This window comes from Eleutherodactylus coqui, chromosome 1, assembly GCF_035609145.1.
Source record: "Eleutherodactylus coqui strain aEleCoq1 chromosome 1, aEleCoq1.hap1, whole genome shotgun sequence".
Taxonomy (NCBI): domain Eukaryota; kingdom Metazoa; phylum Chordata; class Amphibia; order Anura; family Eleutherodactylidae; genus Eleutherodactylus; species Eleutherodactylus coqui.
The window spans coordinates 191826118-191970296 of NC_089837.1; the positions used below are offsets into that span (position 1 = coordinate 191826118).

The 144179-nt window shown below is 44.0% G+C and overlaps 1 protein-coding gene across 1 annotated transcript; it reads right to left on the minus strand.

Annotated features, from left to right (window-relative positions):
* Nucleotides 1-11501: 11501 nt before the first annotated feature.
* IBTK (inhibitor of Bruton tyrosine kinase) lies at nt 11502-94630 on the minus strand. The gene is made up of 29 exons (XM_066604933.1): nt 94458-94630; nt 83788-84411; nt 75612-75708; nt 73539-73663; nt 72595-72705; nt 70463-70633; nt 68801-68918; nt 68536-68716; nt 68299-68422; nt 68014-68191; nt 66255-66408; nt 64669-65277; nt 60323-60409; nt 58716-58798; nt 58587-58624; nt 56846-56942; nt 55919-56020; nt 44709-44826; nt 44460-44520; nt 41082-41212; nt 39056-39168; nt 38633-38778; nt 37150-37304; nt 36778-36870; nt 34699-34848; nt 26901-27047; nt 15344-15412; nt 12109-12241; nt 11502-11971 (listed from the first exon to the last, which is right to left on the minus strand). Exons 2-29 carry the CDS (start codon nt 84106-84108, stop codon nt 11846-11848), a joined length of 4038 nt encoding a protein of 1345 aa, XP_066461030.1. The 5' UTR covers nt 84109-84411; nt 94458-94630; the 3' UTR covers nt 11502-11845.
* Nucleotides 94631-144179: the final 49549 nt, after the last annotated feature.

Here is a 144179-nt window from a genome sequence, read left to right on the forward strand (position 1 = left end):
GAAGAAAAATCGCAGCATGCTCTATTTTAACGTGGAATACGGTAAATGGAGCTCTACATGGCGGTGCGAGAAATACAACCAAAAAAAGGAACTGTAATGCCTATGATCTCCTGCCAGCCTCGTCAGTCATTTGCAATACAGTTGAGTGAGCTACGCAGGGTCACTGGTCGGGCTCCGGACTCATGGCCGGATTCCACTGTGGGCTTCCCACATGCAGAATCCGACCGGCTCGTGTGCGCCCGGCTTAACTCTGCAATTAAAACTACTATTATTACTACCAAAAAAGTTAACTTCTATAAGGCCTCATGTCCACGGGGAAAATCGGGCCCGCTACGGATTCTACATGTAGAATCTGCAGCGGGTCCCTCCTGCCCCGCGGACGTGAGCGCTGAAAATACAAATAAATAAGAATTTACCTATCCGTAGCGGGCGGCGAAGCTCTGCTCTTCCTCACGGCCGGATCTTCTTTTTCGGCCGGCGGATGAATTCCTGACGCCGGCGGCACGTCGCCGGCACGTCGTCGACGTGCCGCGCGCATGCGCCGGGCACATCCGCCGAGCCGAAGCAAGGGAGATGCGGCCGTGAGGAAGAGAAGAGCTTCCCGGCCCGCTGCGGGTGAGTAAATGCTTTAAATTCCTATTTTAGGTCTCCCGCGGATCCGGACGGCTTCCATAGGCTTCAATAGAAGCCCGCGGGAGCCGTCCCCGCGGGAGACCCGCACGAAAATGGAGCATGGTCCAGATTTTTTCATGCTCCATTTTTTTTAAAATCCATTTTATTGACGATCCGCGGGTATTTATCTACCCGCGGGTGGTCAATGCATCCCTATGGGGTGTGGATCCGCGTGCAGGTAATCCGCTGCGGATCCTAAATCATATTTTGCCCGTGGACATGAGCCCTTACTACTGAATACCATTTTTAGGTTCTAGGAAAACCTTTTCAAGCAAACTACTATTTTGTGTGAAGCTTTATTACCCATTTTCTTTGAGGGTGTATGCTCAGCGGACAGCAAACTTATCACTGTAGCATTAACCCTTTCCAATGCAAGCTGTATCCTGGTTTTGCTAGGGGGCTTACTCTTTTTCTGCCGTTATACAATGGCGCTATATGCTGGCTAAAGCCAGTACTGCATGAGGTGACACATTGGATAGGCTCCGACAGCTGAGAGGCTGGCAATATACAGTAAGAGAACCCCGACGGGCGTCTTCCTACATCAGAGCTGTATAGCCTTAAATCATAATGTCTTTAGACGTCAGACAGTGGATTGGAAAGGGTTAAAGGATTGTCCTAACATTTCCTTTTTAAACCTAAATTGTCTTGGAAAATGATTAGGCTGTGCGTAGACCAGTATAAGCTTTTCATGGAGCAGATTGTTTCGTATTGCGTTCCCCAATCTATAAATATGTATGTAGCCTACTGGAAGTCATGCTTTCTGTCTGGCAAGCATTAATGATCAAAAACACAAGCTGTTGCACAGAACAGAAATGTCTTACGAACTTTAGAAATCCTGGGCAAACACTTATCCACCTAACAACGTCAGATAAGTGCTACGTCGGCAGGACAACCTTCTGTTCATCGCCGAAGGCAAACAGATTTTTCGTGACATGAGCTTCAGTGTTACCTGCAGACGTGCCATGCCAGTTTTACTGCAAACAAACGGGGCGTTTTCAGCTCTAAACAGCTAATCTCCGAGCACTAAAGCATACAAATGAGAAGCATTAGAATACCGGGGCGGCCGAGCAGCACAGAGTCGTCAGGATAAGTCAGTTTGCTACTAATTACGGCAAAATAGAAGTGAAGTCACCAATTATAGAGGGGAATCACTTTTGATAGAGCTGTTAAACAAAGTTATAAATTACAAACTGTAACTAGTTGGGGCTCACACGGGCGTATGTCGCCCATGTATTACATGCATATAAGTATGTAATATGTGGTGCTCAAAGCCCATCGATTTCTATTGGGCTACAAAAATCGCGGCAGGTCCTATCTTTGGCCGTCCTCTCGCATCGCATCTCCCATTGTTTTCAATGGGGCGGGCAAAGCATCGCACTGTGTGCTAAGTGCACGCGAGTGTGATGCGAGGTTTCCCATTGAAAATAATGGGAAACACTCAGCGATCCTCAGCCACGCATCGCCCATTTCAATGGGACTTTTAATGCATTGCATGGCTCTCGCATATTATGCAATGTACATGCAAGGTTTCCCATTGAAATCAATTGGAAACACTTCCAATCCTCTATCACGCAAGAGAATCGGAACTCCGCCGATGCGATGCGTGTTTGCCTGAAAAACACCTCGCATTCGAGGGTAAATCGCATATTCAAATGCGATATCGGGCCGAATTTCAGAGTCTGATATTGCGCTCCCCTGTGTGTAGGTAGCCTAAAAGGTAATGAAAATGAACGCTATCAACCAAAATGGTCATTTTTCTGGTGGAACATAAACAACTATTATTTTAGCTGATCAATGACAAAGTCATCGCCTGGAAAGATGTCGGCCATGTTTGAATTCCTCGTCCTATAGTTGGATAAAAGATCTTTCTTTGAAAGAACAGTCCCAAAAAGATCTTTTGTCCATTGCTCGGTATCACTGAACATATATGGCCAGCCTGAATGACTGTAACGGTCAATATAAACTGAAATGTATATTGCTGGGTCTGTTCATGCTATGGCAGTAGCCACTAAGCTACTAGAATGTGTAAGTCCACCTTTAGGCATGTTAAAGAGTTGTCCTGGGTTATTATTTATTTTCTTTGCTTTCGTCACGAGTGGACAAGTTATTACTAATATAATCAGTATGTAAATGATCCCTATTGAAAATGATGCCTCCTTGTATCCCCCCCCCCCCTCTCGCAGCAGGCAGCTACCGCCTATAATCTTGAACCCTCCCCCATCTGCCCCCAGTTCCGTTCTCCATACATTGGCCATATGACCTAGTAAATGGAGTGAAGCAGCTTCATTCTGCTCCTGGGTTTGATCCTGTCAAGCAAGGGGTGACGGTATAGCACTAGAGAGGTTACTGAGAAGAGTAAACAGTGAGGAAGTCGTATGTCACATTCCTTTGTACTTCACTATAGGCTCAGAGTCAGTAAACTGTTTACATCACCATGAGATCTGCTTAAGGCTACTTAGCCAGCAAGAAATACACTGCTTGCGTATGTGACTGACCTCTAGTAACCCAACAGACAGCTCAAAGCATTAGCGAGACTGCAGAGTCCGTAGATCTCGCTAGATGCCATTATATATGGGGGAGGGAAATCCCCCTCACTATATACAGGCACCAGTTTAGCAGTTTAGAAGAATTTGCACTTGTTTAAGATATTTGGCACTTAAATATTCTTATATCTTACAGTTATACGAAGTGTGAACCCTACTGCACAGCAACGACTGAGCTCCTATAGGCGTATTTTAGGAATCTTAAAGGGGTTGCGCCAACTTCCACAACCCTTGTGAGGATGCAGGACTTGGGGCGATCAGAGGTCTGCTCTCGGCGCCCCCGGGAAACCGCTGATTTAGATAAAAGCGGCCGTAGGCTGACGGACATTTCCCCTGTAATGCCTGCTTCAAGAACAAAAATGCACAATAATGGGATGGCCATTCAGCTGTGCTGTAAATACTGAGGAGAAATACTAAGGCAAAACCAGGAGCGGGTCTAAAAACGGAAGAAATGCCCATCTTTCCATTATACTTTCTCTCTCTACGCTCCACTCCTGGTTTTGGCTGACGTGTGAATAAACCCTAGGCTAACGTCACACTGGCGAGCACCATATCAGACCGTGAATCCCGCCGCCATATCACGCTCCCCACCATGTGAACTCCCCGCGGATGTGAGGTGTTTTCATGCCAAAACAGCCTCGCATCACTCTGGGGGAGAAGCAATCCCCCACTGCAGCTGTCACAGACACGGCAGAGGACTGCAGAGTTTCTCCCATTACTTTCGATGGGAGACCCCACGATGCTGCTGCTGCCGCCGGCCCCATTAAAAACGGGTGGTGCAATGCGTGAGCACACAGAAAGATAGGACATGCCGCAATTTGTTTCTCTCATTACATTGTGGTGCCGTGCAGGAAAACATCGCTCATGTGTATAAAGTAGGGACAGGCGTGCTGATTTCAGCGGTCTGCCACTTATGGGATAAACTTTAGGGCTTTTTAAAAACTTACTGCTTGTCCCTGCAGCAGGATCCTGGCAAATGATGAGTCCGATTTACTCATGAGGTGCAGCTAGGCTCGCCCACCTGACCAGATTGATTGTTTTTTAATTATTACAACACATAAGACAAAAAGCTTCCAATCATGATGTGTGCGGGCGGGCATAGCTGCACCTCATGAATTAACTGGACTCATCATTCGCTGCAGGAGTAGCCTTTAAGTTCTTAAAAACCACTGTACATGACCCTATTAGTGAGAGACCACTGAAGTCAGCATGACTGTCACTTCTCACAGTGAGGGCACTATAATGTACATGACAGGTTCCCTTATAATTGCAATGGTCCCTGCCAACACTGAAAATGTTCAGGAATGGTTTGAAGAACATGATAAATAGTTCAAAGTGGGGAATTAGCTTCCAAATTCCCCAGATCTCAATCAAATTGAGCATCTATGGGATGTGCTGGAAAAACAAATCCAATCCATGGAGGTCCAACCTCACAACTTACAGGATCTGCTGCTAACAAGTTGGTGCCACAAGACGACGTCAGGTTTTGTAGACCATACCTGGCTGGGTCAGAGCAGATTTGGCAGAACGAGGGGGACATACACAATATTAGGAAGTTGTTTAGATGTTAAAGCAGAGCAATGTATGTACATATAGACCTAGGTATAAGTGACATACATGAACCCCGCACGTCTTGATCTTTTATTTTTAGGAAGGGTATTCTCAGGCTTTGCTCCGGTCAGACTTTTACCCAGTAATATTCATTTTTAAGTATTTAAAAAAAAACAACAAAAAAACAAAACATTACACTTTAATGCAAAATTGCATGAAGGTATTTGTGATTGTAAAGTGCCGAATGTAGGGATGTATCTAATCCTTGAAATGGTGCCCCTCACCAGCACAAAAACAATAAAAAAAAATAAGAAGCCAACACCCCTCCCACACACATATTACAGGCATTATAGAGAAATGACATAATACTGTAAGCATTATTGATTATGTCACAATATTAGGAAATACTTCAATAAGGGTCTGTCCACCTCACATTTACCATCTTTTAGAATTACGGCAGCCCAAGGTCTGCTACATCACATCTCTCGTGATATATGCTAGTAAAAGTGCTAGAAAAATCTATAATGCTTGGACAGATCAGTGGCAAAAGTAGACCTGTCCACGAAAGGACACGATGGCTGATACTGTCAAACCTGATACTCACATGGATATCACACAACTGAAAGAAGCAGCGCAAAACCAAAAAACATGGAGGGAGGGAGCCTTTAGGGTCGCCGAGGGTCGTGAACGACTAAACAGCTAACAACAACAAAGCTGCTAATGGATACAAAACAATATAGGGTTAAATGAACACATCATGGAAGGTCAATGGAAAGTTTTGGCGAACTTGCCAGTCTGTGCCCTTTCTAATCAAAGAAGTGTTTCTGGGCATGGATATGTAGATATGTACATGTGTGGCCTCACACAGATGCACATACACTATTGTAAGGTCTACAGACATATCATCACCAAATACTGTACACATTCAAGCAACCTTCTGATTTTAGGACAAGATTCCTTCTCAGGACCAGAATAGGAGGAGGGTCCATTACTTGCAGTAGTTCTTCTCTGCAGTTCTTGAACCAGTTTGCAGTCATCTAAGATGGTAGACAATCTTCAGACCACCTAATGTGGACTACCAATGCACTATGTCTGCCCTCTGATTAGCCAGAGCTTCCTATTAGATCAGCACTATTCAGAGAGCTATGCATATTAGCAACATAGTATGTTAGGCTGAATAAAAGACACATCCATCTAGTTCAGCCTATTACCCCATATTGTGCATTAGCAAATTAGAAAATCTTTGCAACCATATTGGATGGCCAATATTGGGGCCTAGAACTGACAAATTTGTGGGGCAATAGAGAACAAATGCAGATACTCTAAACCCCTTCCTTTGTCCTGGGGCAGAAATGGGAGGGTCACTTTCATACTGCCACTGAACACAAATATTAGTGTTCTATACAATATAAATAAGTAACTCTGCCCTATGCAATATAGATGTATGCACACACTATCATTTGCCATATACAGTACACAAATCATGCCCCCGTATACTTCACATTAATAATGGCAGTATGACAGTACTGATCACAAATAATCATGCCATATAGTACATAGGACATCGCCACACAGTAACCAAACTCTACTGCCGTTAATAGTGCTGAAGTACTAGCAATGTAGAAGACTACACTATTGCCCCGCTACCACCATACTGATCAAATAGACAGATATGATGGCAATTTATTTTAATGTGGATCTGTGACTTGAATATACTTTTTACTTTAGGGCAGCATATTATGGGGACAGGTTCACTCTACTATTAGTCCAAATGGCACACAATTGTGTGATTTGGCTATCACAGGAATATGTATTCACGAGGGGTGTGCTTGCTGTTCCTACCCCTCTCACCGTCCTAACATAGTACAGCGTATTAAGGAGACAGACCCGCTTGGAAATGATTGTCAGAAGTGCATCTCGTCTTTAAACGGGATTGCAGTGGATAATGAACCCGTGGCTAAATGAGCGATCGTTTAGTCAGATACAGTGAAGATTAATGCTCCACGAAAATGGAAACAATGAGCACCAATCAACATGCTAATATTGATCGGCGATCATTAGGGGCAGAAAATCTGTGTAAAAGGACCCTGCAGTTGTATGGAAAGAAATGTCAGGGTGCAAAATGGGTGTTTTAGCCTCAGAACGGGACTATCGAGCTGCTGTGTTAAAAGTCCAGCTGCCCAGCAGTTTCTCCCTCTAAGGGCTCCTACCCGCTTGCGTTTTTTTACGTGAATGTCAATGGGGCTTCCTAATGTTAAAAGCACATTACACAAAAAAATCCCATTGACATTCACGTTAAAAAAAACTGCACGTGTGGGAGCTCTTAGGAAGGTGAGTGGGGGACAGTAGACGGAGCTCCCTCTTCCACCACTGCTAAGCCTGCTGATGTGGACTCATATTCTTGAACGCAGGCTTGTGCTCCTGACTGGGTGACATTTCCACAATGTGCCAGGCAGGGGCATGCTGGAGCGGGGTGACACGTGCACCCCAGGCCAGTTCCCCCACTAAGTGTTTACTGCACATCCCAGGTGTTGCTAGGAATGGCCCTAGCTCTAAAGCAGTTTTCTGCTGCTGCTTCCCTGTGCTCATATGTGGCTGATTTGGCTATATGCGGTACAGGTAAAGCAGCAGAAGCCAGAAGCCGTGTAGCGGAATGGGGGTGATGACACTTCCAGTTGGCTCCGCTCCTGCCAGTGCCTGAAGCCGCAGGTTAGCAGAAGACACAATAGAGAGAACAGGGACAGCTGAAGCAGGCAGAGACCAGAACAAACATGGGAACAGTAGGGAGAAGAGATGACTGGAGCAGGGCAGGAGAAGAGACTAGTAGAGCCAGCAGGACCCCAGAAGAGTTAGTAGGCGAGCGTACTGTTGTATCGTGTGCAAAATATTCATTAAAACATACCTGTTGTTGTACACACAGAAACAGCCAATCAGGATGTAATTACACCAGCGTTAGGGCCCTATTGTACAAGTGCTGTTAATGCTTGTATAGTAGCAGTAATTACCGGGCTGCACCGACGCTTGCATTCGTAGCCTGGCCATTAGCAAGAAACTACAAACACTAGCGTTAGTACTCGTGTAATAGCAGCCGTACGAGCTTCAGCGAACACTCACTATTTACTGCTAATCGATACGCTTCCCTTAGATTTGAAACTTTTCGAGCATTAGCTGCAGCCTCCAATGCTCGTGTCATATCACCCTTAGGCTGCCTGCACATGAATGGATTTGCATTGCGGAATCTGCGGTTGGCATCCGCACTGAGGTTCTGCAGCAAATACCGTCCACAGCATGCTATGGAAAAACGCTTTTTTTTCTGCACACTTGCAGAAACCAATTGCAGTTTCCACAAGCGCAGGAAAAATCGCAGCATGTTCTATTTTCATCATGGAATGTTAATCAATTCTGCTTTTTTGTGTTTTTTTTACACTGTTTACCATGCGGTTAAAGTAATGTGTTAATTTTGTTTGTGTTGTCATTTTTGTGATCATACCATATTTCTGTGTGCTTTTCAATTCTTTTACAAAATAAAGGCAATTAAATGGAAACATTATTTATTATTTTCATGGTGTACATTTTTATTGACTTTACCAACATTTTATCGTTAATTTAGCCCCAGTAGGGGAGCTCACAATGTGATATCATTATACCAAAGTATTATTCCTGTTGAGCCTAAAAATGGAAGGCGATCTGTTAGGCTATGCCACAGATATACAGCTGTGGAAAGCTTTATAGTCCTGATATATTGTGCCATCTGGTTATTGGTCACCTACTATATATCTCCCTCTCTCTAGCTTGTTACTACCTTCTATCTGCCAGCTTAACCAACGTTCCCCCTGTGTGCCAGCTTATTCATCATTCCCTCTTCGTGCCAGCCTAGTCATTGGTCCTTATGTGTACCAGCTTACCAACTTTGTGCTGCACTGTAGTATTACTTTGGTGGTGCTGGGAAGTTATGCTATTCTGCACTATGGCACTTGGTGTTGCTAGGGGTTAATATGTGCAATGCATGGTGGTCTTTGTTTGGCTATATTGAGGGTAATACTATTTGTTCCCTGATGAGGCCTCTGCATCACTGGATTAGCTGGTGAGAGTTGAACAGGAATGGTGAGCATTTCTAGCTGTCCCTGTGCATGAAGGGGATGGATTATGAGGGGGGACCGATGACACTGGAAAGGGAGTCTGCCTAGTGAAGTGAATCTGTGAAGATACACTTGGGTCCCATCCCATCTCTTTTAAAAGAATCAGGTGGAAAGAACTCTTTCATCTGGATTTTTTTACATAACTTTCTAGTAGGCTACTCAACTTTTGGGATTGCACATCTGTGTGTGATTGCAACATCAAATCACCACCACAAGGATCAACCTCTAAATGCCGGCTGAATTTAATCCTTTCCAATCCAATTTGTATCCTGGCTTTCCTAGGGGGCTTACTCTTTTTCTGCCGTTATACAACGGCACTATCTGCTGGCTAAAGCCAGTACTGCATGAGGTGACACGTTGGATAGGCTTCGACAGCTGAGAGGCTGGCAATATACAGTAAGAGAACCCAGAGGGACGTCTTCCAATATCAGAGCTGTACAGCCTTAAATCATAATGTCTTCAGACGTCAGACAGTGGATTGGAAAGGGTTGAAGCCCAGTTATCTCTGCTGCCTTCATACGGCAAACTTAGATAGACAGGTTAAGGCTGTACTCACATGGGTGGATTGGATGTGGCAAAAACTGCATTGAAAATCTCATTGGCAAAGCTGCGTGCATTTTTGTTGCCTTTGCCAGTGAAAAATGTAACTGCTAAAAAAAATAAAATAAAAAAAAACTGATCTGCTTTTTACCAAATCCAAACTGGCATGTGTGAATATACCCTAGGGATATGCCGGCCCCCCACGCTAACATGTGCCAGCCAGTCCCTGGTGCCTAGTATGTATTTTATGAAAGTATGGGGATATATTATGATTCTTTAAAATGAACTTGATTATTCAGGTTTTATTTCCTTGTCAAAATTTGAAAGCTGTCCTGGCAACAGATGGGTTGAGTGCGATGCAAATGAATAGTAAAACAAAATTTGATGCAAATGTGCGCAAGTAAATTTCTAAATCCATGGAACAAAGGGAATTCAGAATTCACTAAGATCACAACTTTATTTTCAAAGGGTTAAAATCCCATTAGGAGAGACAAATACATAAATGTGACTTTCTGGCACATTTTAAGCTGCCGTGCAGCTCTTACTCATGCTACGACTAACAGCTGCATGACAGCTTGAAACACGTCAGAAAGTCACGCCTATGTATTTGCCTTTCCTGATAGGATTTTAAACCTTTGAAAATAAAGTTGTGATTTTAGTGGATGCTGGATTCCCCTTTTACCTTTGGTCTGGTGGAGTGATTCCAATCAGTCTGTGCATCCTAGCGGATGAGCTGGCTTACATTCTCTGTAAGTTTCTAAACTGTCTTCATTAACCCCTTTAGTGGCACGCCCGGAAAATCTCCTTCCTCCAAAATTTGGAAATTATTTTCAAAAATTTTTATATAAATGCTTGCAAGATTAAATTGCATTGTTGACTCTTATTTAAAAAAAACTGCCCTGTGAGGTATGACATGGTAATAATAAACCTGCCACTGAAGGGGTTAAAAGCCTCCTACCATTTTTTTTGCTGTAACATCTGTATAACTCCTTTACATAGCCAACTGTGCTGCTGCTTTTGACATAGCTCCAGCTGACAGCTCAGGGCTGCTGTCACCTAATCCCTTTGCTCCAAGCTTCCTACCTCCTAGAGAAGTACGCTATATGAGGAGAGAACCAGTAAAGGGGAGGAATCACACAGGCTGTATGTATATAGGGAAGAGAAAAAGAATGGCAGAGTCTGCAGGGGGGAGATCACATAAGCTGTATTATATAACAGCATAGATAGGTGGGAGAGCACACATGGCAGAATCTGCTGGGGGAGGACGGAAAGGATCACAGACAACATAGATGAAATTAAACAGGTACCGCATCAGTGAGTGAAGAAGGGGATAGCAGTACAAGAATGAAGCTATGCTAGCACATAAAAACTAGTGAAGACAGCAGCTTTCTGGCCACACAGGACTCTCATCCAGCAAGTATTACTACTGTAGAAGGGAGATGCCACATAACGGTCTAAATAATTCAAGAAGGTTGCAAACTGCCTTTCAGGGTCTGAAAATGAATGACATAATAGACATTGCAGCCTAAAACTCGGGTCTACTTCACACGGGCGTATCTGTTTTTGCGCACGCCTCAGTGCAATGTGTTTGCACTATGTATGAGGCTTTTTTGTGCATGTATCGCCATATTTTTTGTGCACGCATGGCATGTTCATTTGCGTGCAGCAGATGAACCCGCGTCAATTTAAATGGCTAATGAGTTCCAGGTGTGTTCTTTTTTTTCACGGAATTGTGCAGCACATCTGTGTGCGCATTGCTCACCTCCCATAGATTCCTGTGTGGACTCTCGGTGCACAAATGCGCACGAAAATAGAGCAGGTCCTACTACTTTGTTGTGTGCATGAGAAATACGTGTGCAAAAAAAGGTAATGTGAATGATCCCATTGAAATTGTGTGAAGGAGCCCTTAGTGCTATTTTTTAACTCAAAGGAAAACCTGCATATGTTAAAAAAAAGCTTTTCATGTCAAGAGATGCACATAACCTGTAAAGCATAACAAGAAACAATAAAAATTGAAAAATGTACACATAGTAAACCGGAATAAAAAACCTGAAAATTATGATTGCACACTTTTATTTGCAATAAAAATTTGTTATCCATTACACTGTAAACAGAACACTGCCCCTGGTATTAAATACTCTACAATGGACAATAATATAGCAGTAATACATCTGCAAAAACTGAGAACATACAGTGTCTATAAGCGATGTATGTATATGTATGTATATCTGTCTGTCTCTGGCAAAGCGAAATTAGTGCAATTATCACCGATTAGCAAATTCAGACAACAATCTAAAGTCATGCTTGTGCCTTCATAGCTGCAATTAACAACTGCAAATGTACTACCCAAAACAACAACATGGTTACGTTTATATGTTTCCGAAAATACCCATGTCATAGTCAATGTTTATTCCACATTGGCGTTGCCATGGGTCCTTGTGCTGATCGCTCAACTGTTATATATTCCTCTGGGTTGTCTATGGCCTGGTAATGTACCAGCAGATCCTGAATTGCATGCTCTTCAATCTAAAACAGAGAACAAAAATGGTGTGTTAGTTATTACTAATAATGTGTGTAAGCTAGAAGAAATAAGAACAATCCTCCCTAAACACCGGCCGACCATGTAATAGCCAAAATGTTTGGAGTAATAGTTTCTCTGTTACCTGGATGAGCGCCAGTGGTTTCTCGCGGCTCCTAATGAGGGCAGCCTCTTGCTTCTTTTCTTCTTCAACGATCGCAGTAAAAGTGACCGGCACCACTGATGGCTTGCTTTTACTCAACGACAAAAGCCACGGGCTGCAAAGCGATACAATACAAATGTTAAAAGCATACACAAGAAAAAAGGTACACATAAGGAATAGATCATGAGGCAATACGAAGGAAGTAACAAATTAAAATAACATTCATTTTCTAATATGACATAAATAATATAAAAGATATATGAATGTGACCATTTTAATAATATGTTATATGGCAATCCAAGATCCTGTGTATCTGGACTTATCCAAAGAGCTGATACTGTGCCGCATAAAAGGTCGGTGCCGTATATAAAATGGCAATGCTTGGTCAGAGTGAGAATGTGTGTAAGTGGGTAAGTAACTGGCTCAGTGATAAAAAGCAGAGGGGGGTTATAAACGGTACACACCACAAGGGGCAGTACGGGGCCCTATCCTTTTTAATATATTTATTAATGACCTGATTGTGAAGGATTGTGTAGTAAAATATCCATATTTGCAGATGACACAAAACTATGTAAAGAAAATAACACAGAAGAGGAAAGAATGTGGTTGCAAGAGGATCTGGATAAGTTGGAGGCAGAAAAGTGGCAAATAAGGATTAACCCCTTCCCTCCCCATGACGTAAGGGTACATCATGGGAGGGGGTACTTCCCGCAAAATGACGTACCCTTACGTCATAGGAACAGTGCGAGATCATGACTGATCTCGCGCTATCCCGCAACGGGAACCGGCTGTCAGTGATAGCCGGCCTCCCGCTGCAACAGCGGGGGTGCATCGGAGATGCGCCCTCCGCTGTTAAGCCCTTCCCTGCCGCAATCTATATAAATCGCGGCATGGGAAGGGTTCACAGAGGGAGCGCACTCCCTCTGTGGGGTTGCCGGTCTGTCGCGATATAATCGCAGAGAGCCCGGCCTGTTGCCAGTGCCTGGGATCGCTGTATAAGCGATAAGGCATGGCAGGACAGAAGTCCTGCCATCCCTTATCACAGCGATCATCAGTGTTGTGCTTTAAGTCCCTCAGAGGGACATAGATGGTGTAAAAAAAAAAAAAAAAAAAAAAAAAAAGATTATAAAAATGTACAAAAAATAAAAATAAAAAAAAAAAACACCTTTTTGTGCTTTTTCTCATATTAGCATAAAAAAAGGTAAAATAAAATTAAAAAGGCAGATATTTGGTATTGACGCGTCCGTAATGATGTGTACAAAAATTTGAACATGCTTTTTATTTTGTGCGACCAAAAGCGTTAAAAAAACGCTAAAAAACAGGAGGACAAAATGTTTATTTTTAGCATTTTACCTCCCAAAAGATGCAATAAGTGATCAAAAAAGCCGTATAATCCCCAAAATGGTACCAATAAAAACTACAGCTCGTCTTGCAAAAAATAAGCCCTCATAGAGCTCCGTACATAGAAAAATAAAAAAGTTACAGGACTTTGAATGCAGCGATATAGAAAAAAAAGATTTCCAAAAAAAGGGGTTTTATTGCAGAAAAGTGGGGGAAAAAAAAAATATATATTATATATAAGAATTTTGGTATCGTTGTAACCGTACCGGACCGCAGAAAAAATGGATTGTGTCATTTATGCTGCATGATTAACGCTGTAAAAAAAAAAAATCTATGGCAGAATTGATGCGTTTTCTCTCCCTGTTATCATAAAAAAAAAAAAAAAAGGTTTAAAATATAGTCGATGTACCCAAAAATGGTACCATTAAAAACTACAGTTCGCCACACAAAAAACAAGCCCTCACACGGCCACGCCGACGGAAAAATAAAAAAGTTATGACTTTTGAAAAATGGAGATGAAAACCCGCCAAAAATCGTTGCGCCCTTAAGCCCAAAATAGGCGGTGTCATTAAGAGGTTAAAACTGTAAGGTTATGCACATGGTGAGGGGAATACATGTCACCATTACGCACTAAATGGGAAACCACTGAGGAACACTGACATGGAGAAGTTAACTTTAAGATTAACTGGAGCAACCAGTGTCAGGCAGCTGCTGCCAAGGTAAATAGGATCATGGGGTGCATCAAAAGAGGTGTAGGGACACATGATGAGAACACTGTTCTTCCTCTTTACAAGTCACCAGTCAGACCACACATGGAATATTGTCTAGTTTTTGGCATCAGTACTCAAGAAGGACATATCAGAGCTTGAGTGGGTACAAGGGCGCTTTTTTCAGCCACACATACTATGTTATTATGTAAAAGCCATTAAGAAAATAATAAAATCTTAAAATAGGTAATTTAAAGAAAACTTCCAGTGGTAAAGTGTGATCACATATTGCAGAATTTCTGCAGCAGAAAATCTGCATTGGAAAATTTACACCAAATGTTGTAGATTTAGGGGCGTATTTAAAAGGGATTTCACCCCCTCATTTGAAGACGTGAAATCCACAGCATACATCAACAAGACATAAAAGAGAGAAGATATTACATAATGATACGGAGTACTTTTGTAGTTAGTAGCCAACCAAAATAAAAAAAAGGTTTTGGTCCATACTTAAATTATCATATAACAATAGGTCCTCTTTTATCTGGCTGCTGAATAGCTTAGTTTGCCATCTAATGTCTCATTCTATTATCAAGATGTATTATTGGCCATGCTAGTGCAGGTGACTAACTTACTAGGTTACAATAAAGGGGTATCCCCATAACGGGAATCTCAAGCTTTCACTCATCCACAGGATAAGCAAATACTGAGTAATCGGTGGAGGTCCAAACCATTAGGACCCTCGGCAATCCCCCCAAAAAAGGGGTCCAATTCCCCGGTTCTCCCTTGCTGCAGCCCCTGCAGTGAGGAGAACATTAAAAGGAGCACAGACTGTGCATGTGCAGTGTCACTCTATTCATTTTTTATGCTACTGCCAGAGATGACTGAGGACAAAGCACTCCATTCACTATCGTCACTGCGGGTGAGAGAAGCCACCCACAAGGGAGAATGACGGGTGGAAAATAGACCCCTCTTCTCAGGATCAGTGGGGGTCCCAGCAGTAGGACCCCACCTATCAGTTTTGCCCCATACAGTGCATGGGTGGAGACTTGAAAAAAAAAAAAAAAGGCCCATAACTGGAATTCCTCTTCAACTCCGTAAGTTCTAATGGTACATAAATAGTTGAATAACAAATTGAATTACTTTAAGTAAATATCACATAAATACATTACTTGGAAGACTCTGGCTGTTGCAGATTAGTTTTCCACTTGGACTCATGGGTGATGGTTTCAGATGGTCTTCTAATTGGACAAAAAAAGAAATATTAAAACTGAAAAATAAACTACCTACTATAAAAGGGTTGTCGCACTTTAAGCTCTTTTACTGTAGGAAGCAGACGGCTTTGTACAGTGCGCAGTCCTACTGAAGGGTATAGCGACACCCCCTTTAAACTGAATAACAGGAAGTCCAGCAGAACTAAAATACTGTTAAACAGTCGGACATAACAAACTTAGTCTTTAGATGCACCAGATTTCTCACAGTGAGTCTGCTAGATGATAAGTCTGGTTTATCTTTACTCACCAGTCTAACTTTATACTACTCATTAGTTGACTTAGTTAATAAAAAAGAAATTGTGCTACAATTTTACAGTTTTTAGCATACGTCTAGAGATGAGCGAGCATACTCGTTAAGGCCAGATACTCGAGCGAGTATCATCCTTTTCGAGTACCTGCCTGCTCATCAGAAAAAATTCGAATCTTTTCTAACGAGCAGGCAGGTACTCAAAAAGGACGATACTCGCTCGAGTATCTGCCCTTAACGAGTATGCTCGCTCATACGTCACATTCGGGTCATGCCCATTTCACAAAGCCACACCCTTTCAGACAAGTTGTAAAATGTATTCAAAAGTGTCTAATAACATTATGATAGATGTGGAACAAACCATGTAAGACAGTTTTATGGTGCAGTAAATCTGCCCGGTATATCTAAAGGCACACAACTTCTAACCAGTCTACTGGATTAAAACAAGTACAGTATCTGAAGAAAATAACTAGCATTGCTTGCTTTAATGGCTAAAGAGATTTTCAACGCCTGTCATGATAATGGTCTTATCCCTAAGATAGGCCATCAAGATGTCATTGGTGGGGTCCAACTCCAGCCATGTCCTCTTCATTTGAATGGGGTTGTTATTGAGCTCCGGTAACAAACATCCACAACCAGATGTAGAGTGCCATGCCTGGTAGATAATAAATGAGGCTCTCAGCACCGGCGCTGATCAGCTGCATGAATGGGCGCTGTGCTCCAGAGATTGCTGTAGCCCCTCTTTGTTGCTGATTGGTGGCGATGCGAAGAGTTGAACCCTCACCGATCAGAGGATGGGCCATCAATATTACAATCCTAGGAAACCCCTTTACAAGGCTCTGCCTTTATGGACTGCAGTAGATTAGGATTTTGATTACAGATTAACCAGATTAACCAGATTTCATCATAGAAGGCATTCTTATCTGATGTAAGCAATATAGTATACCATGGTATGAGACTGAGCTCAAACTACTGTCCCTTAATTGGTAATGATTTACACGATGGTGAAAAAAAATGCATATTTGTTCCAATTTTGACAAGCTTTCATTTATGCTCTGCTTTGTGTGCAATTTCCTTTTAACAGTGCAGACAATCTGTCCTGCTCTATGTGGAAAAGGTTACATGATGAGGCCAGGCTGACTGTGGTTTGGAATGATTACACTCAAGATAATCTTCATAATCTGAAACATTTTTAAAAATTCTTCCTAACTCAACCATTAAAAAAATGTATTTTCCAAGAAAAGGGTTGTTAAGGTTAGAACAGTCTGTGTGTAATAACAGCTCGCTCCAGACTTGCATACAATGGCATATCTAATAGCACCAATTAGAAGATATGGAATGGAATGAGTTATTTTTCCCTACAAGGATAAACTAGATGCAAATGTAGAACGCTAATATAGATATCGGAGTATACCCAAGACAGAGAATGTATTATTTATATAGTGCTCTAGATTAAAAATTAAAATTAACTAAGAGCCATTAGCTCCTAAATTGAAAGCTTTAGGAATCACATTAAATTTTTAGCTACAAAATAAATATACGTATAATTAAAGGGGTATTCCCACAATTGACTTATCAGCTATCGACAGGAGAGACTGACTGGTGGGGGTTTCAACCTCCATAGATCCTGAGAATGGAGGTCCCGTGTCCCCCTCGCCTCCTCACTACACCTTTTGCAGTAGAGGAGTAACTTGAATGGAGTAGCAGCCAAGCATGCACACTATTGCTTCATTCCATTCAATGGGGCTGCCAAACATAGTAGAGCCCTTGAACATGGCAACCACTGGCAGTCAAAGTGAAATGAATGAATGAAGCGGCAGCACACATGCTAGGCCCCTGCTCCATTCAAGCTTCTTCTCACTGCAGAGTGTGTAATAAAGAGGAGTGACACAGGACCCCCATTCTCGGCATCAGTGGGGGCTCAGTGGTGCGACTGTACAGATGATAAAAGTTCATTCTCGTACAATCCTGTTAATACTTAAAAAAAAAAAAAAGGTTTTGCATAAATCTCTCTTGTACTCTCAATTCCTCATTTTCTGCTTCTTACAATTCCAATTCCATCTGTTGAGTCTTGTCCAACTCTTGGAAACTCTGTAAGCCAGTCCTCTCCATGCTTCTCTATTCTCTATCACTACTTTCAATTGCCTGATGTCCATTCCCATGTCCTTCTTGATGGTGTCTAGCCAAAGTGTCTTGTCTTCCGTTTCCTTTTACATTTGACCATTCCAAATAGCATCTCTTTTTCCAGCAAATTCGCTCTAATCACGTGTCCAAAGTAAGTCTCTGTCTCGTGATCCTGCCTTCCAAGGACACCTCTGGATTGATACAGTCCAGGACAGCTTTGTTGGTGACCCTAGCTATCCAGGTGATTCGGAGAAGTTTTCTCCAACAGGACAGCTTGAAAGCTTTGATTTTTCTTCTGTCTGCCATCATCAACGTCCACATCTCACAGCCATATGTTGCAATCGGGAAGATGATGGCTGTGATTAACCTTTGCTTGATGGTGACTGGGACATTCTTGCAGTTCCATATTGGACCCATGCTTACCACGGCCTTATGCCCCGGTGCTAATCAACACTTTATCTTACCTGTCGAGCTGCCACTATGATCGATGAGGGACCCAAGGAATATAAAACTATTAACCACTTTCCTCATTGTTGACCTTTATGTGGACTTTCTTGTTGGCAGCAGTCATGATCTTTTCTTCTTGATGTTTAGGTGAAGTCCTAGTTTCTCACTTTCTTTTTCTACCTTCAGGATCAGCATATTCAGAGGTCTTCGCTGTCTCTGCTACCAGGGTTGTATCGTCTGTGTATCTTGGATTACTGATGGTTCTTCCACCTATTTTCAACCCAATACCCTGATCATTTAAGTCCAGCCACTTAATGATCACTCCTGCATAGAGGTTGAAAACAAAAGGAGAGAGGATGCAACCTTGTCTTTTGCACTTTTTGATCTTGAACTATTCTGTATCTCCAAACCTGGTCCTCACGTTGGCTTATTGATTGCTGTAGAGGAACCTGATCAACATAATCATGCGCGCTGGTACCCCTACCTCCCTCAGTGCTTTCCAAAGCTTATCATACTCCACGCAGTTGCAAATCAATGAAACACAGGTTTTTCCATGATCCACCTCAGGTTTGCGATGCGGTCACGGGTCCCTCTGCCCTTGCGGAATCCAGCTTGAACATCAGAAAGTTTCAGGTCAAGGATTTTCAAAAGCACCTTGTTGGCATTGGGAATCAGAGCAATTGTTCTATAGTTTCCACTCACCCCTTCACATCACTCTTCTTTGGCAGTGGGATGAAAACTGATCTCTTCCAATCCAATGCTTCTTACAGCTGACAGTAATTAGGTTACACTAGATTGTAACACTATCCCTTATGTACAAGAATATAACTACTATAATCCTGCCCCCTTCATAGAAGACATCCTATTTAGTCCTATTAGGCTGGGTTCTCACTGGGCGGATTCCCAACGGAAATCCCGCGGTTTGGCCGCAGCGAAAAACCGTAAGATTTCCGCCAGGAGAACCGCTGCTTCAAAACTCTTCCGCTGCGGCCGGCGCTCCCATAGAGGAGAGCGCGAACGCAGCGGAAAAAAGAAATGAACATGCTGCAGCGGCAGCTTCTGCCGGCTTAGCCGCAGCGGATTTGCCGTCCCGTGTGGATGGGATTTCTGAGAAATCTCGTCCACATGGCTGGCTAATCCTGGGATTAGTGGCCGCATGCGGAATTTCCGCGGCAATTCCGTCCCGTGTGAACCCAGCCTTAACATAAATGCCCTTAATAAATAGCCCATGTAAAAACTGAATAACTTTATGATTTAGATCTTTAACAAAATGTTACCATTCTTACGATATACATATACCTTCACCCCATGTATGCAAAGCAGGAAATATGAATTCTCTAAATTTTCTGTTCTGCTGCACTCCCACTCCTCTCTTGTCTGAGCAGCATGCTCAGAAATCAAACCTTTTCACTGATGCGCTGAGCGCTTCCCATTTACTGCGCATGCTTGGGCACGTCCATTGATTAATATGGGCTATACTCACCTGGAAGCCCATGGAACACAATAATATAGGTTGAGCAGTCCAAAAACTGTGCCTACTTACAAATTAAAAGGATACATTTTATTTTACTCTCCCACAACAATGCAAGTAAACTTGATCTGCCGCTATTTTCCTGGCATCTTCATTATATACGACCAGTTGTCTCCATGATGCTTTTGTGGATACGTTACATTATTTATCGCTCCAAACCAGATTTTGGTGCCGATCCACCCCCAAAATCTTCAGCATATTTTGAGCTGTGGAACTGTTGCCGTAAATTTGCACTAATGCCACTATGTGTGAATGTACCCCAAGTCGTCTCCGTCCAGTTACACATAGCGGAATTGGTGCGGATTTTCCGCAGAGGGAAAAATCCACATCAAGCACCAAGAAGGAGTTGTCATTTTGCCGCACAACTCGGCATGCAGTTACATCTCAGGCAGATGTGCAAATGATTAAAGTTGTGGCGTGATTAGATTAATGATCTTGTCACACGAGACTCTAAAAGTGGTTCCCTCCTTGGCCTATAAAAAGGTTCTCACAAAATACTTGTGTGCAGTGACCTCTTTTTCCACTTGTGTAGAGTTTGTTGACTACTAGACATGTCTCTGTGACAAAGCTAATTGTCCACCACCTGGGCTGTTCTGAGCAGAATATTAGGAGGTGTTGGGACCAGTGGATGGGTGAGGGCATACAAGGTGACCGGGCTCAGGGCTCCCTCGAAAGACCACCAGTAGAGAGGTTTGTCTGACAAGCAGCTCCAATTGTTTTGTTGTCCGCCATCCAGAGACAGGCGACACTATCATTTACAGGCCATTGTGTCTGTCAGAACCATTTCCAGGTGCTTAGCAGGACATTTGGTCTCACGGCGCCCATTACATGCACTGCCTTTGACATTCACCCACCATGGCCTTTGTTTGCAGCGGTGTCATAAATGATGAAACAGACTGCTACAGACTGGCAAACGGGGTGTCTTCAACAATCAACCAGGTTTAGTGTGGGCGTCTTCATGTCTGAAGACCAAGGGGTAAGCACTTCAATCCTGGCTTTGCTGTGGAGTGGCACACTGCCCCCACTGCTGGTGTGATGGTCTTAGGGGCTGTCGTGTATGACAGGTGGTCACCCCTAGTAGTGGTAGGAGGGACAACGACAGCTCAGTGATATGTACAGAACATCTTGCAGCCACATGTGTTCCTCTCATGGCAGCTTACAAGAGGCATCTTCAAGCAGGATAATACTCAGCCGCAGACAGCAAGGGGGTCACAGGAATGTCTCCACAACATTACCACACTGCTGTGGCTGCCCGGTCACCAGATTCATCACCAATAGAACATGTATGGGACCATTTCAGATGCCAACTTCAGCAGCCTATAAGTTTGCACAACCTAGAGGCTCAGTTACAGCAAATGTGGACTGATATGCTGCAGGATACCATACGGAACCTATAAGCCTACATGCCCGCCCTTATCACATTGTGCATCCAAGCTCCAAGCTAGAGGCGGTACAACAGGGTACTAGAGCCTCCATGCCCACCCTTTTCACATCTTGGATCCAAGCTAGGAGCAGTACAACAGGGTACCAGAGCCTCCCTTCAAGAGTTCAGTTTTCCGCCAAAAAATATCCTTTTGCTCCGATATTGTAATCATTTACTTAGATCAACATTACAAATCAGACACAGAAAGTGTCATTATATTCCAACAACTCCTTCTAGGTACTGGAGTTATTTTTGAAATTAGTTTGTATATATACACATTCCTGTCCCACTGTTATAATAGAGAAGAGCATGGCTTAGCCTCCTGACTGCATACTTATGGGCTGTAGCGTATTTACGTGAATATACAAATAAGCTACAGAAATAGGCTAATTAAACTGTCCCCCCAGCAGGCAAAAATGGAACAGCCTTAATTAATGATGTGTTGATGCATCATGGGCTTGAATGAAAGTGCAAGCAAAAAATCTCACTCAAGATGGTGGCTGATAAAAAGTGGAAATGGCTGGAATACATAGAGGCCACCAGAGTGTGACAGGCAATCAGGTGAGGGGGGCAGAGATGCAAGAATGTGTTTTCGCTGGAGTGGCCCTTTAAAAGGAGTTTCCCAACACATTGTATGTGATGGCATATTGTTAGGACCCAGCCCATTTTGCCAGGATATGCACCGATTCTTATTAGAAAGGGGCCACCCGCTCCTTCAGTGTATCCCCGTGCGGCAACACACCTGACTATCCGCTGTGCGGGCACTACCACATCGCTCCTTTCACTTGAATGGCGCTGTGGCGTCCAGGTGGAAGTCACTGTGCGGGAGAAGAACAAAAGAGACCTTGGTCCCTATGATATTCAGTCCAGAGATTAGACCTGATCAGAAGGTTATGCCGTACTCTAGCAATCCGCAATAATCTTCTATGATGGAATTGCCCCTTCACATTACACAGCTAACGCACAGAAAACATACTTCAAGGAATAACAGCCAATAACGCCTGAATATTATTTAGGTTCGTAATGAAAATAAAACCGCCACGTGAGAAGCTTTAAATACATTAACAGACCTTTTTGTACACATGCACAATTGCCAACACATGAATGATTTTCCCTTGCCTTCAGAAATAGCTCCAGAGCTCCCACAAATGACTCTGTAGACATATGAAGAGATATATAATCATATCCTCACACATCTACTGGTTCATATCTTGCTTGGTATTAGATGAAATGAATGATAAAATACACTGCAGTCCAATAAGAGCATCATGTCTCTTTAAATCTGCAGTTACAACCGTCACCATGGGAAATGCATCTCCGAACAGCCAATAGGATTGCTGGATTTGAATTTGAAAGGGAAAAAGTTAGTTGTAATAATTCTGTGATAGCTCCACTTGGAGTACAGCAAAAAACTGGGAGGATTGCAATATTTCAGGTAAGATACAGCAATTGTGGATGAAGCTAGCGGCAGTTTTCCAACTTCTTGTTAACTTCAACGGGAGCCATGCCTGCAATACCACGTACTGCATCACTTACACTCACATTAAAGAGCCATATATAAGTCGGCTAGTATTACCTTGGTTAGTTATTCCTTTTTATCACTCCTGGCCTCTTTCTCCTCAGGTGGTCACGTGATCTCAATTCTGACCAGCTCAGATTTACCTGGGTTTGTGTGTTCTTAAATTAGTCAGTTTCTCAGTCAGCATAGCACCTGCGTGATGTTACTGCATGGACCCTACCACAAAAGCTCTTTAGAGGGGGACACATAGACTCCTATTACAGTTACTGACGATGATCACACAGCTCCTGTCACACAGTTATAATAGAGGAGATCACAGCTCATCCTCCTGACTGGATACTTAAGCTCTGTAGCTTATTTAGGTTAATATTGAATACAGAAGAAGATAGATAATGGTACTATCTTCCCTGCAGGCAGAGATGGTACAGAGTGTAGTTGCTCATGTGAGGATGTGCTGATGAATCATGGAATTGATAGCACAGAATAACGAAAGACAAAGCAGGACACATCTCAGCATCGAGATGGTGCTGATAAGTATCAATAGGAGGCTGCACTGCATGGAATTGACTACAATATACAGAGGAAAGCTCCAAAGTGTGACAGATAATCAGGTGACCCCTTAGGGATGAAAAAAATGAGTTTTGCCGAAGTGGCCCTTAATAAAATGAATGATAGGTGTGCGATTGGCTGTTTATCAGTATTTAGTACCTCTGCAACCTCCTGCATATATCACTTAGGCTGAATGCACACGGCCAGGTGGGTTTCCGCATGCAGGACCCTGCAGCGGAATCAGACCCTGTGCAGGCCGGTGACCCCAGCCGTACCTGTCCGGATTAATCTTCTGTGTGCTGTGGATGTGCCGGCTGGCGCACTTGCGCAGTGCAAAGAATGCCACGCCATCAATGACGCAGATCCTTGGCGATTTCAAAATTGACCTTTCGGAATTGCTGCAGGTCAGACGGCTTCCAGCCTTCCTTAGCTAAGCCGAAGTCAGAGGAGCTGAGTTTTTGAAATAGGTGTGGACTCCAAAGTTGGGACCCATGTCTATCAGAATTTTAAGGCATATCCTGTGAATTACACTTAAGTGTCCCTTACTATGAAGTCCCCACTTGGAATTAGGCAGCCCATTGATTTCACTAGGACCTATGGACAGCGTCACTTCCCCTGCAGTGGTGCTGTATGACATCGCACACTTGTAGTCTCACTGATTTATTGCTGGAAGTCCCAACTTTTTGAAGTCCCACCCTGTGATCATCTTATCTTCAGGGAAGAATTCTAATGAAAAAGAGATTAGCCCAGAGGATAGAGTCTTGATTGACACGGCTTCCTGCTACTAATATTACAGCTCTCTACTATTAATATTACCTTCATCTCTATATTCACTGGCTGATTATCACCAGGACAACAGGATTATTGATAGCAGGTATAGGGAATCTGGGAGCAGTGGCACATGGATAAATTACACTTGCTGTACTGCAGGATTCTCAAGAAGATAACGACACAAACTGGTCCAACAGTGCACCCTAGTGGTCGCATTCATTAAATTACTAACCTTGAAGCGTTGTTTTTGCACAGTTTTGCAAGGTAACCATGGGCAGCATGAACTCGGGCAGGTATCCATACTGCACCTGTGTATATATTTTATTCAGAAATGCTGCGGCATTTCAGAATAAGCATACATTAAAGGCTGACTCAGAACGGAGTGCCAAGTCATGCGGGGTGGGTCATGATGGTCTCTCCATGTCTGCATCATGTAATGACAGCTCTCTCCCAATACACAATGAAGAGCGCTGCCACCCTGCATGATGCAGGTGGGGAGAAGCCTGCACAACCCCTCCCCATTACTCCACTCCAAGTTACTCTTCCAAGTATGTTTATTCTGAAATGTTGGAGAATACAACAGTGGTGCAATGTGCATACCTATCCTGGGTTCATGCTGCCCATGGATCAGGCCACATGAACCTGGTGACAGTTTCCCCTTAATAGGCAATTATTAAAAGGTCAGTAACTTTTTAGACAACAGCCTGCATGTATCATCAATCTTGTATTATACTTTAAGTAAATTTTTTTTCTAGTTTTACAATTGTAAATCAAGGCTGAAAATGCTGCCACTAGGGGTCTCCCTTCCAGCTCTTCGGCAATCCACTAAGCCTGTTAGCTATTGAGCATGTGTAATAAGTAGGACGTTTCCTTAACTGTAGGGAAAAGGCTATCTCCACAAGATATTCCCCTGCACTGACAGATTGACACATCTGCAGACACTACGTAAACAATATTCTCATTCCCTGCCTCGTCTGCTGTTACAGCACATATGTGCAATTACTTTGAATTTAATAATCATTTGGCCAGAATGTTTCAGAATACCCAACTCCTGCAGTAGTCCGGGGATACTGCTCCCTTTCAGACTAGCCAAGAAACAGTGCAATGCAGTATGGGAAGTGAAGAAAAGAAGAACAGGACAGTGAACTACTGGCAGAATGCTAGGCTTATTACAGCCCCCTCCCTGAAAGTGGATTGCATACAGCAGAAAAATGTATAAAGCCACAGGGTGCAAACAGCGGCAAATTAGTGGGTAAGGTGAACCTGTTCTATCCTAGAAAACTTGTTAACAACTCAGGTACATTTTAAGGTAATTATAGTTTTATATGAATAATGTTGTTTGTTACAATACTAGTTACTATAGAGGGTCCCAACTTTGTTTTACCTTGAGAGCAGAATTAACTATTAAAGGGCAAAAATGTAAATCTGTCACTAAAGTATAGAGAGATGTATGACACTTCAGTGTACGTGCCCGAAGCATCGTCTGCTATACAGTGTGAACAAGCCCTACGGTGCTGAGGCACTGGGTAGAAGCCTGCGGCTGTTCTGCTGTGCAGCAGATAATGATTCATATCGATTTGCACACACATAACACACAAGTTAGGATGTGGACGTTGGTGTTCATGGCCATGTGAAATCTACAGAATTTCCCTGCAATGCTGTACTCTGTAATCATGAGAGCCTTCACCGCACCGAATACTGCCCCTCTCACCATAGACCAAACAGCCATGTTTTATCTGTACACATACATGACAGCCATGAGATCACTGCTGACCGTGGTGAGAGGAGGTGGGGAGAGAACCCCTCATGAATACTGCAAACTCATACCCACAAGTCGACCGTACTCATCAGCAGTATGATGACAAATTCACTTTAACCCCTTCCTTCCCTGTGTGAGCAGAAGAAGATTTGCAGCAAGGGCACCAGCAATAGTTACTGTTTTAGGCTGCCTGTCCATGGGCGTAGCGATATCCTGCGGCGGATCTCCGCCACAGGAGCCAGGGACAGCTGACGGTTCTCCGCACTGAGCCTATCTGACAGATAGACTCCCCGTGGAGAATCGTGGCAATTCGCAGCATGCTGCGATTTGCCAGCCGCGAGCAGAGAATCGCTATGATTCTCCGTTCGCGGGCAGGGGGGCTGTGCTTTCTATAGCAATGTTATAGAATGCGTTCACTGCCTTCCCTGCGGCCGGATTATCGCCGCATGGAATGCAATGAAAATTCGCCCATTGTCTTACACAGTTTCAGCACTCTTCTGCTTAGATGCCAGAGTTCAGACATTTACTGTTTGTAGTTAACCTGTGCCAACAACAAAACCCTTCCAAGACATTAAATTAGATGTCCACGCAGGACAAATATGTTACAGATTCGCATATGGCAAATCCACCAAGAATTACAGGAGCAGCAAATAGGATGATCAGTTTAACACATCTCATGCGCACGCTGTGTAAGAAATCTGTGCAAAAATTGCCATGTGGTGCAGATTTTAAATCTACAGCATATCGATTTATGCTATGGATTTTACCCCTTAGGGTGCCTTCACAATATCGCTGCGTCTTTTTAACGCAAATGTCAATAGGACTTTCTAATGTTAAAAACGCATCGCACAAAAACCACAAACAACAAACTTGCGATTTTTGTGCGATGCATTTTTAACATTAGAAAGTCCATTGACATTCGCGTTAAAAAAACACAGCGATATCGCGATCACACGTGTGACGGCACCCTTACATGTGGATTTTGCTGGAAATCCGCTACAGCAGATTTTGTCCCATGTGGATGTACATGTACCCTCTGGCAGATGTACTAATGACACATTCACCAGTATGCCCTGCACGCTCACCTTCCACATTTTTGAGGATCCACTTCTGTGACATGGGTGGGTTTCTTGCCAGTATCTCCCAGTGTATTCAATACAACAGATTTCTGCTCTTCACGTAGGAGGTCACGAAATGACTTTGGTTCTCCCTCGTAATGTAAAGTGTTCGCCCTGCAGGTAAAAGCATATAAAGCAATTAATTACAGTCGGGCATGATGATATATGTCCCTCACTCCATGGTTAATAAGGGTAAGAGAAATCCCCTGGCAAACGGTTTCAATCTTTGTCTTATAGCAGTTGGACAATTACTTTAGATCAACTATACATACTTCACAAGGTCATCTTATGAGATCATCATCATCACGCCCCTTCTAATAACCAGAAGCGACTGTATGCCTTTAGAGCTACTGACCCCCTTCGCTGTTGCTCAGACGTGATATCAGCCATTGATAGAAGACTAGTGTCAGACCCGGTATGTAACGGGAGCTATAGTGGGCAAACAGAGGGGGTCTACAAGAAAAGTAACTACTGCAGTCAGTGCAACAATAACTGTAAGGCTGTATTCACATGTCTGTGTGCGAGTCGTGCCAGTACAAAATAGGAGCAAAAGGTCCATGCTCCACGCTATTTTCCCCGACACCATACACTGCATGTCCTACTCTCTCGCCTGGAAACAATGGAGGAGTTTAGGACATGCAGCAATTTATGTTCGCACCGATCATCATGTCCTTGTGAAAATTATCCACCTGAATAGCCTCAACTACTATGGGGCTGTGTGTAGTCCATGAAATACACGGACAACGCACGACCCGAGAATACAGCCGTGTGAATGGACAAGCAGGTCTGGTAGCAGAAAAGGTGTGCTGGCAATCCCACTTCTCAGAAGATCTGACACATTCTCGTTACAGGGAACCCGTCACGTTGTACGTTCAGCCCGATCTGCCAGGCAGCTTGTTACACGTAAGGAAGAGTTGAGCAGATCGATTAATAGTTTTGTGGAAAAAGATTAAGTATAAATTGCCTTTTATCGATTGAAATTCCTATTCATTATGAGGTTTGAGGCCCAGTGGGCAGTTATATTAATGATTGACAACTATCTCTGTATGCACGCCGATACAGGAAAGGCTGTCAGACACAGATAGGACCGCCCATTGGACTCCTAAGACCAGAATGTGCAGGAATTTCAATGAATTAAATACAAGTCATACTGAATGCTTTCCCACAAAAAGACAAATCAATCTGCTCAGCTCCTGCTGCTCTATGACATCTTGCCGACCATTGCCAAGGCAACAAGTTACCTTTAAATGCTAACATAGTATCTGCCATATCTACCTCTTGGGGTAGGGCATTTCATAGTTTCACTACTCTAACTGTAAAGAACCCTTTCCTATATTGATGTCTAAATAGTCTTTTCTCCACACTAAGAATGCCGTTGAGGACATTCTACCCTAAATAGTGATAAATGCATAGTACATAATCTATTTTCTTGATCTACAAGATTTAGTTTTTAAATAAAAAAATGCTACACTTAGTTTGCCATACCGAACCATTTTAGTTTAGCTCCAGCAGGTAAACAGCAACTGCAGAGAAAGACAAAGCTTTTGAACCACTTTGTTCCATTTCTCAAAACTGTCCGTCAAAAAAGAAAAACAAAGAACCCTGGCCTTGTTGCCAGTAGCAACTCATCACACTTTCAGTCGCAATTTAAGAAATTCATTTTTTTATTTTGCTCCATGAGACCCATGTGCTCTTACCATATGAATAATAGAATATGCTTATTTAGTGTGATCTGTAAAGTAGGAACATTAAACCAAACCAAACGAAGTCCAGACACTTAAGTACATATTATTTAACAGGATCACAGTGACTACAGCCAGATATTAAGCCCTAGAAATACATTTCAATCTTCTGACTTATAGTCTATAACCCACTCGGAAACAGAAATGTGAAAGATTCACCTAAGATGACTTATCTCTGACTAACTCGCTTCAGAAGAATGGATTTCATAGCTTAAAAGATGGAAGAAAAACAGAGGTTTCTTCAGGAATGGGAAGTCTGAGGTATTCTTAGTCCTTACTCATCTGAAGTAAGAGGCCAGAAAAGTTCCCACCCTTCTGGCACACAACAATGCCAGAAATACTGCTGGATTTCCATACCAAGTATTTCATTTCAATGGATTTCACAAGTTGCACACCACTTAAGTTATGAATGGAAACCTTTCGCCCCTGCCAAAACAATCCATTGATTGTTAATGCACATACAAACTCGACTGAAAAAACAGGATATGTGCAGCTATAAAATATGGTCCGGGTAATCGGTACAAAACACAAGGCCAATGCTATTTATAAAGAATGTCAGACTAAGTTATTGCCTAACACAATAGCACATTCTACGGCATTTTACAAGTGGACTGTACTTCTAATTTTAGAGAGTGGTCCCTGACTCGAGCCAAGACTTTATCTGAAACAGTTGGATATTTCTCAGATGTTGGGAAATTACCATTTCAGTAAGCAGCGATAAATGCTTCTTTACATTTCGTTTCTGGTGTTCATAGTTGGGGACTGGTTCCCTTTAAATGTCCACTTGCCATTGAAGCAGGTGTATGGCTTTTTAAACAGTAATGAGCAACATAATCATCTACAACTTTCATTACAAGAGGATCCCAAATAAAATGGGAATTACCCTTAAATTCCCATTAATTCGTTTTTCATAAGCCCTTCATGACAGCACCAAACGGAGATTGCTCCCTGTTTTCTATAGGGGCAGGAAAACGCAAAGAGGTTAAATAATCCCTTCCCTTTCATACAGTCCCAGTGTTTTCAAAATTACTACACTGGATAAAAAGGCAATACCTTATAGATTTCTGTTCCAATAGAAAAGATTTTAGAGGTAGGGAAACCAGGTGCTGTCATGAAGGGTTTGTGAAAACCGAATTAATGTAAGGATAATTCCCATTTTTCACTCCGCCCTCTTCACAACAGCACCAACGGAAACATAAATTTGTAGCCTGGGGTGGGACGATTGCTTGTAGCACTTTACAACCAAAAGGACATATCCCTATTGGCTTGAACACTAAGTCTAGAAGGCTTTACAGAAGTTTTTGGATTGGACTAGTCAGAAGCCCTGCAAATCTGGTCAAGTGATGTGTTTGCTCTGTCCGCCCAGGAAGAGGAGACCGCTCTTGGAGAATGAGCCTTGAGAAAAGATGGAGGAGATGATTCTTGAAAATCAAATCATCAGTTTCCTCAACTGATGATTTGATCTAGCTGGCTAAGGTACTTTTGGATAATTGTTTTCCCCTTATTTTTACTTCCAAACTTCACTTGACTTCTAGATTTTTTGCTTTAAATCACAAAAAGAAGGAAGAATAATTTCCTGGCTGCGATGAAAGTCTGACACGACCCTAGGAAGGAGAGCTGGTTTGAGTCCAATTATTATTTTATCCTCTAAAATTTTCATGAATGATTCTTTTATTGAAATTGCTTGCATTTCTCCCACTCTGCGAGGCGTTGTTATTGCAGCTAAAAGACAGTTTTCCATGAAAGATATTTTAAGTCTATTGAAGTAAGAGGTTCAAAAGGCTTAGAAGTTAGTCTATTTAAAACTATATTGAGATCCCATGTCAGTAGATTTGTTATTTTACGTGGTCTAATTGTATAAGATGCCTTAAGAAATCTGGAAATACACCTATCTTCTGACAATGGGATACCCTAGAAACTAGATAGTGCTACTACCTCTACTTTTAAAGTATTACAACTCTTGTTAAATCCATCTTCCAAAAAAAAAAAAATCAAGAATCGTAGGAATGTCTGGGTTTTGTAGATCATGGTATTTAGAACCTATCCAGTTACTGAATTTTTCCCAGTATTTTTATAAATACTAAATGTAACGGATTTATGACTGTTCCTGAGAGAAACTATATACTTATCAGAAAAACCCATATTTTTCAGCATCTGCCCTTCAGAATCCAGGCCGAATTGAAGTCTTTCGACATTTGGGTATAAATTTGTGCCTTGATGGAGGAGATCCGCATTTGGAAGAAGCAACAAAAGAGGCTCTAGTGATGTGAAATTTAGAGGAAGGAATCTACACAGTTTCTTCCAGAAAGGGGCTATCAGACTCAGGGTAGTCTTGCTTTTGTACACCTTCCTCATAACCTGAAGAATCACTGGAAAGGGTGGAAATGCATAAGTCATTTGTATCTCCTATTGATGTTGTGACTTTGGCATTTTCCCTCAATGAGCCAAGAGCAACATGAGGAAGATCCCATTAGTTGATTAACAGTTTGAAGTATTTCTTGTTCAGAGTCCAATCGTTTGGCTGAATCTCCTTTTGGCTTAAATAGTCTGCTGCGACATTTCCTTTTCCCTTCAGATGAATTGCCGATAAAGACAATACCGATTTGTCTGCCCAGGGAAAGATTTTTGCTACTAGATCTTGAAGTAAATGAGATATAATCCTTCCTTGATGCCCGAGAAATTAATTTTGAAGTTAATTTTCTAGTCTTGACAAAGCTTCCCAAACCATTCTTAGTTCTTGGCAATTTGACATATCTCTGATCGCCCTTGACCATCTCTCTTGTAAGATCTGATTCTTTGCATGCATCTATGGCTATGGTTAAGAGAGGTTCTTGAACCCACTGAGCACCCTGAGACAGCTTTGAGAACTCTTTCCACCAATAAAGAGTTTTTTGTTTATCTTCAAAAAGGTAACTATTCTCTTGTTTAGGGATAAGCGAATCACGTGTTGCAGAATTCTAAAATGAGCCTGAGCACATAGAACCTCAGGGATGAAGGAAGGTAATGTTCCTAAAAGACTCATCCCTAATCTTATTGTGGTAGTTTTTTCCCCTTGTATTGACATTTTTGCTACTATTGTTGACTTCTTTTCTTCTGGAAGAAAAGTAGTTTGAAGAGCTTAATTGAGTATAAACACCAAGAAAAATCTTTTCTCTTGATGGATTGAAATCTGATTTTTATTTTAGATTTATGATCCATCCTAAATCCTGAAACAGTGTCAGATTCACTGCCAATTGACTATCCAGTGTTGATTCTGAGTCGGCAAGTAGAAGGAAATTGTCAAGGTACGGAAAGATGTTCATCTTTTTTTCCCTCAGAAAAGAGACCATTTCTATTATCAGTTTGGCGAAAACACTGGGTGCTGAGGAGATGCCGAAGTGGAGACACAGGAATTGAAAGTGGAAAACTATTCCTCCGATCTTGATTGTAAAACATAGGAACGTCTGATAGCAATAATGTATTGGAATGTGAAAGCAAGCATCTTTGAAATCTATTGTGCACATATCGGAGTTTTTCAGAATCAAGGAATTATGGACCTCATCAACTCTATTTTGAACTTTGTATACACCATGAATTTGTTTCAAAGTTTTAGATTTATTATTCTTGATTCTCCACTGGATTTTTTTCATATACAAGAAATAGATTTGAATAAAATTCCCTCTCTTGTTGGTCCCGAGGAACTGGAACTACAGCCTAAAGTAATTAGATCTAAAACACCTTGGTATTAATTGGTCTTGAAGATTTCAAATAACTCTTCTAAAATCAAAAATTCTTCAAGTAGGAAGAGAAGCAAACTTTATTTTGTAGCCTGTTTTATAATCTGAAGAACCCAAGGATTCTGTGTAACGTCTTTCCACTAGAGAATAAAATTTGCTAGTCTTCCTCCCACAAAACCTATGGCACAACTTATTTCTTGAAATAGTAACACCAGACCATAACTTCAACCATAGTGGCCTTTGAGTTGAATTTGATAGAGCTCCAATCTTGGCTCCAAATCTTACGGATTCCGCAGAGGTGTCAGTAATGAAACCCGTGGCCATTTTTAATAGTGGAATAGAGTCTATAATTTCTTCACGTGACGTTTTAGACTTTAAAGGTTTCTCTAATTGGTTCATCCAGCTAACCATAAAATCATGCCACAAAAGTTGTTGTAATATTGGTTTGTTTTGCGTTAGCAGAAGCCTTCCATCTTTTTTGAGAAAGTGATCTACTTTACGATCTATGGGATCTCATAGTGAAGATGAATCCGCAAATGGAAGAGTGGTTCGTTTAACCACCTTTTCCACCTGAATGTCTAGCTTAGGAATTTCCTCCCATCATGAAGACTCCTCTAAGTCAAAAGGTAATACATTTTTGCACTCTCTTGAAACTAAAAAACATTTCTCAGCGTCTTTCCATTCATCTATAAAATAAGCTCCTTTAGGTTAGAATTCACAGGAAACACTCTGAAGGCCCATTTACACTGGACGAGTGTCGGGCAAACGATGCCCGACACTCGTCCCCCTGTCTCTGCGCTCCCCTGCTCCTACATGGGAGCTAGCACAGCTGGCTCGCACATGGAGTGGCCAGCAGGGGGCGGGGCAGTGCAGGAGATTTCTCTCCTTTTGCTCCCCCGCCTCTCTCCATTGAGATACACAGCGGCCGTTCACTATTGAACAGCGGCTGTTTAAACTTAACAATGAGCAATGAGCTTCATCGCTCATCTTTTATGCTGCATAAAAGATGAGCACATTACATTTATTAAATTTCTTCATTTTTTCCCCTCAATTTAGGTTTTGATTTAACGGTCTCTTTTCCCCATAAAAAATAGGAGATGGAGTGCGTCGGAACCCAATCAAATATAACATTTTTAAAGGCCTCTGGCCCAATTCACTGTGCTAGCAGATGTAGAGGGCTCCCCAGATTCAGGGCATCCAGAGCCTTGTTAATCCATGCCCTTAGAATGAGATGGAAGGACAAAGCGCCACAGTCTCTGCCTACATCACAAGGGCAATGATGTAAATCAAAACTTTTCCCTCTTCCCGCTATCACATCACTTCCTGCATATTATAATACAGGGCCGCGCCACTATCACCGTACTTCCCCCACTTCCAGTAGCACAATCTCTTTACCCAGACATGAGCAATTGGACACATCGTTGCCACATTTCCAGGATCCGGGATGCGAAATGCCACGTCCTGTATCCAATATCACAACCTCTGGAAGTATAGTGCCCGAAGTAAGCATACGAATGGTGAGAAACTTAGGATGACAGATGGTATCTTCCCTACACCCTGCTCCTGAATGTCAAGAGGAAGAAGCGGGTGTCAGGCCAGGGGACTCCTGCCCAGGAGTGCTGACAAACTGCTATGCAGGAAGATAGGGAGCCCGCAGACCCCAACTAATCCCCCATTTAAATCTTCCTTTAGTAAGTACTGCAGCCCTATCTGCTGCCTTCCATCCGTAGGGACAGGAAAACGCTGGTGGAAGTATGGAGCAGAAGAATTATTTAACCTCTCTGTGTGTTCCTTCAGAAGGTGGGGAGCAATCTCCATTGGTGTGGGGAGCAATCTCCATTGGTGTGGGGAGCAATCTCCATTGGTGTGGGGAGCAATCTCCATTGGTGCTGGCATGAAAGGGGGGAGGGAGTGACTTTTTTTTTCTTCTTAACAATAAGACAATGAGACACATTTACATCTGTATAGACACAGAGTTGCATTTGTTGGTGACTATAAAAACGCTAGCAAGTAAACCTTGCGTGCATCTAAATCACATCTATGCTAGTATCTAAATCCTATGCAGTTTGAATAGTAGTAGATATGTATGTATGTATATATGTATTCTAAACTGTGGAATGACACAGCATGCGGAAATCAATGGCCTTTATACTAGAGGCTATTTCTATGGGCATGTGCTAGGCTGGAATCACCTATACTTGTAGAGTAAGTATAAAGGAAAGACTGATATATGTCTCTTTTGCATCCACACCTGTGATTGGCTCAAAAAATGCTTGTGCGACTGAAACGTAATGGGGATTTATTTACCATGTTTTTGGTGAGCTCTTGGTATTTGTAGGTGGAGTAATTGTATTTGTAGCGATTTCTGCATTGCTGCTACTCTCTTTGAATGACAAGGCCATCATTTTCCTCTGTTTTTGAGACAGCTTTATGCCATGAGCAGCAGGCTTTGGTGTTCTGAAAGATAATCCATACATTACATTTTACAAAATCAGCTCAAAATTAGTATAATTTGACCATATGATAAATTATTCCTGCGCCAGAAAGCAACATTCACTAATAAATCATTGGACTTTATGGAGGATGACAGCCTCATTAGTGACATTATTCGTTTTGAAACAGTATGACGGGAATTCCATTGTAAAAGTCTGACATATGTCACCGGACTCCCATTTACCTGCAGCTATCAGGCTTTTATAGCATATCCTCGTGTAGGTCATAAGCGTTTAATACAGGAACTTAAGCACACATGTACATGAATACAGTTGGTTCCAGATGTATTTGGACAGTGATGGGTTAAGAGAAGTTGGGGGGCCCCAAGATAAACTTTTGCACCTGGGCCCATGAGCCTTTAGCTACGCTCCTGTGTCACACAAGTTCCATCATTTAGCCTCTGAACACCACCACAATGGATTTGAAAAAATAAGTCATGAATATGTGACTGAAGTGCAGACTTTTAGCTTTAATTCAAGGGAGTTAAACAAAAATATCAGGTAATACCAGACTGATGGGAAGAGAAGAGTATGAAGAAGGAAAGGAAGGGCTTATGATGCAGAGCACACCATCACACATGATGGCATGGGCATGTATGGCTGCAAATGGAACTGACTCATTGGTGTTTACGGATGGTGTGAATGCAGATAAATGTAATATGATATAGGGTACAGATGGATAATGAACAGAAACATACCACAAAGGAAACCAAAAGGCAAACAAAAGTGAGCCCGCTTTTCACTTGCTAAAGACAAAACTGAAAGCAGAAAGGCCTACAAACAAACAGCACCCAAAGGCCTGGAAGAGCATCGCAAGGAGCGAGACTCAGTATTTGCTAATGTCCTTGTGTCGCAGACGTCAGGTGGTCATTGACTGCAAAAGTATTTGTATCCAAGTATTAAAAATAATCCTTCTATTTATAATTATGTACGCTTGTTTGATTACTTTTGACCCTGTGAAAACGGAAGGACTGTAAACAATGGCTGTAATTACTGAATGGTTGGTGCAATCGCTTTGCTTAAAACCCCTGAAAGAAACTTTAAATCTACACCTCAATCACACACTGATGGCTCTGCTTCAAATTCACTTTGATGGTGTACAGAGGCTAAATGATGGAAATTGTGTCACTGTCCAAATACTTTCAGACTTGACTGTATTTGCTGACACTCCTCCAAACTCAAAATAACCTTTTTTCCAGTTACAGCGGTAGATTATGTAATATGGTTTAAAGCAGTTCTGCCATTCAACAAAAGCCTATTTGAACACCAGAATTTGCACGTAAGAATGTGCAAAAAGGGTTAAAGCTTAAAAATGTATTTGGGGGCACTTTGTAGTGTAATAGGTCAACTGCAATCACCCCAATAACTAAGCAGAGACTGTGAATGACAGAAGCTCACAATACTCCTCCGAAATGTCCTCTTCAACTGGATTCCAGACGCAGAAGAGAGTTCTGCATTGAGAGCTCGGAGTACTTACTAGTTTAGTATCTCACAGATGTCCATGTGTTATGTTCCTCTGTATTAGGCAGCTTTCACACGACCGAGAAAATCTTTTGAATGGGGTCATATACATGAGCGGCATGTCCTATCTTTGGGCATTCCCTCAGAATGCCTCACCCCAGTGCGATGCGAGGTTTCCCGTTGAAAACAATGGGAAGCACTTGCCTATCCTGCAATGCAGCCATGCTGGAGGATCGCTATTAAACCTGCGATAGGAGGCATTCTTGACATAAAAAACGCCTTACATCTGCGGGTACATCGCACGTTCCCAAGTGCGATACTGGGCTGAGTTTCATGGCCCGATATCACGCTCGACTATGTAGCCTTATGGCAGGAGGAGTGTTACCAGATGTCTGATAGATACTTATTAGGATTTTAAATAATGGTAACTTACCCAGCCACTAGTTTTGGTGTAGCTCCACACTTTTGTATATTTTTTTCAATTTCCATGATTGTTCTCAGGTCCATAGCAGGAGGACTAATGGAACTGTATAAGACAGAAAGAGAAGAAGTTTCCAGGTTATTTCACTTTAAAAAAAATGCTGGCCATTGAATGCAATGAGTCACATAATATAATGACTAGATGAGACTTATTTCACATGCCAGACTTCTATAGATGTAGCCTTAGATAGGGCTTTAAAAGGTGAAACTACATAATGCTAACTTTGAATACAATTGCTAAAAATCTTTTATGATTCCTCAAGTAAAAAGCCTTCTACGTAATGTCAATGACAGCACATTTATTAGAATAAAAGCACTTTCTTACCTGTATGTCGCAGCAACCCAGTTTTGAGAAGAAGCCCTTGCATTTGGAATAGCTTTGGGAGAGGAAGCCAAGTGCTCTGGCATCTTCAGCCCAGTGGGTCCAGTCACTGCTGGTGGGGAGGTCACAGAACTTGCAACGTAAACTTTATTTTTTTCCTATTGCATAAAGACGAAAACAGGTTCAATAACTAAACTAAATCATAACTAAAAAAACTAAAGCACAACATGGAAATGAATAGTAACTGAGATTGTGCGGCACCTACCATGTCATTACATGACAAAATCAATAGACTAGTCTACCTCTGGATATTGTAAAGTTTGACAAAAAGTGAGGTTTATAAGCAAGGGGCCAGAACCCTTAAATATTGATAATGGTCCCCCAACACAGAGACAATGAGCATGAATTGGAGATGAGCGAGTATACTCGGTAAGGCACATTACTCGAGCGAGTAGTGCCTTAGCCGAGTATCTCCCCGCTCGTCTCTAAAGATTCGGGGACAGCGGGGGAGAATGGGGAGGAACGGAGGGGAGATCTCCCCCCTCCCCCCGCAACTCACCTGTCACCCGCGCCGGCCCCCGAATCTTTAGAGACGAGCGGGGAGATACTCGGCTAAGGCATTACTCACTCGAGTAATGTGCCTTAGTGAGTATACTCGCTCATCTCTAGTGGGAATCCCTCTGTGTGACCTCACTGCTGGTGAATTGTATATTATGGGAGAGAATAGCAACTCCGAACAGAAAGGACCAAAATTAAAGGAAAGCCAGATAAAAACAGTGAGTTATGAGGACAACTACTGAGTTGCAGACTTTGTTTCATATAATTCTGTAAATAGGTCTGAAATTCTGCTGTAGCTCCATCAAAGCGACCTTCAAGCTGCAAAGAAAGGATTTTTAAAGGAGGGAAGTGTTCTATATGGATCTAACATCCTAAGGCCCATAACCGCTGGCATGGTGACGAGCAATAAGTCGCTAGTCATTTAATTTCAGCTTACCAACAAATAGTTGCTGGTTGATCAAAAGTAGTCCAATGTAAAATCACAGTCGTTCGTATTTCAAGGACTTGCGAATGAATTTGCATGGAGATCCCTTCTATGAACAATATCTCTGCAAACAACTAATGAACAACCATCGCTTTGTGTAAAAGCTAACAAACAACAGTTGTTCATATGCTTCAACAACTTTTCTGAGCGACTATCTGCAGGATAGTTGTTCCGTGTAAAGGTACCTTAACACAGACTACCGATGAAGATAGCTTTATGCAGTTGTCTCCCAGAGCAGAGCGGCAGGAGGCACAGATGATCCAATCACATCTATGACTCCAAATATACAGCTTCTCCATCCGGCATCAGCCTGAAGACATGGATGCCAGATTATTACACTACTGACCAGGCAAGTCATATGTAGCAAAATGCAGAAAGGAAGTGGAAATATAGGAAAGTTAAAGAGCTTTATCATTTATCATGGTTTTAGGAATATTAACAAACCTCATTTTTTTGAGGACTGAAGGTAGTGAAGTCAGGTGACTGTAAATCTCTCGGGCTGCTTGCCCCTACAAAGCTTCCTTCCGAGTCAGAGGTCAACAACTCCTGAAGTGATTCCACAGAATTATTTTTTTCAGATTTGAAAACTCCTAGAATTAAAGGGTGTGACATTTGTAGCATTAAGTAGAGTGCCGAGTGCAGATTATGACAAAGTGTCTATGCAAATAATTGGAAAAAAGGCAAAAAGCTCTGCAACAAAATAAACATTATTTCTCTCTCCAGCCGTTCAGTTGTACGGCACCAAATCCAGCATCATGTTCACATTAGGTAAAGCACTTCTATTCCGCTATGTACAGATTGAATTAGTAGTAATTTCAATATGAACCAGTCAATGAAAAAGGGGGCATTGATACCGATGCCAAATACCTGATGATGGTGGGCTCTGAATGATATCAGAAAGGTTGTATCCTCCTGAGCTGTCTGAACGCTTTCTAGGCTTCCTTTTTGCTTTACTTTTGGCCTTCTTGAACTGTGCTTCTCTAGAAAAAAAACAACTAATAATTATGTTCTATACACTACATGACAAAGGATTTAAATGGGTATTTCCACCTTAGACATCTATGACATATCCATGGGATATCGCATAAATGTGTGGTAGGTGCAGATCCCAGAGATCCAACATATATCTCTACACAGGAAGTTCCTCAACCCCAGTCCTGCCTGGTGAAGACATGCATGGTCAATTCTCCATTCATTCTGCGCCTACAGATGGACATTGATTGAGCTGTGATCAGCAGTCAAAAGAACCCCTCACTCGAGAGATGCGCATCCCAGAGGTGAGATCTTAATCTCTCTGTGGATATGTCATGGGCCATTTACATGCAAAGAAAATCTTTCAAATGACTGACAGATTGAAAGATTTAGTGATCTATTTGCATAAAGTGTTAATGGCCAGTAACTACCATTAACACTTTATAATCTTCATTTGCACGTAAAAGGCCCTCCAGGAGCTGTTTGCAGAGCCCAGCTTGTGATTAATCACAGGTCCAGCTGTGCACACAACTGTAATGTTCTCCATGCAGAGAACACACAAACTCCATGTTCTTGGTACACTTCAAACCCAGAACTAAAAGGCAACAGTGCTAACCACTGAGTCAGCATGCTCAGTGATGAAAGGTGACTCTGCTAACCACTATTGCCTGAGAGTTAGAGAGAGCTTTTCACTACGCTATGGGTTTTTGTCCGGGAATTAAGTCACAGGTGCCGAAAACAGCACTGTGATGGATCCCCGAGTGGAAATAAATAGAACCATTCACTGTCAGAGAAACGGACATTACTTTGATGTCCATCTGACACGGTTTCCGTTATATACGCAGCATTGAATATATGTTTTTCTATACTCCAAATATAACAGAAACAATGTCAAATGGGCACCTAAGTGGTGTCCGTTTCACTAATGACAAGGACTGATTCCCTTTGTGGTTTCCGTCACAGTGCTGTTTTTGGCACCAGTGATATGACCCCCAAAAAGAATCCCACAGTGTAGTGAAAAATGTGGGAATGCTCCCTTAACCCTTTCAAATCCAATTATTTTTTCTCAGCCATTCTCCCCAGCTCCAAATAAATTGGAGCTGGTGAGAATGGATGAGAAAAAATACATTTTCCCTGCACCCTCCTGAACTGACAGAGTTCAGGAGGGTGCAGGTGCTCACTGCACCGTGGAGGGACCTGCTTACCTGTCCGGCGTCTTCCACATTCTCCCTTCTGCCTCTCAGCTCGGCGATCATGTGACCGCTGGGGTCAGGTGGCACCCAGCGGTCACATGATCGCCGGGCCGGGAGGCAGAAGGGAGAATGCGGAGGACGCCGGACAGGTAAGCAGCTTCCCCCACGGTGCAGGCTCCCGGCTCGGCGTTCATGTGACAGCTGGGGGTCAGGTGACACTGGCGGTCACATGATCGCCGGCCGGAATCTATGCATTACATAGCGCTAATTAAGCGCTATGTAATGTGTAAAGGAGAAGGCAGAAAGGGTTAAAAACCCTTTCTGCCTTCTCCTCGGGCTCCTCAATGAGGACCAGTGTAGGAGTGTATCTGCACCTGATGTGTGATGATCGGGTGCAAATGCACTCCTGCACTGCAGTGTCGGGCCTGCCCCGACATCAGAGCTGTGGAGGGAAATTATGATGTAGGGGCAGGCCCGACATTGGATTGGAAAGGGTTAATTAAAAATGAATTAAAATGTATGTAAAAATGAACTCTCACCAATAACATTACTAAAAATCATGCAAACACTCCACCAACTACAAAATGTGCGAATCTGTCACTAAGCTACTGTTAAAAAAAAGCGCTACACGATATCAATGCATTCATTGGTGTTGGTAACACTTCTATTTAGGAACATGTACTTGACCACTAAGAAAGCCCAGCAAATAATTTTCCAAATCCACTTACGGAGTTGACTGTTCAGAAAAAAAACTGTCATCTTTAGTAGACATGAAACTTTCACCATCGCCATACTCTAAAGTGCTGAGGTCTGGTCCATCCAGGTATGGGGTGATCAGTCTCTTGTCCATGGCAGGAATCTGTTATTAAATTATAAAGTAAGAATGGTTCTATTGATGTCATTTCTTGCACAGGTATCAAAGTTGAAGAAGTATTCTCATCTGAAGCATTAAGCATTTAAGGCATAGGTCTGGGATATGCCATAAACGTTTTGTAGGTGGAGATTCTAAAAGTTAGTGTTTGCTTAGTTGATCAGGAGATCCCCATTTGCCAGGCATTTACAGTGGTGTGCCATAAATGCTTCAAATCGGAATACCCTTTAAAGGGGTTGTCTCACTAGAAGACCTTGTCCTCTAGCCATAGGAAACAAGTATCTATGTGAAGTCCGACTGTTGGGACCCTACAATGATTAAAATGGGGGTCATGAGCATCTCCAAATGAATGGAACAATGGTCATGTTACCAGTCCATTTAATTCAATGGGACTGCCAGACATAGCCGAGTGTTTGTACTCAGTTATCTCCAACAGTCCTAAAGCAAAGAATGGAGCGGTAATGCATACATGTGACCACTGTTACATTTATTTGGGGACACTCAGGGCCTTTGTTCTCATGGTCAGTGGGGGTCCCAGAGGTTAGGCCTGAACCAACCTGAGACTTAAGGCCCATTTAGACACAACGAGAATCAATCAAAATCGCTCAAAGCAATCTTTTGAGCGATTCTTGTTCTGTCTAAATGCACTGGCATTGTGCAGTTTTCATGCACGAGTCGCTGATCGCTAAATTCTAGCTTGCTAGAATTAAGCGATCAGCTGTTATCAGCCGGCTGCGCTGATAATATTCTCTGTGCCTGTGCCCTGCTGTTAGTGTCATGAGATATGCTCATGTGAATGGACGAGAAAATGCTAATTAATCTTGGGACTTGATCATAGCTATTCTATATTGGTGCAATTTTACGGTGACACTAACAGTCAGCGCTGAGGAGAAGACATCTGTTTGCTTACGCAAAACTGTTGTATTCTTCTATTAGCCTGGCTGTGTCCTGCGCTGCCTGTATAGCTCTATAGTAGCTAATTAGCTATTATAAAATATGCAAAGATGATTGCTCAAAACGGTCACTCAAACTATCGTTTGAGTGAGTTTTGAGCGATTATCTTTAAGTGTAAATTGGGTCTTAACCCCTTGAGTGGCGGGTTTCCTACCACCCTGTCGTGCCCACCAGGGCAGGTTTTTTAAAATGGTCTAATCATTGAATTTCAACTAATTTTGCAGTTGCGTCTCAAGAGCCATAACTTTTTCATTTTTCCATTGACATGGCCATATAAGGGCTTGTTTTTTGCGGGACAAGTTGGGATTTTTTTAAACAGGGGGGAGGAAAAAAAGAAATGGGGAAAAAAGAAAAAAGGGGCCATGTCATTAAGGGGTTAAATAATGTATTAACTTCCTTCTCTGGGTCATTACGACGCATGGATACCACATGTGTGATTGTATTTTTGATTTTTTACAAAGTAAAGGGAGACAAGTGTTTTTATAATTTTTTTTTTTTAATTTTTTTTTTTTGTCCCTTTAGGGGACTTCCACAGGGATCCATCAACACCCCTGATCACATTCCAGGGGTCCGATGGTGGCACTGACAGCCCTTTACATGCTGCAGTGACAGCCCTTTACATGCTGCAGTCACATAGACTGCAGCATGTAAAGGGTTAACACAGCAGAGATCGGAGGTTTTCTCTGATCTCTGCTGTAAGAGCAGGTACCTAGCTGTCCTCTCACAGCCAAGCACCAAGCTCTCCCTGCCACAGAGACCATCGGCTTGCTTCTGACAAGCCGATGGTCTCTATGGCAACCTGTAAACAAAGCAGGAGGTTGCCGACATATCGGCAATATCTTCTGCTGGTTTTTCAAAGCCCTTGCACTGCTCTGTGTGGGTCTGTGCAGGCAGAGCACACTGTCACAGCTTGTGGCATTGTGCTCTGCAGCTCCCATAGTGATACATAGCCCGGAAATCTTCCGGGCTATGTCACTATGAGCAGTGGAGCTCGTCCCGGAAAATTTCCGGGCGTGCCACTCAAGGGGTTAAAGGGGTTCTGACATGAATAATGTTTTTATGCTTTAGCAGCCATTGTTCCCTGGTCTGCCTAATGGACACAGGGAACCCACGGTTTAATGGCTGCTAAAACATAAAAACATAATACTTACCTTGTCTCCCGTTGTTGTTGACATCGGGGGGGGGGGGGGTCATCTCCCAGCAGGCGCTGCTCTTCCTCTTCTTCCTCCACGAGCCGCGCCGCTCCGGGATCGCGCGCATGCGCAGTGGAGAGGTGCCCTCTGACAGGAGTCAGGACGGGCCGCATCTCCACTGCGCACGCGCAGAATCTCGGAGTTCAGCCAGGACGGACGGGCCGCCCACAGCAAGCACTGCTTGTGACGTGCTTGCTGTGGGCGGCCCGTCCGTTCACCTCGGAAGTGGCTGACGGACAGAGCAGAACAGGAAGCGGTCATTTTGACCGCTCCTGCTCTGCTTCTACAAGCCACAGAAAAAGATGCCGGCTGGAGGGGACATGCCTGGCGATTGGTCCTAGCCAGGCAAGGTGAGTAAAAAATTTTTTTTTAAATGTCAGAACCCCTTTGAATTCCCTATCCTGTGGATAGGCAATAAGTTCCTTTTATGAGACAACCCATTTAAGTGTACATGTAATAAAGAGAGCTCCAGCCTGTACAGACACTTTTATGGGAATTAGCTGTAAGGCAGATTACCGCATTAATAATAATAATAATCGTTATTTGTATAGCGCCAACTTATTCCGCAGCGCTTAATAACTTGATGGGTAAACAATGTGGGAAACTTATTAAGCCCAGCATTTCCAACACTGGACTTCGTAGAATTTTTCCCTGGCGCACAATGCACCTAAGTCATGTATTAGGCACATCTCAGCACCTCCATGCTTTTATACAGATATGTATTCCAAGTCTGATCTGGTATATATATTTGGCATAAATTATACATAAATCTATCAGTCCACGCCAGCCGCACCCCCTCCTGAAAAAAGTGACAAAGCTGACACAAAAACTAGAAAAGTATAACAATTTTTTTTGCAAATTCGCACTTGAACAAAAATGGCAGCTTAAAAGCTGCCATTTTTGTTCAAGTGCGAATTTGCAAAAAAAAGACATTCAGAAAGCCTTTTATGCCAGTTTTTTGACATATAAATATGTCAAAAACTGGCATAAAAGGCTTTCTGAATGTCTTCCAATATGCTTGAAAGCAAAAGATTGCTTCATTCCGCTATTTTCATTATATCATAACTCACATATACAACTAGCCTTACCATTTTTCTATAATAACTTGCCAGTTCTTTCAGTACTTCCTCACTCAAAATATCCAGAGACCTACATGATAAAAAAATGATTGAAGGATATATTTACAAAATGCATAAAATTAGTGATATTGAGAACTTTTACAAACAGTTGGAATATAGGACAAGACTAATGCATGGATTTCTCGATCCAAGGTTGCAGTAAACACGATCACTCAACGTCAAAGAGAAGATACAAGGCATCCAATGCAATCTACATACCTTGCTTCCAACAAAGCTGCCATATTTAGCCCTATGAACTGGAAGCAGGAAACCTTCAGCTGGTCGGCATTATATAAAACAGCAAATTCCAGTAATTCAGCAGCATTCTTCAAGGTAACTAGAATGGAAACAAATGAATCCTTTTAAATTTGTCTTTAGGGAAACCTAGAAATTGTCATTGTAGATGAAGAGATAAGGATTTTGATTTCCATCATTTTGCTGTTGATCTAAACAAGCTGTAAAGTCTCCATATTAAAATACTAACATCCACCTGTCTGTGAGTGACTGTGGGAGTTACATGTGATGATGTCACCGTTATGTGATCAGTCACCAGGGCTCTGAGCTTCGCCCCTGATCACATGACGGTGATGTCATCACAGGTCCTAAAACATGCAGAGCCTGACAGCAGCTGTGTGCTTACAGGACCTGTGATGATGTCACCGACATGTGATCAGAAGCAGAGCTCAGAGCCACGGTGACATCATCACAAGTCCTGTAAGCACCCAGCTGCTGTCCGGCTCTGCTAGTTTAGGACCTGTGACCAACTGCAATCCCTTTCCCTATATTATATTAGTAAGTGGCGCCACCAGAAACACCGGTATTAGTCTACTTATGACAACCATGTGCATATGGAAGTACTCCTATCTTTTAATTGGATTGATTTTTTTTTGCATTTATTAGGATGTTTTACCCCCAGTATATATGTCAGCTAGTATTACCTTGGTTAATTAATCATTTCCATCTGAATATTCGTGTCCTTGTCTTCAGGTGGTCATAGGATTATTGTGACTGCCTGAGAATTACTTGTGTCTGTGTTCTCTCAAGATGTCATTTTTTTTATTCACTAGAACATCCTGTATGAAGAAACTGCATGGACTGTACCACACAGGTGCTTTACAGGAGGGAGACAAACCCCTATCAAATCGATACTGATGATGACTAAAGGCTTCTGACACAGGTATAATGAGGATAATACCAGTTCATCCTCCTTAGTTTGTACTTTAGTTGGTCTTTATGTTATTTACCTGCATATAAAGGTCAATGATAATCACTATGTTCTCTCAGCAGGCAGAGATGGTACTCCCTTCTAGTTGGTCATGGGATAGCATAAAGGCAGAGAAAGCAACGAGAAATCTAACAATCAAGATGGTGTCTGATAAATACCAGACAGGAGGCTTTACTGCGTAGAAGAGAGTGCAATATACATAGAAGACATCTAAAGTGTGAAAGTCAGTGAGGCGAGGGGCGCTGTGATAAAACAAATTGTGTTTTCGCTGGAGTGGCCTTAAAGTGGCACATAGTAGTTATGACTGCAGAATAACATTTCGGCAGTCGCACCTTAATTACGGTGAAGTGCTGTTCATTTCTTTTAGTTACAAACCTGCCCCATTTTGAGAAAATAAATTACCAATATAATATTTATAGAGGCCTCAATAGAAAAAGGTTGTGATTTCAGTCTACTCAATCCTTTCTTTCCCCGGGATATAACCTGCTGCCTGAGGTGCTGAGTGCAGTTTACAAATAGATCTCATGACATACACTATATTCACCAACCAGTTCAACTGACATTTATAATATGTCCTATATACTGTACATTGTTAATCCAGTAGGAGTCAGGAGTTTATTACAATATACGTATGTATTGTATGCTTCTGTAATAACAGAACATGTTTTTCTCCCTTATTGTAAATGTCATGAAGATAACAAATAGAACACATTTACATATGGATTATCTATGTGGATCTTGGAGTATTTCTATTTGTTGAACATTGAACAGTCAACAGCACAAAAGTCATCTTAGATCTCGTTTCCTGCCAGCAGAGAAGTGATAAGGTCGGAAGACATTCTTATACAGGCTGGGTTAACACACTGCCATTCTGTGAATATCCAACTTGCATTACAATTATAATTATTCCAAACAGAGGAGGAGCAGAAACATCACAGATAAGCGAGTGTGCGTGGCTGTATCTAAGTGTGCCGTTTCTTAAGTGTGTGACTTTAGAAGAGTAAAGCCCCATTTACAGTGCCGTCTTAACAGCATTATGGGCTCACAGGCAAAGCAGTGTACTGGGGCCGCTATAACAACTACAGAGGACGAGCATGTTAGTAACCAGTGACCTAGACCGGAAAGCCAGAAGTCTAAGTCTCTAGGGTCAATTTTCCTCTTGCACTGTAGATGTCTCTTTGTTCATAGTGACAGGCTACTTTACACTAGAAAGTAACGAGACGATGTGCTACGCTTCACAAGCTGGTCCACACATCCATTTGTCGGGAAATCTCTTTTTTTATTATAGAAATTATGGATAATTTACAAAAGGAATTCTGGGTAATTTGAAAGTGAAACAGAAAGCAACACAATGGAAGTCCTCACAGACAGATTGGAGCCAAGTTCATATCCCACCACTCAACATTATCATATATGATACAAGGTGCATTGAAATGTTAACATACATAGATTAGTATGGGGCCCCTATGCTTGTGGGGCCCCGGGCAAGTGTCCATTAGGCCCATGCGTCAAGGTGGCACTGCCCATTTAGATGCAATGATTGTCATGTGAACGAATGACAACTTTTTGGTTTCAAATGCTGAACGTTTACACATAAAGATAATCGTTTGATCATTTCCCTCATTAGCCATGTAACCATTGTATATGTTGTTTGCTCAGGTGGGTGTGTATATGTGAAGAATCAGTAGGTGGGAGGTTTTTAATTAGTGTGAAGAAAAGCCATGGTCTACTGCTGCATGAGTCATTGTGTATAGCTAGCTGGGCAAGCAATCAAGCCTCCCCTCAAGTTGTTTGAAATACTGAACAAATGCTATTTAAACCTAACAACAAGCAAACAAACTAACGACTATTTTTATGCAGGCTGAAATTCAGTGATAAATGGCAAGTGAATGAGTAGTGCACGATTGCTTCCCGTTTACACGTAATGATTATCACTCGTTTTCGCTCGTTTAAACAAATTTTGAGCGATAACCGTTGCGTGTATTTATTTACTCTCTATCTATTAGAACTTTTGCATATATCATTTTTATCTAATCCATCTGTACAATTCCCATTTAGAAGGTGCTCGATGCTTGACAATGCAATCCAGCGTACATCATGCGTGATGTATGCAGTCCGAGGGTGCATATTGCTGTACGAAATGTGATTGTGTTGTACATTTGGAAGCCCAGATCCTGGATCTAAATGAGCAGCTTGTAACACTGAGATCCATTGACAGCATGGAAAGGAGTTTGCTGCTCACTGAACAGACAATCGCTGGAGCACATGTGGGGTTGCATTGTAGTATGGGAGTGCAGAAGGATCAGGCAGTTAGCTGGGTGGCAGAAGAAAAAGGTAGAGGGAAGAGAACCAGGGAGGCTAGTCCTGAACTGGCACACCCCAACAAGTTTGCAAAGTTGGCAGATGAGGCGAATGCAATTACAGGATTAGCTCTGCTGCAGCACAACATGCCCTCTGACCGCCAGGGGGATTGTCTGCTCCAGTAAGAGGGGGAATAGGAGCGCATGGCAGGCTAGACAGGTCCTAGTGGTGGGAGACTCAGTTATTAGGGGGACAGAGACCAGGATCGTCGAACAGTGTGTTGTCTTCCTGGCAATTGAGTTTGACACATCATGGATTGGGTTGACAGATAACTGGGAGGGGCTGATGAGGATTCAGCAGTCATGGTACACATTAGCACCAATGACAAAGTTAGAGATAGGTAGAAGGTCCTTAAAAACCGATTTCAAGGAACTAGGATGTAAGCTTAAGGCAACGACCTCCAAAGTAGTATCTTCTACGACCTGTACCATGTGCCACACCAGAAAGGCAGCGGAAGATTAGGGAGGTAAACAAGTGGCTCAAGAATTGGTGTAGGAAGGAGGGGTTTGGGTTGCTAGAGAACTGGGTCAACTTTGCTGTTGTCTACACGTTCTACTGTAAGGATGGACTGCATCTCAAATGGGGAGGGTGCAGCTGTGCTGGGGAAGAAGATGGCTAGAAGGCTGGAGGAGGGTTTAAACTAGGTACTAGGGGGAGGGCAATCGGAGAGATCGGGGAAAAGACAGTGTAGACAGTGACCTGGGACTAAGTAATGAAAATGGGGGTGGAGCGGTGGGAGGGATTAGTACAGTTAGAACTGGCAAAATAGCTAATAGGGATACATTTAATATAAAAAATAAAACAACTCTAAACTGTATGGTGACTAATGCTTGAAGTCTCACCAATAATGTTAATAAACTAGAAGTAATAATGTCTAAGGAAAACTATGACACATATTGGAAATAACAGAGACCTGGTTGGACAAAAGCTGGAACTGGATGGTGAATTTACAGGGTTAGTGTCTGTTCAGAAAGAATTTAAAAAAAAAACGGAAAGAGGGAGGGGTTCGTCTTTATGTAATATCCTGTTAAAGTCCACACTATGGGAAGATATATCTATATACCAAGCTAAAACTTTGCAGAACTTCATACAGATAGTGTATGAACATTCTGTAAATATTTCTGGAAAATTGAAGGTGGTCTAGCAGGGGCCCTCTCCCAAATTAGGCCAGTTGACATAGAATGACCCTAAAGTATTTACCCAAGCACACAAATTTTCATTTAGCGAACCTATGGCAGCACAGCGGCCCCCCATGACAGCTACAGGTTGTCAGCTATCTCCAGCAGCTGACAGCATGGAGTTGTAACATCCACAGCCCACGTGCCTTTAATCCCCAGAGTGAGAGTGTTTTTACGGCGCTGGGGATTAAAGCCCCCTTAGGCAGGACGTAAAAAAGGCAATGGAGTGGTCACTAAGAGGTTAAAAGGAAAAGCTATCTTATTTAGGACACATCATGCAAGCAAATGGACTAGAGATAATATGCTGAGAATTGTCAGTGGTTCATGAAGAAGAGGTCGTCAAAGAACTCGCTGGTTAGACACAATCACAGCAGACACTGACAAGACTATTTGCCAGTTAAAAGAAGCTGTACTTGATAGACAAACATAGTGAGAGTTGATCCATAGGGTGACCCAGAGTCTGCAACAATTGATTGGTTAATTATCATCATAATTTATTCCGCATTTGACATTCATTTTATGGAGGCCACCATGTTTCTGGAGATTACCTTCACGTTCTAATGGTAATAACGTCATCAATGACACTGGTTCTTGGAAATTCTAATTCACTAATTCATTATTTGTTTCACATGATATATTCTCTTCAACTTCATTTCTCTTAGTTACATCTTGATTAAAAAAATGTCTGCGCAAGGTCAAAAGTCAAGCAAATCTATTACCGTCCTGAGAGTTGAAAAAAGGTCAAAATTCTCTGTTGGTACAAAAACCAATCTTCCACATAACGCACTGATATGATCTTCATTTCAATGTAATAAGTTGCTAATTAGAGATGAGCGAGCATACTCGCTAAGGACAATTACTCGATCGAGCATTGTCCTTAGTGAGTACCTGCCCGCTCGGAAGAAAAGGTTTGGCTGCCGGCGCGGGTGACAGGTAAGTTGCGGCAGCCGGGGGGAGAGGGAGAGAGAGATCTCCCCTCCGTTCCTACCCGCTCTCCCCTACCCACCGCCGGCAGCCGAACCTTTTCATCCGAGTGGGCAGGTATTCGCTAAGGGCAATGCTCGATCAAGTAATTGCCCTTAGCGAGTATGCTCGCTCATCTCTATTGCTAACATATCTTTATCTCTCCGCACACCTAGATTTCCTTTTTCATCCAATGAAAAATAGTGAAATCAGGTTTTCTGGTCGTGAGTTGGGTATTTTCTTTGTCCTGTTATGTTTTGTTTTTTCCTCCATGTCTCTGCTGTTTTTTGGCATTTTAAATACATTTTCTCTCCTTGTATTCATGCAGTGCGGTGTATTAGAAATAGAAGGGTCCACTGAGTAATCCGACACATCCCTTGTTCAGAGATCTCAGGGGCATCACATTCAGATGAGCTGAAGCGGATATGATGTCGCGTTTTTATTTTTCAAAATCTATGTATATTTATTCCTCCATTGATAAATATTTCCTGAAGTATAATCCCCAGAGTCTATGAAATTTCAGTTCTTTATTTCAGTAATAGAATCTTTCAATTTCTTCAAGCTTGTTTGTAATTTGCTCTCCATGTCCTTATATGCTTGTGTATTGTTATACATGGCCCATTTCTTCTTACATCCTTGATCTCAGATTCAATGTTTTTCAATTTCTCTACTTCATATTCGACTATAAGACCCATCAAGCGCAGTTAGCAGTCAGGCAGCATATTGTTCCACTCATAATAGAATGAATTTTTTTTTTAAATCACCGTTGGTCTTTTCTTTATTCTTAGAGCTCTCGGTATCATAGATTTTTCTATATATATGTTCAGTGTGTTATAATCCCTCCATATTCACATTTCCTGTGAAGACGGCCTATTTATGATGCGAAACACATCTCCCCAGGTGTCTTTTCTTTCTTTGTTACTAGCTCCACTGCAGAATATCTAACCAAGTTTTTGAAGATGTAGACTATCACACATTTGATTGCAATCAGATATAGATGCAATATATGCTGACCTCTCGTTGTTGGGCCGGCTGCACATGACCGGGTTGGATTCCGGATGTGGAATCTGTTCCTGTGCCCGGCCGGTGACCATGGGTAACTTTCTTCTTTATCTGTGCTGCGTATGGTCCGGACAGTTCACCGTCGGACATGCGCTGTATAGATTTTCCTACACCATCGCTAGGCGATGATGCGGAATCAACATTGTGGACGGGCCGTGGGTCGGATGGTTTCTATGGACTTCAATGGAAGCCGTCCATGCGGACATCGCACAAAAATAGAGCATGCTACGATTTTTCCTCCGATTTGCACTCGTGTGCAGGAAAAGGCACTTTTCCATAGAATGCTTTGGGCGGTATTTGCTGCAGAACACTGGGGTGGATGCCTACCCGGATTCCACAATGCGAATATGCCGATGTGCAGCCTTACTCTGGGAATTTAACTCACTCATATTGAGATTTATGAGGTTTCAAAATATCAATATAACAATATAAGGGAGCACAACAAGGCCACAAAAATTACTGGTAATGTTGACAAAAACATGATTAATTTCCTAAATGTCTCTCTGATTGGGGATTTGACACTGGGTAAAGTGAGGACTGCAGGAAATCGAAGGAAATCACAGTTAATGCTATTTTTCATGCTACTAGTAATCACCCAAAACACACAATAAAGGTTATACTGGTAGAGGAGTTCATGAGAATTTAACGTGTGTGTACGGGGATGAAACATACAAAACTCATGAAAAATGGTCTGAAATGAATTAAGAAGATTGGCTGAGCTTTCTATTTGATATATTGGTTTTCTATAGGCCACCAAATATAACAGAAGACCTTGAAAATCTATAACAGGAGGCAAATATAGGAATCAGCAAATTACAATGACTATTATGGGGGACTTTAACTGTCTGGTTATAAACTTGAAAGAGGAAACCTGCGAATCTCATCAAGGTAACAGGTTTCTGTCAATAACTAACGTTAATAATCTTACCCAATTTGTACAAAACCCAACTAGAGGGTCAGCCGTTTGGGAGCTTAACAATAACAGGAGTGTAAATTTTGGAGGTATCTGGGAAATAGTGACCATAATATAATCAATTTCCACTTGTCTTTCAAGTGAGAGAGTTTTATCAGGGAGCTACAAAAATAGTAAACTTTAGGAAGGCAAAGGTCGATCGGCTTAGAGATGCCCTTAACCTATTTTGCTATTCCTGTTTTATTCTATTTTCTGTACAATTATGGGTGACAGCTATTTTGCCTGAGTTGGTGCCTGGTGAACAGCAGATCAGAGATTTGTTTTACAGCAGCCATATCGACCAATTATAATAATCTTTATTTGTATAGCGCCAACATATTCCGCAGCGCTTACATAGACAGGGGGAATACAGAAAGACAAAAGTACAAACATTACAGAACCACGGTTACATAGTAATCAGTTGATGGAAACAATAGGGGCGAGGGTCCTGCTCCAACGAGCTTACATACTACAAATAATGGGGTGATACAAAGACACAATAGATTGGAGGGGACTCATTGACTTCTATGGCAGTATGCTCTTTCACATGTGCAGCAGTCACTGTAGAGGGAGGGCATAGAGGTGAGCTATGAACATCACTTATTGTTAATAGTGGATCCCGTGAGATATAGACACACACAGACACACAGACACACAGACACACAGACACACAGACACACAGACACACAGACACACACACACAGACACACACACAGACACACACACACAGACACACACACACAGACACACACACACAGACACACACACACAGACACACACACACAGACACACACACACAGACACACACACAGACACACACTATGTGAAAAGTGACCTCTACAGCACAGGGAGCATCAGACTATTACTACTACAGCATGAGAACTACAATATTTCAGGATTTTCTTTTATATAATAATTAAAGAAAAGAGTTTTTAAAAGTATGCTTAACATAAAAAACTGATTTTTCTCTGATATGCTCTTTAACCCCCTAACGCCACAGGGCGTGAGTTTACGTCCTGACTACAGGGTACTTAACGCAACAAGACGTAAGCTTATGCCCTGTGGATAGTGCTGGATCAGAAGTGAACCTGTGCCATCGCGCAGCCGGCCTCCCCGTGCAACAGCGGAGGTACATGAGGACAGCGACCCCCACTGTTAACCCCCTAGATGCCTCAATCTATGTAGATCACGGCATGTAAAGGGGTTCACAGAGGAACGATTGCTATTGCAAGCGATAAGGCATTGCGGTACATAAGCTTCACCATAGCAATCATTGCTGTTTTGCATCAAGTCCCCTACAGAGACATAGAATGTAAGAAAACACAAAAAATAGTGAAAAAAACTAAAAAAAAATCATTTTTTGCTAATTTTCCCCTATTTGTATGGAAAAAAAAGGTAAGAAAAAACCCACAAATGAGGTATCATCGTGTCTGTAATGACCTGTACTATAATTTGAGCACACTATTTATCCTGCGCGGCAAAAACGTTAAAAAAAATAGAGCCAAAATGCTTAATTTTGTTTTACCTCCTAAAAAGCGCAATAAAGCGCTAAAAAAAGTATGTACCCCAAAATAGTAGAAATTAAAACTACAGCTGTGATGCAAAAAAACAAGCCCTCACAGACCTCCGTCCATGGAAAAATAAAAAAAAAACTTAAGGGACTTTGAATGCAGCAATGTAATACCAAAAAAGGTTTTTATTGTGGAAAACCCTAAAAAAAGATAATAGTTTTGGTATCCTTGTAATCATACCGACCCACAGAAAAAATGTATTGCGTCATTTATGCTGCATGATTGACAGTGTAAAAAATAAGTAAAAACAATGGCAGAATTGATGTGTTTTAAAAGTTTTACAATACATTGTATGCACCCCCAAATGGTACCAATAAAAACTATAGTACACCATGCAAAAAACATGTCCTTCTATTTCCGTATTGACAGAAAAATAAAAAAAGTTATGGCTTTTGAAAAGTGTGGATAAAAATCCTCCAAAAAATCATTGCTCCCTTAAGCTCAAATTAGGCCATGTCCTGTGGGCTGCATTCCCACGAACGTATATCAGCTCGGTTTTCACGCCGAGCCGATATACGTTGTCCTCGTGTGCAGGGGGGCGGGGGGAGGATGGAAGAGCCAGGAGCAGGAACTGAGCTCCCGCCCCCTCTCTACCCCTCTGCACTATTTGCAATGAAAGGAGGTGGGACGGGGGCGGGGCTAAGTTCCTGCTCCTGGCTCTTCCATCCTCCCCCCCCTGCACACGAGGACAACGTATATCGGCTCGGCGTGAAAACCGAGCCGATATACGTTCGTCTGAATGCAGCCTAAGAGGGTAAAAAGCTCCATTTTTAATTGAGGGCAACTGATGTCATCATAATTAATAAATTGTCACTTACACACAGCAAGACTAGATATTATCAGAATCATTCGTATCACATAAAAACCTGTCCTTAAATCCAGTGCATGCAATATTAGTAATGGAAACGAGCCGTCATCTGCATAGTGCTGATGGAACAGAGACAAGCACATGATGCAGCCTCACTAATGAGGAATAATGTCTCCATTACATTAATCATGGTGGCAAATGTGAGGAAAAGAGAATTTCAAGCAGGATCTCACTATAACAACTAAACAGAAGTAACCAAAAAATAAACAGGTCCGCAGCGCGTTTGGTGTAGAGTGGCCGTCTTACATACATTGTAGATAGCACAGATGTTAAAGGGAATGTGTCATTAAACCTATTGCAGACCGAAAATTGTAACACCAAGGAGGACAGAGCAGTGGGGCACAGGAAGACCAAGTAAAAAAATTAATATACAAAAACAAACATGTATTAGTACAGTGTTATATGGGAACAGCTGTGCCTGCAGCTGCTCTGTAGAGAATAGTGCAGGCACAGCTGAAGACCCATCTTCTGCTATGCTGTTACGTGAATACGCATTTACTTAGCAGTGTCTTCACGTAGCTGCATAGAAGAGGGGGTTTGAAGGAAAAATGTACAGAATAGGCTAATAAAACATATTTCAAAAATGCTTAGAATCACCTATTCTGTACATTTTTTAAAATTTAAATGACAGTGACGCTTTATGTGTCTTGATTAGGAAATTACACACACAGCAGTTCCCAAATGACAACTGCTGCCCATTTAGGGTGTTACTTCTGCGGCACAGAAACAAGTATATGGCTGGGTTCTCACAGGGCGGATTCTCGGCGGAAATCTCGCGGTTTGGCCGCAGCAAAAACCGCAAGATTTCCGCCGGGAGAACTGCCGCTGCAAAACCCGCGGCGGCTTTGAAGCAGCCCGGCCGCTCGCTCTTCCGCTGCGGCCGGCGCTCCCATAGAGGAGAGTGCGGCCGCAGCGGGGGAAAAAAAATGGACATGCTGCGGCCGGCAAATCCACGCCGCAGCAGCAGCTTCTGCCGGCTTAGCCGCAGCGGATTTGCCAACCCGTGTGGATGATATTTCTGAAAAATCTCGTCCACATGGCTGGCTAATCCCGGGATTAGCGGCCGCATGCGGATTTGCCGCGGCCAAATTCCGCACGGAATTTCCGCGACAAATCCGCCCTGTGAGAACCCAGCCTATAACTTACAGTGACCTATATGGTAATGGATCAGAGATGTCAGTGAGACTTTATTTAACCCCGTTTATATACAAAACTTCTGACAGATTCAAATACTTGCTCTCCTACTTACGTTTTTCGGTGAGTGTGATCTCGCATATCTCCTTTAATCGTGCAATGAGTAGCTGATCAGCCATCACCAGGATATTACAAATGAATTCCACATTTTCAGACTCTGACGGAAAATGTTATAACAGGGAGGATTATTATATTTGAACACATCTCCACTTAGTGAGATCATGACTTATTTACTGATTGACCTTCCCTGTGCATGTGGAAAACACAACCAAACAAGTCATGAGCACAGCTACAATGACTTACGTCACTTACAACATACAACATGGCCATTTATGGCCGGCTTCACATTTGGGGATTCAGTTTTCCTGCTCTGATCAGGTGGCAGGAAAGGGGAATCCTCTGTAAGAACGGGTCCATCTTGCGACTGAACTGAACGTCAAAAAGACCCCATTGACTGTAACGGGGTCCGTTCGGTTTTGGCTCGGCTGCCTTGCAAGAAAAAGTGCTGCAGCGCTATTCCTTCTGGTATTTGTATCGGATCTGCGACAGAACCGCCAACCGGAGGTTGCAATGCAGATGTGAGGGCAGCCTAAGCCTTGGAAAAGCAGGTATTAAAACACATTACAAATAAAGAATAATATATAAATGCACGCCCGGGCGCCATCATCATAGACAGAACAAACAAACTGGCCTTTATCAGAGGCGAAACACAAGTCAGACTTTGAATGTTGTAAATAAGGGTTTTCTAGCCAGAAGAAGCATTTACTGACATGTTGGAGAATCTAAATCCGAATCTACTTCTCATAGAAAGGGAAAGAGCCGTGATCATAGCTTATGGGTTGCTGACAAAAGCAAATCGGAGGTCCAGTGATGAGAGGAGACATCTGGCAGGTTATGTCAGTCTTACTTTCCCCTGGGCAATGCTTGACTTTTCATGTGAAGGAACTAGGAAGTTAGCGCTCATCAGATTTGACCCACCTACCTTTTACAACGGGAGCCTCGTCTGTGTAGATATAATGTAGAATAGCTTGTAAGACTTCTGAGTGAACAGGCATTTCTAAAGCAGAACAGCACCTTGCCTGCAGAAAAGAAAGATTTTCAGTCAGCCAGGGTTTTTTTTTCTTTACTCTATACTTTCTCTTTGCATATCATCTACTATGTATATCCCACCTGTAAGGCTGGTCAAACACATTAGATTTCCATCATTGGCTCCGGCCAATCATCTAATGTGCATGGTAGCCAACCTAACAGCTGCCCTGATGGCAGAGTTCAGGGGAGATTCGGATCAGGCTGTTGGATTGTAACTGCCTGATCCTTTTTCCATCAAGAAGATAGACCACTCTGGCAGCGGTCCCCCCTGCATTCAGAACACTTACATGACTGGCCGGGCAAGATAGCTAAAAAAGCATGCTGCCAAGAGCTTTCTTATTAGCATGAATAGCCCAAGATCTACGTATGTCTTAACCTCTCATTGAGGCATCCTTAATGTATTTCATCATACGTACATCATACATAAATATGTTGGTCCCCCTCTGAAAGCCTCACCCACTTTCCTCAAAAGTGGTGAGAGACCAACACACAGGGAGGAAAAGTCGCAAGAGTTTTACGCGTCATTTACGTCAAGTTTTCTGGCATAAAGCCTTTTTAAATGTCCCTCCATGTTCTCAGATGGTCTAGCTGACCATTTTGAACTTGCAACTGTATAGTTGCTTGCATACAGAACGATGAGCCTTGTCAGGGATTCACAGCGGGATAGAGCTGATACTATTGTTTCAGCTGTATCCCGCTCCCTGATAACAGGCGGGGTATGAAGAACAGAGCGGTCCAGCTCTGTTCTCCAAACCCCGCACGCAGCGCTCTGCTGTATAACAGCCAGGCGCTCCGTGCAGAAAACATCTGTATGCAGAAGACAAGCGGGGACATCCTGCTTGTCTTCTGCATCCTCCACTCCAAGCGCTCGGCTGTATGACAGCCGGGCGCTCGGAGCGGGGAACAGCTGGATACAGAAGACAAGCGGGGACAGTGCAAGGTGATCGCTCATCTTGCGCTGTAAATGACACAACGATGATCGCTCAAAAGTCGCTTGAGCGACATCTTTTGAGCGATTATCGTTGTGTCTAAATGGGTCTTAACAAAGTTAAAGTTGAGAATTAACACCTTATGGTAACTTTCTGTCAGTTTGTTTACCTATTTAATTTCTTAACAATGGGTTTTGTTGTGCTAAGCTAGGAGAACAATACTTTTTTTTAACCCCTTAGGTCATCTCATATGATCGGATTTGTATTGCGAATTCTGTGAATGCAAGCAGGAGTTGTTTAAACACGGCCACCAACAGGTTGACAAGTGAGAATTCGTTCACTAGTCACTTTGTTTGAGCTCACCTAAAGATAGTTGCTGGTTGATTAATTATCATGTAGTGTTAGCAGGCATTCGACTAGCTTTCAGCTAGTAGCCAATAAACTTTGCAGAGGGGTGTGATTCAGCGACCACAAAAATTAACAACAAATCACTGTATGTTCCTATGCTAACCACTCTCTGTAGAAACTATGTCCAGTGACTAGTTGAATGATAGCTGTCCTGCGTAACCCAACCTTACTATCTACAGAACACAGAAGCAGTCTGGTGGGTCACTGACAAAAAGCCATGAGAGGACTGCATTATCATCCAATGCATGCATGAATGACTCAGACAGACCTGCTGACATTTTTTCAAATTGGTCTTACCTCAATCCAAGAGCTGCTAAGCATGCTGTGAAAATATTCTACAATATAAAGAAAACAAAAAAAAAGGTGAAATTGAATGGAAAAATAAAACAGGCGAAAAAGAAGGAACAAAAAGCAAAAAACACATACCAAGTCTTGCACACAAGACACATTTATGGCATTGAAATTCTATTCCGTCTTCAGATCGGATGGTTACATCACAAAGAGAAGTGCTTAAAAGAAAGAACATGAAACAACGTGACATAAACATGTCATACTCATCTCTGTATCTGGCTTTATATTTGTAGTTACTATGCTTCGGATGCATACATCTTCTCCAGCAGTTCTCTTGTAGACTGCAGCAGGTTTTCATTCAAAAACTGCATTAATATTACCCTTCAATAGTCTTTTAACAACCACACAGCTTTATGCTGGTGCCATGGTTTATGGTTGGGACGGCGTGTGAACAGTTTGAATTGGCCTGTGCAAAGCCCAATTACATGAGCATCAATCGTCATCAGTCTGATATCGAGCTGTGTAAAAGCATCTTAAAAGCACCTACAGACAAGGTCTTTTCCTGGAGTTTTCTGTGTAAAAAACCCCAGAAACATTGCAATTTTTTCCTGCATGACACCTGCATTTTTTTAAACACATGCCTACAGAAAAATGCATACCCAAAGCATACTGCGATTTACAAAAAAAAACATGGACCCCGCACCCTCCAAAAAAGCAGCAAAAGAGAGAGAAAAAAAATCACCACTTCAAAAACATACGTCTCAAAGACTTCTGATATTTTACTATGGGCCTATAGCAAAAATTTGCAAAAGCAGCTACATTGAAATGTCAAAAAAGTGGCATTTTTTGCCAAAAGAAGACCATAACATGCCTAAAAGGTCCATTTACACAGGAAGAATGTCCCGTTTATGCAGCATAAAAGATGAGCGATGAAGCTCATAGCTCAGTTTAAACAGCGGCTGTTCAGTAGTGAACGGCCGCTGTGTTATCTCAATGGAGAGGGGCAGGGAAGCAAGAGGAGAGAAATCTCCTGCATTGCCCCGCCCCCCCGGTGGCCGCTCCGTGTGCGAGCCAGTTCTGCTAGCTCCCATGCAAGGAGCACGGGAGTGCAGGAATCTGTCTGGCATCGCTTGCCCTAAATTCGTCCCATGTAAAAGGACCTTTAGAGATGATAGGTTGATTGAAGTATCATTACGAATTATTGGTAAGCATTGTGTTTGTTTTGCAGTGAAAAAAATTATTGAATATATAGATAAGATCTTTCCATTTGAAAGCTTTCATCATGAGTAAAGGCCCATTTACACAGAGCGAGGATCGCTCAAACGACACTTTGAGTGACAGCTTTGAGCGATCATTTTGCATAAACTGTTAAGTAGATACTCAGCAACTTAAGAGAATTAAGTGTGCAAATAAAGCTTTAGCTGAAAGCAGTTAATAGCCCGAGGGCTCTTATCTGCATTCAGTTCCTTTGTTCTCCAGTGGGAAACAATGCTATCAGCACTAACCGCGGAGAACGGCTGATAAGGCTGAACGACGATTTTTATGTTGGCCTGAATTTAACGATCAGCTAGCAGTGCAGAATGGTTGTGTGTTTAGATGCAACGATTATCGCTCAAACGATCGCTTTTTAGCGATTTTTGAGCGATCATCGCTTTGTGTAAATAGGCCTTAACAGTAGAACCACTAATTCCGGCCACATGTGTATGCATGTTCCAGCAAAATCAAGATATCAAGGTACATACCACTTCTTCATGTTAAACCTTGGTTTGTTTCCACTTTTCTTATGAACAACATTAATTGTTCCATTTTCATATCTAACGCCATCCAGTCTTCAAAGCAAACATAAAAAACACAGTTAAAAGGTAAAGTCAAAATGAAAACCATATTAGCTCCCACCTCTCTAGATCTCTGTCTCAGTAGGTTAAAGGATTTGTTTGAAGGATGCGCGTCATAGTACAGAACAAGCAACCCTGTCTAGTTTGTCAGAAGCCCTAGTATTATATCAGCACCAGAACAAAAAAAATATTATATATATACATATATACATACACACACAATTTACATCATATACTGTACATGTGTGTGTAGATGTTGTTTAAGACAATACTGCAGTGTACACTAAGGCCTCCTGTTCACGGGCAATATTTCATAGCGTTATCCGCAGCGATAATCTGCCCGTGGTTAACGCATGAAACTCTTTCCATATGATAACTATTGAAAGCGCAATCCGATGTGCACAAGTGGAAATCCACCGCAATTTTGCGCTCACGTATAAACATCACGGCATGCTGCAATTTGCCGTGATCAACCCATCATAAAGATAGGTTCATTGTGGAAAATCATGGTGACTTTAGTGTTCTCCTGCGGGGGAAATCCGCTGTGTTAAAACGCCCGTGGACAGGCAGCCTAAATAACTTATTGTAGGGATCTAAAGCTACAGACTATACATATATGACAATTTTAAGCTGCTACTGAACTATGCAGAAGTTAACGGAATATTGTCACCACCGAACCGTAATATAAACTTTTTTGGGGGGGTGGGGGGGGGTTATACACACCTGCTCCCCAATTCCCATGTAGTTTCCCAATTGAGTCTTCTATGCGAGAGCACGTGCACAACGGTCTGCAAAGTGTCACATTTTTAGACTGCATGCGTACTTCACCAGGTGCAAGCACAAGGAAGTCGGTGAGTATGCAAAAATACATCCCCTGTCTACCCAGCACCGCCCCCAGCAGCACCATAACTTAGTTTATGGTGCTGTTCAGCAGTCAGCATCCCTTTACTTATTTTTCATTACTATTTATAACTGTCTGTTATATTTTAAAGCCTATGCTCACCTCTGAACACCATTTTACAATATAGTTATGAAACGCTGAAAGGGTTGTCCAGTGACTGGACTTATAGCGGTTTTGCAGGCAGCTTGTAATTGCAGGCATAGTTCTCATTGGATTTCATTGCACCTACAATTATGAGCTCCGGCTGCTACACAAGGGGTCGGAGCAGCGGTTTCCGCTCTGACCCCAGTTTGTCCCAGCACTGACAGCTGGCGCCTCCTGGAAAACCTCATTAATACAAACTTTGCAAACTGTAAACAAACAACCAAAAAATTGTAAAACTGGAACCCTCAACGATAATGAGAATGATGGGCTGGCTAGGCCCGCATTCACCTGGGTAGCTGGTTGCACCTGCGCATCCAATCTTTGTACAAAGGAATGGGAGTGCCAAAAAATAGCCCAGTGAGTGCAAGTGAAATAAGTCACCTGCCTCTAGTGGCTATGGAAAGTCTAAAGAGCGCCTGTCACTTCCTGAGGTCAGTGGGGCCGGCTATACAGCCTTGTTGCCATCAATCCACTGACTCTATTGAACCTTTTCGTTTCTCCTTACCACCATATCCCTCTATACCGAGTCCTCCTAAATTTGGCTCCCATTACTTTGAATCTGATAACTGGGCAGGAGGGGAGATGAACCAAAAAAACTGCAATTTTGGCACTGCATAATTCTTGGGTACGGGGGAAGGAGGGGGTTAGGCTGCGCTTCAACGCCGTGGATTTCTGCCACTGGAGAACCCTAAAATCACTGAGATTTTCCGCAATGAATCTACCATTATGGATGGTACAAAGGAATGGGAGTGCCAAAAAATAGCCCAGTGAGTGCAAGTGAAATAAGTCACCTGCCTCTAGTGGCTATGGAAAGTCTAAAGAGCGCCTGTCACTTCCTGAGGTCAGTGGGGCCGGCTATACAGCCTTGTTGCCATCAATCCACTGACTCTATTGAACCTTTTCGTTTCTCCTTACCACCATATCCCTCTATACCGAGTCCTCCTAAATTTGGCTCCCATTACTTTGAATCTGATAACTGGGCAGGAGGGGAGATGAACCAAAAAAACTGCAATTTTGGCACTGCATAATTCTTGGGTACGGGGGAAGGAGGGGGTTAGGCTGCGCTTCAACGCCGTGGATTTCTGCCACTGGAGAACCCTAAAATCACTGAGATTTTCCGCAATGAATCTACCATTATGGATAGGTTCATTGAGGAAAATTGCGGCATGCCGCGATTTTTATACGCGAGCAGAAAATCACAGCTTGATTTTCGCTCATGCTCATTGCGCTGTGCTTTCCATAGTTATCCTATGGAAAGCGTTCATTCCATTACCCATGTTCAGATTATGGCCGCGGATAACGCAATGCAGAATCGCCCGTGGACAGGAGGCCTTATGCCTTTCACAATGTGAAATAAATTTTCACTTTATTAGTTTTGACTTTTTTGAGTGCAGCAGTAACAATTATGTTCACACATATAAATTATTATGAAAAATTGTATATTGTTCCCTGGATGTAATCCTATTACACTGCGCCATGAGCAGGGTCATGATATGCCTGGAATCCACAGCATTTGTTTGGCACTCTGCGATTATGTCATATGAGGGGGTGGGGGGGGGGGGGTGATCAGGGGACAGAAGGGCGCCTCTTACTCTTCACTGTGTTTTACAGCTGGCACCCAGTACATTTGCAGAAGGCTCAGCTTCTGAGCCCATTCCATACTAGCTTTTCGACTTTCGCTGTACATGTACGGTGCATGTCAGAAAGTCGTTTAAGAGAACCTATCACCAGGCAGCATGAACCCAGGACAGGCGTGCAAAGGGCATACTATGCTGCCCGTGGCTTGAGGAGCATAAACCTAGTAACAGGTTCTTTTAAAAAAAAAAATCCTAAATCTAAACATTAGTGCAGCTTGATATTATAGTGTAGCCTCATTCACTTGAAGGAGCCTACAGTGAGCTGTAATACCAGGCATAGCCACTACGCGAAGGCCGTGAGTCCTTCAAATCAGCCAATCAGTGGGGCTTGCCAAGAGTGGGTGCCCCACTGATCTAATACTGATGAGAGGCCATTAGAGATGAGCGAGTATATTAGTTAAGGGCAATTGATCGAGCGAGCATTGCCCTTAGCGAGTACCTGCCCGCTTGAGACAAAAGGTTTGGGTGCCGGTGCGGGGGAGTGGTGAGTAGCGGCAGTCAGCAGGGGGAGCGGAGGGGAGAGAGGAAGAGAGAGATCTCCCCTCCGTTCCTCCCTGCTCTCCCTGCCTGCGTCGGCACCCGAACCTTTTGTCTCGAGCAGGCAGGTACTCGCTAAGGGCAATGCTCGCTCGATCAATTGCCCTTAGCGAGTATACTCGCTCATTACTAGAGGCCATCAATTTTTAAGTCCCAGATAACCTCTTTTGATGATGATGATGATACATTGCGAACCCTCCCATAGACTTAAAAGAAAAAAAATACAACTGCACCTTGTTCCGTTTTGCTCATATCCTGGACTAAACTCAACAGCATTTGTTTTGAGGTTGAGCTCGAGTTCTGGGAAGCCATCCTCAGTAAAAACATGGTTTTGTACAAATGTCTGCTATGTCAGTGCTGGTACAGTCACCCAGGTCCCTACTGACCTCTACATGAATGAATAGTGGAATGCTCTTCAGAGCACTCCGATCCCGAATGGCTTCTCTGCTTCACTACTGATTGACAATATTGGGAAATTAAAATCAATGGTTTAATATCATTGTGCCCAATTGACGCTGACAAGTGATATATATGGCCGTTATATAGATGATAAAACTCAGCAGCTTGTGTCAGCTTCCCTTGAGAACAGTGTGCTTGACCATTAAAAGTCGTCAGATTGACGCCTAAGGATCATGCTCTAATGACTGGTTGTGGTCTCCGTTAGAGATGAGCGAGCATATTCGATAAGGCAAACTACTCGAGCGAGTAGTGCCTTATTAGAGTACCTGCCCGCTCGTCTCTAAAGATTCGGGTGCCGGCGGGGGGGCGGGGAAATCTCTCTCTCCCCCCCCGCAACTCACCTGTCACCCGCTCCGGCAGCCGAATCTTTAGAGACGAGCGGGCAGGTACTCGAATAAGGCACTACTCGCTCGAGTAGTTTGCCTTATCGAGTATGCTCGCTCATCTCTAGTTTCTGTACATAACCACTCACCAATGTGGTCTACTGATGTGTCTCTATGACTTGGCAAAAAATAGAAATTGTGCCCAAATTGTGTATGCTGAAACCAATAACTTTGAAAGAGAACTGAACAAACCTTGAACTCAGACTACTCATTCCAAATTTCTTGGCCAAAGTTTGCAGCATTTTAACAGGGCTATTTTCTTCGTTCCCATATTTGCTTTTCTTGTAAGGCTTCCCCTTGCCTTTCTTCTTTTCATTCTCTGCACAGATCTGATTGTTCGTATAGACCTCATAGGCAGATTTACCTTTAAGATCTTCATTAAAACTCACTTTTTGAAAATTTGAAATAATTGTGTCTTGATTTTCTTCTATTCTTTCTTTTTGAATGCATCTTGGCTTGTGCCCATGAACTAACATATCGCAGGTGTCGGTATAGATAAATTGTAAGATGTAGGAAAAGAGAACCGGACACACTTTCTCGATGACAAACAGGTCACATCCAGCCGAATCCTCCCCATTTTGGTAAATATCTAGAAGGTCAGCTTGGTTGCTGTCCGCTGATAAGAACAGTTTCCGGAAGTGGTCACATTTCATAGCCAGAATGTACTTGTGGGCAGGAAAAGCTTGGGAACCTAGTAAAAATGTCACATCATGGATGGAGTCCATTTCATCTACTTCATTCAATAGTTTCTCGAAATCTTCCACAGCAATGGATGAAGACATAACTGGGATCTCAAAGAGGCTATCAGACAGAAAACAAGAAGTATTAAATGTGCAATCTCAGTAGAAGAAGAATTGGGTGCTTTTCATTCACAAAGCAAAAAGTCAGAACGTCGTTACAATTTAACACTAAGCAAACCAATAGTGCTAATTAATTTGGTGAAGTAGCTGAAACACCATCCCCACTTACCTAGGTATGGTCAACTCTTCATTAGCTACTTCTCTGGGTCTAGCGTGTTCGCATGGTCACCGCATACATAAAGTTCTCTATATATGCTATGGCCATGGGAATACAAAAGACCTAAAAAGCAGCTAAGAAATATCAATCTAATAAGAATGATGCTGCTTTACCTTCAATATAAAGCTAACTGCTCATAGCAGGATAAGTCAGTCTAACCTCACATGAGGCAGAGACTGTGCACACTGACTGCAGATCTGAGAGCTGTGTGAGTGCAGGGAAGATGAACCTTTGAGGACCCTGCCACACAGCTAAGAAGACGTCTTAACATTCCAGTTACTGGAAAAGCTGAATCCTTAAAATAGGTTGTTTTGGGTAAGCCAAATATAGCTGCTTTCTTTCAAACACAGCGCCATCCTTGTCTGTAGGTTCTGTCTGGTATGGCAACTCAGCTCCTATTCACTTCAATGGAGCTGAGCTGCAATACCAGACACAACCCACGGACAAGGGGGTGGCGATGTGCTTGGAAGAAAGCAGCCGTGTTTTTCTAACCCTGGACAACAGGCTGTGAATTGCACTTCAAACTTAATTCACAGCGGTAAAAAAAAAGAATTTTTTTTAATGAAAGTATATTAAATATATTACAAGACTGATCAGACACGCAGGATATTAGATAAGCAGAAGTTGTCTGAACAGTTTGTATCCCTTTAAGGTTGCAATGATAGAAAGTTTTCATGTTCCTTGATTTGTAGTAACTAAATGGCTGCATTCTTAGAGTCCACTTATACATTTAAATGAGGAACAAAGAAAAAAAAAGTTACCTGGTTTTGGGGTCAGACTGTAATACTGCAAAGTTACATCCACTAGGGTCTGTCGTGACACTAACTGCCCGGTGGACGAAAGGAAGCTTCTGCAAGCAGATCCTCTCATACACACTGCTGGTCTCAGAGAGAATGGAATCTGATATGGAGTGCTCTGAGGAGAGAGGAGGAACATATCAAATCAATGTGATGAGCATAAGAGAGAAAACGCATACTGGGGTCTGTTGCTCAGGACCCCAACCGATCAGCTGATTGTGCGCCCACTAACAGCAGCGCAAATACACAGGGGCTGGAGCGGAAGGCTCTGCTCCGACCTCTGTGTAGTGGCCGACACTTGTAACTGCAGGCACAGCTCGCGTTTATTTCAATGAGAGCCGTGCCTGCAGTTACAAGCACCCGCCACTACACAGAGGTCAGAGCGGAGACTTTCACTGCTTCCACTCCGACCCCTGTGTAATTGCGGCACTTTGAGGGCGCGCACAATCAGCTGAATGGTCGGGGTCTCGAGTGATGGACCCCACCCCCTGAGGATAGTTCATCAAATGCCACTGCAGTTTTTGCAGCCAGAGCCAAAAGAATAACCGACAAAAATGAGAAGTATTACTCCTTCATTTATATTAGGAAATTACAATGTAAGCAATTCTCCACCTCAAGTGGCACCAATAATTCACTTTCTCTCTCCTCTCAGATGATCCGAAGCTTCCTAGAAACCCCCCAAAAGATCTCCACTTGAACACAAGGCTACATTCAGAAGAATCAGTATTTTCCACATGCAGATTTTGCTGCAAATGTCAACAATAGGATGAATACCGCTGCAAGATTCTGCAACAAATCCACAAAACATAAGGAGTAGTGAGGATTTAAAAATCTGCGAAAACTTTTTTTTACCTCTACATGTCAATAAGGTTTTGAAACCCCCATTCAGTAGCACTTTACTGTAATTTGCAGCAGATTTTCACTGTTCAATCATTATCAAAAATCTGCAACAAATCCACATCTGAATGTGGACTAAAAAAGGACTAAGGCCTCATGTCCACGGGCAAAAGAAGAATTAAAAACCGCAGCGGATTTTAACTCTTCTCCCGCGCGCGGATCCGCACCCCATAGGGATGCATTGACCACCCGCGGGTAGATAAATACCCGCGGATGGTCAATAAAAGTGATTTCTTTTAAAATGGAGCATGAAAAAATCCGGACCATGCTCCATTTTAGTGCGGGTCTCCCGCGGGGACGGCTCCCGCGGGCTTCTATTGAAGCCTATGGAAGCCGTCCGGATCTGCGGGAGACCAAAATCAGAATTTACTCGCCTGCTCTGGATCTTCCCTTCGCCGCGTCTTCATCTTCTCTCCGTCGCGGCCAGATCATCTTTCTTCGGGCCGGCGCATTAAGGCGAGGCACGCAACCGACGTGCCCTGCGCATCCGCCAAGCCGAAGAAAGAAGATCCGGCCGCGACGGAGAGAAGACGAAGCCGCGGCGAAGGGAAGATCCGGAGCGGGCGAGAGGGAAGTTAATTCTTATTTTAAGCGCTCATGTCCGCAGGGCAGGAGGGACCCGCTACGGATTCTACATGGAGAATCCGGAGCGGGCCTGATTTTCCCCGTGGACATGAGGCCTAAGAGGGACTATTATAAAAGCAAAAAGCAAATGCCAACAGCATAAAATGCACAGTAGTAGACCTTCATTCTCCAACAGTCTCAGCAATTGCATACGCATATTACACTTCCAAAAAGTCAAAATTAATATTAAAGAAGAAAATACCCTTTTTATCTGGGGAGAATTTCTTGTCAAGCATCCACTTTCCACTGAATCCTTCGCCATCATATGTGATAAACAGCATTCCATTCTTATTTAGGGTAAAATCGGACATAAAGACTTGGCGTCCATACACCCAGCGGCACTGCTTCATAGAAATGTTGGTCGATTTCCAGCAAAATACCTTTAAATAGGACAATTAATAACAGTTAGAGCAGTATTACAACTTCTATACCACTAAGAAATAGGAATGTAAATATATTCTACATGTATCAATAAAGGAAAACATACTCTTCCAGCTTGATCCAAGGCAAGGAAACAAACAGGCTGGCCACCATTTTCTTTGAGATTTTGTGGATCGGATTTATAATCTAGAATTCCTCCAGACACAAGGACCTTCTTTAAGTTCAGTTGCCTACATTAGCAAAAAAAAAAAATCATTTATTTCATCGCAAACATGGAAGCAACAGAAATGTGCCAACTAGTGGAACTTTTCTGAGGATGAACAGAATGCTACATAAATCTTACTTTGATGCAAGCTTCTTGCACTGGTACTCAGTGAGCAGGTAGATGTCTCCACGTTCCGTAACACAAACTGTAGCGCCATCACTGGCAGATACAAGTGATATACTGCTGTCTTTATGATGCAGAGCAGAGACCTGGCGTGGGCTGCTGACATACTTTTCTCCATTGGGATCTAGTAAATACCCTAAACAAGACAGAAAAAGGATTACAACGTCTTCATGAGCTCACGATTGTGGACACAGAGAAAAGTCGAAAACAGGATATGTACCTAATTGACCACCATTAAGACCCATTGTGTAAACAGCATCTTTAGTCCATAGCACCGTGTGAAACCTGCCAGCAGCAACCCCAATTACCGACTTGCCCTTTAAAGTTTTGGCCTGAACCTGTTCAACAGAGAAAAAAAAAAGTCTTATGAATCCAGTTATTATGTAACCTTCTAGATAGTGGGCTGACCTAGAAGACAGTTCCAACTGTTAATGGTCATATTCAGTATGCCATGGGACGTATCATCAGAGGTTGTTGTATTAGGGAGGTTCCATCTCCTATGTTGGTAGAGGCATCAGTTTTAAAGGGTTGTCCCATCAAAGAACCCCTTTAAGAATATGGTCCCTAGGGCAAACAGCTGATCACCCCCGGTCTTGCTCGCAGTGATAAATCATAGAGCTAGTCCGTAAAATTCACAAATTAGCTATATAGCTCTCTGGCACTAAAAGGGACAAGTGAATGGACTCAGACGAGGAGTAAATCAACTCCAGTGGTGGACGCAACCAACCCACAGAAGAGTAACCAGTAATCTGAGCTAGGAAGGCCAAGATATGTATATGGCCTGTTTCTGGTCTCTGGACCACATCCCTACCCTAATCGTTGCTAAAGAAGGGTCTTTGTCCTGAAAATGAGAAGGATGCAACGTAAAAGCTGACCAGTTCTGTAGTAGGTTTAATATATACCACATTCTCTTTCTCTCTTGGCAGCTGGGAACAGCATGCTTTGAGGGTAGTCACAAAAGACTAACTAGAAGGGTTAAATGCTAGATTAATAAGTGCTTCTAATGTGCAGTGTAATGAGATGATGCATTTAATACAATATTGGTTTTATGTAACTTAATGCCTCTCTCTGTGTTATTTGTAGTAATAACTTATTGAAGGGATTGTCCAGTTGCAAACTATTAATTGGCCAATCCGCATGATAGGCCATCAATAGTAGATCAGTCTGCCAACAAGCTGTTCTCTGGGCCAGTATGCTTGTGCACTGAACTGATTTCTGCAGGAAGCAGACAGCTCCGTCCCCACTGCAGTGGCCAGGCTTGATATTACAGGCAAAGTACCCACTGAAGTGAATGGGTGTAATGCCATGTCTGGCCACTGCAGTGAAAATGAAGCTTTCTGCTTCCTGCAGAAGTTAGTTCAGCCCAGCAAACCGCTAATCAGTAGGGCTACCAGACAGCAGATTACTGCTGATCTACTATTGTTGGCCTCTTCTAAGGATAGGCCATTGACAGTTTACAACTGGACAACCCCTTTAAATATTTTATTTGTAAAAAGTAAGACGTCTAACCATTGCTCACTTACTGTAGATTTTGAGAGAATTAAGAAGAGAACCTTATTTACACCCAGCACCACTGCCAAACAGCTGATTTAGCCATGGGAAGCTACGGTCAGCTAGACATTTCCATTGAAGAGGTCACTTCTGAGGAAATGTAATACATGACAGCTATTCAAAAGAATGGCCACCCTTGTAATACAAGGGCAGCTCAAAGTCTGCCAGAACGGAAGCCACTCTTACAGAGCTCTCTGCACCGGTTCGGAGGAAGGTCCTAAGGGGGGTGGACCCAGCTCTACAAAGTTCATGTGTCCTAGTAGTGTTGTCAATGTTGTATTGTGTTGGAAGTGCCTAGCAATAACCTAAGTATGTGGCTGATTAGACGTACCTGTCTGGGAACGTTACAACCTGAAAGTGGAGGGAGGATGCCCAGTTGATGAAATGTGTTTAAGCCAAAAGTGTAAACATATCCTTCTTCTGTTAGTACCACGGTATGGTCATTGGCTGCAGCCACTTGACTGCAAGAATGGGTGGTCAAACCTTCCACCAATCTTGGAACCTTTAAAACAGAACATACAAAACCCACAGAATTAAGCAGACTTTGACACCTTTATAAAGACTCTTTAATGACCTTGGGTTAATAGGCAGCATTCTGGATACGAACCCCATTATCCCCATCAACTAGAGACCATGAACTAGAGAAAAGACATAGCTATGTTTACTATACTTTACTCCCTCACACCCAAAAAGAGGTACATTTACGTCTGCAACCAAATCCAGTATATATCATAATGTAGAATTATACTTAAAGCAAGTTCTCCCCTATTCACAGGACAGAGCAGGACATCAGAGAATGTGTGCCACTGCTCCTTCAATGTGACCCACTAGAGGTTAAAGACCACTTTAATATAGCTATCTCCCATTGGAGTGAACGGAGTGATGGCAAGCATTCTTGGCCACTGCTGCCAAAAGTTTGGGATGCGCTGCAGGCAAAATCCTGGGACAGTGATAACTTGCTGAGACGAGCACCCCTTCAAATCTTTTGGTACCAGAACAGTTTTTCGAAATTTGCCTTTTGGATTACTGCAGTCTTATTTTTCTCTTAAGGTAATTGTATTACTTTTATCAATTCATTTAACTTTTTTTAATCCCGTAGGGTTTTTTTAAATTTGAGTTTTTATTGGTTATAATTTCTTAATCTTTCTACAATGAACGGCCGCTTTATCAGCCATAGGTACTCTGCAATGCAAGCCCTGGGGCCTTTCAGAAGGCCACTGGCTGCCATGACAACCGTAAGAGACCCCCGAACATTGGTCGGTGCATTTAAAGGGTTAACAGCTCCGTTGAGCGGTGTGGCTTATCAGAGATGTTGTGGGCGGTGTCGGCTGTAAGAAACAGCAGCACCCGCATTGTATGGAACGAGATCGCCCCACGATCCCCCTTCATACATACCCTGAAGCTGCAGGATGTAACTGTACATCCTTTAACACTATAGGGTTAAAAGCTGCCAACCTTGTGGCGTTTCCTTGCACAACAGTGTTGAGAGTATACGGAGAATGCTATGATAGAGGAAAAGCAACTCGTTATCAAAAAGGAGTCAGAGGAGGATGTCAAGAATCATTGTAAGGAACACGTGTTGCATAGTCAAGCCAACTGTACGTGCTCCAACTAATGTGTCTGAATGCACAATTTAGCACGGATCGGCTATAACAGCAGATGACCAGTTCCAGCGCCATTGTTGTCTGAAAGAAACAGAAAAACTCCAGTGGGCAAAAGAGCCCAAAAATTGGATTTCTGAGTAGTGAAAAAAGACAATAAACATAATTGGGTCAGATGAATCCAGATTTCTGCTGCATGATGCTGATGGGAAGATCCAAATCTGGCACAACCCTTCCTGTTAGCGGTCCAGAACGTGTCCGTACCTTCGGGTGTGTTCACATACCACTTATTTCCTGCGGATTAGGTTACATATTTTGGTGCAGATCTGCAGCAGATTTCACCCTTTCAATTGAGGCAAATTAAAATCTGCAGCAAATCGGCAATTTGTGAACACACTCTCCATGTAATTTGAGGCAACTACAGGAAGTTATCCTGTCTCCATGGGCCCATGATCCTACAGAACAGCCTTAACACCTAGTGGAACCTGGCACAAGGATTAGCATATGGTCAGACAGCCTTCAATGCACACCAGTCCTACTGTCCATGCCAGGAATGGGGTGCAGTTGCATCACAGGGGGATAATCCCCTCAGGCTTTCCCTTAGAATGCTGTTTACCCCATAGATGCTGCGATCAGAGGTTCCGTCGATATCCATTCTTAGAGCAAGGTCTCTATTATGAATTACAACCGCGCCTTGCTCCTGATCACATGGGCACACATAGTTACCGTAGTAGGGGGGTATGCAGCAACTGTCTGCTGATCAGCATGAGTATTCTAATCCTGTGTCCTCTAGCAGTTCAGAAAGTTTTACAAAAGTTGGTAAGCTCAATCTAATACGAGACAAGATGGAGCATAGACATACCAGGCATGTAAGTTCATCTCCATGACCAAGCCGACCCCCTTGACCATGACCACAGGTATACACCTGGCCTTTCCGAGACAGGAAGACTGAGTGAAATTTACATAGTACCATCTACATGGAAAATAAATATAGAAGTGAATAATTAAATATAGACCTTACTTTAAAAAAAAAAAAATTTTATCTTTTGCATCATCTTTTGCAGAGCTGGAAGAACAGCGTGACTCAATCGTGAATCTATTACTGAATAGTTGGAATAAGTGACTAAAACTTAACCAGTCACTAAAAGGGGATGGGGTGTAATGGGTTTTCATAGGCACAGCACAAGACCAATAGTAAATAATAATCTTTATGTATATAGCGCCACCATATTCTACAGCGCTTACAAAACACAGGGAACAGATACAAAAAAAACCCCTAAGATACAAGAGCCATGGTTACATGTAGTAAGCGCTGCGGAATAAGTTGGCGCTATACAAATAGCAAGATTTAACAAGATCAATTGATGGAACAGTAGGGGTGAGGGTCCTGCTCCAACAAGCTTACATACTACAAGTAATGGGGTGATACAGAAGGTAAAGGGTCTGGAGATGTGCGTGGTATGGCGAGGTGGAGAGTGAGGGATTCTGTACACATGGACAGTGGTCAGACTGAGCCGTATAGTGGCTGAATCAGTATGACTGCAGGGGGAGGTTGGTTATGGCTAGCAGGGATTGCAGTCGGTAGGTCAGGGAGCATGTTATCAGGCGGAGTACAGAGGGGTTTGGTTTAGGAGATATGATATGCCTCCCTGAAAAGGTGCGGTTTTGGAGCACGTCTGAAATTTTGTGTGTCGGGCATTGTCCAGATAGTTTGGGGTAGTGGGGTAAATAATAGTCAATAATACACATAAAAACTATAAATAAAAAGGTATTTAACCTAATCCCTACTATGAACACTGACTTTACCTGTTTGATATATATGCCACAGCGAGGAAACATATCAACCAGTTCAGGATGATGTTTGCTTTGTTGACTGCCATGCCCCAAGGTAAAATTAATATTATTTCCCCAGGTGTAAAGTTCAGTAGGATCTAAAAGGAAAATATAAGAAAACACTCATAAGGATGCCACAGGCAGGTAGGTATACAATTGACATACAAAGCACCAGTGATAACACAACCTATACTAACAAACCTGTGTTGCACAGATGACAACCAACGTATAGGTAGAAGTAATCAGTTCAGGATACAGTCATTCCCATACTTTCAGGTGACTTTTCAGAATAAGCCGTCATGTATTTATATGATAAGTAGCACTACTTCTAGGCATTGTGCGGCTTGTAACCTGCATCTACGCAGTTTTCCCCTCTGCAGGCTCCATCGCGAGTTGGCAGTTTTCCCTGAGTTGATGGGTGGAGACTAATTGCTATATCGTCTCTTATACACTGCACACAGAAAATACAAGATTCTGCTCCTCTAGGTCTTATTTACAGGAAAGCAGCAGCATGGAGGTCCTAATAGACAAGTACCGACAGGAAGGCGTATATGTGGCAGGTGCCTTGTTACGCTCATCAATCATATGGGAAGGGAAGTGATAGGCCAGGTAAAAATATATAACTAATGAATGCAGTTGAGAACCTTGATATCAGAAGTGGACAAAAAAGTCAGAAGGAAAGTAGGAGTCAAGCCCTATTTACACAAAACGATTATCGCTCAAAATTCGCTCAATGTCTTTTGAGCGATAATCGTTGCGTGTAAAGGCTACCATAGTTTGCTTTTCGGCCTAAGGCTGCCTGTCCATGGGCGTTTTTGAATTGCGTTCCCTGCGGCGATAATCTGGCCGCGGGGAATGTAATGCACATTTTTCATTGCTATGGAAAGCGCTTGCCCCCTGTCCACGAGCAGAGAATCATAGCGATTCTCTGCGGTCAGCCTATCTGTCAGATAGGCTGACCACGGAGATTCGCCTGCTGGCTCCTGCGGCGGAGATTCGCCGTGGGATTTTGCAACGCCCGTAGACAGGCAGCCTAACGATGATTTTATGTTGAGTTTAAAATCCATCATTCAGCCGGGCAGCTGATAGCAGGGACCGTAGGCTGTGATTCTCCGCGGGAGCGCCGACAACACTGTATTCAGTTGCAGTCCCATGGCAGAACAAACGGGCTGTATGCAAATAACAGAGCACCTGCTATTCTCTGCACACAGCGATACGAGCCTCATTTACATGCAAATGAAGCCAATAAGCTACTAATAGGCATTAGTGCCCATTAAGGCTGGTTTTCACGGACAGATGATCGCTCAAAGCTGTATCTCAAACTCGTTTGAGCGATCTTTGAGCAATCATTTTGTATAAAAATTAATTGGTATTTAAGTAGCTACTTAAGTCTCTAATACCATACTTACTGAAAAAATGACCAAATATGGGATTGACAAGGTAACTGTTAGGTGGATTCACAACTGGCTGAGTGATCGTACTCAAAGAGTGGTCATAAATAGTTGCTCAGTGGAAGAATGTATCAAGTGGAGTACCCCAAGGCTCTGTCCTAGGCCTAGTGTTTGTACAACATTTTTATAAATAATCTGGAGGAGGGAATTGAGGGAAAACTGAGCCAAGTTTGCAGATGACACAAAGCTGATGAATGAGTGGAACAGGCTGACAAGGGGAGTCGCGAGTTCTTCTTCAAGGGAAGCCATCAAACAAAGGCTAGACAAATATCTGTCTGGGATAATTTAGTTGGACCTGATGACCCTGAAGGTCCCTTCCAACTCCATGGTTCTAGATGTGCAACTGTTTAACTTCTCTCCCCCTTATGTGATCTTTCTTCCTGATATTACTTGCAGCTCCTAGAAGTAAAACCTTTCATGGAGCTTTGGCCCTTATATTCTAGTCGCTCTCAAGACATATTACGTACCATACACTTTGCTTTGCAACGGTTAATGTGAGTAGCACTTTACAATTTAGTAAAATGAACCAGTGTCCTTCAAGTCAGGGATACTGAAGCTGACAAATGTCTGATTAAAGAAAGATCTAGGCCCTTACCGCTGGCTTGGAAAACAATATGAGGAGGGCGATCCTTCATTACAAGGTCCAGTGCGGTGAATCCATCTTTATCTTGGATGTGAAGATTACCGCCATGCTTGAAGACAACACAGAATATAAAATGAATACAAATTGAAAACATTATATAGGGACTAGGACATAAATGTCGCTATCTAATTAGTCATATGGTAAATCAATACATGAAAGTCTGTAGATCTAGTCAAGACATTTAGTCTCAGTTCACATCTTATTAAATGAGCGCATACAGAACATAGGCACAGGTCTGCCATTCACCCGATGGAGGCCCAAATAGTGTCCTCCTTGTGGCCTCCGTCAAGGGGTCTATACTGTATAGGAAAGACGTCACTATCCTATGCCATGGGAGACTTCACACATACTATGGCATATCCTTTTATCATTGCAGTCTGCCACTGAAGTATGCCAGTGTATAGCCATGCAGTGGCAGATGTTGCCCGTATATACGGTGAATATATACCCCGATTGCTAATCACGAGAGTAGAAATAAAACAGCGTTTATGTAACCCACCCAGAAGTGGGAAATATGTACTGGAAAAAGATTGCAGTTTAAAAAAAAATGCTATATTACAGCTACAAGGAAAAATAAGTGAACCCATTTGGATAAGCCGGCTGCACATGGAAGGGGTCGGATTCCGCATGGCGGAGCACACAGCGGAATCCGGTTTCAATAACAGCCGGCAACCCTGCGTACCTGGTATCTTCTGTATTGCGGATGACCGCGGCAGCTCACCGTCAGTCATGCACAGTACAGATTTTTTTTAAATCTTTGTTTTTCCCGCGCTGTCGCTAGGCAATGACGAGGGTACCTGTGACCTATCGGCAATATTAATTGCGGACAGGCTGTGGGTCAGGCAGTTTCTACTGACTTCAATGTAAGCCGTCCATGCGGAGCGCACACAAAAATAGAACAAGCTGCGATTTTTCCTCCACTCACGGAAATTGCAATTCGCTTCTACGAGTAGCGATTTTACATAGCGTGTTCTGTACGGTATTTGCTGCGGATCCTCTGTGTGCATTCTGCAGCAAATATCTGTTTGTGTGCAGCCGGCCGTACCTGGATTTCTGCTTCGATTACTAAAAGAACTGCGCTCTGAATTGTTATCTAAGTAACAAATAGACAAACAATCTAAACTTGTAACAAATAGACAAACAAACACAAAACATGTACTAGCCATGTCTTTTACTGAGCACATTTAATGAAAGTACAGGGAGGTAAAGTAAGTGAACCCTTGAATTTAATAATACTATATAAATATACTATGGCTTCCCCTTTAGTAGCAATCACCTCCAACGAACATTTTCTGTAGCTGCTCAACATTGAGAAGGAATTCTGGCCTATTCCTCTCTGCAGATGTGTTTCAGTCCATCAGTATTTCTGGGATGCCTTCTGTACACAACCCTCTTCAGGTCATGCATCTCAATAGGATTAAGATCAGGACTCCGGCTTAGCTATTCCACAACACAAATAATCTTTTTCAACTATTCTCTAGTTGAGTTGATTTACTTGTGTGTTTTGGGTCATTTGTCTTGTTGTATAACCCAATGTCTCTTCAGCTTGCAGTTATGAACTGCTGCCCTTACATTTTCCTGTAAAATGTTTTCCTACATGTTTGTATTCACGGTTCATGCAATTATCACAAGGCATCCAGACCCTTCAGCAGCAAAGCAGCTCCATGCCAAAGTGTTGTGGGTGTTCTACAGGTCCACGTTTGCCTCATCTGCCCATAGAACGGTTTCACAGAACCATTGGGCGACATCAAAGTGGTCTTTGGAAAACTTGAGACGGGCCACAATTTCTTTTCTTATTTTAATTTTCTTTGGACAGCAACATGAACACCAGTCTTGTTCAGTGCTCTTCTAATAGCGGACACATGAACAAAGGTTTTGTATTTGTAGAGACTTCCATAAGTCTTTTGTTGTTACCTTTACGTTGTTTCGCACATCTTTCAGGATTGCCGTTTGTGCTCTTGGATAGAGATGAGCGAGCATACTTGCTAAGGACAATTACTCAATCGAGCATTGTCCTTAGCGAGTATGTCCCTGCTCGGCAGAGAAGGTTCTGCTGCTGGTTCGGGTGAGAGGTGAGTTGCGGCAGTGAGAAGGGGGGAGCGGGAAAAGGGGGGGGGGGGAGGGAGAGAGAGATCTCCCCCCTGTTCCTCCCCGCTCTCCCCCGCCCACCGCCGGCAGCCGAATCTTTTCTTCCGAGCGGGCAGGTACTCGCTAAGGGCAATGCTCGATCGAGAAATTGCCCTTAGCGAGTATGCTCGCTCATCTCTACTCTTGGAGTGTCGTAACAGGACGTCGTTCACTGCTGCAGAGAGTAGCAACAGTTCTTATTCTTCTCTTTGTAGGTAATTTGTCTAACCATGATGTACATCCAGATTTTCAGTAATGTTTTTGTGCTCTTTTCCAGCTTCATGTATCTTTAGAACATGTGTTCTGAAAATTGTTTGCATTGTTCTCACTAACCAGTTTTCCTGAAAAGAGATTTGTCAGTAACCAGGCTTTGTGTGCCTTTATTTAAAGAACAAAGCACCTGTGAAATCCACACTTCCAATCTGATCACCTTGGGGTACATGCACACTCGAGTTTTAAGTTGGACAGGAGATGCTCAAGTTCATCTCGCATCGCACAGCACTTGGACATCCCAGCTGTGTGCTGAACACCGTACACTGGATCGTGATCTTTTTGTCCAAAAATCAGAGAAAAGAATAGGTCATGCTGCAATCTTTTTTTTGTTTTTTACTTCAACTATAAGGCTGAGTAAAAAAAAGGTCCATAGACATACATCCATTTAAATGAATGGATGCTACTTCCATCTGATTTTTGGACAGAAAAAAGGCTGCGTGAATGTACCCTAGTTGTAACACCTTTTTACCAAATAGCTTAAGGGTGCTATAAGGATGTTAATACATGAGCACAAGCGGCTACTGCTAGCACTTGTATTTTCCTGATAAATGGTGGGCTGCATCTGCAAACCAGCGATTAGCGCTATTATACAAGCGTTAATGACGTGTAATAGCACTAATTGCAAGGCTGTACTTCTAGGGTCCAACCAGCAATTATCGGGAAAATATGAGTACTAGAGGCTGCCGCTAGTGCATGTTTAATAACAGCCCTGGGCCTGTGTCACACGGGGTAAACGCATTTGCACATTGGGTGCTGCATATTTGCATGTATGCATGTGTGTTTTACTGTACTCTTTGCATATGCAAATTGTGAGTCTGCACATGCAAAAAAAACATGCAACCTATTTATAAAAATTGGCAATTAACTGGTTCAATAAACGATATTTTTGTGCACAAATGCGCATTTTTTGCACAAACAAAACGCAAGCGCAAAATAGGCTTACGTGAACGGATCCATTGAAATCCATGGGTTCTATTCAATGCATATTGGGTGCGAATTTTGCACACCCCAAACGCACAAACACAGTGTGACACGGGCCATGGGGTATGGCCCAACAATGCTGTAACCACATGCGGCCGAGCACTAGCACAGAGGTTCATTTACTTTCTATATTATGAAGGTTTATTCCATATGCTCAATAAAAGACATTAAAAGGTGCGTTTAGAAAAAGCGATTTTAGTTGAAATTAAAAAAAAAAAATACTAGATTGTTTAAATTTGAACGATAATCCTCCAGTGTAAACACGGCCAACGATGAATGATAATTAATTTGCATGAAATGAGCGATCATCGTTGGCTCGTTCGCTATATGTTCGGTTTACTGAATACCGATCGTTCATTAGTTTCCATTCACTTTTACAGCAAATGTGAGCGACCGTAAGATTTAACGAGTGAGCAATTTATCTGCCAGTGTAAACAGACTCAGACATCGTTCGCTCATTCAATCGATAAATCATTCCGTCTAAAAGGACCTCAATAGTTCAGCTACTTGTAGGTCGGTAATGGTTATCTGTGGTATGATCACATGTCACGTCCGCATCACCTGACCAGCGGCGCTGCGCCCATTAGAGGCTGCCAGGTGAAAGGGTGCACTGATAACGCAAAGTATCGCAAGGCGATGGCGAGTACCCTGCCTGCTGAAAGCAGTTGATTTTGAGTCAAAATTGATTTTGACTGCTTTTTTTTGTCAACAACAGAAGTTATGGACCCTTATATACCTCTATATAGGCTCTAGTTGGGGCCGTACAGGAAACCATTTCCTGACATCTACCAGCCGTGTGTGAATGAGGCTCACAAAGCTCGTCTGCCGGAAGGGGTTCTTGTGAACCTTTCTGAAACAATCCGGGCTTCATAAAACATTTGAGTAACTTAGTAAATGGGAAACTTTTTCTCAACTCACAAAAAGTGAAAACAGCATTTCTGCAGATTCCTGTAATCTGCAGTCAGTGTATCTGTAGACTTCATGTAGAGCGCAGCTGTGATCCCCCACAATGCACTGCTCACTAACAGCGAATCAGCAGAATGATGAACATCGCGGTCTGACCAGACAATGTGTCATGGAATTAAACTCCCTTCTAAATAAAGCCCAGATGGCGACCCTGCATTTCCACTGTATTGCGAATGACCGTGACGGCCATAAGCAGCACAGGATTCGTTTTTTTGTATTTCCTGCGCCATTGCTTAGTGATGACACGGGTACCCGTAATGGTAACATGCAATGTGAATTGTGTTTGGGCTGCAGGGCAGACGGTCTCCATTGACTTCAATGGATGCCGCCCACACTGATTCCACAATTTTTCTTCCACTCACTGCAATTCATATCTGCGTGTACGAAAAAGCGAAAATGCATGGCGTTCAATGCCAGTGTTTTACTGCGGATCGCTTGCGTGGACGGCGATTGTAGAATCCACAATCCAAATCCGCCCCTACGAGTCCGGCCTGAGTAGCCAAGTGTTTCCGGGAATATTTAACATGTTGTGTAGATTTACATCGTGGGATGCTGCAAATACATGGTGCAAAAGGGAAGCTTCTCCTTTAACACTAGAACCGCCATGGGGGGCACAGCAGATCTAGTGTTAAGGAGATTGTCCCACCACAAGAACTTATCCCTTAGGCTAACTGCACATGGGCGAGCCTGGGATCGAGCCAAGAAGCTCATCCTGATATCGCACTGGTTACCCATCAATGTGAATCACTACATGACCCGGCAGGCGAGAGCCATGGGATGTATTTAAGGTACCGTCGAAAACAATGGGCGATGCGTTCCGAGGAGCGTGAAATAGAACATGCCACAATTTGTTTTCCTCGCAGTGAGGGAAAACATCGCTCATGGGTAGGACTCATATTCGTGCCAGTTTTGTGAGTCTCGCAAAAGTTAGCGCTTGTGCAAAACTGGCCTTACCTACAGAACTGGGGATAGGTAACTGATCATGGTGGGGGAGCTGACTGCAGGACCTCTAAAGGTCCTCCAATGAATGCAGCAGAGGTCACGGGTGCGCATGCCTGCTCTACTTCAATGGGAGTGCCAGACAAAGCTGAACATTTATGGTCTCCAACAGGCCCGCTGCAATGGATGGAGCGGCAGCACACACGTCCAACACTCATATAGGGATTTTCAGGAACCCCGTTTTCGTGACCAGCGGAGGTCCCAGCGGTTGGACCCTCACCGATCAGATACTTATACCCTATTTTCTTGACAGGGATAAGTTCTTTTAAACCTTTAAAACAGAGGAAAATGAACGACTCTCTTAACTCCCTAGTGACCGCCCTATACTAAGTGTTTTTACATCACGCGGCGATCTCCCTCCATACACCGCGGGTGCCGGCTGTTTCTTAGAGCTGACACCCGCAAACAACAGCTCTGACGAGCCACGTGGCTCATTGGAGCTGTTAACCCTTTAAATGCCGCTGTCAATTCTGACAGCGACATTTAAATTCCCCGACTGACGTTTGGGGGTCCCATACACCCCCCCCCCCCCACAATGAGATCACAGGGAGCGGTGCAGATGTCATGGCAGCCGGGGGCCTCCTGAAAGGCTTGAGGGCTGTCCTGGCAGAATGCCTATCAAGCTGTCGCCGTGGGGTGGCTTGATAGACTGCCTGCCTTGTCATAGTATGATGTAATGCTATGGGATTACATCATACTGTAGGAGGGATCAAGCTTAAAAAAAAAAAGTTAAAATAAGGTGAATAAAAGTTTTACTAATTATTAAAAAGTAATAAAAAAAAGATTTATAATAAAAGAATCTAGAAACATAAAAAATTGGTACCATTGGTACCACTGCATCTGTAAAAGTCTGATGTATCAAAGTAACATTATTTATTACATAGTGAAAATCGTCCGGGAAAAAAAAAAAAAAAAAAAGATAACACCCTGTCGCCAAGAAAAAAATGCAAAAAAAAAAATATCGTATGCATTCCAAAAATGTTACCACACAATCTACAGGACGTCCCGCAAAAAATTAGCCCTCGCACAACTATGTCAATAAAAAAATAAAAGTTATTGCGCGCAGAAGATGGCGGCAGAAAATAATTGAAAAAAATTAAATATCTTTGAAAGAAAACACTAGTAGAGCAAAAAAAAAAAAAAAAAAAACCTATACAAGTTTGCTATTGTAGTAATAAAGTTATCAGGTCACTTTTGCTGCAGTTTGTGCACCATTGAAACAAGACGCACTGAAAGATGGCGGAATGTCGTTTGTCTTCCATTTTTAACCACTTAGAATTTTTTTTAAGTTTTTCAGTACATTAAATAGTATCATTGAAAACTACAACTCGTCCCGCAAAAAACAAGCCCTCAGATAGCGGCGACGATGGATAAATAAAGGAGTTGCAATATTTTTAAAAGGGGGAAGGGGGTGGAAAAAAATGAAATGAAAAAAGAAAAAAAAAAAAAAAAAAGCTTGGTCACTAAGGGGTAAATTAATTCCTGCTTTAAACACATGCATTTCAGTTAAAGTGCCGACCCAAATACACAAATATACCATAAATACTGGCGTATAAGACGACCTTTTAACCCCGCAGAATCTTCTCCAAAGTCAGGGGTCGTCTTATACGCCGGGTATAAGCAGTAAAAAAAAAAAAAAAACTGTATTCCCGGCGTATAAGGCGACAGTTGGGGCGTTGTATTATACGCCCAGTCCCCTTATACGCCAGAATATACGGTACATGCAATAGGTGATACAATACCAGTAAACAGCAGTAAGATGTTCGCATGAAGTGATGGTCAAGCATGGATGCTGCCACCTCATACCAGCGCTATGGGACTAAAGTGATGTATCACCTACTACTTACCACATGGGTGATATACTGTGTTTCCCCAAAAATAAGACCTACCCTGATTTTTCAGGATTTTTGGGGAGACTTGAAATATAGGCCCTAGCTGCATTACATATATATGAAAAAAAAAAGAATACATTACCTAGCAGGTTCGGTCCACGTCCCTAGCGCTGCTCTCCGGAGCTCAGACGCCCTTCTTGCAGTCCTCAGCTGCCGACTGAAGAACACTCCTTGGTTACAGGATTCATAAATACCGCCTCCAGAAGGCAATGTCTCTGATTGGCTCTCGAACGCTGCTCAGCCAATCAATGCAGCGGTCGAAGTACCAATGACAGCTATCGCGTTGTGAAGGTGGGATTTATGAATTACCAATTAATGCCATGGCTCAAGCAATTCATAAATGCCGCCTCCACAACGCGATGGCTACGATTGGTTCTTTGACCGCTGCTCAGCCAATCAATGCAGCGGTCGAAGAACCAATCAGTCATCACATTGTAGAGGCGGCATTAATGAATTGGCCAATCAATGCCGTGGCTCAGCCAATTCATAGATGCCACCTCCACAACAAGACGGCTGTAATTGGTTCTTTGACCGCTGCTCAGCCAAACAATGCCGTGGCCGAAGAGCCAATCACAGCCGTCGCGTTGGTTTAGCGAGCACTGCTCAGTCATTCAGCGCCATCGCTTCCTGAAGGTGGGATTTATGAATCCCGTAACCAGAAAGTGATCTTCTATGGGCGGCCGCAGACTACAAGCAAGCGTGGCAAAGCTCCGGAGAGCAGGAGGGACATGGTCTGAGCCTGCTAGGTATGTAAAAATAGACATTCCCCAAAAATAAGACCTAGCGCCTCTTTTGTGGCAAAAATGAATATAAGACAGGGTCTTCTTTTGAGAGAAACAACAGTATTTTTGTGCCTGGAAGACCCCTTTAATACACATTGAAAGGATTACCTTTAACAGTGTCAGGGCACAATCTATATGGCCATAGAAGACACTTCTATGTAAAGCGGTCCATCCAGATTCTTTGTCTTTGACGGTCAGGTCTACTCCTTTGGCAGCCAGCCACTCCAAGACCCCTTTCTTACCGCAGGATGCAGAAATATGAACAACATTGCGCCCAAAATCATCCTTCAGGGTGGTGGCGTTGCAGCAATAAGACGAGAGGAAGGCCTTGATTTGCTGCTCACTTCCTCTTGTCACCACCGATATGACATCCAGTGCGTGCTGAAGTGAGCGGCAGCGCACCGTGCATTCTGGCCATCCCACATCCATCCTTGGTGCTCAGTGATGCCCAGAAATCCTTCACAATATACCAAAAAAATTTTGCAAAATTAAGGCTCAAACGGACAGTAAAAAGTTTTCTTTACTGGTTCTGGAAAATCCTTTGGCACATTAAATATAAATATTCATACAAACGTCCCTCAAGTGTGTAGAAAAATAGATCTCTGTGATATAGTCCTTTATTAAGTCCCTGCCATGAGTCCGGCAACGAGCGAGAGACGGCAGAGGGAGGGGGTTGCCCCCCCACTCCGACGACGTCACTTTCCTTTAAATTTCCATGATTGCAGGGCCGCCCTGTGCGGGATAAAAAGACTAATTAGTAAGAGCAAGAGGAGGTGTTCAACAATACATCACTAGCGCAGGAGCGGCAGCGTAATATGCACTATGTACTGGTGGCACAAGAGGGGCGAGGGAGGCAGGTATGGCTGTTTTGTATCTTCCCACCACTCTGACCTAGTTTGTAAAGTTTTTTTTTTTCCTGGATAACCACTTTAAGGGCTTCCTCACAGGGGCGGGACGAAATGAAGCCATTGGTTTCACTGGTTTTACTTTCATTAGCGGCATTCTCGCCCGTTAATAGTACGGGTGGGAAAAGATGGGACTTGCCCCATCTTACAGCTGTTTTTTTTTTTTTCCAAACTGGCGTGCTACGGTGCAGAGTTTAAAAAGTTCAAGGAAAACAAAAACCTGTTGACCTTTTCCAATCCAATTTGTATCCTGGCTTTCCTAGGGGGCTTACTCTTTCTGCCATTATACAACGGCGCTATCTGCTGGCTAAAGCCAGTACTGCATGAGGTGACACATTGGATAGGCTCCGACAGCAGAGAGGCTGGCAATATACAGTAAGAGAACCCCGATGGACGTCTTCCAACATCAGAGCTGTACAGCCTTAAATCATAATGTCTTCAGACGTCAGACAGTGAATTGGAAAGGGTTAATGCGCAACTATGCCTTATAGTGGCGAGCGTAGTTGCACATACGCCCGTGTGTTTCTGCAGCGTGGCTCATACAGGATTGTGGCCTCTCCAACCTTCCCCATGCAGAAGATGAAGGTGAGCCAGTGGTGAACACATCCACTCTCTTTCTTAAAACAGGTTCTGCAGCAGCTGCGCTGTCTTATAAGGAATCATGCAAGCCCTACAATGTTTAAAGAATATTGAGGGTCTCCTTGGAGTTCTGGGACCTGGAGAGATGCTTACAGATGGCCGTAGAACTCCTATATGACCGCCTATAGTCTCACCAGTAAGGAATACACCAGTCAGTCCTGCATCAGCTACAGCAGATAGGAATACAGCTGGAGCAAACCATCTCCAAGGTGGAGAAAACCCCCAGGTAGAAGACTAATTTCTCCTAAATGGGGAAATATGGCTTCTACCTCATTGGTGTTTTTTTGCCTTCCTCTGGATCAACATTGGGGGGTAATAGGCTGAACTGTCTTTATTTGGCCTTACATACTATGTTACTATGGACAACATGGGGTCTGCAGCAGTGAGGACCACCTACAGGCTGACTGCATAAGAAGATATGAATTGTTCTACTAACATTAGCTTCATAGTCAGGAGAGGTAAATACCCCCGTGTGAGCGGGGACATACTCAACCCCTTGTCCTACCATGCATGATATCAGGGCTGGTGATCATTATATACACTAGATATTATGCGCAAGTGACGTTAACTAGAGATGACCTGCACCTCCGGCCACTGCCACTAGAGGTGATCACTAGAGATTACCTGCACCACCGGCCACTGCCACTAGAGGTGATCACTAGAGATGACCTGCACCACCGGCCACAGCCACTAGAGGTGATCACTAGAGATGACCTGCACCACCGGCCACTGCCACTGAAGGTGATCACTAGAGATGACCTGCACCACCGGCCACTGCCACTAGAGGTGATCACTAGAGATGACCTGTACCACCGGCCACTGCCATTAGAGGTGATCACTAGAGATGACCTGCACCACCGGCCACTGCCACTAGAGGTGATCACTAGAGATGACCTGCACCACCGGCCACTGCCACTAGAGGTGATCACTAGAGATGACCTGCACCACCGGCAACAGCCACTAGAGGTGATCACTAGAGATGACCTGCACCACCGGCCACAGCCACTAGAGGTGATCACTAGAGATGACCTGCACCACCGGCCACAGCCACTAGAGGTGATCACTAGAGATGACCTGCACCACCGACCACTGCCACTAGAGGTGATCACTAGAGATGACCTGCACCACCGGCCACTGCCACTGAAGGTGATCACTAGAGATGACCTGCACCACCGGCCACTGCCACTAGAGGTGATCACTAGAGATGACCTGCACCACCGGCCACTGCCACTAGAGGTGATCACTAGAGATGACCTGCACCACCGGCCACTGCCACTAGAGGTGATCACTAGAGATGACCTGTACCACAGGCCACTGACATTATAGGTGATCACTAGAGATGACCTGCACCACTGGCCACTGCCACTAGAGATGACCTGCACCACCGGCCACAGCCACTAGAGGTGATCACTAGAGATGACCTGCACCACCAGCCACAGCCACTAGAGGTGATCACTAGAGATGACCTGCACCACCGGCCACAGCCACTAGAGGTGATCACTAGAGATGACCTGCACCACCGGCCACTGCCACTAGAGGTGATCACTAGAGATGACCTGCACCACCGGCCACAGCCACTAGAGGTGATCACTAGAGATGACCTGCACCACCGGCCACTGCCACTAGAGGTGATCACTAGAGATGACCTGCACCACCGGCCACTGCCACTGAAGGTGATCACTAGAGATGACCTGCACCACCGGCCACTGCCACTAGAGGTGATCACTAGAGATGACCTGTACCACCGGCCACTGCCATTAGAGGTGATCACTAGAGATGACCTGCACCACCGGCCACTGCCACTAGAGGTGATCACTAGAGATGACCTGCACCACCGGCCACTGCCACTAGAGGTGATCACTAGAGATGACCTGCACCACCGGCCACAGCCACTAGAGGTGATCACTAGAGATGACCTGCACCACCGGCCACTGCCACTAGAGGTGATCACTAGAGATGACCTGCACCACCGGCCACTGCCACTAGAGGTGATCACTAGAGATGACCTGCACCACCGGCAACAGCCACTAGAGGTGATCACTAGAGATGACCTGCACCACCGGCAACAGCCACTAGAGGTGATCACTAGAGATGACCTGCACCACCGGCCACAGCCACTAGAGGTGATCACTAGAGATGACCTGCACCACCGGCCACAGCCACTAGAGGTGATCACTAGAGATGACCTGCACCACCGACCACTGCCACTAGAGGTGATCACTAGAGATGACCTGCACCACCGGCCACTGCCACTGAAGGTGATCACTAGAGATGACCTGCACCACCGGCCACTGCCACTAGAGGTGATCACTAGAGATGACCTGTACCACCGGCCACTGCCATTAGAGGTGATCACTAGAGATGACCTGCACCACCGGCCACTGCCACTAGAGGTGATCACTAGAGATGACCTGCACCACCGGCCACTGCCACTAGAGGTGATCACTAGAGATGACCTGTACCACAGGCCACTGACATTATAGGTGATCACTAGAGATGACCTGCACCACTGGCCACTGCCACTAGAGATGACCTGCACCACCGGCCACAGCCACTAGAGGTGATCACTAGAGATGACCTGCACCACCAGCCACAGCCACTAGAGGTGATCACTAGAGATGACCTGCACCACCGGCCACAGCCACTAGAGGTGATCACTAGAGATGACCTGCACCACCGGCCACTGCCACTAGAGGTGATCACTAGAGATGACCTGCACCACCGGCCACAGCCACTAGAGGTGATCACTAGAGATGACCTGCACCACCGGCCACTGCCACTAGAGGTGATCACTAGAGATGACCTGCACCACCGGCCACTGCCACTGAAGGTGATCACTAGAGATGACCTGCACCACCGGCCACTGCCACTAGAGGTGATCACTAGAGATGACCTGTACCACCGGCCACTGCCATTAGAGGTGATCACTAGAGATGACCTGCACCACCGGCCACTGCCACTAGAGGTGATCACTAGAGATGACCTGCACCACCGGCCACTGCCACTAGAGGTGATCACTAGAGATGACCTGCACCACCGGCCACAGCCACTAGAGGTGATCACTAGAGATGACCTGCACCACCGGCCACTGCCACTAGAGGTGATCACTAGAGATGACCTGCACCACCGGCAACAGCCACTAGAGGTGATCACTAGAGATGACCTGCACCACCGGCCACAGCCACTAGAGGTGATCACTAGAGATGACCTGCACCACCGGCCACAGCCACTAGAGGTGATCACTAGAGATGACCTGCACCACCGGCCACTGCCACTAGAGGTGATCACTAGAGATGACCTGCACCACCGGCCACTGCCACTAGAGGTGATCACTAGAGATGACCTGCACCACCGGCCACTGCCACTGAAGGTGATCACTAGAGATGACCTGCACCACCGGCCACTGCCACTAGAGGTGATCACTAGAGATGACCTGTACCACCGGCCACTGCCATTAGAGGTGATCACTAGAGATGACCTGCACCACCGGCCACTGCCACTAGAGGTGATCACTAGAGATGACCTGCACCACCGGCCACTGCCACTAGAGGTGATCACTAGAGATGACCTGTACCACAGGCCACTGACATTATAGGTGATCACTAGAGATGACCTGCACCACTGGCCACTGCCACTAGAGATGACCTGCACCACCGGCCACAGCCACTAGAGGTGATCACTAGAGATGACCTGCACCACCGACCACTGCCACTAGAGGTGATCACTAGAGATGACCTGCACCACCGGCCACTGCCACTGAAGGTGATCACTAGAGATGACCTGCACCACCGGCCACTGCCACTAGAGGTGATCACTAGAGATGACCTGTACCACCGGCCACTGCCATTAGAGGTGATCACTAGAGATGACCTGCACCACCGGCCACTGCCACTAGAGGTGATCACTAGAGATGACCTGCACCACCGGCCACTGCCACTAGAGGTGATCACTAGAGATGACCTGTACCACAGGCCACTGACATTATAGGTGATCACTAGAGATGACCTGCACCACTGGCCACTGCCACTAGAGATGACCTGCACCACCGGCCACAGCCACTAGAGGTGATCACTAGAGATGACCTGCACCACCAGCCACAGCCACTAGAGGTGATCACTAGAGATGACCTGCACCACCGGCCACAGCCACTAGAGGTGATCACTAGAGATGACCTGCACCACCGGCCACTGCCACTAGAGGTGATCACTAGAGATGACCTGCACCACCGGCCACAGCCACTAGAGGTGATCACTAGAGATGACCTGCACCACCGGCCACTGCCACTAGAGGTGATCACTAGAGATGACCTGCACCACCGGCCACTGCCACTGAAGGTGATCACTAGAGATGACCTGCACCACCGGCCACTGCCACTAGAGGTGATCACTAGAGATGACCTGTACCACCGGCCACTGCCATTAGAGGTGATCACTAGAGATGACCTGCACCACCGGCCACTGCCACTAGAGGTGATCACTAGAGATGACCTGCACCACCGGCCACTGCCACTAGAGGTGATCACTAGAGATGACCTGCACCACCGGCCACAGCCACTAGAGGTGATCACTAGAGATGACCTGCACCACCGGCCACTGCCACTAGAGGTGATCACTAGAGATGACCTGCACCACCGGCCACTGCCACTAGAGGTGATCACTAGAGATGACCTGCACCACCGGCAACAGCCACTAGAGGTGATCACTAGAGATGACCTGCACCACCGGCAACAGCCACTAGAGGTGATCACTAGAGATGACCTGCACCACCGGCCACAGCCACTAGAGGTGATCACTAGAGATGACCTGCACCACCGGCCACAGCCACTAGAGGTGATCACTAGAGATGACCTGCACCACCGACCACTGCCACTAGAGGTGATCACTAGAGATGACCTGCACCACCGGCCACTGCCACTGAAGGTGATCACTAGAGATGACCTGCACCACCGGCCACTGCCACTAGAGGTGATCACTAGAGATGACCTGTACCACCGGCCACTGCCATTAGAGGTGATCACTAGAGATGACCTGCACCACCGGCCACTGCCACTAGAGGTGATCACTAGAGATGACCTGCACCACCGGCCACTGCCACTAGAGGTGATCACTAGAGATGACCTGTACCACAGGCCACTGACATTATAGGTGATCACTAGAGATGACCTGCACCACTGGCCACTGCCACTAGAGATGACCTGCACCACCGGCCACAGCCACTAGAGGTGATCACTAGAGATGACCTGCACCACCAGCCACAGCCACTAGAGGTGATCACTAGAGATGACCTGCACCACCGGCCACAGCCACTAGAGGTGATCACTAGAGATGACCTGCACCACCGGCCACTGCCACTAGAGGTGATCACTAGAGATGACCTGCACCACCGGCCACAGCCACTAGAGGTGATCACTAGAGATGACCTGCACCACCGGCCACTGCCACTAGAGGTGATCACTAGAGATGACCTGCACCACCGGCCACTGCCACTGAAGGTGATCACTAGAGATGACCTGCACCACCGGCCACTGCCACTAGAGGTGATCACTAGAGATGACCTGTACCACCGGCCACTGCCATTAGAGGTGATCACTAGAGATGACCTGCACCACCGGCCACTGCCACTAGAGGTGATCACTAGAGATGACCTGCACCACCGGCCACTGCCACTAGAGGTGATCACTAGAGATGACCTGCACCACCGGCCACAGCCACTAGAGGTGATCACTAGAGATGACCTGCACCACCGGCCACTGCCACTAGAGGTGATCACTAGAGATGACCTGCACCACCGGCAACAGCCACTAGAGGTGATCACTAGAGATGACCTGCACCACCGGCCACAGCCACTAGAGGTGATCACTAGAGATGACCTGCACCACCGGCCACAGCCACTAGAGGTGATCACTAGAGATGACCTGCACCACCGGCCACTGCCACTAGAGGTGATCACTAGAGATGACCTGCACCACCGGCCACTGCCACTAGAGGTGATCACTAGAGATGACCTGCACCACCGGCCACTGCCACTGAAGGTGATCACTAGAGATGACCTGCACCACCGGCCACTGCCACTAGAGGTGATCACTAGAGATGACCTGTACCACCGGCCACTGCCATTAGAGGTGATCACTAGAGATGACCTGCACCACCGGCCACTGCCACTAGAGGTGATCACTAGAGATGACCTGCACCACCGGCCACTGCCACTAGAGGTGATCACTAGAGATGACCTGTACCACAGGCCACTGACATTATAGGTGATCACTAGAGATGACCTGCACCACTGGCCACTGCCACTAGAGATGACCTGCACCACCGGCCACAGCCACTAGAGGTGATCACTAGAGATGACCTGCACCACCAGCCACAGCCACTAGAGGTGATCACTAGAGATGACCTGCACCACCGGCCACAGCCACTAGAGGTGATCACTAGAGATGACCTGCACCACCGGCCACTGCCACTAGAGGTGATCACTAGAGATGACCTGCACCACCGGCCACTGCCACTAGAGGTGATCACTAGAGATGACCTGCACCACCGGCTACTGCCACTGAAGGTGATCACTAGAGATGACCTGCACCACCGGCCACTGCCACTAGAGGTGATCACTAGAGATGACCTGTACCACCGGCCACTGCCATTAGAGGTGATCACTAGAGATGACCTGCACCACCGGCCACTGCCACTAGAGGTGATCACTAGAGATGACCTGCACCACCGGTCACTGCCACTAGAGGTGATCACTAGAGATGACCTGCACCACCGGTCACTGCCACTAGAGGTGATCACTAGAGATGACCTGTACCACCGGCCACTGCCATTATAGGTGATCACTAGAGATGACCTGCACCACCGGCCACTGCCACTAGAGATGACCTGCACCACCGGCCACTGCCACTAGAGGTGATCACTAGAGATGACCTGCACCACCGGCCACAGCCACTAGAGGTGATCACTAGAGATGACCTGCACCACCGGCCACAGCCACTGAAGGTGATCACTAGAGATGACCTGCACCACCGGCCACAGCCACTGAAGGTGATCACTAGAGATGACCTGCACCACCGGCCACTGCCACTAGAGGTGATCACTAGAGATGACCTGTACCACCGGCCACTGCCATTAGAGGTGATCACTAGAGATGACCTGCACCACCGGCCACTGCCACTAGAGGTGATCACTAGAGATGACCTGCACCACCGGCCACTGCCACTAGAGGTGATCACTAGAGATGACCTGCACCACCGGCCACAGCCACTAGAGGTGATCACTAGAGATGACCTGCACCACCGGCCACTGCCACTAGAGGTGATCACTAGAGATGACCTGCACCACCGGCAACAGCCACTAGAGGTGATCACTAGAGATGACCTGCACCACCGGCCACAGCCACTAGAGGTGATCACTAGAGATGACCTGCACCACCGGCCACAGCCACTAGAGGTGATCACTAGAGATGACCTGCACCACCGGCCACTGCCACTAGAGGTGATCACTAGAGATGACCTGCACCACCGGCCACTGCCACTAGAGGTGATCACTAGAGATGACCTGCACCACCGGCCACTGCCACTGAAGGTGATCACTAGAGATGACCTGCACCACCGGCCACTGCCACTAGAGGTGATCACTAGAGATGACCTGTACCACCGGCCACTGCCATTAGAGGTGATCACTAGAGATGACCTGCACCACCGGCCACTGCCACTAGAGGTGATCACTAGAGATGACCTGCACCACCGGCCACTGCCACTAGAGGTGATCACTAGAGATGACCTGTACCACAGGCCACTGACATTATAGGTGATCACTAGAGATGACCTGCACCACTGGCCACTGCCACTAGAGATGACCTGCACCACCGGCCACAGCCACTAGAGGTGATCACTAGAGATGACCTGCACCACCAGCCACAGCCACTAGAGGTGATCACTAGAGATGACCTGCACCACCGGCCACAGCCACTAGAGGTGATCACTAGAGATGACCTGCACCACCGGCCACTGCCACTAGAGGTGATCACTAGAGATGACCTGCACCACCGGCCACTGCCACTAGAGGTGATCACTAGAGATGACCTGCACCACCGGCTACTGCCACTGAAGGTGATCACTAGAGATGACCTGCACCACCGGCCACTGCCACTAGAGGTGATCACTAGAGATGACCTGTACCACCGGCCACTGCCATTAGAGGTGATCACTAGAGATGACCTGCACCACCGGCCACTGCCACTAGAGGTGATCACTAGAGATGACCTGCACCACCGGTCACTGCCACTAGAGGTGATCACTAGAGATGACCTGCACCACCGGTCACTGCCACTAGAGGTGATCACTAGAGATGACCTGTACCACCGGCCACTGCCATTATAGGTGATCACTAGAGATGACCTGCACCACCGGCCACTGCCACTAGAGATGACCTGCACCACCGGCCACTGCCACTAGAGGTGATCACTAGAGATGACCTGCACCACCGGCCACAGCCACTAGAGGTGATCACTAGAGATGACCTGCACCACCGGCCACAGCCACTGAAGGTGATCACTAGAGATGACCTGCACCACCGGCCACAGCCACTGAAGGTGATCACTAGAGATGACCTGCACCACCGGCCACTGCCACTAGAGGTGATCACTAGAGATGACCTGTACCACCGGCCACTGCCATTAGAGGTGATCACTAGAGATGACCTGCACCACCGGCCACTGCCACTAGAGGTGATCACTAGAGTTGACCTGCACCACCGGCCACTGCCACTAGAGGTGATCACTAGAGATGACCTGTACCACCGGCCACTGCCATTATAGGTGATCACTAGAGATGACCTGCACCACCGGCCACTGCCACTAGAGATGACCTGCACCACTGGCCACTGCCACTAGGTGATCTCTACTCCCCGGCTACTGACAGTACAGCTGATGTTCCCCACTGGCCCCTGGCACTACAGATGGTCCCTAGTCACATTACTAGAGATGATGCCCACCCAGGCCACTGCCAGCCCCACCATATGTGATGAGACCCCTGGTGACATTGGAGCTGCACAGTTGTCACTGTGACTCTCTGCTACCCCCACAGGCTATTAGGACTACACAGGGAATGACCCCAGGAGGCCGCTGAGGACACGTCCTGCTTTACTCCATGCCACTACGTTGCTGCCCCGTACAAGGCAGGACACACAGTAGGTGCCCGCTGCTAGCACCCCTATAGTGCACGGTGGCGCCTCTCACCGGTCGCTAGTTGCAGACAGAAGATGTGGGGGCGCTCATGGACACTGCACACACTGGGGTCTTCATGCTGGGGAGTCGCACAGAGCAGCAGCCGGTCAGGCTGTAATAACCGTCAGCACCATTGGCCGCTGCTGGTCCCTGGAACTAGCAGTCCGGCTGGGGAGAGCCGCACAAACTCCTGCGCCAATAGCAAACAGCGGAGCACGTCACTCCCCCTGCTATTGGTGGAGGAGTCTCACTATCCCTTCACTGATTGGACAACTGTGGTTGCCAATCAAAGCAAAACACAGAATGTAGTCCCGCCCATTACCCAGAAGCCCATACTGTACAGACGATAGAACGTGGTGACGTTGTCAACTCCGGCTGCGAGACCTGATTGGTTGGCGTCGGTCATGCGAACTACAGAGGGCGGGGCGGTAATCAGCTCTCGGACGTCATAGTATGCTGTTGGAATTCATCAGCTCTTGTCGGTTCAATTTTAAACCACAGTGAGGCGCTCGAACACCACTTATCCCGCTTGTTAGAGCGCCATCTAGTGGTAGCTCCCGTTTAATACCCGATACAATAAGTTTTAATGAAGGGCTTTACCACTAAAGGAGCGCAGAGTATTGGCCAGCAGTGCCTGTCCAGACGAGTTTGGGCTACTGTACTATAGGTCCATGTTCTGCCTGGGTGTACAACTGACAGCGCACAGACCCACACTAGTCAGTGTGCCAACAGCAGTGTTTTTCACAAGAACACACAGATCACATGTAAACAGTGCGCACTATTCAGATTCTGATCCAATTTGCATACGAGACCCATTTAACCCCTTAGGGACGCAAACTTTTTTTTTTTCATTTTTGTTTTTTCCTCTCCCCTTTTAAAAAATCATTACTCTTTTATTTATACTATACATACTCCCAGACACCTATCTTAGGTACCGTGTTTCCCTGAAAATAAGACATTTTTGTTCAAAAAGGTTTAACTTTTTTACATGTATAGCTGCCTGGACACTATTTAAATTGACTTTTTTAATTAACTGTTAGCAGGGTTTAATTTTAGAGTAGGGCTTATATTTCAAGCATTCTCAAAAAGCCTGAAAAATCATTTTACATCCTCAAAAATTCTGGAAAATCATGCTATATCTTATTTTCAGGGAAACAGGGTAGTTGTATGGAGTCTATCTGTAGTCGCTGGAATGGGTAGTCTGGTCAAGGTGTGCATTGAGAAGGTACGTTTACAATTTTACCTGACTTGTGTTGGACACAAACCATACATCCTTGTACAAACCTGGTCACAGCATTATTGAACCCTGGGCAATCCAAGCGGAAGGCATGTCCATTTCCACGTCCCCCTGAGTACACATTGCCTGTACAGAGCACTGACACACTCTCATCTTCCTGTTCAGTGCATTCAATGTCTTGATGTTCTCATTCCGGTTGTTTGCACTGTCCAGTTGACATCCATGACACGGAATGATTGCACAGCTCCTCAGACTGATGCATGTGGACTGCTTCGGAGGGTGCTGGCATGGGGTGAAGCAGAGGAGGGATGCTCATGGCTGTGTCTGCGACTGGGAGGAAGAGGAGGTGTTGGTAGTTGAGGCACGCTGTGTCATCCACTCTACGGCCTGTTCTGAACGCTGTAGATGTAACACACATGGCAGAACGACTTCTAAGGAATGGCAGCAGGTGTGCCTCGCCTCCTGCAGAATGTGGTGCTGTTGCTACAGTGGGAGACGCTAAAAATCCGAACTTGGCCTGTCCTCTACCATCTCCACCACTACCGACATGTCTCCTACCCCATGATTTCTTCATGGTTTCGGGTTCCTATTAGTTTTTTTAATTTAGGGTTTTTTTTAGTATTTAGTTTAGATTTACTTAACTTTTGAGCTAACTTTGTAGTTTGCAAAAAAAACGCTAGCAGCTGCGTCACGTATGCTAGTAATTAGTACTGGCCAAACATGCAACTTTGAACAACATCTGAGGCCGCTAACACATACTATTTCTTTTTGTTGTCTCTAGAGATGAGCGAGCATACTCACTAAGTGCAATTACTCGATCGAGCATTGTCCTTAGTGAGTATCTCCCCGCTCGGGAGAAAAGGTTCGGCTGACGGCGCGGGTGACAGGTGAGTTGTGGCAGTGAGCAGGGGGAGCGGGGGGGGGGGGGGGGAGAGGGAGAGAAAGATCTCCCCTCCGTTCCTCACAGCTCTCCCCCGCAGCTCCCTGCCTGCCACCGGCAGCCGAATCTTTGCTCCCGACAAAGCAATTGCCCTTAGCGAGTATGCTCGCTCATCTCCAGTTGTCTCCCTATTTGCGTTTTATTTTTCATTGTAAATTCAGAAAAAAACCCTGGCGCCTACTAATATGCAGTCAAAGGATGGACTAATATGTGCGAACAGAAGGTCAGAGATTACATATTGCATATTCTAAACTATCCCTGATTTGTACAGCTTCACTTACTTTACCCTACCCCACAGGTAGCTGCATAATGTCTGCAAACATTGGCTAGACACACAAGTTTGAATGACGTCTGAGGCGCAGAGAACTGCAATATTCCCCATATAAAAGCGTCGTTTGTCTGTCTGCTCTGCTGCTATATATAGTGACAGAAGTACAAATATATTCTCTGGGGACTATCTCTCCATACGTACAGAGCATGTTTTGTGTAGACATATAACGTTCATGCAGCTCCTCTGCTTCCACCAATACAACCTAGTTCATCTTTTCTGCTGGTATACAATTTTTCACACCAGCAGCAATATATTCTGCAGAATACTTCCTCCTACACAGAGCACGTATTGTATAGGCATATAAACACGGTGCAGCATTTATGTTCCCCCTAATATGTCTTAGCTTCTCTGCCTTGTGCTCAGATAGAAAATGTTCACTGGTAATTCAGTGCCTATGTTATATATGGCTGGGTCATGTGATACAAGTGTCAATGAAACAACTGCCCACATGGTGATGGATGGCACATTTGGTAATATCATCAAGGCACCCTGGCTGCTGATGGGCTGCACTGTGACCCTTGGACCTCTGTACCAGGCATTTTGGGAAATTCAATTTTTTTACAATTTTTGCCTAAAAGTGTGTCGGACTCACCTGAGTCCAGCCGATCACAATGAGTAACACTAGTTACAAGGTTTCCACTATGGAAACCCTCCACAACTAGACATTATTACATTATTGCAGAGCGAAGTGACTGTCAAGTTCTCATTTTCTCTGCAGCAATTTCAGTTTAGAAAATCCCTTTTCATTACAAATGTTCCTCAATGTTGCAGCTTTTGCTGGGAGAAGCAGCTGTCTTCATGCCACATAGCTAATAAGCATTATGTAGCATCCATTGATGTCAATATTCTGCCAATATGATATAAAGATACACCAGTCCTTAAAGAGCAGAGTTGTGTTGTGTCTCCCAGATCTAATAGAGAGAGTCTAGCAACCTCACCTACATTACACTTCGGAGGCCTGTTTTCTTGTGAAGTAACTATTGTGAAGTTCACCCCTTTTAAATCTCTTTTCGAAAAGAAATGAAAGAAATCAACTAGATGCAAATTAAGATGACCACAGCTATCTTCCTGTTATACTATAAAGGCCAACTGTTGCCTCTTCTGGACGTGCAACCTCAATAACATAAATCAAAGGCACAACTGTGCAAAAGGAAACAAAAACTATAGGGGAATTCTCTCCCTATCGTCCCCTAACCCGAGAGGGGGCCCTTCCTACTCGGCAGACCGACCGCGCTGATAAGTGCGAGCCTGCACTCGAACCTGGGCCACTGACCAGTCCCTCACTGGGGGCCCTAGCACAAAACAAAAGGAGAAACAAAACCAAATCAAACAGTAAAGAACTTAGCTTCAAATGAAGAGCTTCCACCACTCTGTGTTGCTCTGATGCTGTCCAACATAGGACTGAAGTGAATTGACCAGCACAGGAGTAACAGTTAGCACTGCTTAAATAGGAGCAGAGCTACTTAGCACCAGGTGCTGACTGACATTAATCTTGCAACCACCACACCTCTCAGCTCCAGGAGAGGTAGGAATGCTGCTAAACCCTGGTCTGGCCTGAAAGCAAGGTGGGAACCTCAGAACAGCTGCAACACCAACAACTATCCCATACAAATCAGTTAAACAGTTTATCCAGCCTTAAAATATTGATAGCCTATCCCCCAGATAGACCATCGAGATCTGATTGGTGGGGGACCCATCCCATTGAAATAAATGTGATGCGCCTATAGTACTCAGAACAGTCACTATAAAAAATACATAGTTCTGAGTACTGACAGGATTATCTGGAGATGTAAACATTATTCCCTTACCATTACACTTATTGTGCTTTCAAGCGGCCGTGAAAATCGCGCAAGATTTATGCATTGTGAGATGCACAAATCTCGCACAAATATTCACCCAATTCTTTTGAATAGGGTCATATAAGAGAGGCTGTGGCCCGACTCCCACTAAAAACGTAGCATTTCCAATTTGGGGGCATTTCTTCGGAATGTATTGCCCATTGTTTTCAATGGGGCCAAAAAACACATTTTACACCGTACAAAGTGCACACGAGTGTGATCCGGGGCTTCCCATTGAAAAAAATGGGAAACACTTCCTGGAGGATCGAAACTGTAATGTGCTTTTGACCCAAAAACGCCTTGCATCCATGGGGACATCGAATGCGCACCTTACAGTATTCCCAAAAGACAATAACAACCATCTGTATCCAAAAAAACTATAGACTTATCTCCTATTAAATCTTGATTACAAAATATTTACATCTATCTTGGCCACCCGACTAAACCATTTCCTACCATTGACTAAACCATTAATTCACAGGGACCAAGTAGGATTTATCCCTTCTAGACAAGCCCCTGACAATATACGCAAAGTATATAGGCTTAAGATATAGAAATAGCCTCCAATACCTTCTCCAGGAAATATTTATTTTATGTTCTGGAATGTATTGGGATCTTTTAGCTTTATTGTCACTATTCTCTATGATTTCCAACTTGCTTTAGCTTCCCTCTAATGCGGTCACACCCATACCTATCAGGCGGTGTACCAGACAGGGCTGCCTCTTCTCTCCTGACCTATTTTCATTTGACATTTAACCTAGGGCATTAGCTATCAGATCTAACCCTAACATAAAGGGAGTACAGCTTGGCGTCACCAAATATAAAGTAAGCCTCTTTGCCAGTGGTTTATTGACTCTTTCCCAGACCCAAACCTCCTTGCTGAATCCAATACCAGTGCTAGATGCTTGGGCTGCCCTCTCTAGTCTTAGAGTAAACTTCAATAAATCTGAAATAACATTTAATTCCTCCACCCTCTTAATAAAAATTAATTAACCTCAATTTCAATTTCCAACGTAAGCTACCTTAAGCTTCGTATCTATGTATAAACCTGACATATAAACCTACATTTTTATAATCTCTATAAATGGAATTTCTTCCCCTAAAGGTGGCTTCACAGTAGCGTGTGCGTGTGCCATACATAGGTGCACACAAAAGTGCTCACCCACGTACGTGCGCAAACACGCGTGAATGCAGGTCCATGCCCATTGCCTTCAATGGAGCCGTGGCTGCTGCCGGCAGCTCCATTGAAGGCAATGGTCTGCCAGCACCCCTTAATTGTTTTTCAGGGAAGAGCTTTAAATATAAGCTCTTCCGCAAAAAACAACCATTTTAGTGTAAAAAAAAATATATATATATATATATATATAAAAATATACTTACCTGTCCACCGCTGCCGTGTTCCCCGCGGGGATGAAGAATTCCCTGCTGCACCTGTCACATCTGTGAGAGATGTGGCAAAGAAATTTTAAATCCCCGTGGGGAATAAAGAATTCCCTACCGTGTCTGTAACAGATGACAGCTGCAGTAGGGGATCCAGTTGCCGACACCCCGTAATTGTTTTTCAGGGAAGGGCTTTAAATATAAGCTCTTCTCTGAAAAACAAGGCAAAGTAGTATTCAAAATAATAAAAAACACATACTCACCTTCCTTCAGCTGCTGGGGCTCAGCCGCGTCCTCTCTGTGCTGCTGAAAGAGCTGCTTCTAATTGGCTGAGGCACTCAGCCAATCACAGGCAGCTCTCGCTGAATGAACGACAAGCGAGAGCTGCCTGTGATTGGCTGAGCTCCTCAGCCAATCACAAGCAGCTTTTTTTAGCATGCGGGATTTTAATTCCCCGTCTGCTGAAAGAACTGCATTGCAGAGCCGTAGACAGTGCAGAGAGGATGCGGCTGAGCCCCCATTTCCCCATTTTCTATTTTCCGTTTTTCCTCCCCCCTTTTAAAAAAATCATAACTCTTTTATTTATCCATCAATGTAGTTGTATGAGGGCTTGTTTTTGTTATATTTTCCAATGGTGCTATGTAATGTACTATGTAATGTACTGAAAAAAAGTTTAAAAAGTGGAGTGAAATGGAAAAAAACAAAATTCCACTATCTTTGGTTGTGTATTTCTACGGTGTACACACTACAGCAAAATGACTTTATTCTATAGGTCAGTACAATTACTATGATATTAAATTTTTAGAGTTTTTTTTTTGCTGTACTACTTTTATTTTTTCAAAGATATTTTTTAATTGTTTTTTGCCGCCATCTTCTGACAGCCATAACTTTTACATTTTTCTGTCAACATAGTTCTGCAAGGGCTCATTTTCTGCAGAACGTACTGCAGATTCTATTGGGACTATTTTGGAGTTCATTCAATTTCTTGATCACTTCTTTTTACATTTTCTTTGGTAGACAGGGTGACCAAAAAAGCACAATTCTGGCATTCCTTATTATTATTTTTTTTTACAACGTTCACTATGCAGGCTAAATAACGCACTACTTTGATAGATCAGACTTTTATGGATGCAGCGATACCAAATATATTTTTTTGTTTTATTATTTAGACTCTTTTATTATAAATATGGCAAAAGGGGGAGGTTAAACTTTTATTACTTTTTTACAATTTTTTTTGTAATTAGTAAAACTTATTTTTACTCTTTTTTTAAGACCGCAGTCTGTCTATCAATTATATCAAGCCACGCTACAGGTATGGCATAATAGGCACTCTGCAATGGCAGCCCTGGGGCCAAGGACCCTGGCTGCTATTACAACAGCACAACAACCTGTGATCTTATCGGTTGGGGCATTTAAATGCTGCTGTCAGAATTGATGGCGGCATTTAAAGACTTAACAGCTCTGCTAATCAGAGCTGTTGTGGGTGTGTGTCGGCTGTAAGAAACAGACGGTACCCACATTGTATAGAGCAGGATCGCCCTGCAATGTCCCTCCATACACACCCCAAATCTGTAGGACGTAACTGTACGCCCTGCAGCATTAAGGGGTTAATTAAAAGATTATCGTCAGAGCTGTTGCGGTGGGACTACCCTCTCCCTTGTTGGGTGGGTAGGATTAATGATATAAAGATGGTTACACTGCCACGCCTGTTATACCTCTTTAGGTGTCTTCCTATAGCCATCACAATTTCCAACACAGCATTTTTCGTTTTATTTGGACGCACAAATGACCTAGAATTAAAAGCACAATTATGTATTATCATAGAAGGCTGGAAGGTCTTTCAATACCTAGCCTTGTTAAATATTAGAAATCTATGATGATAGCTCAAGATGTCAAGACATAGGTAATCCACTCCATATTTGTTGGACTTACCCAGAAGCCAAGAGGTTGTGGTCCCAGCTTCACAGTTTACTTCATTGCTTGTTTGTCAAATCCCCAACTTTTTTTTTCAGGTGGTCACCTGCCGCGATTTAACCCTTTCCAATCCAATTTGTATCCTGGTTTTCCTAGGGGCTTACTCTTTTTCTGCCGTTATACAACGGCGCTATATGCTGGCTAAAGCCAGTACTGCATGAGGTGACACGTTGGATAAGCTCCTACAGCAGAGAGGCTGGCAATATACAGTAAGAGGACCCCGACGGGCGTCTTCCAACATCGGAGCTGTACAGCCTTAAATCATATAATGTCTTCAGACGTCAGACAGTGGATTGGAAAGGGTTAAACACCAAGCCCATAAGCTTATCCAATATATTTGTATTGCCACAAAAATCCATATACCGTAGCTTCCAGGTGGAAATCGCCCACTCTCTCTTTTCAAGAGGTTACCAATAGACTCTCTACTATAATGCTATATGAAAGAATGCTGTCAGAACTGATACTATGTCTGTTTTCTCAAGTAGTTGGCAACCCTGAAATAATTAAGTAGGAGCTCCAAGTTTTCGCCACAATGTACTATGCACTTAACCATCACCCTAGAAAACTCATTTTATTTCCAATTTTATCACCCCCACTTTAGATAATTTTGGGATTCTGTATGGATTCTTGAAGACCTTTTGTACTGTTATCACCATGACCCACCACCACAGCACAATCTATATTGTCATTTTTCTATGTGCTATATATATCTTTGGCTTTCCTATGTATTTTTATATTTACACCCTGCGAGGAGAAATAATATTGTTTTCCTTTTTTTCCTGTAAATGTGATTAATGTAATAAAAACCTTTGAAACAAAAAAAGACTACAGGTCGTCCTACAAAATGTTATGGGGTCAAAATATGGTGGCAGAAAGCAATTAAAAAACGGTATTTTTAAGTAGTGCTACATAAAAATACTCTATAAATTTGGTATCCCTGTAATTGTACTGACCCTCAGAATAAATATAACTTGTCATTTTTACTGCACTTTGAACCCCGTAAAAAGGAAATCCACTCAAAGTGGTGTCACTGCAGGATTTTTCCATTTCACCCAGCTTAGAAATTTGTAAAAGTCTTCCAATACATTATATGGTACATTAAATGGTACAATTGAAAAATACAACTTGTCCTGAAAAAACAAGCCCTCATGTAGATGTGCCACCAGAAAAATAAAAAAGGTGCTGATTTTTGAAAATGGGAACACCAGAACTGCAGAATGTGACCTGGATAAAGGAGCATCAATAACCCTTGGTTTTGAAAGCATTAAAGAGTTTGCAGCACTCACACAAGCATAGCGACCCCTTCAATCAAGTGATTAGCTGGGGACCATCACGATCAGTTATTGATTGTCTATGCTTATGATAGGCCATTAATGTTTAAAGTCTGGATAACCCCTTTAATGCCCATGCTTTTGCAGCTAAATCTTTGGCATGCATCATCCTGGCAGGTTTATAGAGTTGTTCTGTGTAAAGGCATTTATGAAGCACAGCAATAAGCAGATGTCAAATTAAATATTCCCATAAAGGTCTGTTGTTAATCTGCAGCAAAGCTCCCCATGACTGTATAAGAAAGAGAGCTCCATCATTTTTTTCTGCTTCTCCTTTTGGTAGAGATTTTTTTTTTTTTTTGGGGGGGGGGGGGGGTTTACATCGCAGTTTGAATATACGTATATCTCATTAGAAGAAAACTCTAAAATACTTTATGATAAATTTAGTTTTCATATTGCTAGGAAATGCCAGCACTTGCTGATTACTGGGAGCCTGACTGCAGGGATCCCCACCAATCTCAAGAGAATTAGTGGACTAGCACTCCAAACTATAGGATAATAAAAACTATAAAGAATAATAAAAACATGAGAGAAAATGAGGGGAACTTGCCTGGTGTGTCAGTCCAGAGAGGCTTGATAAAGTATCCAGAAGAGCAAGATCGCTTGTCCAAAGGGAGAGCCCACAAGTGGGAGAACCTCTGTCTAGAACACAGTGGACAAAGTAGAATAGACCCCCCGCGCTTCTATGTACTTAGGATGGTGTGAATAGTACAAATCTAGTCAAACGTATGACTTACCTCGTTAAGGAGCCCTACATGCAGGATTCCTCTATATCCAGAGATTCTTAATGAGCCAAAGGGAGTCCTGGGAGATTTCAACTTTTTATTGGTGAAGAGACAAACATGTGCAGACACAGGCAACAATAGAAACCAATGGGGTGCAAAGCGTTTTGGAGCAAAAATAAGCTCCTTTTTCAAGCACAGATCTGTTAGGTTGAAAAAAGAGTAATATAGGGGAAATCAAGGGAAGGGGGAGGGCAAGGGAGGAGAGAACAACATATATATATATATATATATATATATATATATATATATATATATATATATATATATGTGTGTGTATATATATACACATGTGTCAATTTCAGGTTATGAATGATGCATCAGAAATTAATAATACTGTATATTACTATTGTCATATTTCAAGGAAATGTACACTCAAATAGGTGAATATGACGAGTACACTGAGTATGTAAATCAGTCTATGGAGGAGGTACATATTAACATAATAAAAAAGAAAAAAAATTATAATTAATAAATTAAATATTAGAGATGAGCGAGCACCAAAATGCTCGGGTGCTCGTTACTCGGAACGAACTTTTCGCGATGCTCGAGGGTTCGTTTCGAATAACGAACCCCATTGAAGTCAAAGGGCGACCCGAGCATTTTTGTATTTCGCCGATGCTCGCTAAGGTTTTCATGTGTGAAAATCTGGGCAATTCAAGAAAGTGATGGGAACGACACAGCAACGGATAGGGCAGGCGAGGGGCTACATGTTGGGCTGCATCTCAAGTTCCCAGGTCCCACTACTAAGCCACAATAGCGGCAAGAGTGGGCCCCCCCCCTCCCAAAAACTTTTACTTCTGAAAAGCCCTCATTAGCATGGCATACCTTTGCTAAGCACCACACTACCTCCAACAAAGCACAATCACTGCCTGCATGACACTCCACTGCCACTTCTCCTGGGTTACATGCTGCCCAACCGCCCCCCCTCCCCCCCACAGCGCACACCAAAGTGTCCCTGCGCAGCCTTCAGCTGCCCTCATGCCACACCACCCTCATGTCTATTTAGAAGTGCGTCTGCTATGACGAGGAACAGCAGGCACACACTGCAGAGGGTTGGCACGGCTAGGCAGCGACCCTCTTTAAAAGGGGCGGGGCGATAGCCCACAATGCTGTACAGAAGCAATGAGAAATAGAATTCTGTGCCACCGCCATCAGGAGCTGCACACGTGGGCATAGCAATGGGGAACCTATGTGCCACACACTATTCATTCTGTTAAGGTGTCTCTGCATGCCCCAGTCAGACCGGGCTTTTTAATTCATAGACACAGGCAGGTACAACTCCCTATTGTGAAGTCCCTGTCGACCGACAGCATGGGTGGCTCCCTGGAACCCACCGGCGATACACAAAAATATCCCATTGCATTGCCCAACACAGCTGAGGTAGTAATGTCGTGCTTAATGCAGGTGGGCTTCGGCCCACACTGCATGCCCCAGTCAGACTGGGGTTCTTTACAAGTGGAAACAGATGCATTTATAATTCCCTGTGGACCCACAGCATGGGTGGGTGCCAGGAAGCCACCGGCGGTACATAAATATATCCCATTGCATTGCCCATCACAGCTGAGGTAATGTCATGTTTAATGCAAGTGGGTTTCGGCCCACACTGCATGCCCCAGTCAGACTGGGGCTCTTTAGAAGTGGACACATGTAGTTACAACTCCGTGTGGACCCACGGCATGGGTGGCTCCCTGGAACCCACCGGCGGTACATAAATATATCCCATGGCAGTGCCCAACACAGCTGATGTAACGTCAGCTGTAATGCAGGTGGGCAAAAAATTAATTGGATTACACTGTAGGCGAGGGCCCACAAAAATTGGTGTACCAACAGTACTAATGTACCTCAGAAAAATTGCCCATGCCCAACCAAGATGGCAGGTGAAACCCATTAATCGCTTTGGTTAATGTGGCTTAAGTGGTAACTAGGCCTGGAGGCAGCCCAGTTTAACGAAAAATTGGTTCAAGTTAAACTTTCAACGCTTTTAAGAGCATTGAAACGTATAAAAATTGTTTAGAAAAATTATATGAGTGAGCCTTGTGGCCCTAAGAAAAATTGCCCGTTCGGCGTGATTACGTGAGGTTTCAGGAGGAGGAGCAGGAGGAGGAGGAGGAGGAATATTATACACAGATTGATGAAGCAGAAATGTCCCCGTTTTGGATGGTGAGAGAGAACGATGCTTCCATCCGCGGGTGCATAATACGTATTGCTTAGGTATCGCTGCTGTCCGCTGGTGCAGAAGAGAAGTCTGGGGAAATCCAGGCTTTGTTCATCTTGATGAGTGTAAGCCTGTCGGCACTGTCGGTTGACAGGTGGGTACGCTTATCCGTGATGATTCCCCCAGCCACACTAAACACACTCTCTGACAAGACGCTAGCCGCAGGACAAGCAAGCACCTCCAGGGCATACAGCGCGAGTTCAGGCCACGTGTCCAGCTTCGACACCCAGTAGTTGTAAGGGGCAGAGGCGTCACGGAGGACGGTCGTGCGATCGGCTACGTACTCCCTCACCATCCTTTTACAGTGCTCCCGCCGACTCAGCCGTGACTGGGGAGCGGTGACACAGTCTTGCTGGGGAGACATAAAGTTGGCAAAGGCCTTGGAGAATGTTCCCCTGCCTGCGCTGTACATGCTGCCTGATCTCTGCGCCTCCCCTGCTACCTGGCCCTCGGAACTGCGCCTTCTGCCACTAGCTCTGTCGGATGGGAAGTTCACCATCAGTTTGTCCACCAGCGCCCTGTGGTATAGCATCATTCTCGAACCCCTTTCCTCTTCGGGAATGAGAGTGCAAAGGCTCTCCTTATACCGTGGGTCGAGCAGTGTGTACACCCAGTAATCCGTAGTGGCCAGAATGCGTGTAACGCGAGGGTCACGAGAAAGGCATCCTAACATGAAGTCAGCCATGTGTGCCAGGGTACCTGTACGCAACACATGGCTGTCTTCACTAGGAAGATCACTTTCAGGATCCTCCTCCTCCTCAGGCCATACACGCTGAAATGATGACAGGCAAGCAGCATGGGTACCGTCAGCAGTGGGCCAAGCTGTCTCTTCCCCCTCCTCCTCATCCTCCTCATGCTCCTCCTCCTCCTCCTGAATGCGCTGAGATATAGACAGGAGGGTGCTCTGACTATCCAGCGACATACTGTCTTCCCCCGGCTCTGTTTCCGAGCGCAAAGCGTCTGCCTTTATGCTTTGCAGGGAACTTCTCAAGATGCATAGCAGAGGAATGGTGACGCTAATGATTGCAGCATCGCCGCTCACCACCTGGGTAGACTCCTCAAATTTTCCAAGGACCTTGCAGATGGCTGCCAACCAGGGCCACTCTTCTGTAAATAATTGAGGAGGCTGACTCACACTGCGCCGCGCAAGTTGGAGTTGGTATTCCACTATAGCTCTACGCTGCTCATAGAGTCTGGCCAACATGTGGAGCGTAGAGTTCCACTGTGTGGGCACGTCGCACAGCAGTCGGTGCACTGGCAGATTAAACCGATGTTGCAGTGTCCGCAGGGTGGCAGCGTGCGTGTGGGATTTGCGGAAATGTGCGCAGAGCTGGCGCACCTTTCCGAGCAGGTATGACAAGTGGGGGTAGCTTTTCAGAAAGCGCTGAACCACCAAATTAAACACATGGGCCAGGCATGGCACGTGCGTGAGGCTGCCGAGCTGCAGAGCCGCCACCAGCTTACGGCCGTTGTCACACACGACCATGCCCGGTTGGAGGCTCAGAGGCGCAAGCCAGCGGTCGGTCTGCTCTGTCAGACCCTGCAGCAGTTCGTGGGCCGTGTGCCTCTTCTCTCCTAAGCTGAGTAGTTTCAGCACGGCCTGCTGACGCTTGCCCACCGCTGTGCTGCCACGCCGCGTTACACCGACTGCTGGCGACGTGCTGCTGACACATCTTGATTGCGAGACAGAGGTTGCGTTGGAGGAGGAGGAGGAGGAAGGTGCTTTAGTGGAGGAAGCATACACCGCCGCAGATACCACCACCGAGCTGTGGCCCGCAATTCTGGGGGTGGGTAGGACATGAGCGGTCCCAGGCTCTGACTCGGTCCCAGCCTCCACTAAATTCACCCAATGTGCCGTCAGGGAGATATAGTGGCCCTGCCCGCCTGTGCTTGTCCACGGTTGTTAAGTGGACCTTGGCATTAACCGCGTTGGTGAGGGCGCGTACAATGTTGCGGGAGACGTGGTCGTGCAGGCCTGGGACGGCACATCGGGAAAAGTAGTGGCGACTGGGAACCGAGTAGCGCGGGGCCGCCACCGCCATCATGCTTTTGAAAGCCTCCGTTTCCACAAGCCTATACGGCAGCATCTCTAGGCTGATCAATTTTGCAATGTGCACGTTTAACGCTTGAGCGTGCGGGTGCGTGGCGTCGTACTTGCGCTTGCGCTCAAACTGTGGCACTAGCGACGTCTGGACGCTACGCTGAGAGACATTGCTGGATGGGGCCGAGGACAGCGGAGGTGAGGGTGTGGGTGCAGGCCAGGAGACGGTAGTGCCTGTGTCCTCAGAGGGGGATTGGATCTCAGTGGCAGGTTGGGGCACAGGGGAAGAGGCAGTGGTGCAAACCGGAGGCGGTGAACGGGCATCGTCCCACCTTGTGGGGTGCTTGGCCATCATATGCCTGCGCATGCTGTTGGTGGTGCCTCCCCAGCTGATCTTGGCGCGACAAAGGTTGCACACCACTGTTCGTCGGTCGTCAGGCGTCTCTGTGAAAAACTGCCACACCGTAGAGCACCTTGACCTGTGCAGGGTGGCATGGCGCGAGGGGGCGCTTTGGGAAACAGTTGGTGGATTATTCGGTCTGGCCCTGCCTCTACCCCTGGCCACCACACTGGCTCGGCCTGTGCCCACACCCTGACTTGGGCCTCCGCGTCCTCGCCCGCGTCCACGTCCTATAGGCCTACCCCTACCCCCCAGCATGGTGTATTACCAGTGATTTGATTTCCCAGGCAGGAAAGAAAGTGGCGCAAGCCTGCAGCCAAAATACAATTTTTTCCCTTGTTTTTCAAAGGACAAGCCACACTGCGTGTATTCAATGAATACTACTAAGTTTAATAACTGTGTTGCGGCCCTGCAAAACTGTCACAGAACTTTACTGTTGCAGAGTTACTAACTGTGGCAGAGCAGGTATTTCCCAAGCAGGAAAGAAATTGGCGCAAGGCTGCACTCAACCGTAGCTGGTTGCGTCTGATTTTTTCTGAACGTTCAGTGCACAGCACACACGTACACAGAGCCCTGAATACTGTAAGAGGCAGGCCAAATAGAATTTTTTCCCTGCTTTTTACAAGGAACACCCACACTGCGTGTATTCAATGAATACTAAGTTTAATAACTGTGTTGTGGCCCTGCCAATTTGTCCCAGAACTGCAGTGATGCAAAGTAATTCGCTACCTACAGCAGATCAGGGATTTCCCATGCAGGAAAAAAATTGCCGCACGCCTGCGGTAAAACGTAGCTGACTGCGTCTGATTTTTTCTGAACGTTCAGCGCACAGCACACACATACACAGAGCCCTGAGTACTGTAAGAGACAGGCCAAATAGAATTTTTTCCCTGCTTTTTACAAGGAACACCCAAACTGCGTGTATTCAATGAATACTAAGTTTAATAACTGTGTTGTGGCCCTGCCAATTTGTCCCAGAACTTCAGTGATGCAAAGTAATTCGCTACCTACAGCAGATCAGGGATTTCCCATGCAGGAAAAAAATTGCCGCACGCCTGCGGTAAAACGTAGCTGACTGCGTCTGATTTTTTCTGAACGTTCAGCGCACAGCACACACGTACACAGAGCCCTGAGTACTGTCAGAGGCAGGCCAAATAGAATTTTTTCCCTGCTTTTTACAAGGAACACCCACACTGCGTGTATTCAATGAATAATGTATGTCTTCTGGCCCTGCCTACACAATTCTATCCCTGTAGTATTAATGCCGGGTGCAATGCTCTGCACAGCCGGTTTTGAGGGAAAAAAAAAATATGCAACACTGCTAACAGCAGCCTGGACAGTACTGCACACGGATATATGTGGCCCTAGAAAGGACCGTTGGGGTTCTTGAAGCCTACACTAACTCCTAACACTCTCCCTGCCTAACCCCCACTTCTGTCCCTATTGCAGGGCGCAATGCTCTGCAGATCCAATTTTGGAAAAAAAAAAAAAATACTGTGCTAACACAGTACTGCACACTAGTAGATGTGGCCCTAAGAAGGGCCGTTGGGGTTCTTGAAGCCTACACTAACTCCTAACGCTCTCCCTACAGCAGCTCCAGCACAATAGTACTTTCCCTCAGCTAAGTCACAAGGCATGTGTGGCGAGCCGCGGGAGGGGCCGATTTTTATACTCGGGTGACATCAGATCTCCCCAGCCACTCACAGCAGGGGGGTGGTATAGGGCTTGAACGTCACAGGGGGAAGTTGTAATGCCTTCCCTGTCCCAGAGGAAACTGAAAGTAACTGGAACACCGCGTGGTACTCGTTACGAGTAACGAGCATCCCGAACACCCTAATATTCGCACGAATATCAAGCTCGGACGAGTACGTTCGCTCATCTCTATTAAATATACATCAAAACAGTAGTACAGGACAAAATGTCTAGTAGAGAAGACGAAATAGGTCCTGTATTGTTACATTAGTTTGGGAAAAAAGTGGGAGGGGGGAGACATCAAGAATACAGGTTTAATAAAACTGGTAATTAGTAACAAGAGGGCTGTTATATATAAGGTCGTTGTTGCTGTTGTTTTACGACCTTACGATCCTGCATATAGGGCTCATTAACGAAGTAAGTCATACGTCTGACTAGATACGTACTATCCACACCATCCTAAGTTCTTTTCTACTTTGTCCACTGCAATCTCAAGAATGAAGCCTCTTTTACATAAGAGTCGTTTTGACGCTGAGTAGGTGCGTCAAAAAAATCCCATCTAAAAGAACCCATGGTTTCCTATGGGTTCTGTCAGAAGAGAGATTTTTCGATGCGCCGAGAAAATGCAATTGCCGAGATTTCTTGCTGTTAAAAGATAGGAAATGTCCTAACTTTTAATGGCGCAGTACTGGCGGCTCCCATAGACTCCTATGGGAGTCAGACAGCAAAGAGATGCTCGCGGATGCTATTCATTCACGCGATTTAACGCTCAGATAGCTGCTCTGTTTTAGTGCGGCTATCTGAGCGTTAAAACGACACTCATATGAAAGAGCCCTGGAGGGGGGAAAGCCCTTTCGGCATATTTAGACCTTACAACATGTGTGGAATATTTCTGGAAGCCGCACCTAAGGACTTAAACAGAATGGCGTGTTTAAGTCCCATTAGGCGGCCATGAAAATCACGACCACATCACAATGGGACAAAACAAAACCATTGATTTCAATGGTTTTTTTTTCATTATCAGGATTCTCATACATGGTATTACTTTTTCTACGTGCAAGAAAGTCAGGGGAGGACCTATCTTTCCGCTTTTCTTTTTTCAAACTCGTGCAAAATAGTGGATAGAGTATATTAGCACATGTGCCCACCTGTTTAAGCCCTCAAGTTCATGTGTGAAAGGTCTGCACAGTGCCAATATTGTCCAGCAACTGTGCAGAAAAAATTGTCTCCACCACATTCAGCTGCACAAGGATAAGTTGTAGTGCCTGCAGAGTATCTGAGCTCGTGTGCCGCAATGTAGGGAAGTATTTAGAAATTGCAGGCTTTAGGGCAATTGTCAAAGGGACTTTCTATTGTAAAAAAACGCAACACAACGCATGCAACTGCGTTTTTGGTGCGTTGCGTTGGGGTTTTAACATTAGAAAGTCCCATTGACAATCACGTTAACAAAAAACGCAATCGCAAGTGTGTGGGAGCCCTCACAGAGCACTATGACCCCTTCATTTCCGATAGGGGTCCAGTGGTTGGACCACATAGATTACTGATATTTGGCCTCTCGCTTAATTGGTAATAACCAGCTACCTCACTCCTGCCTGATCGCAAAGGCCTAATGATTAGCTCTTATCACTGGATTAAGCTACTGTAGTAGCACTTCCAGATTTGCCCTGCAGCAACAAAACCTGGATAACACTTTTAGGCTTCATTCACACGAGTGTATATCAGCTCGTGTATATTGGCACGGCAGGCTGATATATGCTACCCATCTGATGCTTTGATTTCCAATGTATCAGTTAAGATGGGTGTATGCCCAATACGTAAAAGCGTCGCCAAAGATAGTGCATGCGGTGCGCATTCCAGTTGGCCAGAACTAGTTTAGGCTGGAATGCGGCGTCCGCAGCCATAGACTCCTATGGGAGCCTATGCTGGCTGCTGGAGAAGGGAGGTGGGAGGGAGTTTACCAGAGTGATCGCTAAACTCCCTCCACCTTCTCTCCCCCTCTCCACCCCTCGCGGGCTGTCTGCAATGGGAGGGGGCGGGAGCTAGTGTGCTAAAGTCCAGCCCCCTCCCCCTTGCTGGCAGCTCCAATAGGTTGGAGCGGAGAGGGGGGGGAGAGACTAGATCTGCCAAGCACCTGCTCCCCTCCCCTTGCCGTAAGCCAGCAGAGAGCGCGAAAGGGGTGGGAGTTTAGCAGAGCTAAACTCTCACCCCTTGCCAAGGGTATCCCAGGGCTGTGGCGTTTATGCGCTGCAGCCTTGGTCATCTGAACAGGTGTTTAAATGGGAGTTGTAGCCGTGACTTGGTCATGGCTGACTCTCGTTTATGTGATTTTCGGCTGCACTGTGGCCGTGACACGGCCGTCTAAAAATCATTGCTCCGTGTGAATGATGCCTTAACTTCCAACGGAGATATTAAGTAGGGTTGCCCAGTTAAGCTGGCCATAAGGGCAATTTACACAGTATGATTATTCAAACGATCAAAAATGCATGATAACTGTCGCATCTAAATGCAAGCCCATCGTGCACTGTTTGTTTGCCTTCTGTTTGTAGCTGACTTTCTACCCTCAGGCTAGTTTCACACGGGTGATAGCGATTTTGCCATGAGAAAATTGTGGCAAAATTACGTTTTTGTTCCCACGATTTTTGAGTGTCAGCCATGCTTTTTTGGAGAATAATCCCGCATCGCAGCACGCGTTTGTTGCATTTGCAATGCAATAAAAAGAAGCCTCCATAGGGAAATATGGGAGATAAAAATGCGCCAAAAGATAGAACAAGTCACAATTTTTTTATCTCTCAACATCGCATCAGTGAAAACATCGCAGATGGGAAGGAAACCATTGTAAAACACTGGATTCACAATCTGCTTTTTTACTGACTATCGTATCATGTGAAAATTGTGTGATTTTCTGGCCCATGTGAAACCACCCTCATTAAAATCATCGCTGGTTCCCTCACTTCTCGCTGCATCTAAACGTGTTTTACATAAAATGTGCTGAGCGAGATGTTAGAGAGAAATATTCTGCATGAGCACTAACAACTAGCAGTGACGCCACCCGCTTGTGCAGTCGTTTAAAAAGACAGTCATCCTGTGTAAATGGGGCAATATGCATTAACCTTTTAAGGACCAGGCTGTTGTACCTTAAAGGGGTTGTCCGGCCAGAAACATCATATCTCATTACTTCTGTTTGCCCATTTCCATGCACTTTGTAATATACATTGTGCATGGAAAATGAAGCAAACAGAGGTTTTGGACTTACCTGAAGGGGTGCCCCCCCCTGTGTTGACCCTTCCTCGTCCCAGGTTACGACAAGAAATCGTCTGCATTTCTTGTCGGGCCGGCAGCAGCTCTCGTCGGCGCCTCTTCCCCTCCACGCATGCGCAGTCCTTCGTTATTCCTCCGGGACCGCGCTCTATCACTATTCTTTGCAGGGGACGCGCCGCCGGTCGGCGCATGCGCAGTACACTCACTTCCTGGTTTCACATACCAGAGCGGAGTGAGTGTCTGCCTGCCGCTGCTGCCAGGGAGACACCATCGGGACTTTAAAAGTAAGTGGAAGGGGAGAAGGGGAGTAGGGGGAGTAGGGGAGAAGGGGAGAAATGTTGGAAATGTTGGAGCGGAGGAGTTGGAGAGATGGATGGATGGATGGATGTGTGCAGGGGGGGGGGGGCAGTGATGTGTGTGTGTGTGTGTGTGTTCGTGGTGTCTGGAGACCGGCTGTCAGAAGTCCCGGGGGAAGGGGGGGGTGTGTGGAGAGTGAGAGATGGAGGAATGGATGGATGGATGGATGGATGTGTGCAGGGGGGGGGGTGCAGTGATGTGTGTGTGTGTGTGCACGGACCCGGCTGACAGAAGTCCCGGGGGAAGGGGGGGGTGTGTGGAGAGTGAGAGATGGAGGAATGGATGGATGGATGCATGGATGGATGGATGTGTGCAGGTGGGGGGTGCAGTGATGTGTATGTGCATGGACCCAGCTGACAGAAGTGGGGGGGAGGGTCATTGTGAGAGGGGCACTATGAGGGCATGTGTGTCTGGGGAAATGTTTTACTTTACTTTAGCAGGGGGCGGGACCTGGGCGGGGAGAGACTGTAGAGCAGTTCAATAGAGGTGGGCGTGTCGTGGGCGGGGCTAGGACGTGAGCTGAGGGAAATCCTGCCTTTTCATGTCTCTTACTACCATCGGGAGCGCGCACACAGAGGAGGGAGAGCGCAGGGCATGTGAGAAGGCAGCACAGAGGCGCCATCTTTGAAAGCTGCAGTGAACATCAGAGTCTAAGGTAAGAAACTGACATTGCAGCTGATCTGCCAGCCGGTTTGAGCCCCTGTATGCTGTCTGTTACTATCCTTACTGAAAGGGAAGCAGCAGCATTATAAAAATTTTTACCCTGTGTGGCCGGACAACTCCTTTAAGGACCAGACACTTTTTAGGGATTTTACACATGTTGCGGTTTTACTGCCCTATTTCTTTTCCTTCAGCTACCAAAATTATTTTTGATGTTTTTTTTTTTCCGTGACATATAGGGCGATTTTTTAAAATATCTTTTCACTGACTTTTTTTTTCCATTTTTTAGTTTTTATTGGGGGTAAAAAGCTAAAAAAAAAGATATTTTTTTAAACATTTATAATTTTTTTTAATAAGTATATTTACTTTATAAAATAAAGTATGGGAAGGGGTTCCTCATTTTATTTAGGACTTTTTGATGTATAATATGTATGGCTTTGGATTACAGGGCGCATATAGCGACGATTTTCACTTTCATTTTTAGTACATAGCACTTATTGAGAGCTGCGTACTAGAGAAAGGAGAAGGCAGAAAGGGTTATAAATAGAGATGAGCGAACGTACTCGTTTCGAGTAATTACTCCATCGAGCATCGCTATTTTCGAGTACCTGGCTACTCGGGTGCAAAGATTCGGGGGGCGCCGGGGAGCGGGGGATGGCGTGGTGGGGCGGGGGGTAGCAGTGGGGAACAGGGGGGAGCTCTCTCTCTCTAACTCTCCCCCCCACTCCCCTCTGCAACCCCCCGCTCACCCACGGCGCCCAGCGGATCTTTTCACCCGAGTAGAGAAGTACTTGAAAATCGCGGTGCTCGAGTGAAAAGGGGGCGTGGCCGAGTACGTTTGCTCATCTCTAGTTATAAACCATTCCTGCCTTCTCCCATGGGTTCTCAGCTGCGACTAGCAGCTGACAACCTGACATGCTTTTGATTTTTTTCAGAAGCAGAGACTTTAAACCCCCACAGTATTTTTACTATTGGCTGGGTTTAAAGCCCAGGACCAAGTGCCATAAATTTACTGTGCTTGGTCCTAAATGGGTTAATTAAAACTTTCTCTGTATACACCAATTTCATTAGGATCTGTTGTTAATCTAATGTATATGGAAGCCAATCAACAGCAGATACTTTGACAAAGAAGGATCTAACATACTGGGTTTCAAGGTACCTGCTCTTTGTACCTTTGAAAGAAAAGCCTTTACTCATTCCCCACTCCCCTTTACTAAACATGTACTCTTGGCTTATGAATAAGGGTTTCTTCAGACGACCATGATTTTGTCCCATTTTGTGGCCATGAAAATCATGGGCGCAAAACAGGATGAAACAAACCATTGATTTCAATGGTTTCGTTTTGACTTGCGGGATTCTCGAACATAGTATTAACATCAAACTACTAACAACCACTTGTCTGTAGTATGTGAGTGAGTGCTTCTGATGCTCCGCCCCTGGTAACGTCATCGCTCCACCCCCTGGTGATGCCATAAAGGTCCTACAACTGTTTGTTGCTCTATTGTTTACTCACTGATGTTCATGCTGGTGGGAACTGGAGTGGTGGCGTCACCCATGACAACCTCCTTCACCTGTCCTAATGTTTATTGGGCATCCCCATGCTGGGGGTGTCCGGAAGAGGCCCAGCGGTGCCCTGGCCTTGGCTGCATGCATCCCTCCGGCAGGGAGCTTAGTAAGTGCCGCCGTGACAAGCCAGTATTTTGCCCTCCCAGCTCCTCAATGTATGCCATGTGTCCAGGGTCACCCTACAGGATGCTGTATATTGTTCGTCCATCGTTTGATTGTTGGCTGTGTTTACACTGGACGATTATCACTCATTTTCACTTGTTTGAATGATTTTTTGAACAATAATCATTCCAGCTTAAGCTGAACAAGCATTTGGTCGACAGCTGTCTTAGGGCTTGTTCACACCAGTGTTGTTTTAGCGCAGTATGAGTGCGTGAAATGATCGCGGCTATACTGAACTAAAGATCGCGTAAACGGGTGAATTCCAACTATTTTAATTAGTCCGGTCACACGATTCTAGGTGCATGTTATCCAGCTCCTATAGGAGTCTATGGACAGTACTCATCAAAGATAGGTCAGGTCCAATCTTTTCCCGCACCATGGACCTTACATGCGAGCTTTGCAGTCGCATGTCTTATGTTTTATTAGTGCGAGTATTTAACGCATCTAAATTTCCTTCATTTGAACCCTTCTATAGGAAACCATTGGTTCTTATAGAAGCACTTTTTTCATGCACCTCTAATGCGCTAAAACAGCGCTCGTGTGAATGAGGCTTTATGTGTATTGCCAGCTATACACTGTATGTACTCTGTCTACAAATGCACTTCAAATGCTTATTTTGTGCTTACAAGGGCGGCTTCACATGAGCCTACGCACACAAAAACGCTTGATGCAGCACAGCAAATTTATGCATGCCCGGGGTTTAAAGAGGTTGGTTTGCACACCTGTCTGCAAACAGTTATGTACTTTTTGTACACGCAGGGCCAGTTCACACAGTGGCCAATTCTATTCTCTGTGTTTTGCGTGCACGAATGCCTGCCCAAACTCGGTTGTGTGAAAAAGCCCCAATTCACTCAAAATGTACCCACACTTTCAGATGATTTTTCAGAATAACTTGCCATGTCTATATACATTAGAAGTAGCACTACTTCTGGCCATTATATGAGTTCTATATGATATTTTTCACTAACTTTACTCTCTGCAGGCTTTATCTCTAATTCTTAGTTTTCCCTGAGCTAGTGGATGTAGACATTGATGGACTGCGGTGCCCAGGGTCCACCAATTAAGTTAATTTTGGGGGTCCACTACATGCAAATATTACCTAATCCCTATTCACAAATTCCTCACTACTGCATTCTCCATATGCTTTAATAGAAAGGTGGCTGCATTTGCATGTGGCCCTGTTTCCACTGAAGTATATGAAGAATGCAGCGGGAAGGAATTTGTAGACTCCTACCCAACATGTGTAGATCCTGTGCCCAGGTCATATGGGGCTGGAGGGCTTAGGCTCCACCCTGGCACAGGGCCCTCTGGGAGATTTAACTGTTCCCTGTAGGCCAGTTTAAGCTGGGGTATACAGTAGCTCGCAAGGTGGCTCTTATAGACTGCACACATAGGAAAGCAAGATATTTTCTTCTCTAACTCTCTGTAGCACAATCTCATAAATAACAGCATCATGGAAGATATTATATAGCTGTATTGAGCAGTAAGGGCGAAGTCAGACGAGCATTTATTGCAAGCGGCTATGTGCACAAAAAAAGCACGTCTGATAGAACCATTGGTTCCCTATGATGTGCTCACATGTCTGTCGTTTACAGGTGCAAAATCCGTGCTGCACATAAAGATTCCCCGCGGGGAGTCCCCTCATCACTGAACACTGTGACAGCACTGTCACAGTGTTCAGCGACAAGGGGACTCCCCGGGGAGACAAAATAATTCCCTGCCATAGCTGTTACAGCTGTGGCAGAGGATCTCAATGTTCTCTCACTGCTTTTAATGGGGCGGGCGCTACAGCCAGCTCCAGTGAAAGCAATGAGCTGCAGGCAACCCCTGCAGTCATTTTCGGAAAAGGGCTTGAAATATAAGCCCTTCCCTGAAAATCATCTCTAGCTCATGTAAAAAATAAAAAATATATATACTCACCTCTCAGCCGCAGTCAGGGCTCCGACGCATCTTGTCTGTGCAATCCCGGTGGTGTTTTAAAGCTCTTTCAGAAGACGGGGATTTAAAAATCTCTGCCTCCAGAAAGGGCCTGATCTCTGCCTCCTGAAATGTGTCTGATTGGCTGAGCACTCAGCCAATCACAGGTAGGGCTCAGCCATTCATTAAATGACAGCTGAGCGCTGCCTATGATTGGTCACCACGCTCAACCAATCAGCAGCGCTCAACCATTCATTGAATTCCAATCACTCAGAGCCCTAATTGTGAGACAGTAACCACTTACCAGTAACTGCAGCAGCATATCTGTGTGAGGCTGGTTTCACACGTCTGAGAAAAATTGTGCGAGACGCACAAATCTCACAAAAATATGAACCCCAACATAACAATCCTCTGCCGCAGCTGTGATCTTTGAATTATTACACTTGTAATATATACACTCGCTGTCGGAATCGAATTAAAACTTTATATATGTGATTATATAGTTGATAAAAGTAACTGATTACAATATCACAGCAGAAGGATAATTTATAGCAGAAAATTGAATACTTGAAGGAAGGCTCTAGTACCCTGTTAGGCTGCTTCTAGCTTGGATGTAAGATGTGATACGGAGAGGCATGGAGGCTCTAGTAACCTGTTGGGCCACTTCTAGCTTGGATCCAAGATATGATACGGGTGGGGCTGGAAGCATACAGGTTCTCTATGATAAACTCAATGAATATCAATCCACATTTGCTATGACTAAGCCTCTAGATTCTGCAAACTCATAGACTATTGAAGTTGGTTTCCGAAATGGTCCCATACATGTTCTATTGGTGATAAATCTGGCAACCAGACAGGCCACAGAAGTGTGACAATGTTGTGGAGACATTCCTGTGACACCCCGCTGTGTGCAGCCAAACATTATTCTGCTGGAAAATAACAGAGAAAAGGGAGTCAGGGAGAGCGCCGAACACTTTTCTAGATAATCGATAGTATATTGTATCAACTCACCTGGTGCCAGACATGTCACCCTAGGGTGAACATGTCAGCACCCAGTGTCCAAGTAGGCATATAGCATTTTTCTTTAACAAGAAATCCACTGAATTAACTTTCACTGGAGAGCTGCAGGTGTCACCCAAAAAATCCGTACCTCATAAGAGGTCGGATCATACAAAGATAGAGAACAGAAAAAAATGGTGCTCCTGCGCTACTTTATATAACAAAGACCGATTCTTTTGAAAGATTCCAACGGTCAGTATCAGTTAATAGTCAAAGAAACATTTATTACTACAATCTAAGGTCACAGCCTCATATAAAAATAAGTAGATACTTGCGGGACAAATATGCGACGCGTTTCGACGTGCTAGACGTCTTTCTCAAGAATCGGTCTTTGTTATATAAAGTAGCGCAGGAGCACCATTTTTTTCTGTTCTCTATCTCTGCTGGAAAATGCCACTTGGAAGCCACCATTAGAGGAACACATGTGGTTGCAGGATGTCCTGATCATATTGTTGAGCTGTCAGCACCCAGACCATCACACCAGCAGTGGGGGCAGGGCGCCACTCCACAGCAAAGGCAGGATTGAGGCGCTCATTCCTAGATCTCCAGACATGAACACGCCAACATCAGTGCCCAAACTAAACCTGAATTTGTTCCTGAAGACAACCTGATACCACTCTTTAGCAGTCCAGTTACATCATTCACTACACTACTGTAAAGGCAGATGATGGTGAGTGGGTATCAAAAGCAGTATATGTAATGGGCGCTGTGAGACAAATGTCCTTAAGACAAGAGCCTGGAAACAGACAATAATATAGTTGGAGCTGCTCATGCTTGTCGAATGATCAGACAATCCTCTCTACTGGTGGTCTTGTGTGCCCTCACACATCCACTGGTCCCAACACTTCCTTACAGTCTGGTCAGAACAGCCCAGGTAGTGAGTAATTTCGTCAATACAACCATTCAGCTTCTTGCATTGCAATAACGCACCCCTTCTCAAATTAGGCATGTCCAGTGGTCAACAAGCTCTACAAAAAGGAGGTCACTACACACAAGTAGCTTCTGAAAGCCTTTTTATAGGACAAAGGTGGAATGACATTTTTCGGGCCTCAGGTGGCAAGACTGTTCATCTAATCACTCCACGACTCTAATCATTCACAAATTTGCCTGAGATGTAACTGCATGCCGAGTTTTGCACCAAAACAACTCTTTCTTGGTGCTTGATATTTTTGAGTGTAATATAAATATTATACTAATAGATAGATTGACATCTGATACCTGGGATAGATCTATTCTAAAAAATGAAAAGAAAACATATAAGGGCAGACTGGATGGACCATGTGATCTTTTTCTGCTGTCAGTTGTCTATGTTTCTATGATTCAGCAAGGTTCCTGAAAAAAATGAGCACGTACAGAGAAACAAGGAGGACCTTGAGAGAGCTGTGCACATACAACTGACCACAATCCTCAATGAAGCAATCTTGTTTATAAGACTGATTCAAAATTCCTCCAGAACAATGTTAGAGACTTGGAAACTCATATAGAAAATGGTTACTTCATGTTTTTGCTGCTAAATGTGGTTCTGCAAGTTATTAATTCATGGAGTGTACTTAATTTTTCACACACTGCTTCTGCATTTTGGCCTAGTTTTTGTTAAATAAATAATGACACGGGGTAACTTATTATGTGTTGTTCATCTGAGGTTGTATTTACCTAGTTTTAACACCTTAACAGGATCTGATGATAATATATCCTGGTACGTAAAGCGATATTATTCAACGATGGTGTATTTAATTTTTCTTATGACTGTATATATTTAACCAAACTTCATATATCAGAAACAGTGAGTTAGAGTGCTTAAATATCTATGGTGGAGATTCTGTTTTCCTGCTCCATTCGGGGAGCAGAAAAACGAAATCCCTGCGTCTGAACGGTCCGGTCTGTGGACAGAACCAAACAGTGCAAGGCAAACCTCATTGATTGCAGTGGGGTTTGCTTGCTTTCCACCCAGCTGGCTGGCTTTTGGACAGCAGATCCAGCACTTTTTCTTCCAGTATTCAGATGCATCTGAGAAATCACCTTTACTTAACCCATTAATGACCGTCCATACATCTTTGACAGCGCTGCATTAGAAACCCAGTGTGGGTCTCCTGTGCCAGGTAGATTGGGTGCCCAGCTTTCAGATGACAACCAAGTACTTGTTCTAATGCTGAGGACTGAAAAAACCTTGGATTCCAGGTGTTTAACCCTTTATATGTCAGTGCCAACATGGCATGAAAAAGGCTGATAAAGGGAGGGGCCCTCTGCGACATTTTTAACGCGATTTCGAGTGAAGTTTTTGAACGCATTGTACAGCATTTAACAGCACTTTTTAACACACTCCATCATTGTGATGGGTGGTTAGGTGCATTAAAAAATGCGAAAATGCTGAAAAATAGTGCTAGAGAATCAGGGCATTAAAAACTATGTCTGTGAGGCCCTATTGAAATCAATGGGAGTGTTGTACTGTGACTAGCACAGTGTTTGGCATATGAGACCGGCCTAAGGGGCCGAGCCCACAGTTTCCTTAATGTGTATCAACATCCATGGCACCATGCCAGGAGGGCCATTTTTGTAGATTATTACATTGTATACATGTTATGGGTAAGAATTGATGTGTTCAATATGTACAAGTGTGTGCAAAATGAATCTCATGTGACTGAAATATTTTAAAGTTGTTTAAATAAAGCAAGCTATTTTATCAATTGCATTCTCATATTATCATAGATTGGTAGAGTTGGAAGGGACCTCCAGGGTCATCAGGTCCAACCCCCTGCTCAGTGCAGGATTCACTAAATCATCCCAGACTGATATTTGTACAGACTTTGTTTGAACACTTCCATTGAAGTAGAACTCACCACCTCCCGTGGTAACCTGTTCCACTTGTTGATCCCCTCACTGTCTAATATCTAATCTGTGTCTTCTCCCTTTCAGTTTCATCCCATTGCTTCTAGTCTTTCCTTGTACAAATGAGAATAGGGCTGATCCCTCTGCACTGTGACAGCCCTTCAGATATTTGTAGACATATATTCTCAACATATGTGAACAAGCTGATGGATATCTCTTGAACATGTGGAGTTGTGATTAACACTCAGTAATTTGTGTTATATTTTTCTGCATTAGTACATTACCTGTTAACTAGAAAATATGGGAATACTATAGTGTTAATATTAGAGATGAGCGAGCGTACTCGGCTAAGCACTACTCGCTCGAGTAATTGGCTTTATCCGAGTATCGCTGTGCTCGGGGCTAAAGATTCGGGTGCCGCTGCGGCTGACAGGTGAGTTGCAGCGGGGAGCAGGGGAGAGCGGGCGGGAGAGAAGGAGAGAAAGATCTTACCTCCGTTCCTCCCCGCTCTCCCCTGCAGCTCCCCGCTCCGTGCCGGCACCCGAATCTTTAGACCCGAGCACAGCAATACTCGGATAAAGCCAATTACTCGAGCGAGTAGTGCTTATCCGAGTACGCTCGCTCATCTCTAGTTAATATCCATTAAGTAATTAATGTAAGAAAATGCCCGAGTATTAGTGGGAATCTGCATTTGTATGTGATTTGCTTGCTATTTAGAGCTACCATTACATGGTTTCTAGGTTTTGCATGTCTACACTGTTTCCCTTCATTTTCCTATATCCACATCTCTGTCCTTGTGTCTGTGTGATGCAGAACCTTGTATGAACTGAATCTAGGCATGGGTATCAAGTATCAATGCAAACCTACACTGTACTTTATGTGTGCTCTTTCATAGCCTTTGACATGAAAATATCTTGGTTTTATTGTTTTTTGTGCTGTTTGACAATTCAAATGTCTCAAAGTGTACATCAGAAAAGGTATTCTTCGGTTCCACTGACGAGGCTTAAATGGATTCTCTTATACAGTACTATGTAGTGGCGGAAGGAAGATGAGAAGATCAATGACCTTATTTAAACAATTAGGGACACCAAGCAGATGATTGATTTTTGCAAGGGGACCTGTAGCATTTACGTATTCCACTTTTGTATTCTGGACTCTCTTCTTTAGGCTAGTTTCACACAAATGTATTGTAATATGTCAGTAATACGGATCCACAATAAGGAAGTGATAAAGATGACATTCCAATCATATGTCATCAGTATTTCATCTTTGTTTGATCTTTATTTGCCTCCATATTTGCTGCATTGGTTTTATTTTTCACTGATCTGTATTTGAACAATAGAAAATAACACTAATGAATGCAAACACAGATAAAAGTAATGCCAACTTATTCTGCAGCGCTTTTAGGTTATTTATTTATTCAATACCCCCCACCAAGCTGCGTACTCTTTTTACAAACCTCAGATGGGTGGAAGGCTGAGTCAACCTTGAGCCGGCTACCTGAACCGTGTGGGGATGGAACTCGCAACCTTCAGGTCGTGAGCGAGAGCTTAGTACTAAATTTCTGCTGCCTTAACACTCTGCGTCATGAAAAATACAGCCATGTAAATATATATATAGATTTATATTAGCTCTGTATTCTGGCCCACATAGCATGGGCCTTAAAGTGGATCTGTATATAAGACTACAATGCCCCATATAGGGGCAATATAAATTGGAGATGGTCTGCTATTGTGCCATCTGGCTAATAGAAATGACCAAAAATACACCAGAAACAACCAATATGTTACTATGAAGATGATGGAGAAAGGTGGAGTGTGCCTCTCTCATGAATGCACCCAGAGCCAGGAATGGCCAGTTCTCACAAAGTGGTTGTTAAAGTAACAGCTGCTTCAAGGAACAGAGAAGAAGAAGGATGCTGACCTGGTCCCTCTGCTTTCAATTGTATCCATGTCATTTTTATCACAGGGGAAATACTTTCATGTCTATTGTTTTGCCACTATTTTGTTTAGCTGCTTTTTGGATAACATTTCTATAATCCCCACCATTGTGAAGTTTACTTCAGAATACCCATATAGAGCAATTATTAATTAAAACAGAGGAGCGCGCGTCTTTGTTAAACCTGAAAGTGAAAAGTGCACTATACGATTGCTGTCACAGTACCTGAGTTGTGTAATACAATCTTCCAGATTGTATTCTTATTCAAGGGTTGTGCTTACAAAAGACCTTTCAACTTTGTTTGTTTTGTAACGAGATACATGATATTTCCTACGGACCATTGACTAAACAGTTATAGAAATTATGTGTTTGAATAATAAGCACAAGACCAAACAAAATAATGGCAGACAGAAGAGGGTGCTGGACAAATAGTATGAAAGGTCAGATATACACTACCGATCAAAAGTTCTAGAACACCTCAATTTTTCCAGTTTTTATTGATATTTAAACAGTTTACGGTTTGGCCAAAATGTATTTTGAAATGAAGGCAGAGAACAAATAAACAAATTAAAATAAATGAAAATAATAAATAAGCTTTGTTTCACCAAATTAAATCTAGATTTTTGACTCTCCAAAGTAGCCACCTCTAGCTGATGTAACAGCTTTACACAATCAAGGCATTGTTTCTACAACTGCATTTAGATATTGTTTAGAAATGTCTTCCCAACATTGTTACAGAGGTTCCCACAAATGTGCTGCACTTGTAATTTGCTTTGCTTTCACCCTTCTGTCCAGTTCCTCCCAAACAAGCTGAATGGAGTTTAAGTCTGGAGACTATACAGGCCATAACATTCTTTAAAGCCTATCAGCTTCTTCTTGTCTTCTTAAGTAGTTCTGAGGTAACCTAGAAGTATGTTTTGGATCATTGTCTTGCTGTAACATGAACCTCTGAGGAACTAAGTGTACACCAAAGGGTATTGTATGGTGTATCAAAATTCTGTGGTAGCCCTTTTAGTCCCATGTTCCAATCACCCTGTGCAACTCTGGATCTAGCAAAAAAACCCGAGATCATCACAATTCCTCCTCCATGTTTGACAGTTGGTGTAACACACTCGGGAACCATCCTTTCACCTACTTGATGGCGTACAAAAACCCTGCGTGATGCACCAAAGATATCAAATTTTGATTCATAAGTCCATAAGACCTTCTTCCACTCTTGAGTAGTCCACTGTAGGTGCAACCTGGACCAGGGAAGTCTTTTTCTATTTTGCAGTCTTAGGCCTTAGTCACACGGGCGTTTTTTCACGCGATTTGCGCATCGCATGACGGATGCACATGCGCAAATCGCGTGACCGGCGCCGAAAAATCGCCCGAAAATCTGCTCCTAGCCGCGTTTCATTAGAAACGGGCTGGAGCTGTCCGGCGCATTGCATTCAATGGAGTCGGCAATACAGCCCGCTCCATTGAAAGCAATGCGCTGCGGGCGAGCGCTGAGCCAATCAGGGGGCAGGTCTGACTCACACCCCCTTCACACCCACTGCAGGCCGGCCGCACGGAACTCCGGCTGCCGGGAGCAGGTGAGTATATATATATTTTTTATTTTAACACATTTCTGGATGTATTGCAGGGAAGGGCTTATATATTTAACCCCTTCCCGACAATTCATCCTGCGCACGCCGGCAGCCCATTGCTTTCAATGGAGTCGGCTGTATTGCCGGCTCCATTGAATTCAATGGGCAAACATCGTTCTTCTCTGCCACAGCTGTTACAGCTGTGGCAGAGAAGAATGATTTGTCTTCTATATGTTCTCAATGGGGTCGGCGCTGCTGCCGCCGGCCCCATTGAGCGCATATAGAGAAGAGAACAGGAATCGCAGATCGCAGATAGGTGCGATCTGCAATTTCTGTTCTATAATTTATCGGACGAGCGCATAAAAAGCGCTCATGTGTCCGATACCATTGCAAAGCAATGGTTTTATAAAATCGCCGGACGCATGCGCATGCGCAAATCACGGCAAAAAACGCCCGTCTGACTAAGGCCTTAGCAGTGGCTTTCTTACTGATACTCTACCTGTTAAACCTGCAGATAGAAGTCTTCTCTTCACAGTTGAAATGGAAACATGTTTATCTTTTGCTGCATTAAGTTGTGCTTGAAGATTTTGTGCAGTGAAATGCCGATCACACAAACTGTTGACTCTGAAAAACTTATCATCTGATTTTGTAGTTGCCTTTGGTCTGCCAGTCCTCTTTCTGTCAGAGTTTATTCCAGTTTCTAAGTGCCCTTTGATGGTATAAGAAACTGTACTAACTGCCACGTTCGCTTTTTTGTCAATTTTTCTGTAGGACAGACCTACACCTCCAAGGGTTGTAATTATCTGTCCTATAGTTAATTGTTTTTTTTCTTGCCATTATGATATCAATGTGCTCCGTCCTTCAGAGCAAAACTGTCCCAATCCTGCCTTAAGGCCCATTTAGACACAACGATTATCGCTCAAAATTCGCTCAAAAGACGTCTTTTGAGCAATAATAGTTGTGTGTAACTGCACTGACATTCTGCATTTTTCATTAAGCCATCGCTCATCGTTGTCTTTCAGCATGCTGAAATACAACGATAAGCGTTATCGGGATTCACAGCAGTATACAGCTGAAAGTATTGTTTCAGCTGTATCCTGCTCCTTGATGACAGGCTGGGTATGAAAAACAGAGTGGTCCAGCTCTGTTCTCCACACCCCGCTCGGAGGGCACAGCTGTATAACAGCCGGGTGTTCCGAGCAGAGAACAGCTGGATGCAGAAGACAAGCGGGGAACAGCTGGATGCAGAAGACAAGCGGGGACACCCCGCTTGTCTTCTGCATCCTCCACTCGCAGCGCTCGGCTGTATAACACTTGGGCACTCCGAGTGGGGAACAGCTGGATGCAGAAGATTTTAATTACTGCATTATTCTTATTATATTGGTATGATTCATCTATCAATTGCCGATTGCTATTTGAATGACATTGATATAAGAATAACATAGTAATCATAATAAGAAGCTAGCTATACTAGCATATCCCTAGTATCCCTAGGGATATGCTAGTATCCCTTTAAGAGGATTTTCCAAGATTTAACAGTTGTATGGCAGGGAATAGGTTAAAATGAAATATATGCCATAACATCAGTCCAATATTCATCACCAGTCCTTGCTGCAGGAGCCCCAGTCTTGGAAGGAGCTTCAGAGGACATGTGCCGTTCATTGCGGTATCACTGAAGCCTGTGATTGGCTTAGAGGTCACATGCACAATGAGCGGCACGTGACTTCTATAGCTTCTTCCAACACAGAAGTGGAGGGGATCGGGTCTGCTGTATTGTACAAGGGCTGGAGAATATCTGACCAGTGATTATGGTTCATCTTTTAACCAATTGTCCAAACAATCTATTTTCTCACTCTGAGGCAACCCTTTTAAAGCTCTATTCTTGCCAATAGAGTTTCACATTGCTGAGGCAGTCTAGTTAGTTAGAGAGGAGGCCATGTCCATCTGCAGTGCTGGTCACCAGTCACACAACACACTCATTCATCAGCATGTTATCACATTGTGCTATAAATATCTCATAAAGACATATGATAATTGGAAGAATTACCTACAACCAGCCTTGCTTGGCCTCTCCAACACCTTAATTTTAGCCATTCTAATGTTGATTTGCTGGTGTGCTGAGTATAATTTTCCTATTGCATGACACAGTTCCATACTGGCTTTATCTGAAATAGGTTTATCTATAGGGCCAGAAGGTACATAGTAAGGCAGCTATTTAGCAATTCATGAGGATTCCACTTAGCTTTTGGTGCTATTAGGCTACTGCTACCAGACAAACTTTGGGCATGACAATGGTCGCATAACCAAAGATCGCTATGAAGCGCATGTGACCCTTGTAGTCTCATTGAAGTCAATAGAATCATGGCTGCCAGTCACAAGTGTCCTCCAACAGCGACCCTCTGATTGCAAAAAATCCACACTGGGTCACAGGCATTTGCAGCTCGCACCATGACCCCATTGACGTCAACAAGAGTTTGAGGTCTCAGGGCTGCAAAGCAATCTCTGGACACATAAACCCTGTCGTGGCCAAACGTTGCTCTGCAGCCCTAGCCTTATTGTTGGCCATCGGTTTCGATAACTCATGTAATAAAGATTAATCAGAATTTTTACTTTGATGGATGCTCTCATTCACTTAGTATAAATGTTGTGGTCCTATTACAAATGTCCTTGATATGCCAGTGATTAAAACAAAATTCCTGAAGAAAACCGAAGAAAAAGTTAAAAAGGGAATAGAAAGAAATTATTGGCAACATCAAAGACAGCTAACTTTGGAGCTGGCTGTGAAACAGTAGACAGCTTTCTTGACACATTTTCTTTAGCAACGAAGGATCTAACAGTCAAGACGTAAAATCTTCACCTTTAATAATGTATCTATATGAATAGGAATTAGCGTTCTCCATGATGTGGAATATTCTGGTTATATGAAAAATACAGCTAGGTGATAAAGGAACACATGATAATAAAGTAATAATCTTTATTTATAAGAACCAGTATATTCTGCAAGGGTTTACAAATCAGAGGGCATCAGCTTAAACATCACCTACCATTAGAAGCACAAAGACTGAAATTTTTGTATCTTGGGTACATTTTGAGGAGACCCAATTTATAGGAAAATAGTGAAATCTATGATTATAAAAGTTGAAGAGAAAACAAGTAGAGGATAACAGCAATAAAATAGATGGATGGTTACAAGCACAGAAATCATTAGCAATGCTCAGAAATCTGAATAAACAAAGAGAATACTATCGATTTTTTGGCTAGAAGTCAATTTCACCTTGATAGTACTTTATAATTAAAAATGTAGTACTTGTTAATGTAATGATAGGGAATTCACAAATTACTAAATGCGGGGTTAAATAGGATCTACAATATGGTCAATATATATCTTGCTATAACAGTTATGAATTCTCCACTTTAGAGCAGGGCTTCTCAACTTTCACCTGCTAGAACATGAAGATGACTGGGCTACATCATTGGTTTAAGTCCATGCCAAAACTCTAAAATGTATGTCAATGTATCTTTTATTTGTCTCCTGAATCCAATATAGAATGAACATACATGAGCCACATAAGAGATTGCTGCAGCCAGATAAGGGCGCGTGCAGCTCATGGTCACATCTGTCAAAACTACCTCCACAGCTGTGTCTCACCATCAACTGATGCCAACCCACCAATGAGGCCTGCCGCAAAGTCTGAGAAGCGCTTCTTCAAAGCACTGGTGCCCACTCTGTGACACTGAAGCTCCCTGCCTGCAACTGTGAGGTCCTGCTGAGAGTTGTAGTTTTGCAGTTACTGACGAGCCTGAAGTTGAGGATCTCTAGAGAGTAGAGGTTGAACACTTTCAGAGGGGGGAACTCTCACTCAGCTGTTTCTGTATGTCACATAGAGTTGTATGTAGTGGCATGGTGGCACGGAACTTCAGACATGCCTTAAAAACGCACCTCTTCAAAGATCCAACCAAATCTCCTGATCCAATCCCCCACCCACACAACATGGCCCCCCTGCCAATCCCTATGGCTCCCCACATTTTTTACTTTGCTTATTGTGTACATTTCCTGCCCCTGTACCTCCTGTCTCACCCCACCCCGTTTGTTTCCTTATAATTGATTACCACATGTAATTGTCGTATTGTTTGTGTTTCCTTGTGCTTTGAAAGTGCTGCAGAATAAGTTGGCGCTATACAAATAAAGATTATTATTACATGGTCAACCATAGCTCTATACAACTCATCTTCATTGTGAAAGTGCTGGTGAGGAAGACCTGAAAGTCATTAGTGGGGTCCCAGATGCAGTTTTCCCAGTGATCTACTGTTTATCACTAAGGCTGCCTTGATATCTGTGTTGGAACCTGCGGGGGTTCCGTCGTAGATCTGCTACAAAATACCAGAAGAAACAGCGCTGCATTCTGTGCTTTTTTCCAGTAAAAAGCTGGGTAGCTGAGCAGAAACTGAACAGACCCCATTACAATCAATGGGGTCCATTCAGTGCTGTTCGATTCCATCATAAGACGGACATGTTCGGCCAGGGGATTCCCATTTCCTGGACCCTCGGATGGAGCAGGAAAACAGAACCCCCATTGCAGATGTGAAAGCAGGCTTATCCTGTGAATATATGTTGTTAATGGAAATATCCCTTTGAATACAGTACCAGCAACTTCTCATAAGATAAGCAGTAAGCCCAGGTTCACATCTGTGATGGAACCTCCGAACAAAATGCCATCAGAAATAGCGCAGCATGCTGAGCTTTTTTTTCCAGTAGGATGCTGGGCTGCTGAGCAGAAACTGAACAGACGCGATTATAGTCAATGGGGTCTGTTTAGCACTGTTCAGTTCCATCATAAGATGGATCCATTCGGCGAGGGGATTCCCTTTTTCTGCTCCGTGCGGAAAACTGAACTGCCGACGTAGATGTGAAAGCAGCCTTACTCTTCTTCAATTTGTTATTTGGTCTTGATGATATCCATGCCTTGTTAAATAGGACAAAACCATTGCAGTTGTATAGTTTGGAAAGATGCCCAGGCTGTCACCCGCATCTTCTTCTGAGGGTTGGAGCTTGAACTTTGCATTGCAACTAAATACAACTTTAGTCAAAACTCTTCGACATGTATAACATAATTTGCATGTTATTCATTTAAGGTAACCCTAGATAAATACTCAAGTAACCCTGATCAAATTCAGTATGTGGTGAACGAGTGGTGAGCCCCGATCAACGGAAAGCAAAGTCATATAATACTCGACATGAAACTACAGCTAGCAAGTATTTTAGATACTGTTGCAGGTTAAACCTATGTCTCGGGACCATATGATACATTTGATACTTACTGTCAGTGTTTTCTTGCTGTATGTAAACTTTAGTTGGTAACTTAAACCAAAGCACTGTGGTTGAATAGAATAATGTAGCTTCTGGTAATACAACTAAATCTTATTGAAAGTTCTAAATATTATCTGTAAGGCCACATTCATACGGTCGTGTTTCCATCTGATTGCAATATGGATGGAACATGCACATGAAAAGAACTCATTCATTTCAATCTGTTTATTCATATAAGCGATTCTTCTCTCAGACCAGTAATCCAAGATAGAAAAATTTTCAAGGGTTTCATTCTATTTGCGATGTTATCACTCATGTGATGTGGAGTGAATAAAAATCGCAGTATGTCCTACCTTTCTGTGTTTTGTGATTTTTTTTAAATCTCCCATGTTTCTCCCTGGAGCCTCCTTTGTATCGCATCCTAACACACGAACTTTCAATTTTCATGCGATTCATCTTTAACATTAGAAAGCCCTTTTGACTTTCGTACTAAAAATCGCACAAGCAATCACACAAGAAAATCACAAGCAGCAGCTATGTTTTTGCGAGAAAAAGCAGCGCTGATGCTCAAAAATTACGGGAAAAATGCGATTTTGCCACAATTGCCAGTGTGAAGGAGTCCTTACACTTTGGCTGTTGAATGACGCATATCATATACAGTTGAGTTAAATCACAGTCTGCTTCAGTGAATGGAGAAAACAACATGAAATAAAAGTACAAAACAGTAAGTTCTCATTCACATGCCCATATTCTGTACTGTGGTTTGTAAATATGCAGCGCATGCACAGACCGAAATACGCTGATTCTCTGCATATTTCGGACTATCGGCTGTTTTCCACACGCGTAAATATGCAGCATTTTTGCATACATTAAAAAAATGCTTAAAACTACAGTCAATTTGTGCATAAATGTGCAGCAAATACGTAGGTTTCTTGCATATTTAGGGCTTCTTCAGACGACCATATTTGCGTGTGTTTTATGAGTGTTAATATGAAAAAAGGTTTGGTACGATGTTAACCAGTACAGTAAAGTGTGATTGTTCTAAGTGAGAGAAACAAAGTAATCTTGTAGACATGATACCTTTTAATTGCTAACAAAAATACATGATGTTACAGCAAGCTTTCAGGGATATCTTGTCCCTTTCGTCAGGCTAATGACTAGTTTGGATGGCACATAATTATAACATACAGATGCAGAGGGGAGGGGAACGCACCCCTCTTGATCTAAATAAATGTTCATACACAGAAATTTGAGCCTTCAAAAAACACAAGATAGTCTGACCTCCTTCAGACCTTTCATATTCCCCACTTGTGCAAGAAACCTGAGCTGAGGTTTATTCCATTCTTGAGGGTGTTAAACATAGCCGTAAACTTATACGCCCAAATTCTTCTGTGACACTGTGACTTGAAGTTGCCCTTCAGTATGATAACTTTCATCTGCTCTATGCTGTGTCTGTGACCGCAAAAATGTTTTGCACTGGTAATTCCGTTTTTTCCTCTCCAATTGAGTGTTGATGAGATCTCATCCTGGCTCTCAGTTTTTGTCCTGTTTCCCCGATATAAAGCCCCCCAACAAGACACTTACTGCACCGGATAAGGTACCAGATCAATGTTGTGTACCTGATCAGATACAGTAAGTGTCCTGTTGGGGGGCTTTACATTGGAGAAACAGGACAATCTTTCTGTGTATTGCGCAGCAAAGCCCGGCAAAGAAGTCCATGGGAGGTACAGAAATACACACGCAAATGGGCAATGTGCTGCACAATTCTGTGAAAAGCAGAACATATCTGGACCTCATTAGGCTCCCGCGCACATATAAACAGTGCTTGCACAAAAAATACAGTCATATGCGTGCAAATCAACCTTGTTCACTGTGCAACTACGTTGTGCTGAATCGTGCGCAATTGCGTATACATTCATCTGAATAAGCCTTACTTCATATTTATGCATGCCTATACACTTCTATGGGCTATTTTGGTGTGTAATACGCAGCAAGATAGGTCATACTGCTTTTTCTTTCACGCGACCGAAACTCATTGAAAAATACGCAGCTGTGAATAAACCCATTGAAATTCTTAATGGGTTCTATTCACTGTGTATTATGTATATTTTAGTATTATAGTATATACGGCTGTGTGAATGAGCTCTAAAACTATTTTTTTGTATGCAGTTGTCGACCTGGAAATATTAATAATCTAAGAAATACATGTTGACTAGCAGTTATTAACTTGCGCAGGAATACTATACTAGCAGTGAATCATGAATACATTCCTGTCACATATTTGTTCCACTAGAGGGGAGTGAAGTCCAGGAAAATGTCACTGATAACATGCAAGAAGAAGAAAGGGTGCCGCGCACATTCTAGAAGTGATTGTTCATAAATACAGAATAGTATTTTACTCCCACTCCAGTCTCAGCCTCATGACATAATTCATAGACTCCTTGGAAAGGGATCAAGCTCTTGGATAAAATTACCTGCAGACTGGTTTAGGACTATGAAAAGTGCAGTGAATGGAAAAAAAGAACAGTCCAATAAATGCCTAAACAGTTAAATCGGGAAATCACCAGTATATGATATATTAAAGCTAGAACAGATTTCTTTATATTTTAAAAAGATCATTAGGAGAGTGTTCATTACTGGACAATTACTGTTTATATGTTCACTATCTGTTTATTCAGAAGAGGTACAAGGAAAATCCTCTAGCATTTTTGTGCAGGGCAATGAACCTTCTTGTAGACATTCCATGAGTTGCTGCCATTGGGTTGCTTTATTGTGGCAAGTTGGATCACACAATTTGATCAAAAAAGTACTCTAACAGTAAAAGCTATGTCCACATTCACAACCACGTTTTTAACATTCCTTCAGTACATCTGTGATTATTCCCAGCAAGAGAAACCAAGTAATCTTGTAGATATGATACCTTTTAATGGCTAACAAAAATACATGATGTTATAGTGAGCTTTCAAGCCTCTCGGGGTCCTTCCTCAGGCATAGTGAAATAGATCCGAAGATATATATATATATATATATATATATATATATACACTACCGTTCAAAAGTTTGGGGTCACATTGAAATGTCCTTATTTTTGAAGGAAAAGCACTGTACTTTTCAATGAAGATAACTTTAAACTAGTCCTAACTTTAAACAAATGCACTCTATACATTGCTAATGTGGTAAATGACTATTCTAGCTGCAAATGCCTGTTTTTTTGTGCAAAATCTACAAAGGTGAATAGAGGCCCATTTCCAGCAACTATCACTCCAGTGTTCTAATGGTACAATGTGTTTGCTCATTGGCTCAGAAGGCTAATTGATGATTAGAAAACCCTTGTGCAATCATGTTCACACATCTGAAAACAGTCTAGCTCATTACAGAAGCTACAAAACTGACCTTCCTGTGAGCAGATTGAGTTTCTGGAGCATCACATTTGTGGGGTCAATTAAACGCTCAAAATGGCCAGAAAAAGAGAACTTTCATCTGAAACTCGACAGTCTATTCTTGTTCTTAGATATGAAGGCTATTCCATGCGAGAAATTGCTAAGAAATTGAAGATTTCCTACAACGGCGTGTACTACTCCCTTCAGAGGACAGCACAAACAGGCTCTAACCAGAGTAGAAAAAGAAGTGGGAGGCCGCGTTGCACAACTAAGCAAGAAGATAAGCACATTAGAGTCTCTAGTTTGAGAAACAGACGCCTCACAGGTACCCAACTGGCATCTTCATTAAATAGTACCCGCAAAACACCAGTGTCAACATCTACAGTGAAGAGGCGGCTGCGGGATTTTGGGCCTCAGGGCAGAGTGGCAAAGAAAAAGCCATATCTGAGACTGGCCAATAAAAGAAAAAGATTAAGATGGGCAAAAGAACATAGACATTGGACAGAGGAAGACTGGAAAAAAGTGTTGTGGACGGATGAATCCAAGTTTGAGGTGTTTGGATCACAAAGAAGAACGTTTGTGAGACGCAGAACAAATGAAAAGATGCTGGAAGAATGCCTGACGCCATCTGTTAAGCATGGTGGAGGTAATGTGATGGTCTGGGGTTGCTTTGGTGCTGGTAAGGTGGGAGATTTGTACAGGGTAAAAGGGATTCTGAATAAGGAAGGCTATCACTCCATTTTGCAACGCCATGCCATACCCAGTGGACAGCGCTTGATTGGAACCAATTTCATCCTACAACAGGACAATGACCCTAAACACACCTGCAAATTGTGCAAGAACTATTTACAGCAGAAGCAGGCAGCTGGTATTCTATCGGTAATGGAGTGGCCAGCGCAGTCACCAGATCTGAACCCCATTGAGCTGTTGTGGGAGCAGCTTGACCGTATGGTACGCCAGAAGTGCCCATCCAACCAATCCAACTTGTGGGAGATGCTTCTAGAAGCGTGGGGTGCAATTTCACAAGCTTACCTCAACAAATTAACAGCTAGAATGTCAAAGGTGTGCAATGCTGTAATTGCTGCAAAAGGAGGATTCTTTGACGAAAGCAAAGTTTGATGTAAAAACAATGTTATTTCAAATACAAATCATTATTTCTAACCTTGTCAATGTCTTGACTCTATTTTCTATTCATTTCACAACGCATGGTGGTGAATAAGTGTGACTTTTCATGGAAAACACAAAATTGTTTGGGTGACCCCAAACTTTTGAACGGTAGTGTATATATATATACGTATGACAAGACACAGACATGGATGTGATTCATTTGCATTTAAAAGACTACTACCACACCACAGGATAAGTAAAGAAGTAAATACGTACTTAAAAAGTCCACTGAAAAAGATGTGAAGGTCTTATGGTTCCTGAATTGGTGTTATGGGGGTCACCAGGCCAGAGTGTTATATGTGCTATAGATGTCTCATACTTCCCAGTCACACATGAATACTCTTGAAGAATTTAACCCTCTGTTGAAAGTGTTAAGAGTTGTTATAAATTCGTACTCCCAAATTCTTCTATGGCTTTGTGACTTTAAATTGCCTTTAAATATGGTGACTTTGATGTGTTTCGGTACATCTATAATGGAAAAAAAAAATCACATAACTTTGCAAATAGTCTCTTTCAAAAAATCTCCTACCATTTTGTGTCTCCTATGAAGACCTACAGTATGCAGACTTATGTATTAACTTGGTAACAGACAACAAATATATACAACATAGACAACAAACAACCCGTATTGTTCAATACTTCTGTCATACTCTTTTCCATCTGTCCAATACCTGTCACTAATCTAACAAACGTATATTAGGTAGAAGAAAGTGACAGACTGAAGGGAGTATAACAGCATATCAGTACTCTCTATTATACAATGTAAAATAGCGATGCATTCCACAATAGTGTGGTTCTGATGCAGCAAGCAGCCCCAACATGACATTTGCACCAGCATGCTATGGTGCTAGGTTCTTCTGAGGAAACACTATCTTTGATTTCCACCAAACACGTTTTATGAAACTGTGGTCAAATAGTTCATCTTTGCCTCATCTACACACATCACATTGTTTCAGAAGTCCTGGGAAATTTGAAATCCAGTTGTGCCAGAATCCTGGTGCATAAAAGTTGCAATTTTGGTGCCAATGCTCAAAAAAAGTAAATACACCCCCATGTGTTTGCCTAGGCGTTCATGGGCACATTTTAATCTTAATGTTCTATTTAAACAATCAGGATAAATGGTATGGAGTGCGCCACAAGGTCTGTTTCTCAAAAGTCCCTTAGTCACCAATATCCAATCCCTTGAGAATAGGGAGAGCTGCAGGATATACCAAGGGTTTCACTTACATAGAGAGCCCCCCAAGAAAAGAAAACAATGTATTGTTAGGAAAAAATTCCTGCGCTACCGGATATAGTGCTATAAAGAATATAGTGCAATCTGTCTCATGGATACGTGATCAACATCAAACAGACACTTACTTAATAGGAGGGGGGTATGATGTCCAGAATCCCCCTCCTTAAAGTGATGACTCCAAAGTTTTCCCAGGAAAGTACACTGAGCATGAGTTTCAGTACTTTAATGCAAAGAAAACAACGCATTTTGGTGCCCAGACAATCGCACCTTTTTTAAGTCAAATAATACAAAAACAAGTAAAAACACTTATATATATATATATATATATATATATACAGCAAGTAAAATTCAGTCATCCACCCTGTTTCCTGTGTGGCGCCATCTTGGAGGGCAGGGCTGCTGATGACGCTAGCGTCCCACGTCATAATATAGGCGGGATCAAGCGTCCTGATATATAACCTACCTCTGGAGGCGTGCTTACGTCATTACGGGAGTCCCATGACCTCCCGTCCCTGCTACGTCACAATCCTTTTCTTCCCCTTCCCAAATTAGGAAAATGTCGTCTATAAAACGACGGTAAAATTTAATCTTATTTTCCTGTAGTTCTTCTTCCAGTGCCCCCATATAAAGGTTCGCATATGTTGGTGCAAATTTTGTACCCATTGCAGTACCTTTATGTTGTAAATGTCATGTGACCCCCGTAATGACGTAACCACGCCTCCAGAGGTAGGTTATATATCAGGACGCTTGATCCCACCTATATTATGACACGGGATGCGTCATGTGACCTCCGCAATGATGGTAGCACACCTCCAGTAGGAGGTTATCCCTTAGGACGCTAGACTCCGCCCACATTATGACGCGGGACACTAGCGTCATCAGCAACCCTGCCCTCCAAGATGGCGCCACACAGGAAATAGGATGGATGACTGAATTTTACCTTCTATATATATATATATATATATATATATAATCGTTTTTACTTGTTTTTGTATTATTTGACTTGAAAAAGGTGTGATTGTCTGGGCACCAAAACGCGTTGTCTTCTCTGCATTAAAGTACTGAAACTCATGCTCAGTGTACTTTCCTGGGAAAACTTTGGAGTCATCACTTTAAGGAGGGGGTTTCTGGACATCATACCTCCCTCCTATTAAGTGTCTGTTTGATGTTGATCACGTATCCAAGAGACAGATTGCACTATATTCTTTATAGCACTATATCCGGTAGCGCAGGAGTTTCAATCAGGAGCACTTCCAATGCACGCTTTTTCTTCCATCCCAAAACTGGGCGGCTGGGTAGAAAGCGGGCGGACGCCATTATAGTCAATGAGGACTGTCCAGTGCTGTTCGGTTCCGTCCAGAGACGGAGCTGTTTGGCCGTAGGGATTCCCCCTTCCTGATCCCTGAATACAGCAGGAAAGCAGAATCCCCAGCGCAAGTGTAAAGGCAGCCTTGGTGTCATAATGAGAAAGGGTTCTTTAAGTCTTTGTCATTAAATCCCCTGCCCCTCCCCTGCTGACCTGGTCCTGTCTGCACAGCTCACAAGTAGGATGCAGGACATATCAGCTAATTGTGCTGGTTTTAGTGGACAGGATGAAAACTAGAATATTTCAATTTTCATTTTTAGATGGATAAGTCAAATTCAAAAAATAAAACACTGCCAAAATGTTCAACAAATATTTATTATAAAACCTCATTTAAAAAAAATAGGTCATTTTCTGATGATACTTTTCTTTAACTTGTGGAAATTTTCATGTATATTTTAAGAAATTCGCTGTTTACTAAGCTACGGTATTTTTTATTTTGCTGACTTTTTATTTTTTCACAGCACTTTCATTTAATCCTCCAGCCTTTCTTCTTTGATACTACTCCTGTAAAAGGAGAATGTAGGTCTGCTTTATTAAACATTTTTTAGGCTGCAAAAAAGACGTTCAAGGGATTAAAGAGGAAAAGACAACAAATTCATTGTTTACCCAGGTAATCTTCACACGTAAGATAAATGTGTACTCAACTAATAAACCGCAGCCCATCTTTTATGCATTTGCATTTGCCAAGCGCATCTGATTTTGCTCCATGACACGTGTCCTGTGTATCTATTCCTTTTTTATGATTCAAAAGTTGTTGCTACTTTAAAAAAAGAAACTGTAAGTCTATGTTCCCACAGTAAGGATTTGCCAAATCCAATGTGGGGTTTTCAAAGAATTCAGAGCAGAAATCCAAGGCAGAAGCTCAGATTTCTGCTTAGGATATACCAGCAGATCTGCTCGTCATTTAGTGTAACCAAACATTCGAAATACAACTAACTAGAAAAAAATTAAAAGCCAATTGCAGAAACAAAGAATCAATTAGAGGCAGCGATAACTTGAAGACATTATCAGGCTCCATGAATATAGCCCATCTGCCATGGCACAGCCCCCTCCGGTGTTAGGAAGTAGTCAGTGAAGAGGTCCCTGACTCTGAGTCTGGAGGTTCCTGGTTTCCCAGGCGGTGTCTGGTCAACACTAACTTCAGAAAGTTACTGTAGTTGATCATCCACTACTTCGACAGCAGCATTATGAATCCTTGAGAAATTGTGGAGAACTACACAAGCTATGATACATTCACATGGGACGACTGTCATCGAAACGAGCGCACGAATGGGTGATGATACCGGTAGTTGTTTGCATTTATCCATTCACTCTCTGAAGGAATTTTGCATGACAATCGTTAAGTGTAAATGGCCTTTAGGATAAGCAAGGTCAACTTATAAGGATCCATCTGAACAGTCCCCCAAAAGACTCTCCATTTGCTTGTGAGAATCCTGAATGCACAATCAACATGTCTACGGGCTCTGGTGAGACAGTAGTTAAAGATGTACCTCCTGGTGTCCATGGCAAAACGGGAAGATGGCCACATGGTGTGGGTTGGTTGACAGTCCAAAGCCCTCATCAATGACAATTACAAAAGGCAGTGGTGGTCCATTAGATCCTGAAAGGGTGTGTGGTTCCAGGACGGACAGCTGGTTTGACAGGAGCCACTGACCCATTCTCGAAGCTTTGCAGATGCAAGCATCAACAGTGCTCCAAGAGGAGCAGATATCTACAATTAGAAAAACATTGTAGAATCAGGACCCTGAGTGCACCGCTTTTTCACACTGATGTGTTTGCCATCCAGTGCCAAATGTAGTTTGGGAACTGAGCATTGCTTTGGAATTCGTCTGCTACTTTCAACCACTGTTGGGCAATTGCCTGAGGCATCACTGAGTGCTTGACATGCTGCCAGATCACTTCGCAGGTCAAATGAATTATCACGCCAAATGCTGATTCCCCAAACAGATGTAAATTAATTCTAAGTTGCAAGAAACCTGCAGAAGGAAAAAAAAAGATTACAAAATGTAACATTTCAACATTCGTGCACTGTGTGGTAGCTCTATCAGTGAAACCTGGTGAAATTGAGAAAAGAGGGCATTTTTAGCACCGTTGTTTGTACAAGGGACATATGGCAACATAGGGAAGAGGGGACATTAATAATATTGTGGTTAGCTGTGAAATAGGTAAAAGGGGACTTTAGCTGTATCACGTACATATGTCGACATTTAGAAAGAGGGCAGTATGTGTTGTTATTTTAGGGTCACAATGAATTGTTCTTCAGACGAAATATATCAATGCATGTTGATGTCTTGGTACATCAGTCCAGGAAACAGCTCCTCCAGCAGCCTGTCAAAAGTGGGTTTGAGGGGTATGTCTCCTTTTCGGCTCCCCTTCTGGTGTCGGTGTTCAACGGTGCGATGGGCAATGGCTCTTTTCTGTCTGAGATGTTGGAGCCCTTGATCATCACCATGCCTAAACCAGGGAAGGAGAATACCTTTTGACTAACTTTCACCCCATCTCCCTGTTGAATACCGATGTCAAGATACACGCAAAATTATTGAGTATACGACTGTTCTCCAGCCTTCCTACATTAGAGATAACAGATCAAGTGAGTGCAGAGAAAAGCTCTTGACGGTACCCGGAGGTTTCTGGACCTGGTTGGGATAGCTGAGAGAGGTGGGATCCCCGCTCTGCTCCTGGCGCTGGATGCAGAGAATGCCTGTAACGCTGGGGATACTTGGGAGTTATCCTAGAGAAATTTGGTTTCTCGGGGCCCATCAAATCGAAGGTCCTTTCTCTGTAAATGGCGCCATTTTCTAGAGTCTTTTCCCCAGGTTGTGTCTCCCCCTTGTTTGCCATCTCTAATGGCACTAGACAAGGTTGGCCCCTATTGCCCTTAATATTTGTTCTCGTTATAGAGCCGCTAGCAGAGCAGATAAGATGTAACAAAGACATATAGGGAATTAAAATAGCTTCTCAGAAACATAAGATAGGCCTTTACACGGATGATGTTGTACTGGCAAACCCCACTACTTCTCTTGCACGGGCTCAAGCTATCCTAGCCCATTTCGGTAAAGTCTCATACTATAAAGTGAATAACACAAGATCCCAGATGCTAAACGTTGAATTAGATGCAAAGAGGATAGATAGATAGATATTATATAGATAGATATGAGATAGATAAATACATGCATACCAACATATGAGATAGATAATAGAAATATAGATTAGATAGATATGAGATAGATAGATAGACAAATAAACAGATGCGAGACAAACAGACAGATAGCTGAGAGAGACAGACAGATAGATGAGATAGACGAGAGAGATAGAGAGACAGATGAGATAGATAGATAGACAGACAGACAGACAGACAGACAGATAGATAGATAGAGACAGATACATACATACATACCCTGGACCACTTCTTTGTGTGAGGGCAGCAGAGCATGAGACTCTGTACACTGTGCAGGAGCGCAGGGAGATGACATCACCCTGCTCAGCTCACTGCTGTGCCTCCCCCTCCTTCTGTGCTTCCGCTGGTCACTCTGTCTGCCGCACCAAAGCAATCTCGCGGCCGTCCGGACGTGCGACCAGCCAGGAATGCACTGCATGTGCACTTGTATATGGCGGAGGGCAGACGCTGGGCCCGCTCAGCGCAGGGGCCGAGTCGCCATTGCGATCCCTTTCGGTATGCCTATGCCCATCCGTATCACATCTTTTATCCAAGCTAGAGGCAGTACAACAGGGTACTAGAGCCTCCATGCCTGCCCGTATCGCATCTTGTATCCAAGCTAGAGGTGATACAAGGTACTAGAGCTTCTATGCCCGCCCGTATCACATCTTGTATTTAAGCTAGAGGTGATACAACAAGGTACTAGAGCCTTTCTTCAAGTGTTCAGTTTTCCACAATAAATTAATCATTTTGCTCTGATATTGCAATCACACATATAAAATTTCATTTGATACCGACAACTCCTTCTAGGTGCCTTTTGATTAACAAATATGTATCGCGGATTTTAGATAGGCCATATATAATTCTGCTTTTGCTGAGTTTTTCGCTATATCGCGGAATTTTGCGGTACATACAGGAAATACAGTACGCCACTAGCGCTTGCCAACGCGAGATTGTACACAGCACATTATTGGCTGATGGGATGTATTATGTATCCTGGGCGCTGATTGGCTCACTGATCGTAGCATACTGTTCATTTGTTTGTTGTGTTGTAAACTGTCGTCGCTAAAAAGCACGATTCGTTCAATTTTGCGATTGCTTGGCAATTCACCGGACAGATTGATTTGTGTAAATATAACTCCGCTACTTCGCGTATTTTCACGTATTGCTGGGGTCTCTGGAACGTAAACCCCGCAATAGACGAGGCATCACTGTATTCACAAGTACATGAAAATAAAGGCAAGCTGTCAGGTCTTTAATAAATGAATATATCAGTAAATATATATTGTCAGGACTCGGGGTCCGGGAAACTGGAAGTCCCTGAAAATTCCCGCAACCCCTGTCCCTGCCTACTTGCCCCCCTGGGCTAAGCCCCAGGGCGACAACTGGGCGATGGTCCCTACACTCACTAAGGAAGGGGGACACTGGGACTAACAAACAGACAGACACTGGAACAAACAACAGCAAGGAGAGTCAGACAATCCGGGTCAGCAACGAGAGGGTACGCGGTACAAGAGGGTCAGGCAAAGGCAACGTCAGGTCAAAAGGCAGAGAGTCAGTATCAGGAGTCAGAAATACGAAGTACGCTGGTGTAACAGGAAATCCAAACTAACACTGGCACTGGATTGCAGACACCAACAGGTTTAAATGCTGTCAGAGCTCCCGCCCCAGCAGCTGATTGGGGCGGGGAGCCTGACAGCAGCTGAGTGCACCCAGCAGCACTGGGGAACCCGCCCCCAGCCCTGCAGAAAGCAGGAAAGGAGACACATGTCTGGTTGCTATGATACCTAGGACGCGACGCGGGGCAACACCCACCGCGTCCCTAGCGGCGAGGCGGAGCTCGGCGGCCAGGGGAGGTGACGAGGACCGGGGCCCCCCTGCGCCGCACAGCAGCCGCACGTGTGACAGGATCGGCGGTGCGGGCACGACGGACCCGCGAACCGCCAGTCCTTACATATATATTGTGTTACATACCACAGCAACTTTTGTTAATTTTCCTAAAAATACACTTTAATCCTTTCGTGTTATGGAATATGATACAGTATTAACAATATACCAACTGCTCCTACATGATAAGAAAGAGAAGGGAAGCTGGCAAGCTCCAGAAGGTGAAATATGAGAATTATACATTGATGTCCCTTGCTAAACTAAAACAACATAAACTATACAAGAGGACATAGTTGAAAGTTATGCATTCTTTGTTCAGCAATTTATACTACATGGTGTTATGTATCTATCCAGAGCTATATGTGAACCAAGGAGAAACAGGAGATTTACAAGTGTGCACTAAAGAACATTTAACGGAATATTCCCATCCTGGCAATCATATCTTATATTGTTTGCCAGAGTTATGAGAATATGCAAATATCTTACTTTTTTTAACCATTACCTTTAGATTTTAACTAGCCCCCCCCCCCACCCCTGTTCTTTATGTCTAGTTGCTCTTCGATACAGAAACTGTCGCAGTCCTGCAATGGTAAGTGCACTTACAGAATGCCATCCATTTATGATCATATTAAGCTACATTCAGATTCGAAGGTTCGTTCCAAGGCTCTGTCTGGATAGCTGAAAATGTGATCTAGATGGAATCATAGACTGCTATCAGGAAAATGGAGACCATGCTATTCAATCTGAATAAAATGCCAGA

Coding starts and splice junctions, on each gene's coding strand:
- IBTK (XM_066604933.1), bottom strand. CDS start 84,108: ATGGATGTGGGATGGCCAGAATGCACGGTGCGCTGCCGCTCACTTCAG. Junction 73,664..75,611: donor TATTGTTTTCCAAGCCAGCG/GTAAGGGCCTAG, acceptor TTTTCCTTTTAG/ATCCTACTGAACTTTACACC. Junction 37,305..38,632: donor TCAGTCCTCAAAAAAATGAG/GTTTGTTAATAT, acceptor TTTATGCAATAG/GAAAAAAATAAAGTTTACGT.